The following is a 114,691-nucleotide window of genomic DNA, read 5'->3' as shown; positions in this document are numbered from 1 at the left end:
ATACATACATATACACACTAGCTTGGCTCGGCTGCGCGTCGGTATAGAGCAGGGGTTCCCAATGTTTTTTGTGTGTATGGCCCCCTTGGTTCTCAGAGCACATCCCCAGCATCCCCCTCCCTTTCGCGAGGGTCGAGCGGCGGAGCGCGCGTGAGCAGGCTAGGGGGATCTGGGGGCATGCACCCCCAGAAATTTTTTGATTGCTAGATGCTCTGTGGTGCATTCTGAGAGGTTTTTTTTTCCTTTAATTGGCTATTTTGTTTGTATGAGAATTGGTAAATTATTACACAGAAAATGAGGAATTCCAAGTAGCCAACATGAACATTTAGTTCCATAGTTTTTTTCTGTTCCTTACTGGCTCCGAACTACATCGTTTTTGGAAGAAGGAAAAAAAGCAACGTCGCTCAAATAATGCATGTTTGATATGAGATTTTAATATTATCATTAGCAACACTATGGACAGCATAAAATAGAACTGTCACACAAGAAAACAGTATGAAAAGGTTCCAAGTCAAGAATATGTGAAAACTAAAAACCTGTTGTGTCTGTATTTAACGCAGTGTGTTATAATCTCACAAAAAGAAACTCAATTCGACAACAACTCAGGTAATGAAAACTAGGGATGCGGTGCATGCGCCGTAAAAGTGAATCAAAAACTCAGTGGGATGGCTGAAATTGCATTTTAGCTACCAATTGGGGTATCCGTGGTTGTCATTAATAATAGGAAAAAACAAAACAATATCAAAAAATAAACAAAACAATATTTATTTTTTAGTGGGTCTCACACACACACACGGGGGAGTGGGTCACACACACACACGGGGGACTGGGTAACACACACACAGCGGAGTAACAGTCATTGCCTGGTTTCCTTTGCTTGAGTTGTAATCAAAATGTACTTTTGTTTCTTCAAAAAGTAATTTATTATCGAAGACGTGTTGATTCAGTCTTAAAATGAACATCATAGGCCTGTCAGAGGCCTATGGACCCCATGACTCTTCTTCATTTTAAAACTTGAATGTATCGAAAACTTTTCGCTTTACAAAGTAAAAATAGATTAAAACCAAACGTTAAATAAACAAATATTCCATGTAAATATTGTAGATAAGATTGTAGATAAATAAATATTGTATTCCATAGTTAGTTTACATTATTATGTACATTTTTGAAGTACTGTATTGTTTAATTCCATGGTTGGAAAAGAGTGGACTCGCTTTAAACAACCTCTGTATATACACCTCAGGATTGCCGGTAAATATAATTAGACTTCGGTTTGATCCCGAACTTCAGTATTCAGTCGCTGTACTTTTACTAAGTAATAATATAAATAACGAAGTCCTGGGAACGTTCTCTCCTCTCCTTCCCATCTCTCATTCCCATCTCTCATTCCTCTCTCTCATTCCCCTCTTAGTCCGGCAGCTAAGCTAAATATAGCATAACAATTGTGCATTTTGTGAGGAAAGCACCAAATTTGGCACACTAGTAGACTATCATATTATGAAAAGATCTGGATATTGGGCCATCTCAGATTCAGAGATTTGATTTTTGCAAGATTTGCAGATTTTGCAGATTTTCAAGCTGAGATTGCAACGCCAGGGACGGCCGACTCCTTCCTGTGAGCTGCCCACGTCACCCGCACAAGAAGAGCTCATCAAATCACTGCAGCGGCACTGCACATCCTGCAACACCGTGCGTATGAACGCCACTGTATGACATATGCTGATGATGCAGAAGACCTGCCTGAGTTCAAAGACTGGTGTCACCAGAGAGGAGAAGACATTCCCAACTTTCAGTACTGGGCAACTGTGCTGGAACTAGAGATGTTGGTACTGGTCTACGTGCGTTCTCTGCGGCAGGCTTCATTCACGATGTACCTTGATGCCCTGACGGAACTGGTCCCATGGTTCCATGCCTTAGACCACACACACTATGCCAGGTGGGTCCCTGTTCACCTGAGGGACATGGTTGCACTCCCAATGAAGCACCCAGTTGTAGCCAGAGAATTCAGGGCTGGCAACCTCACTGTACAGAAGACGAAGAAGGTGTTCTCTTCGATCCCAATCGACCAGGCGCATGAACAGAATAACGCCTGCATCAAAGGAGATGGTGGAGCAGTCGGCCTCACTGACAACCCAAGTGCCCTGTGGCGTTGGATGATTGCCGGGCCAGAAGTTGCCAGGGCCATAGAAGAGTTCCAAGATGGCCATCAACACTGGGGGAGGCGAGAGGACACACGTCATCACGACCAGACACCAAGTGTGCAGACCTCTTTCGCCAAGGATGTCCGCACCCTTGTCAGCATCATAGAAGAGCTTGGCAACCCCTTTGAGGAAGAGAGCATGGATCTGGTTGTCCTTGACACAAAGAAAATTGCAGGTCCTGCTGCAGTTGAGACTGTCAGGAATGTGAAGAAGATTGGCCAAGAGCAGTTCCAGGCTTTCACCAGAGAATGCCCGGTGGAAAGGACCAAGCCAATTGATGATGCAATTCGTCGGAACAAGCTGAAAGTGTCATTTTGGAAAATGGCTGCCACAGCCATCAGGGGCTGAATTTGAGATGGCCCAATATCCAAATCTGTTCATAATAGGATAGTCTACTAGTGTGCCAAATGTGGTGCTTTCCTCACAAAATGCACAATTGTTATGCTAAGTTGCCCCACTATCTCTCCTTCACCGTGCCCACATCTCATCCAACCAGTCGACACATTCAAAACAGCTGTTGGAATACATTTCGCCGATTTTCTCAACTTTAGCTGAAACTGAGACTTGAACTATCCCAGCGACTGTGATGGTGAATTAGAGTCAAGATAAAGCCGTGAGGGAGCCTGAATGAACTTTATGTTACAGGCCTTCGAAAATGCATTTCGTTCAATAAACGTGTATAGTGATATCTCGGCATTTCCCATCTGTGTCATCTTGGGCGGTGTAAGATATATCAAATCGTGAAAAGCCGCGATTATTTAATATATCTCGGAATTTTGCTGTCTATGTCATCTTGGGCGGTGTAAGATATATCGAGCCGTAAAAAGTCGTGATTATTTAATATATCTCGGCAATTTCCCGAATTTCTAAAATGTCTCAGCAATTTTCCGTGTGTGCGTTTATTTTCTCAATTATTACTGAAACCGAGTCTAAAACCATCGATAAAAACGAAATCAGATGGTGAATTTGAGTCGAGATAAAGCTGTGAGGGAGACTCAATGAACTTTATGAAACAGGCTTTTGAAAATTCATTTCGTTCTATAAACAGTAACTTTCATCAAATTTTCTTCCCGTTTTTTTCAACCGAGTCTAAAACCATGTTAGCTGATATGAAATTGTGGGTTACATCTCCGAGCAGTGTCCTCCTCCCTTAATACATGACTGAAGATGCAGACCCTGTGTCTTATAAAACCTCCTGTAAGCGAGGAGGATTTATTTCTGCTGCTATGGGTCTCCAAGTTGGTAAGGACACGAATGACATGCATATGTACTCGCAAATGTCTGCATTGCCTCAGCATTAATGAAGGTTGTCTGGGAATGCTTGCTTATTAGTGCTTCATATTTCCTTTATAGATGTGTTGCATTCGAGTGAATAAAAGCTCACTTTGGAGTCTTCTGGTGAACCTTCTTGATTTCACCACATTAGCGACTGTGAAAAATGAAATGAGATATCGAATTAGAGTTGAAATAAAACTGTAAGAGAGAGCAAGACACCACGGGCCTAACAAAAGAGGCCTCAAAGCTATGCAAGTAAACAAAATGGTGGATGTTTGTTTTTGAAGCCTCTTCCAGAATTGGTGGAGCTAATCCCTCAACGGAGGAGGCCACACCCCCGGGCAGACTCACAGACAGACAGAATCACCTACAGAAAATATATATATCTGCCGCCGGCCTTCTCCCCTTACCAAGGGGGGATTAGTCCCCTTGTCTTTGACTGACCTGGCGCGACCCGGGACCTATTACGTCCCTTCCGGACAGCGCGAAATAGGGTTTCAGGATCAAGCTCGCTGTTACCTAAGTACTCGCGCTGCCCTGGAAGCGAGGAAATAAGCCCCGCACGAACCACGTGCATTGGTGATACACCGAGCGGTTGCGTACACGTGATTCGCGCTATTATTAATTACTAGACCCCGATTCAAGCGGTTCTTATTCGTACCACGCTTAGTCAATGGCGAAATCACAAAGACGATCGAATTGGAAGGAAGAACAGAATTTATTTACACGATACAATGGTAGAGAAAAAGGGGACACAGAGCAGCCTTATACAGTCTTACTTAATACCCAGGACAAACGGGCCTGTCTCACACACACACTCACACAGGGGTTGCTGATGAGCAGGTTGATGTTCACCGTGTCCAGGGATGGCTCCCGTGCAGCCCTCTCTCCGGTCCCCGGCACGTCCCGTGTAGATGGAAGGAGGAGAAGGCAGGAGCTCGCCACGTGTCGTCGGAACGGAGCGGGTTATCACGGGGCGAATTGGTAGGGAGCGGACTTTGACGCGGCTGGCGGTTATTCACTTTCGGCTATGGCCGCGCTTACTCGCGTGGGTGAAAAGCACAATATGCGTTACCGGCATGCCTGGCTGCGCCCGCGTACTTTGTACAGTTCAACGCTTCTTCTTCTTTCTCTCTGCGCAAGTCTTTAAACAACGCGCGTATCCTCCGCAAGTTCTCCAAACAACGCGCTTATCTTGCGAGTCCGAATCCTTTCGCCACCGCCGTACAAGTCCTCGTCCTGCTGGTAAGTCCTATCACAATGAGCAAACCCCCTCAAGTCCTTTTGAGGGCTTTGCGCAGCGACTTATATAGGCACGTCCCGCGAACCTTCTCGAACTCACCATACGCGCCTCACCACGCCTCTCACGCCATGCAGCTCGAGCCCTCATTGGCTGGTGGCTCTTACCGTCATCGCCTTCTGCCGCTCCCGATCTCAACACTGCTCACCCCGACCCCGCGCTCCTCCTTCTCAGGCCTACCTCGTGTTACTCGACTAGTGGTCAGCCGAATGGGGCGCGGGATCAATTACGCCCATAGAGGTAGAATTGCACCCATCCCATATTACGCCCATAGAGGTAGAATTAGAGGTGGGACGCAAAATGAATGGAGGACCTATTCTCATGGCTTTACACAACGCAGGCACTAAGAGGGGGAATGGCCTATTCTTACACATACTACGATATAACTATACTACAAATGGGCCTTTATGTTGCTTGTGTGACTAACTATGGGGGGGAGGCCACACCATACGGAGGAGGCCACACCCCCGGACAGACTCACAGACAGACTCACAGACAGACAGAATCACCTACAGAAAATATTGTTGCAGATCCGCCACCGGCCTTCTCCCCTTACCAAGGGGGGGTTAGTCCCCTTGTCTTTGATTGGCCTGCCGTGACCCGGGACCTATGACGTCCCTTCTGGATGGCGTGAAATAGGGTATTAGGACCAAATTCGCTATTACCTAAATACACGCGCTGCCCTGAAGCGAGGAGACAAGCCCCGCACGAACCACGTGTGTCGATGATACGCCGAGCGGTTTGCGTACACGTGTTTCGCGCTATTATTAATACTAGACCCGATTGGAGCGATCTTATTCGTACCACGCTTAGTCAATGGCGAAATCACAAAGGCGATCGAATTGGAAAGGAAGAACAGATTTATTTACACTGTACACAATGATTCAAGAGCAGAGACACAGAGCAAATCCTTAAACACAGTCTTACTTAATACCCAAGGACACGGGCCCGTCTCACACACACACACACTCACACAGGGGTTGCTGATGAGCGGGTTGATGTTCACCAGCGCGTCCAGGGATGGCTTCCGTGCAGCTCTCTCTCCGGTCCCCGGCACGTCCCTTGGAGTAGGTGAATACAGGGGCTCTCCGCATGTCGTCTAAACGGAGCGAGTTATCACGGGGCAAATTGGTAGGGAGCGGACTTTGACGTGGCTGGCGGTTATTCACTTGCGGCTATGGCCGCGCTTACTCGCGTGGCTGGAAAGCGCAATAAGCATTACCGGCGCGTCTGGCTGCGCCCGCGTACTTGGCACAGTTCAACGCCTCTTCTTCCCTCTCTCTGCGCAAGTCCTTAAACAACGCGCGTATCCTCCGCAAGTTCTCCAAACAACGCGCTTATCTTGCGAGTCCGAATCCTTTCTCTCTCGTCTGCGAGTCCTGGCGTGCGAGTCCTTTCACAACGAGCAAACCCCCTCAAGTCCTCTCGAGGGCTTTGCGCAGCGCGTTATATAGGCACGCCCCGCGAACCTTCTCAAACTCTCCAGACGCGCCTCACCACGCCCTCCAACGCCATGCCGCTAGAGCCCTGATTGGCTGGTGGCTCTTACCGTCTCCCGCTGCCGCTCCCCGACCTCAACGCCGGCCCCACCCTTTTTAGGCCTACCTCGTGTTCTCGACTAGTGGGCAGCCAATGCTTAACAAACTGGATCGAGGCTATGGTGGCTGGGAAATAGGTGGCAAGTAAAGCCTATTTTCCTGTCTTTACACAACGCAGGCACTAAGAGGGGAAAACGCAGGCACTAAGAGGGGAAATTCTTACACATACGAAGACATAACTATACTACAAATGGGCCTATGTTGCTCGTGTGACTAACTATGGGGGGCAACCCTTTAACCTTTAATGACTTCAATGTGCCAATCTCAAAACCGTAGCAACATATATATATATGTATATATATATATATATATATATATATATATATATATATATATATATATATATATATATATATATATATGTGTGTGTGTGTGTGTGTGTGTGTGTGTGTGGTGTATGTGTGTGTGTGTGTGTGTGTGTGTGTGTGTGTATGTGTGTATGTGTCTGTGTGTGTGTATATAAATGTGTGCGTGTAAGTTGTTCTTTGCTATCTCCACATGAGGGCGGGGTTCAGGAGATGGAATGGAGACCTACCAGGTCTCAAAGTATCCACCTTCGTTGTGTGTGTGTGTGTGTGTTGATTTTTTAAAATCACAATAATGCCATTTTCATCACATCTTAACACTGATTCGCATGACTGGATGTGGATGATTGCATTTTCATCACATCTTAACACTCAGTCACATGCGTCAGCAATTTCCATTGATTCTTTTGAATCATCTCTCTTACTCTGAAGTCAAGCAGCCAAAACATCAATGTACAACTGCTGATGACACCTGTTTGTTTGAGGTTGGGTTACAGTCGCGGGTGTTTCATGTGCATTTATTGCCTCTTCCACATGTTCTCTTTGACCCAAACTTGTTAATCTCACTTGAAAAGGGATGCAGCCAATCACATCACTCGATGCAAATACAATTTAAATTTGTATCGAGTGATAGTGATATAGTGATATATCTACCATGGCTGGGGGAAGAAATCCACGCACTTGGGTTCCGTTTTGCTTTGTTACTCACGTTTAAATATGGGATGTTTCTATCCTCATTGTAAACTACTGAAAAACAAATAGAGGAAGAATTGCCCCCCCCCCCCCCCCCCCCATTGCGCTTCCCCAAAATCCGCCGGTGGTCGTTGGTTGTTATCTCCATTTGCGGGTTTCAGGAGGTGAATTATCCATCTCCTCTTCGGTAAGGGATCATGGTTCCTGGACCAAGCTGTTCAACTTTTTCAGAGTTTTGTTCCAAGGGATCTTTTCAGGATCGTCACCGAACCTCCAGTTGTAGTTCATTTGTGGTAATATTCCCGGGGATGGTTTTCAAATTCTCAGTGAGGTTCTTCTTTATCATTCCTGTTGCTCCAATTATCACGGTGAAGGAGCTGGGGCTCCCACGTCGATCGGAAGAATGGACGCGACAAAAAGCTGGAATTCATCCGAGTTGCTTTAATCAAACCAAACACTCAGGCACTCTGAAAAGCCCGTTTATCGGGCAGCAATATATATACATATTATCCCGGAGCGTTTGCCCAGGAAAGGCGAGAGGGGGCGTGGCCCAGCGTCCTGGCTACGGCCTGGCAAGTTGAGCGCGGGCCTGCCCGGGCGTCTTGGACGAGCCCGGCATGGTGATCGCTCCGCGTCCTTGATAGGTGCAAGGCGATTGTGAAAACCCAGCGGTAGCCGCCACACACGTCCCCCCAGAATCGACTTGCACCGGCAGGGTCAATTTGAGGGGGGTCCTGATGACCCGGCCGAAGCGACCCCTGGCGGGTCGTGGGAGGGGGTCCGGTGTGGTGGTGGGCGGTCGAGTGGGGGGCACCGTGGACGGGGGGCGGCCTCGCCGCGGCGGAAGGGCCACCCGTGGTGGGTGGTCGACGTCCACGTGCGCCGGCTTGAGGCGGTCCACCACAATCCGGTCCGACCTGCCGCCGATGTCGATGACGAACGACTTGTCGTCCCGTCGCAGCACCCGGAAGGGCCCGTCGTACGGCGGCCGGAGTGGCCCCCAATGTGCGTCGTGACGCACAAAAACATACTCCGCTGTGCGAAGTGCTGGGGGGACGTAGGACTGGGGGTCACCGTGGTGGGATGTTGGCACGGGGGCAAACCGTCGGGCGGCCTCCTGGAGGTCCGAGCGCTGGTGAGCTACGGACCAGGGACTGGTAGCGTCGGGCACGAATTCGTCCGGGACGCGTAGCGCCTGGCCATAGACAAGCTCGGCGGTGGATGCCTGGAGGTCCTCCTTGGGGGCCGTGCGGAGGCCCAAAAGGACCCACGGCAGCCGGTCGGCCCAACCGCCGTCTTGAAGGCCGGCCATGAGCGCGGCCTTCATGGAGCGGTGGAATCGCTCGCACAACCCGTTTGCTTGGGGGTGGTAGGCCATAGTACGGTGGAGCTTGACCCCCAGGTTGCGGGCGACCGCGCCCCACAGCTCGGAGGTGAACTGTGGTCCGCGGTCTGACGAGATGTCCGCCGGTGCGCCGAAGCGGGCGACCCAGGTGGCGATGAAAGCCTGCGCCACGTCGGCGGTGGTGGTGGAGACGAGGGGAACGGCCTCCGGCCACCTGGTGGTCCTGTCCACCATGGTGAGCAGGTGTGTGAACCCCCGTGACGGGGGGAGGGGGCCCACCAGATCCACGTTGACGTGGTCGAAACGTCATTCGGGCACGGTGAAAGGTGCCAGCGGGGCCTGGGTGTGTCAGTGGACCTTGGCCTGTTGGCAGGCCGTGCAGGTGCTGGTCCAATCGCGGACGTCCCGACGAAGGCCGTGCCAGACGAATCGCGCCGACACCAGCTTCTGGGAAGCTTTCCGGCCCGGGTGGGAAAGGCCGTGGAGGGAGGCGAAGATGCGGCGTTGCCAGGTGACGGGCACGATGGGGCGAGGCTGGCCTTGGGAGACGTCGCAGAGCAGGACAGTGTCCGCGAAGGGGATGTCGGCCAGGCGGAGGCCTGTGTCCGCCGCCCGGAGGGCTTGCACCGTGGTGTCGGTGGTTTGGTCCGCCGCCATAAGCGCAAAGTCTACGCCCAGGTGGACCGCGTTCGCGCTGGCCCGGGAAAGACAGTCGGCCACGGCGTTGTTTTTGCCGGCGACGTGCCGGATGTCCGTGGTAAACTCCGACACGGCGGAGAGGTGGCGCTGTTGGCGGGCCGACCACGGCTCCGTGACCTTGGCCATGGCGTAAACCAACGGCTTGTGGTCGACGAACGCCGTGAAAGGTCGGCCCTCCAGGAGGTGGCGGAAATGGCGGACGGCCAGGTGTAGACCGAGGAGCTCCCGGTCAAACGTGCTGTATTTGAGCTCGTTCGGCCGGAGCTGCCGATTGAAAAAAGCGAGTGGCTGCCAAACCCCGTTCACCCATTGCTCATGTACGGCGCCCACCGCGTAGTCGGAGGCATCCGTGGTGAGGGCGATGGGAGCGTTGAGCACCGGGTGAGCGAGCAGTGTTGCGTCGGCGAGGGCCCGCTTTGAGCTTTGGAAGGCCGCATCCATTGCTGCGGACCAGGCGATGTCGTGCTTGGCCGGCTTGCCCCGGAGGGCTTCGTAGAGGGGCCGCATGAGTTGAGCAGCGCGGGGCACGAAGCGGTGATAAAAATTCACCATTCCCAGGAATTCCTGCAGGGCCTTTATGGTGCGGGGACGCGGGAACGTGGTGATGGCCTCGACCTTGGTTGGCAGTGGCACGGCCCCGTTCTTGGTGATGTGGTGGCCCAAAAAATCAACGGCCGTCGTGCCGAAGTGGCATTTGGCCGGGTTGACGATGAGGCCGTGCTCGCTGAGGCGCCCGAACAGTGTTCGGAGGTGGAGGAGGTGCTCGGCCCGGGACGTGCTGGCGACGAGGATGTCGTCCAGGTAAACGAAAAGCAATGGCAGGTCACGCAGCACGCCGTCCATCAAGCGCTGGAACGCCTGAGCCGCGTTCTTGAGACCAAACGGCATCCGCAAGAATTCGAATAAGCCGAATGGCGTGATGACTGCCGTTTTAGGGACGTCGGCCGCCCTGACAGGTACCTGGTGATATCCCCGTATGAGATCAATTTTCGAAAAAATGACCCGTCCCGCCAGACGGACGGAGAAGTCTTGGATATGCGGGATCGGGTACCTGTCGGGGGTGGTAGCGTCATTGAGACGGCGGTAGTCGCCACACGGGCGCCATCCACCCCCCGGCTTTGGCACGATGTGCAGTGGCGAGGCCCACGCGCTATCGGAGCGCCGCACGATGCCGAGGTGCTCCAACGCGTCGAATTCGGCCTTCGCCACGGCGAGCTTGGCTGGGTCGAGGCGGCGGGCCCTGGCGTAGACCGGCGGGCCCGTGGTTGGTATGTGGTGCTCGATCCCATGCCGTACTGCGACGGCCGAAAACGCCGGCCGCGTGAGGGCCGGGAACTCCGTGAGCAGGCGAGCAAACTCGTTCGCCGCCGGGACGGCGCATGCCAGCTCGGTCGGCGCGGAGCTGCTCAATGTGCATACCAGGGAGCTGAAGGTTTCGGCGTTGATTAAACGACGCCGTTGGACGTCCACCAGCAGTCCGTGTGCGCAGAGGAAGTCGGCGCCTAGCAGAGCCATGGGCACGTTTGCGGTTACAAACGTCCAAGCAAAGCGTTGGCCGCCGAAGCAGAGGGTGACGTTGCGCGGGCCGAAGGTGCGGATGGTCGATCCGTTGGCCGCAACCAAGGAGGGGCCACAAACCGCGGATTGCCTGTCCTGGTCAGAGGCGGGTATGACGCTCAGTTGGGCGCCGGTGTCGCACAGGAAGCGCCGTCCAGACGCTTTATCCGTGATGAACAGTACGTTGCCCGTGCGGCCGGCGCTCATGGCTGGTAATGAACGCCGGCCCGGCCGTTTCCCGGCCTGCCGAAGGTGCACGGGGGTCGGCATGTCCGGGCCTTCTGTCCGAACCTGGCATGATAGTAACACCACGCTTGGTCAGGTGGAGGCCCCGGTCGTCGTGCTGGAGGTGGTCGGCTCGGTGTAGCGGCCGCCAATTGCGTCGGCAGTTCGGTCGTCGACCGTGCCGGGTGCTCGGGCGCCATGGGTGTTGCGTCGGACGGCGGTGGGTCCCATGTCGCCGCTGCGATGCGCTGTCCTGCAGCGGCGATCTTGTCGGCTTCTCTGGCAAGGGCCCGGGGATCTGTGATCGTCGTGCTTGCCAGGGCGAGGCGTACCGGGTTAGGCAGCTGACGGAGGAACAGCTCCCGGAACAGGAATGCCGGAGAGTGCTTGCCGAGCAGTGAAAGCATGTAGTCCATTCGCTCGGAAGGGCGCGTGTCGCCGAGCTCGAACAGGTCGAGCAGGCGCCGTGCGCGTTCCGCCGATGGGAGGGCGAAAGCGTCGAGGAGAAGCTTCTTAATCGCGCCATATTTGTCAGCGGCTGGCGGGCTCTCAAGGAGGCTCAGGGCGCGGGCCGCGGTGGCCGAACCGAGCGCTGCTACCACATGGTGGAAGCGGGTGTCGTCGGCCGTGATGCCTCGCAGGGCGAACAGGGAATCCGCCTGTGCGAACCAAACCGCCGCGTGAGCCTCCCAGAAGGTAGGCAGTTTAAGGGCGACTGCCGTGTCCATGTCGGTAGGTCACCAATGAAGGAGCTGGGGCTCCCACGTCGATCGGAAGAATGGACGCGACAAAAAGCTGGAATTCATCCGAGTTGCTTTAATCAAACCAAACACTCAGGCACTCTGAAAAGCCCGTTTATCGGGCAGCAATATATATACATATTATCCCGGAGCGTTTGCCCAGGAAAGGCGAGAGGGGGCGTGGCCCAGCGTCCCGACCGAGGCCTGGCAAGTTGAGCGCGGGCCTGCCCGGGCATCCTGGACGAGCCCGGCATGGTGATCGCTCCGCGTCCTTGATAGGTGCAAGGCGATTGTGAAAACCCAGCGGTAGCCGCTACAACGGGTACAATTTCGATGCTCTTCAGCTTCCAATATCATCTTGACCTCATTTTTGAGGTCCTGGTATTTGGTCATTTTTACCTCCACCACCAAAGGTGGATGGAGGTAATGTTTTCACCCCTGTCTGTTTGTCTGTCCGTCCGTTTGTCCATTTGTTTGTGAACAAAATATACCAAAAAGTTGTGGACGGATTCCGATCGAAATTTGGCAGAGATATAGCGGATGTGACAAGGACGAAATGATTAGATTTTGGTGAAGATCCGGATTCGGCTAATATAATTTTTTAAGTGATTCTTAACCATTGGGAGAGGGGGCCAAAAACGATACATAGCAGGATATCTCAAAAAGTTGTGGACGGATTTGAACGAAACTCGGTGGACCGGTCGGGTGTTTGACACGGAAGGATCGATTACATTTTGGTGAAGATCCGGATACAGATCCGGTTGGTATAATTTTTAAAGTGATTCTTCACCATCGAGTGATATGGCCGACCAGGTGGAGGCCGTTGTCGTCTCCACTGAGTGCCGTTCTAGTCTTGATTTCTGTGTTGTTTCGGCCAAAATTGCTTGGTACTGATATCACAATCATCAATGCTGTCGTTTCCTTTTTGTTCTTGAGTACAATGTCCAGACGCAATGCTTTGTTTGTTTTCTATGTTCACGCTCGATGGAATCATCAGGTCGTACGTGAGCATGACGTCTTCATTTTCAATGATTGCCCTTGGTTCGTGTTTCCATGAGTTTTCTGGTACTGGGATGTTTAATTTTTTGCAGATATGATAATGAATCACTTTGCATACTTTGTTGTGCCATTGTGTGTAAAGTTGTTCTGATAATAGTTTTTTGCATCCAGAGGGTCACCTTTTTGCATTCATTTTTTGCAGATATGATAATGAATCACTTTGCATACTTTGTTGTGCTGTTGTGTGTAAAGTTGTTCTGATCATTGTTTTTTGCATCCAGAGGGTCACCTTTTTGCATTCATTTTTTGCAGGGCAGGTGACTTGTACTTTCTGTTTCTGTCTTTCAGAATCTACACTTGTCCGCCTGGCTCAGTCCCACTATCTTTTTTAATCCATTGGTGTAGTGTCTTTGATCTTGGGCATTGATTATGATTAATTCGCCGTCCAAGTTGAGCTGACCTCTTCTTAGCCATTCCAGTGAACCTTCTTTGTCTATCCCCAATCTGTCCAATTCTTTTTTGTATTCTCCTGCTCTTTTGTCATTCTCTCAGTTGTTGGTGTATACTTCTTGATATTTCTTTTTATATATTTATGTTGTCTTTTTATGCAATCACTGGGGCTGTATTTGTTGCTGTTCCATTTTCCTGTGTGGCATCTTCTATTCGCACCTGTTTTTGGAAATTCTTTGCAAGGTGAGTTAGGGATACTTTTTCAGGTTTGTTGTGTTCATGTTTGTTTACAAATTGCTTCTGATAGTCTGTTGAGCATTGCACATACCCAGCTATTCCTACACTCGTCGCTCTGTGCACCTGGTTGAGTTCCATCAGGCCGCTCCCTCCTTCTAATCTCGGCAGGTACATTTACGGGATGCACTGGTTTTTATATGTGTGTATGTGTGTTTTCGAGTCAATCGGATGAAAATTGAGGATTTTAGAAATACCAATTAGTTGTTGACCTTTAGCCTATGTTGACCTTTTTGCCAATGTTGACCTTAAAATAATTGGTGGTTGAATTCAGTGACCTGATATACGAAAACTCTTCAAATTTCAAGTCAATCTGATGAAAATTGAGGATTTTAGGAATGTAACAAAGTTGTTGAACTCTGGCCTATGTTGACCTTTGGACCTCAAAATCAAGAGGCTTCTTCCTTGTGGCCAACTCCATTTGGTGAAGTTTTGTAAAGATCAGTTTAAAATTGTGACCTAGAGGCGATTTACATACAAACAGAGAATGAGTCAGACAGACAAAGAGAATGTCGAATAACGCACAAGATCAACCAATATGCTTGAAAACCTTCGATTTTCGCAAGTAACAAACATACAAACAGAACACAGGTGCGCATGTGTAACACCATAATAATTAACTTTTGTGGTTGGCAACAAATCACTATTTCCAACCTCGACATATGATCTTCATAATACATATTACTCAATTGCTCCCTGGGGGGAAAAAACCCCCAGGCAGTGCATAAGCACAGGACCCGTTGGAGGCCGAAAGGCCAATTATCTGGTTTTATCTGGGGTCAATTTCCCGGTGTGTACCCCGGTTTAGAATAGGTACACCGTAACCCTGCATGTCGTAAGAGGCGACTAAAAGGGTTGGCGTCAGGAAGGGCATCCGGCCATAAAACATTGCCTCAAAAAGGGAACCATGACAATTACAAATGGGCAGGGTACAGCCCGAAGTACCCCGTGGGGGTCCTCACCCCCTCTCGTCAAAAATCAAGGTGGGGAACCCGATGGAAGTAAGGGTGGAAATCACTCCATTTATGACGACGAAACGTCTGATGCCCCACGTGGAGATCGGTTTCTGAGGTTTGGGACATGGAATGTAAGGACAATGACAGGAAGATCAGGAGAAGTGGTGGAAGTATTGGTCAGTAGAAGAGTGGACATATGTTGTGTGCAGGAGTTGAGATGGAAGGGAAGTGGTGTGAGAATGGTGAAGGGTTGGCAGGGACAGAATACAAGTTTGTGTGGCAAGGGTGCCCGGAAGATGTGAATGGTGTTGGTGTCCTGTGTTCTGAGGAGTTTGTAGACAGTGTGGTGAGTGTGACTAGAGTGAGTGAAAGGTTGATGGTGGTGAGAATGATGATTGGAAAGCTCCGAGTGAACGTCATCTCAGGATATGCTCCACAGATCGGTCAGAGCGATGAAGAGAAGGACAAGTACTGGTGTGTGATAGAGAAGCTGATGGAAAACATGAAAGATGAGGAAGTTGTTGTGGTAGGAGGAGACCGAAATGGACATGTGGGAAGGAGTATAGATGGTTTTGAGGGAGTTCATGGGGGTTACAGATATGGTGTGAGGAATGGAGAAGGTGAAAGGATTTTGGAGTTTGCTGATGGAGCAGGTTTGTTGATTTGTAATACTCAGTTCCAGAAAGTGGATAATAAGCTTGTTACATACATGTCAGGTGGGTCGACAACAACCATTGACTACCTGATGGTGCATAGGCGAGATTGGGGCCACCTCCGGGACACAGAGGTGATCCCGGGGGAGGAGGCTGTTTCACAGCACCACTTGCTTGTCTGCGACATAAGGGTGAAAGGTGCGAGGAGAGCTCGGCGGGTGAAGTTCCAACCGAGAATGAAGGTGTGGAGGTTGAAAGAGGTGACTGTAAGGGAGGCATTAAAAGAGAGGCTGAGTATGGTAGAGGATGATGTGGTTGAGCTTGAACGTGGTTGGATGTCAATGAAAGATAGTCTGTTGGGAGCCGTTGGTGAGGTATGTGGATGGACAAAAGGACCACCGAGGCACTCGGAAACATAGTGGTGGGATGATGAAGTTGGAAAGAGGATTGACGAGAAGAGGAAGAAGTTCAAGGAGTGGCAGAAGGCGAAGGGTACGGGGGCAGAAGAAACAGAGCATGAAAGTTATAAGGCAGCCAAGAAGGCTGCAAAGAAAGAGGTTGCAAAGGCACAGGAGGCATAGAGGAAAATGTTCGGAGAATGCTTGGATTCGGAAGAGGGTCAGAGAGCGGGATTCAGGATTGCAAAGCAGAAAGCGAAAGAGAGGTGTGATGTGATGGGGGTGAGTTGCTTGAAGGATGACGTGGGACAAATCGTTGTGGACCCAGACGGAATTAAAGGAAGATGGAAGAGATATATGGAAATGTTGTTGAATGCAAATGCAAAATAAATGGGATGGCAACATAGAGAGTAACCCAGTTTTAGGACCGGCAGAGAAGATAACTGAGAAGGAAGTTGAGGAAGCAATAAAAGCAATGAAGAGTAGAAAAGCAGGAGGGCCGACGGGAGTTGTGGGAGATATGCTGAAGGCAGCAGGAAGTTGGGGTGTGAAGAGAATGAGAGATATGTCATCTGTTGGTGAAAGAAGGCCGCATTCCATTGGATTGGGAACTGAGTACCCTCGTCCCTCTATACAAGGGGAAATGTGACCCTCTGGACTGTGGCTCGTGTAGAGCGATACAGTTATTAGAGCATGGAATGAAGGTATTGGAAAGGGTGTTGGAGAGGAGGATAAGGAAGAAAGTGAAGATCGACGCAATGCAGTTTGGATTTATGCCAGGAAGAGGAACGACAGATGCGCTTTTCATTGTGAGGCAGTTGCAGGAGAAGTACATGGAGAAGAGGAAGGAGTTGTTTCTTGGGTTTGTTGATCTGGAGAAAGCATTCAATATGGTTCCATGCAAAGTAGTGACATGGGCATTGAGGAAGTTAGGAGTGGAGGAACGATTTATCAGAGTAGTGATGGCAATGTACAAGACAGCGCACAGCTGTAAAGACGAAGGACGGGAACAGTGGTGAGTTTGAGGTGAAGGTGGGAGTTCTTAAGGGGTTGGTACTAAGTCCACTACTATTTGTAGCTGTGATGGAGGTGCTGACACGGAACGTAAAGGAGGGTTTACCGTGGGAGTTGTTGTATTCAGATGATCTGGTGTTGATTGGGGAGAGTATGGATGGACTGAAGCAGAAGATGAACAAGTGGAAGGAATGTTTGGTGGCAAAAGATCTGAAGGTGAATATCGGAAAAACGAAGGTGATGGCAAGTGGTAAAGCATGTGGTGAGGTGGAAAGAACTGGGAAGTGGCCGTGTGCTGTGTGCAGGAAGGGTGTCGGATTGAACTCCATTCAATGTACAATGTGCGTTGAGTGGGTTCATCAAAAATGTAGTGGTCTGAGAGGGTCATTAACCAGTGTAGCAGCTACATTCAAGTGTAAGGTGTGCACAGAGGTTTCTGCAGATGGAGGAAATGTTGAGTTGGATCTTGGAGACGGCGTGAAGCTAGAAGGTGTGAAAACATTTTGCTACCTCGGAGACATGCTGAATGGAGAAGGTGGATCAGACTCGGCAACGGTGGCTAGAGTGAAATGTGCATGGAAGAAGTTTCGGGAACTGAGTGGCATGCTGACGAGGAGTGGAGTGTTGTTGAAGCTGAAGGAAAAGGTGTATTCTGCATGTGTGAGAGGTGTTATGATTTATGGGAGCGAGACATGGGTAATTAACGTAGAGCAGCAACGAAGGCTGGAAAGGGTGGAAATGTGAATGGTTGGGTGGATGTGCGGAGTATCGTTGAAAGAGAGGAAGACAAATAATGAATTGCGAAAGATGATGGGAATATAGCCTGTGATGGATGCTGTGAAGAGAAACAGGTTGAGATGGTTTGGTCAATGTGTTGAGGAAGGTTGTAAGTGACTGGTTGAGAAGAGTGATGTAAATGAATGTAGAAGGAGGTAGAGGACGGGGAAGACCGAGAAAGACTTGGCTTAAGGTGGTGGAAGAAGAAATGTGGGCAAGGGGGTTAACAAGGGGAGATGTAGAAAATAGGGCAAAATGGAGAAGATTTTCATGGGGGCCGCAAGGCTAACCCCTGCTCTCGCAGGGAAAATGGCCTTAAAATGCCTGTTGTTTGTTTGTTGTTGTATCTGGGGTCAATTCTTTTCTATCCAAACATAGCCCTCAACCTTTCTCTGAATGATAGAGGAGTCCATGCCAAGTTTGGCCACACTGGTTCCTGCAGGGTCCGAATGCTTAAAAAAAACAAGCAAATAAATAAACAAACAAACTTTCTTCTTTATATATTAGATTGCTTAATTATTTAACAACCCTAGCCCTCAGGCCTCAACATGTCACAAACTTGGGCCATAAATGTTAAATCATTCAAATAAATAAACAAGATACCGGTACGTGGCACTTTAAGTTTAAGCGCACAATATAAAGTATCTTTACGTTATATTACTAGGGATCTGTATATTACGACAAATTACGGATCTTTGTTCCTTTCACATTTCTTTCTACTTTTTCATATTTCTCCTTATTCATTCTAATTCTTGCTTCTTCTTTATTTCTCTCTTTCTTCGTCTATTTGTCCAAGCAGAAGTAAATTCTTGCAGAGATTTTTCTGGAAGGTTAACTTGGCTACACCTGGATGGGTTTGACGGTTGAGGAGTAACGCTAAAACCAGAATCCTATCCAGGTTCCTCATGATGACGCCATCTTTGCTCTTTGCTTATTCAGGTTCCTTCTGAAGTTTCTGATGACTCCGATGTAGTATTTGATGTGTCGTGCGCACACATGACTCCATTGCCAGAGAGGTAGGCCACAACGCGTTGGTATAACAAAGAGTCTTTATTCAAAGCTCGTACTTCAGCACTGGGCAGGCTCGAGCTTAGAGCTCGCATATATGTCCCGAGGCCACGCTGAGTCCCCGGGCGTGGCCGATCGGTCGAAAGGCGGGGCATGTGCTCTCGTTCCCCGCCTGGACGCTCGCGCCACCCACTGGTGCGCGGAATTATTGCCCCTTGTGGCCGCCACACGCGCCCCCCCAGAATTCCCGCGCACATGAAGGGTGAGTTTGCGGGGAAGCCGGACGACCCGGCCGAAACGCCCCCTGGCGATGGGTGCAGGGCTGGGGGGTAGCGGGATGGCGGGGCTGGGGGGTGCCGGGGGTCCGACCGCCGGGGGGCGGCCTCGACGCGGAGGCAGAGCTGCTTGCGGGGGGTGGTCCGGATCGAGGTGGACCGGCTTGAGGCGGTCCACGGAGATGCGATCCGGGGCACCGCCGATGTCGATGGTGAAAAATTTGTCCCCGCTCTCCAGCGCGCGGAAGGGCCCGTCATACGGGGGCCGTAGCGGTGCCCGGTGGGCGTCATGCCGGATGAAGATGTACTTCGCCGTGCGAAGCTCCGGGGCGATGTGGGAAGGCGGGCAACTGTGGTGTGCCGTCGGGACCGGGGCGAACCTCCGGGCGGTCTCCTGAAGGGCGGAGCGCTGTTGTGCCGCGGACCAAGTAGCCGTGGAGTCGGGGATAAATTCACCCGGTACCCGCAGTGGTTGCCCGAAGACCAGCTCCGCCGAGGACGCGCGCAGGTCGTCCTTGGGCACCGTCCTGAGGCCCAGCAGGACCCAGGGGAGTCTGTCGACCCAGCCGCCGTTGTGGAGGCTGGCCCGGAGCGCGGCCTTCATTGAGCAATGAAAGCGCTCGCACAGGCCATTGGCCTGGGGGTGGTAGGCCGTGGTGCGGTGTAGTTTCACCCCGAGCCCTTGCACCACCACGGCCCAGAGCTCCGAGGTGAACTGGGGGCCACGGTCGGACGAGATGTCCGAGGGGGTACCGAACCGGGCAACCCAAGTGGCGATGAAGGCTTGCGCCACATCAGCTGCAGACATCGCCGCCAATGGGATGGCCTCCGGCCACCGTGTGGTGCGGTCCACCATGGTGAGGAGGTGGGTGAACCCTCGCGAGGGGGGCAGAGGTCCCACCAAGTCGACGTGCACGTGGTCGAACCGACGCTCGGGCACCGCAAACGGGGCCAACGGGGCCTGGGTGTGGCGGTGGACCTTTGCGCGCTGGCACGCGAGGCATGTCCTGGCCCAGGCACGGACGTCCTTCCGGAGGCCATGCCAGACGAACTTCGCCACGATGAGCTTCTGGGATGCCTTCGTGACCGGGTGGGACAGGCCGTGGATGGTGTCGAAAACTGGGCGCCGCCAGCCAGCGGGCACGATGGGGCGAGGCCGGCCGAGGGAGACGTCGCCTAGGAGGGCCGCGCCCGCGGCGTCGAACGGCACCTCGGTGACGCGGAGGCCCGTGACGGCGGTCCGCAAGGCCTGGACGCCGGGGTCGGCGGTCTGGTCCTCCGCCATCCGGGTATAGTCGACCCTGAGGTGGACCGCGTGCACGACGGAAAGGGAAAGGCAATCTGCCACCGGGTTGTCTTTACCCGCCACGTGACAGATGTCCGTCGTGTACTCGGACACGGCAGAGAGGTGACGCTGCTGCCGTGCCGACCATGGCTCGGCGACGTTGGCCATCGCGAACACAACGGGCTTGTGGTCGACGAAAGCCATGAACGGGCGGCCCTCCAGCAGGTGGAGCCCGAGCAGCTCGCGGTCGAAGGTGCCATAGCGGCGTTCGTGCGGGCGAAGCTGCCGGCTAAAAAACGCCAGCGGTTGCCAAGCACCATGCACCCACTGCTCGTGCACCGCGCCCACCACGTAGTCCGACGCATCGGTGGTGAGGGCGATCGGTGCATCGGGCGCCGGGTGCGCCAGCATGGTGGCGTCGGCCAGGGCCAGCTTTGCGCCCGCAAACGCCGCAGCCATCGGCTCCGACCAGGCGATGTCACCTTTGCCCGGCTAGCCCCGGAGGGCCTCGTGCAAGGGGCAGAGGAGCTGGGCGACGTGGGGTACGAAGCGGTGGTAAAAATTTACCATGCCCAGGAACTCCTGGACCCCCTTGATCGTGCAGGGCCGCGGGAAATCCCTGACCGCCTCCACCTTGGCCGGTAAAGGGACGGCCCCGTGCCTGGTGATGCGGTGCCCCCAAGAAGTCGATGGTGGCGACGCCGAAACGGCACTTGGCGGGGTTGATGATTAGGCCATGCTGGCCCAGGCATTCGAAAAGCGTGCGGAGGTGGAGCAGGTGCTCCTCCCAGGACGCGCTCGTGACTAGGATGTCATCCAGGTAGACAAAGAGGAAAGGTAAGTCGTGCAAGACGCTGTCCATAAGCCGTTGGAACGCCTGGGCCGCATTCTTCAACCCGAAAGGCATTCTCAGGAACTTGAAGAGGCCGAAAGGGGTGATGACGGCCGTCTTCGGGACATCGTCCGGTTGGACGGGGACCTGGTGGTAGCCCCGGATGAGCTCTACCTTGGAAAACACGGTCGTGTTTGCCAACCGGGCGGAAAAGTCCTGGATATGCGGGACCGGGTAGCGGTCGGGGGTGGTGGCATCATTGAGCCGGCGGTAGTCCCCACACGGCCGCAATCCTCCGCCGGGCTTCGGCACAATGTGCAGAGGAGAAGCCCAAGCGCTGTTGGAGCGCCGTACGATCCCCAGCCGCTCCAGCGTGGCGAACTCCGCTTTCGCCATGGCGAGCTTTGTGGGTTCGAGTCGGCGTGCCCGGGCATAGAGCGGCGGCCCGACCGTGGGTATATGGTGCTCCACCCCGTGTTTAACGGCCACCGCTGAGAAGGTGGGCCGCGTGAGGGCCGGGAAACTGGCGAGGAGGCGGGTAAAGTCGTCCGCTGCCGGAAGCGTGCAAACTAAACTCGCCGGGACGGAACCTTCCAGCAAGCCGCTTGGCAAGCCGCTCGTTGAGCCGCTCAGTGAGCCGCTCAACGAGCCGCTCAGCGAACAAGCGAGCGAGCTGAAGGTTTCGGCTTGGACGAGCCGTCTGCGCTTCACGTCGACCAACAGCCCATTCGCACATAGGAAGTCCGCACCGAGCAGTGCCATTGGCACGCTGGCTGTCACGAACGACCATTGAAAGCGCTGCCCTCCAAACCGCAGGGAGAGGCAACGCTTCCCGAATGTGCGGATGGGTGTACCGTTGGCGGCAAGCAAAGCAGGGCCCCGGCCCGCGGTTTGCTTGTCGGACGCGGAGGCGGGGAGGACGCTTACCTGCGCTCCTGTGTCGCAAAGAAAACGGTGCCCGGACAAGGTGTCCGTGATGAACAGGAGGCTGCCGGAATGGCTGACGCTCATGGCCGCAAGTGAGCGTCGGTCGTTTCCCGACCCGTCAAAAGAGCACGGCGGGCGACACGTTTTAGCCTGGCGGCCGAACCTGGCATGGTAGTAGCACCAGGTTTGCGGCGGTAACGGCCGCGGCGGCCGTGCCGGCGGCGGTGGTGGTGGCGGCGGCGGTAGTGGACGGGGCGTAGCAGCGGCCACGAGGGAAACCGGGGGCGCTGGAGGCTCCGCACCGGGATCCACTACGGCAGCACCGTAAACCGACCGCGTGTCGCAGGCCGCGAAATACTTGTCGGCCTCTACGGCCAGGGCGTGGGGTTCCTTTATTTTGGAACCAGCCAGCGCGAGGCGTACCTGTGCAGGTAGCTGGCGTAGGAAAAGCACCCGGAATAAGAAATCCGGGGGCTGGTCTCCAAGCAGGGACAGCATGGAATCCATCCGGACGGATGGTCGTGTGTCGCCGAGGGCGGGAAGGTCCAGGAGGCGGTCTGCCCGTTCGATCTCCGTGAGCCCGAACGTGGTGGTGAGGAGACGTTTGAGTGCCTCGTACTTGTTGTCGCCCGGCGGGCGCCGAAGGATGGACACGATTCGGGCGGCAGTGCCGGGCCCGAGGGCGGCGACCACGTGGTAGTACCGGGTCTCGTGCGCCGTTATGCCTCGGAGGTGGAATTGAGCTTCGGCCTGCAAAAACCAAACGTCGGCTTGCGTTTCCCAAAACTCCGGGAGTTTGACTGCGACGGCGTTGGTGGCCATGGTGCGTTCGGTGGTCAGCAACGGCTGAACCAATCGGGGTCACCAGTGTGGTGCTGCGCACACACGACTCGATTGCCAGAGAGGTAGGCCACAACGCGTTGGTATAACAAAGAGTCTTTATTCAAAGCTCGTACTTCAGCACTGGGTGGGCTCGAGCTTGGAGCTCGCATATATGTCCCGAGGCCACGCCTAGTCCCCGGGCGTGGCCGATCGGTCGAAAGCCGGGGCATGTGCTCTCGTGACTCGTTCCCCGCCTGGACGCTCGCGCCACCCACTGGTGCGCGGTATTATTGCCCCTTGTGCCCGCCACAACTTTATATTACTCGGGATATTTATATTACTACAAATTACGGATCTTTGTTCCTTTCACATTTCTTTCTACTTTTTCATATTTCTCCTTATTCATTCTAATTCTTGCTTCTTCTTTAGTTTTCTCTTTCTTCGTCTATCTGTCCAAGGAGAAGTAAATTCTTGCGGAGATTTTTCTGGAAGGTTAACTTGGCTACACCTGGATGGGTTTGACGGTTGAGGAGTAACGCTGAAACCAGAATCCTATCCAGGTTCCTCATGATGACGCCATCTTTGCTCTTTGCTTATTCAGGTTCCTTCTGTCTCTGATGTGGACTCCGATGTCGTATTTGATTTTCCGTTTCAGTACAGTGTGAAAGAGCGAATAACGTCGCCACCAAAGAACGGTGGTTCACGATCCCATACCTTTTGAGTTGCATTCCTTGTGGAACAGCATATTATTTACTGCAAAGGTGGGCGGTCCGCTTCGAAAGTCCGCTTATCCGCTTATCCGCTGCAGCGGACTAACGTTTTCGAAGCGGATAAGCGAATCGGAACAACCCCCGGAAACCGAAGCGGATAAGCGTAAGCGGACTACCGAAAAATTAAAGCGCATCGCGATTCGCCAAATCAGCTGTTAGCCTGAGCCGTTACTCTAGAATTGTGAATATTTATTTAAGTGAATAATAAGTGAAAACTGAATATTTTATTGGACGCTAGAGCGGCAATAACGTCAAGATGGAGAGATTTCTGACTCTCCAGCCCAGCGGCAGTGCCAGGGACAGGCACACGAGCGACGCAAACCAGCAGTCCCAGCACAGCGACATCCACAACCCGGCGGTCAACATGATGGGGGACGTGGAGGACAGTCAGGAGATCTGCGCCCTGACCCCTCAGCTCGCGCGCAGCGAGAACAGGATGTCACTGGACTCAATCGAGTCGGCTGAGATCAACGTGACAATGGACACAGACAATTCCTCAAGAAGGCCCACGAGGTGGAGGAGGAAGACGAGGACTAGTCAACAGACTGCTAGTCTGTTGACTAGTAGACTCTCTTGTCAAAGAAAGGACGGGCAAATTGATATCTATCTATAATTCCAGTAATCTCTGTGTGTATGTGTGTGTGTCTGTGTGTGTGTGTGTGTGTTTGTCTGTGACCGCTGTTTCTCGACAACTACTGGTCCGATATACTTGAAACTTGCCAGGTATATTGCTGGGGACCCGAGGATGTGCCTTTTCAAGGTTTGAAATTAATCGGACAAGTGGTTCCCAAGGTATGGTCACCGTACTCGCAAGCCGTTTGCTTTGGCTTTGCGAATGGACCAAACCATTTCATGTAAATAGAGGGGGGGGGGTTCTGTGGTCGTTGCGAATGGACCAAACCATTTCATGTAAATAGAGGGGGGGGGGGTTCTGTGGTCGTTACTGCCACGTGGTTTCAAAGTTTTTTTTTGTTGTTGTTTGCACGCATGTTTTTTTGCACGCACGTACGGGCAAGCACGTACGGGCAAGCACGTACGCGCGGGCACGCCCTAGTTTCTTTAATGTAACTTGCATATATTAAAATTATATTTAAATTAACTGTAGAGTAGAGTAGAGTCGAGTGGAAAACTTTATTTCAATAAATTTTGAATAAATTTTATTTAAATAAAAATGTATATTTTTGATCTTAAAAGCTTTGTTTGTCTTTGTAGTAGTTAGAAATGGCTATTTAGGCTTAAAACGCATTAAATTCCCTTTAGAAACGTCAAAAAGCGCTTTAAAAACGTCGAAGCGCTTTTAAAAAATCGAATCGAAGCGGATAAGCGGATAAGCGGTAAGCGGACTAAGATTTTCGGCCGCTGAAGCGGATAAGCGAATCGGACTACACGGGCTGGCGGAGCGGATAAGCGGTATAGTCCGGCAGATATGTGAAGAATTGTGGTAGAATTGTGCCTTTGATGATACAAGCATGAAACTTGGCACACAGTTAGGGCATACCCTTACAGTGAAATTTGGATGTAGGGGCATTCCAGATTTCTCCTTGGCCCAAAATGGCGGCCATTTTACAAAATGGCGGCTAAGAAGGACATATTTACCTATTATTTCAGACTTGTCATTTGTGCTGCTATTGAAACACAATAATGTAATGAGCATATTATAAATTGTCATGTGCATGCTATGCAATACCTTCATACTGGGTTCAAAATTGGAATCTACGGTGGCCTATAAGGGGCAGAACAAATGGTTTACCATTGCAATAGACAGGACTGGTCTAGCGGTTTAATTATTTAACTTTGCATGACTATCTGATTTCTCCTGGGTGTAATTTTGGTTCAATACCTTTATATGAACAACTTTGATGTAGCTTTATGAACTTTCCTATCATAGACTAGGTGACTATAAGGAACAATGCAAGGCTAGTGAAAAGTTACGAAAGCGAATTACTATATTTATGATAATAATGTATGTATTTCTTTTTCAGTTGATAACTCGACTGCACTGCACCTTCGCTCATTGACTGTAGTAGCTACCTAGATTTGGTTCCCAATTTGTATATTGATTGGATGGTGGTGGTGGATGCTTAATTGACAATGGCCAACAAAAATTTCAAGCTATTAGACCCCCAAAGCCCTAGTACATCTGGAACAAACATGCCTTATCTGACAGATTGGGAGAAGTGTGTGTTATGTCAGGAGGTCACCGATGAGGCCCTTGCCTGTCCAGCTGATTCCAAGCGAACCACAGGGTCCGGATACCAAACTCTTGCAGATTATCTCCTCACCTTCAGCCAGATGGGCTGCCTGCCAAAATCTCTAGAACTGTCCCGCCTGGACGATGGTGAAGGTATCCAGTCAACCTTCCAGAGCCACAAGGCTAAGTGGCATGATTCATGCAGACTGAAATACAACAAAACTGAACTGCATCGGGCACAAAAAAGAGAAACGTCTAGTGAAGAAACCGCAAGTGTCTCAAGAAAGTACACCCGTCACAGAGTACATGTAGACCACACACAGCCACAGCCTGAAAAGTGTTTCTTTTGTGACAAACCAGCGGGTACTAATTCTCTGCGAAAAGCTTCCACCTTCGACCTCGATAAACATGTCAGGACAGCTGCCCTGAAACTAGGAGATCAGGCACTTCTTGCTAAACTGAGTGCAGGTGACCTTATAGCACAAGATGCACAGTACCACGTGAAGTGTCTGGTGTCACTTTATAACAAAGCAAGGGCCACAAGCACAACACTGAATGAACAAGATGATATCAATCACGGTATAGCACTTGGAGAGCTAGTGTCCTACATCGATGATGCCCGCACAGATGCTCTTGTGACACCAGTGTTCAAGCTGGTAGACCTAGCAAGACTATACACCACCAGGCTGGAACAGCTTGGAACAGTCTTGACCAGGCGTGTCCACTCCACCAAACTCAAAGATCGAATCATGACATATTTTCCAGACCTAGAGGAGCACATGTCCGGTCGAGATATTCTGCTTGCTTTCAACCAGGATGTTGGCTCAGCCCTTCAGAAGGCATGTGATCACGACACTGACAGTGATGGAGTTTGTCTTGCTAGAGCCGCAAATATAGTTCGTAGAGACATGTTGAAAATGAACTCAACATTTAGTGGTTCATTTGAAGCCCACTGCCAAGAACATTCGGTACCTAATTCGCTTGTATCACTAGTTTCTATGATCTTGAATGGTCCTAACATCCAAGAGCAGTCAAGCCACTCGTCGGTATCAACACCTACTCTCACAATCTCACAACTCCTTATGTTCAACAGTTACTCACGCCGCAGAGAGAGTAGTAGTACTACCACGTCCACGAGGCACAGTCACAATCGGGAGACTCCCCTGCCTGTGTACCTGGGCACCCTTATCCACACAAAGACTCGAAAAAGAGACCTGGTTGATACTATGTTCAACCTGGGTCTCTCGATCTCCTATGACAGGGTGCTTAGCATCTCCACGGACTTGGGGAACAGAATCTGCCGTTTCTTCCAAAATGAGGGTACAGTTTGCCCCCCTGAGCTAAAAAGTGACCTCTTCACAACTGGGGCAGTGGATAACATTGATCATAACCCCAGTTCAACAAGTGCCCACGACTCCTTCCATGGCACTGGCATTTCACTTTTCCAGCACCCAAATAGCGATAGCCGTGGAGTTCAACGGGTAAACCCAGATGACACATCAACAACAGATGCACACCTGCCACAGTCATACACCATCGTACCTCCTGTTGTTCTGGGTAAATGTGACCCACCTGTACCCAAGCTAGCGGGTCCCAACAAAAGCAACTGCCAACTCATCCCTGAAGCAATGCAGATTGAGTACAGGTAACTGATTATTGTGTTTGAACTGTGGACAGTTATATGTGTACCTAAATAACCAAGACTTGTTAACTTGTGTGGACTTGTTTGTTCTTAATTGTGTTCATTATCTTGCATTTTGACAGGTGGCTGGAGCAGATGGAGAAGACATTGCTATCTGACACACCACTTAAGGGAGACGAGACAGTATCATGGGCTGGATACCATGCCAGCAAGCAGTCTATTCCAGAAGAACCAGAGTGTAGTGTGGCCTTAACTTCATTGCTGCCTCTCTTCTATGACCAGGCAAAATCTGTGGCAATGATTCGTCACTCCATGGATGTCATCAAGAAAGCAATCGATATTCTGAATCCAGGTCAGATCCCTGTAATCACACTTGATCAGCCACTGTACACACTTGCCAAACAGATCCAATGGAGATGGCCAGAAACACACGGAGAAGATCACTTCGTCATGGTCTTTGGTGGACTCCATATTGAGATGGCAGCATGGAAAACCCTCGGTGACCTTCTGGATAGCAGTGGGTGGACAGGCGTTCTGATGCTTGCAGGGGTTGCTACAAGTGGTACTGCTGATTCCTTCCTGAAAGTGACCCATGTGACACGCACACGACGAGCACACCAAGTCACAGCCAGTACTCTCGATCTTCTCCTGAAGGAAGCCTACAGCCAGTACACCAGTGGACTAGATGAGGGACAGGATACGATACCACTAGATGACTGGTGCGGTGAACAAGCCAATGCAAGTCCACAGTTTCAGTTCTGGTTCCTAATTATGCAGCTAGAACTGGCAGTCCTGATCTATGTGAGATCCGTCCGTGAAGGAAACTTCCAACTGTACACTGATGCTCTGACCAAGCTTGTACCATGGTTCTTCGCCTTGGGACATACAAACTATGCCAGGTGGATCCCAGTTCACTTGCGCGACATGGTGACACTTGCAACAAAGCATCCAACTGTATACGCACAGTTTCTGGCAGGAAACTTCACCGTGAAGAAGACTACACGTGCATTCTCTGCCATAGCCTTAGACCAGGCACACGAGCAAAATAATGCATTGGTGAAAGGTGATGGGGGGGCTGTAGGTCTTACGGAGAATGCTGGAGCTTTGCGCCGATGGATGGTGTCTGGTCCAGAGATGGCCAAACTGATCTATAAGTTCGAGGCCACAACAGAAAAAAGAATTAGGAAAACTGAACTAAAACACCATGAACAGACAAAGCACACGCAGGTAGCCTTTGCTCGAGATGTGAGAGCACTCACCCGTGTCATAGGAGAGATGGGGAACCCATTCTGTGACGACAGCAAAGATCTCTTGGTGCTAGACAGCAGAGACCTGGCAGACCCAGCAGTCATCAACACCCTTTACCAGATCGAGAAGCTGGGAAAAGAACAGTATGACACATATGTGAACGAGAGGCTTGTACATCAGACAAAGCCTATCACTGACCCAATAAAAAGAAACAATCTCCCTCTCTTCAGCCGACCCCCAGTCAGAGAGAAGTCAAGAACAGAGTTGAAGGTGGTATCTCTGAAGAATGACTGCGTTCTGTTCTCCAGGCTGTTTATTGCATCCCAGACACGGAATGGAGATCTTGATGAATTCTTTGCACATGAAAACCAAGCTTGTCCCCCTGCATTGTCACAAATGGGCAAAATCCGGCTTGGAACCAAGTCTGATCTGGTTGGGTGCTTAGAAGATCTGATCACCTCACGGGAAAATGATGATGTAAGCCCCCCTGTTGAAGTCATGATCCTGGATGGAGCAGCCATCGTGAACATGCTGGCACCTCGTAATGCGAAGACCTTCTCTGAGTATGCATCACTAGTATTCTTGCCATACATCACATCTCAGATACAAAATAAGAGCAGGGTTGATATTATCTGGGATGAATATTTCCCAGACAGTTTGAAAGCCGACACCAGGAAGACGAGGGGTAAAGGTACCAGGAGACGAGTTGAGCCATCTAGTTCCATCCCTCGAAACTGGCAGGCCTTCCTTCGCATAGACGAGAACAAGGTGGAGTTGTTTGACTTTCTAGCAACGAGGATAGCAAACATTGAGACTGACAAGCAAATCGTCACCACAAACCACAAAGAAGTTTTTTGTACACAGCCACGAGATGTTACTGGTCTTTCCCCGTGTAGTCACGAGGAGGCAGATACAAGGATACTACTCCATGTCCAAGATGCAGTCAGACAGGGCTATACCAAGGTGTCAATCCGCACAGTGGACACAGATGTTTTGATCCTTGCAGTGGCAGCAACTGGATATCTTGACATCGATGAACTCTGGGTTGCTTTTGGCACAGGGAAGAATTTCAGGCACTTGGCAGCTCACGAGATGGCTGTGGCACTGGGACCAAACAAGTGCCGAGGGTTGCCATTCTTCCACGCCTTCACTGGGTGTGACACCGTGTCCTGCTTCGGCGGAAGGGGGAAGAAAACAGCATGGGAAACATGGAAAGCCTATGATGAGGTCACCTCAGCTTTCTGCGCACTGGCTGCCACACCAACCATTTCAACTACAAATGACAACATGGATCCACTGGAGCGTTTTGTTGTTCTGCTCTACGATCGAACAAGCAGCCAGGAACATGTTAACGATGCCCGCAAGCATCTCTTCACCCAGACTGGTAGATCAATAGAGGCTATCCCACCAACGCAAGAAGCCCTCAGACAACACATCAAGAGAGCTGCCTACCAAGCCGGCTTTTGTTGGGGCCAGATGATGATTTGCGCACCTGAGCTCCCATCGCCAAGTGAATGGGGTTGGAAACAGAGTAATAACGGCTGGGGGATATATTGGACAACCCTCACAGAGGCAACTGAGGCATGCCGACAATTGATTAGATGTGGATGCAAGAAGGGTTGCAGGAAACAGTGCAAGTGTGTTAAGGCCGCACTCCAGTGCTCAGCTCTGTGTCACTGTGCAGGGGAGTGCACACGATAGTATACAGGAGGAATAACACACCTGTTACATATACACAAACATGTGGAAGACTGTTTTGTAGACTGTTTTATAGTGAAAGTCACTTCCACAGCGTTAATGTGGCATTTTCACTTCATTTCCATTGTGTTTCTGGAGTTTGCTCAAAATAGCTCAAAAAGTAATTATTTTTGTAAAGAATAAGGACCAAATAAATGTTATGTGAGTTTGTTGACATTTAATTATGATCTTACAACCTGTTTACGTGAAAAAAACATCATAGGTGTGCTTGAGCAATAAGTAAATCTAGTTTTATAGACATCGGTACTGTGTATCTTATTATCCGTAAACGGCCATTTTTAAAATGGCCGCCATTTTGTCCCTAGGAAAAGATTTGAATGCCCCTATATCCAAAAATCTTCCTAGTAGTATGCTCTATCAGTGTTCAAAATTTCATGCTTGTATCACCAAAAGCACAAATTTTTCACATATCTGCTGGGCTAGTAAGCGGACTTAAAATTTTCCGAATCGCGCCCACCTTTATTATTTAGTCGTATGTGGAATGCATCAAGACTGGATAAGGAACCAGCCGGTGTTTCATCGCCATGTCGGTATAGTTTGCTGTGGGGATTCCGGCATTTTTTCGTGATGCAACGTGCACACAGTATGTTTTTATTTTCGCTTCGTGACAAGTGTCTACGCATCCAAGTACTGTTGGCACCATCATAAATAAAGAGATTATAAAAAATAATTTCGATATGTTGCTATACCACTTTAAAAGATTTCATCCCTTTAATAGTAATATACATTATGATTCCTGTGCATATAATTCTTCATTATTTTGTTTTCACGCTTTACTGTAAACAAAATCTTTTTTTATGGGGTGCAAAAAGTTTTACCCCGTAGCCGTGAACCAAAATGGTTTATTAGTATCAGACAAACGCACGCACAGCTTTCTTCATCCTCCACCTCAAGGTTGCACATTGACTCCAGCGGTCGGTGATCGTGAGCCTCCTCGTACTACTGGAGTTCTGTTTCTGCTTGTGATAGTTTTTTTTGTTGAATAACTATTTGGATTCTCCCCTCGTACTTCGTACGTACTAGATTTGAAACAAGGAATTCGTTAGACATATGACATATGCGGCGGCATGGGCAACCGGCTGAGGTAAAGCGAAATGGGCAAGAAGTGCAAATCCCATCCCTGGCGTTAGTGCTATTTACATCTCCCTCTCTGGAGGTGGTGCTGTAGTTGTAGTTGGTGTGTAACTCCTCACGGGGTCATCCCATCTCTCCCCGTCTAGAATGGCTTGTTCCTCATCTTCATCAATGACCTTTATCATTTATGATTCCTTGGAAAATCCTGCCTGTCTCTTTGCTGAGGATTCCACTCTCTGCCATATTGCTATTGTTTCGCACCCTTCAGACAGCCAGACTATTTACATCCCCCTATATTACTATCAATTTTTTTTTTTTAACTGTGTTTACGTTTTGTATCGCGCCATTTTTACCTCCGCCACCTGAGCCCTGAGGTGGTCGGAGGTTGTTTTCACTCCTTTGTCTGTTTGTGAACAGGATATCTTCTTCTTCTTCCGCCATTATTCCTCTTCTTCTTCTTCTTATTTCCTTCACACTCTTCTTCCTTACTCCTCTCCTTCCTTCACCTCTTTCTACTTTCTTTAATAATCTTCTTCTTCCCTTAATCTTCTTCTTCTGTCAATTAATAATCTTCTTCCTCCTCCCGTAATCCTCTTTTTGTTGCCATGTTTCCTCGAACTTGTTCACCCCCAGGTGTCCTTCGCCTTCCCCTCCCCTTGGTCTCACTGACTCACTCCCACCGTCACCTCTACTCTGCTGTTGGTGTTTCTCCCTTTCCATTTTTGTCACTTCAAATCTGCTCTAGCTCATCCACCTCGATCACGTGTACAAAGTTATTATTTTTAAAAACGTCACGAATCCGCGGTCTTTTAACTTTTTCGATTCAAGTTAGACGTATATGATTATGACGTCATGGATTGCCCAACGCTTTGGCACATTGCTGGTTATCTAAGTACACTTTATTCGATGCGGACACATTAACTCGTTAATTTGTTATGAAACCGAAATTTCATGCCCGATAACGACTTTGCAGCCGTGTCCTAATACGCGCCCTGGAACTGGAAGCCATATGTAATTACCCATAATGGTGAGGGGGGGTGGGATTGTGTAGCTATTCGTGTTTTGTCACATTTCATGACGTTTCAGCGCACTTTTGCCCATTTCCCGGTCGCGATTTGTACAACACCCCCTTTTGAGACTATTTTAAGGACGTGCAAACTGGAATGAAATAAATAAGTTTGTTCGAGGCCTTCGCTCAGAACTCGAAGAGGTAGCGCCGCGATACACGTGGTCAGCTCCGCACACCGGCTACCCACACCTGCCGGCTCTGGGTAACTCTCGCGGTGGTGCGGCGAGTCTGGAGGAGGAGGAGGAGGTGGGCTAGCCGGCAGGGGAGGGTACACGCACTCGGAGCCCGACACCCTCACCCACCACCTCGTCCCAATCGCAAGGCGCGACCTCTGCGGGCTGCGCGGCCTGGCCCGGAGCTCTCGGGCTGTTTGTCACACTCATTTGAGTTCCCGCGATAAACGTGCGACCGGTTTGTTTCGCTGGGCGCGATTTTGGCTTGCTGCTTTGGAGTGTGATGCAACCAACACCACGTTTGGCAGCAAGTGCACGCCGCACGTGTGACATTGTATCAGGTCGGGCACATCGGCTACTCCGCCGATGGGGGCGTTGTGGCGCTAAGAACCGGGTCCGAGCCGATACACCTCGCTTACCGGTGCACCACGGGGTCCGTGGTAAACCGGGGGGAGGCTAAAGGTGTGTGTGTGTGTGTTTGTTTGTGTGTGTGAGAGAGCGAGCCCTCGGTCTGGCTCTGAGACGCTCGGCTGTGGGCATCCGCCAGCTGGGCCGGGCCCACGTGGCACCCGAGCCGTGCGTGGCTCCACTAGGCCCGGGTTCGTCGTCCCGTCGGTGTTACCTGCGCGCCTTTTGTACATCAAATGCATCCCGCCGATGGTCCACGGTGAGGGTCGTCCGACATTAAGGACATTTACAAAAGTTTAAAATCAATGAATACAAGGTGACGACCTTGCAGCGTTTTATTTATTTTATTTATTTATTTGGTTTCACTTCTTCCTGAATGAGAAAATACAAACATTGATGGAAATAAATGACACGACAAATTCCGAGTACACCTGCGACAAGTAAATCAACTGACGTCCGAACAGGTATCTCTGGACTGGCTTAATAATAAAAAAATATTTTGCATGATTTTTTTAAACTTCCTGCCCCCCAAATTCTCCTCTTCCCCAACTTTCCCAATTTCTTTATATCCGTGTAAACTTATTCACCGTTTACTTCCCCATATGGTAACTCTTCCCCTTATTGATGGGAGAATGGGGCAGGCAGTTGGTTACCAGCGTGTCCCAACCTGTACAGCCATTATATTATAGTAAAGCCTGGATAGCAAGATGATGGTTAAAGCTTGGGCGTTTTCCTGCTTTCGCCTAAAGCTTTGCCAATTTCTTTCACCTTTCTCGCTGCACCTTTCCCAGTATACACCATGCACGTTGCTGTGCGGCACTCGTCCAAGCTTTGTTTACCTGCAGACTTCAATTCAGGCCATCCAAATCTTAACCCTGATAATTCGTTACCATGTTTATTGGTTAAGTAAAACTTTTTACCTGTTTTACTTTTGGGGACACTGGTTGTCTGTGTACCTGCCATATGATAGGTGGCTGCACATTGTCAACGTCTTTCCCCTTTGAGTACACAAGATTGTGAGGAATCCTCGTGATACTGATTTACAAATACTTGACCACAATGTGCGGAGGGCCAACTGAACGGTTCAAGTTGAGCAGAAAAAGTCATCTCCGTGGCCATCCTGTAAAGGTAGAACAGCAAAGAAGTCCACAATGTCATCAGTTTTATAATATTAAGATCTACGCCGTTTGGAACACCTTGTCAGCGACAGTCGTAATAACATGGCGTAAGTCGTAATAGACGTCCGTCTGTCCGTCTTTTTGGGGGAGGCAAGCTATGGTCGTTGTTTTAGTCTTTTTGGTGGTGGTGGGTAGGCTGGTGCCTGTCTTTTAGGTTGGGGGTGGTGGGCAGTGGGCACCTGTCTCTTTGGTTAGGTGGGGAGGCGGGCACCAATATTTTTGGTGGGGGGTGGCGGGTAGGAGGGGGTGGCTGGTGCCTATGGGGTGGCTGGCTCCCACTAGGATCGGGTAAAAATCGGGTACCCCACTAATGGGTTTCCTTGGCCAAATATGAGATTTTTGGGAATTTATAAAAGATCACTTTTTTTACAGTAATTTAGTCACCAATTCGAAAAATGGCCTCTAAAAGGTGTTGGGATAAAAATTGGAAAAAATGTAGTTCAATTTTTTTTTAAATTGGGTAATCAGGTAATCAGAGCCTGGCGTTGGCTTAGCGGTTAGGGTGCCGGCTTGGGATCCTAGGATCCTGGGTTCGAATCCCGGTCGATCGCTGAATTAACGCCAGGGGGGTTGACTCAGCCTGTCATCCTTCTGAGGTCGGCAAATTGAGTACCAGCTTGCTGGGATGAATGATCCCGGTGTGTACCCCGGTTTAGAATAGGTACACCGTATCCCTGCGCATCGAAGAGGCGACCAAGGGTTGGCGTCAAGAAGGGCATCCGGCCATAAAAACATTGCCTCAAACAGGGAACCATGATTGTCATGGGGGCCGCAAGGCTAACCCCCGCTATAGCGGGGAAGAATGGCCTTAAAACGATCATTCATTCATATTCATTCAATCAGGTAACCAACGAACCACAAAAAAAAAAAATTCAAAATTTGTATTAGTCTCTCTTCAAAACATGATAAGTTGGTACATTGGCGGGATTTCCCCGGCTTCATCAATTATGACCTCCGTGAAGCTGGCCTGTTGTGTCGGTGTCAGCTTGTGTCGAGTGACCAGGGAAAGCCAATTCGACCAGCATCGGATATCGTAGGGGATGAACGCCGGGGTTCCGGTGTGCTTGCTGCGATGATGGCTCTGAGCGGACGTCGCAATGGTCGTCTTGAGTAGATTGTGGTGAAGGTCCAGATCTGGATACTATAATTTTTAAAGTCATTCTTCACCATTGTGAGATGGGGCCAAAAAGAAAATATATAGCACGATATCTCAAAAAGGTTGTGGACTGGTAATGACAAAACTTGGTGGATGAGTTAGGTACATGACAAGAACAAGCCGATTAGATTTTTGTTAAGGTCCTGATGTAGATCCGGCCTATCAGTGGGATACAAAATGTAAACTGTTCAGCCTGGTGGATGTATGCACTCAACCAAGTGTTGTTCTACTCACCCATTTTGGAAAATACTGTACTTTTGCTTTCTTTGATTACTTTGGTATTGAGGAAAAGTTGTGGAATCCTCCTCCTCTTCCTCCTCCTCCTCTTCCCACCACCATCTCTCCCCTCCTTTTCTCCTCTATCCCCACATCCTCCTCCTCCCTCGTTTGATTAAGTAATGGTTTGTAAACACAGTATTTTTCTGAAATGGGTTTTCAATTCTAATCATGTATTCATCTACCCCTCAGATTGTCTAAAGGAATCATGTACCACGTTCTACTGCACCGCGTGTTGCCAGTAGCTGTGCCGTGTGTTGCCTGCTGTGCCATCTGGTGGTGGTACACCACAAGGCGACGTGATGGATGCAAGGGTCGAGTGCCTCCACCATGGACAGCAAATGCACGTGAAGCTGGTGCATCCGACGAAAATGTACCGTATTACAATTGTCCACCGGACAGTGACACATTGCTACATGGTCACAGCGTAGACAATGACAAGGAGCTCGTTGGTGACTCACCAGAACACAGTGCAATGATGGGTTCCAGAAATGACACTGCAAACTCCTTGGACAATTTTGAAAGTGGTTGTGTAAAGCCTTTTCTCAACGGTTGTGCTTCTCCACTGAAGCCTGACCACATCATCGGCCATGCTATTCTTGCTGCAGAGTTAAGGAATGCACAGGTGTATGCTCATCCAAGTTTGAATTCTGAGCAAAATGATGGCAAAAATTGTCCACCTGATTGTGACATTTTGCCCTTCAAGGAAACCAGTACTGATAGAAATGTTAATGCAACACTCAAAGTGTTACAGAATAAGACATCTGCTGATAACACTGAGCTGCAGAACCTCCCAGACCAAGTAGACTCAATAGTCTGTAAGGAGATTGAAACAGAAGTGACAGAAAGGATTCTGGATGTTCAAACTGAAACTGCTTTACCTGTGGTTCTTGAAAATGAGATGCAGGTACATACTGAATTAAATTGTGTTGACGAAATGCCGAATGTCAATGAAATTACGGTTGAAGATGGTTCTCGAGGTGCAACTGATGTGGGGATCAGTATGATTGTGCTTGAATGTGACATGAGGTTAGGTGAGAGTGAGGTAGCTTCAGTTGAAGCTGTTAAGACTAATGTAGAAGAGCGAGCTTATGAAAATGAACATGAAAAGTTTAAAGTTTTACACGAGTTAACAATAGGTACTTGCCAGGAAGCCAAAGAGACTAATGAACTGGTTGATGAAGCAACACGTGGGGAAACTGTTGCTGCAAGTGTGGTCAATGTAGAGGCAAGTGTACCTGATATTGAGGCCACTAACAGGGCTGCAGCTAATGTAGCGTTAGAGGAAGTTCATGATGACCAGGCTGCGGTTCGACTTGATGTACAAGTAGTTGATGCTTCGAGTGAGGCTGCGATTGTTGCAAATGTTGAGGAGGAAAAGTGCCGGAAGGATAAGGATGAGGATGAAGTGGAAAAGCAAGTGGTCATGGACAGGACCTCCACAGAGGAAGAAACGCACAGAGCTCGGTCGCTTGTTGCCGACGTGCTGTCGAAGATTAGCCTAGATTTTGGTGTGAATGGCCTGGATACCTTGCCGGAGGCAAAGTCCGCCGAGGTTTGCTCTGCAAAACATGCTGCTATAGAAGTTGCAACAACAAAGGTGGTGCCTTCATCACCTGCACAGGTGAAAGGACAGAGGCAAACACGTCGCATATCTGATTCGGAGGAATCTGTGAGCAGCGGTCAGTCATCTATAAAGGGAGTTGTGAGGACGAATGGGATAGTCAAAGACTGTTCATCGGATGAAGACTCCAGAGCTGGTAAAAATGTACTTTTGTATTTTATTATCTTGGTGGGCCTAGGTATAGAGAGAGGACTTTCTCTGCTGATGGACCATCTTTTTACTTTAAGGTCAGCTATCTTTGTTTATTAGATATTTTTTCCCTGCCTTCAAAGGTCGAGTACCATTGACTTAAATTACTTCAATGATTTCCTATCAAGATCAAATGCACAAATTTTTTTTTTCATTGCTTTTTGGAAAGTCTTCGCTTTTCCCCATGTTTTAATCAGGTTCGGATGTTAGGAGTGATGGATCCGGTGACAGTGGCTGTGCCACATCTGACTGCCCCCCACCTGAAGGGTCTTTAACCAGCATCGATGCGCCCTTGCATAATGTCTGGGAGGTTGAAATTCCAAAGGTACCATTTGATCATTAATCTTTTTGGGTGAGGATTCCACATATTCCACAATGAAACCATTGCCTTGGTACATCCATCATCGAATCGCTACAGGCTGCTCTCTTAAGCTTTTATTTACTACTAGCAGGGGTACCCAGCGTTGCTGAGGGGAGGGGAGGGTAGGGAGGGGAGTGAGGGGTGAGGAAGGGAGTGGGGGAATAGAAGGGGGGGGGGGAGGTGTGAGGGGAGAGGGAGGGGAAAGATATACTACATATACATCTCTTGGGGAGGGGGTGGTGGCAGCTTTGACAGGCCCCTCCGATTTTGGGAAGGGAGGGAAGGGAAGTGGGAAAAATTTACCTGTGCAAAGAGGGCTTTAACCTGAGTGTTGCCCAGGTAAAAAAGGAAATTGTAATACCCTCTGCCACCATCACCAGATGGTGCTACAAGGTACACATTTACATAGAGAATTCATGCCCCTCTCCCGGTTCCCCACACATAGCCTATGTTACCCACCAGACAAATTTGTATTTGTACCCCGAGTAAAGTACATAAGCGTTTATAGCTGGAGTACCTGGCATTGCTCAAGCGAAAAAGAAACATTAACATATTTAAAATGAGGGCAAATATAATGGAAAAGCAATTGCATCCAAATCAGAATCCATCACAAATGTCAAATCATCATTTTACCTTTTCGTTGAATATATGCTGGTGAATGTACCGTAGATCACGTTTCTGGGTTAAGTTTGATGATGTTCAGGAATAATAATAAGAAGCCTCATCACCAACTTCGACCGCTTCTGCAATTGTTTGATTATAATTTGTGGTCAAATGTCTGGTAATGGTTTTGTATTTGTTTATGCGAATGTGTACTTGTATATAACTGTCAATAATCAAATAGGCTTAGGCACTATAGAGCAAATTATTTGATTTTTTATTTTTAATCCAAAAAAACGAACTTTTATTTTCAAAAATGTTTTTTTTTTGGCCTAAAACACTCCCAAGCAGTCACTGATGAACCTCTGAAAGTTTGACGAAGATCCGTTCAGCCATCTCTGAGAAAAATGGCGACAGATGCACAGCCCAACAGCTCTCTTATATAGTAGAAAATTTGCTGGTGTTTTTCCACCCCTCCAATTCTCCTTGGGGGGGGGGGGGGGTGGGGGTGGGGGCGGGGGGGGGGGAGAGGGGGAAGGGAAATTTCCCTTGTATGTCTTCAAGATTAACTTTTGGGTTTCTACCTATAACCTCCATTTAATCTTTCTGTTTCACGATCACAAAACCAATGAGGTAGACCTGTGACAGTTCTGTGGTGTGGATTTCTTTCAGGCTGCAGTTGGAAGACTCATCGGAAAACAAGGAAAGTTCATTAACCACCTCAAGCAGACCTCTGGTGCCCAGATATACATAATGGAACTGCCTTTTGTGGCTGACTATCAAGTTTGCCATATTGAAGGTATTGGTCTCATGACTGCAAGATAGTTTTGGAGTGTTTATTAAAGAATGAGATAGTGTGTTATATCACTGATTTAATGGTTGTGTTCCGACCTCCTCGCTTGGTGCCGCAGGCACTTTGGAGCAGGTGGATGTCGTTCTCAGCCTCATCAAGTCAAAGTTCCCAACACTAACCCTCAAGAACATTGCTAATCCACCATCTCTCTCAGTACCAATCTCGATGTCCTGGGTAGGTTCTCTATTTTTTGGTAAATTGTCAAATATGCGAAACTCCTTAAGTTGAATAGAGCTTATATGACTTTAGGCAATTATAAATATATTGCCTAATTTGTTGTTCCATTTGTTTGTTTGTTGTAAATTAGATTAGTGGCACGTTTGTTAACTTGCATATGCCAACCTCTGCTCTCAACTTCCCTTGTCCACTCATAGCTTCAGCTTCCTCTTGGTGTAGCTGTTGAGGTGATTGTTTCAAGTGTAGTGTCAGCTGGCCACCTCTTTGTACAGCAGCACACCCATCCGTCCTACCATGCCCTTCCAGCACTAGACCAGACGATGGCGGTCTGCTACTCCCAAGCTTCTATTCCCATGCTACCAATGCCGTCAGAAGGTCGGTCTGTGGATCAATTGATGCAGTTTTGAATGCCCAGGTTTTGTAATCTTCTATTGATATCTATATCTTTCTATATAATCAATATCTATGTTCGGCATGCACGGTGGAGATGAGACATTGCCATCCGGCTATTGTAGGCAAGCCTTTCCTGGTCTTCCCTCATAGTCATCATCACTATAAATCGGCCTTGGCCATTGTAACAAATCCTTCCATAATCTCTTGTTGGTCATAAAACCTGGCAAATCTTCAACCATTGCAGTTGCTTCATGTACTAGATTGTCATTGTACAAGTTGTGTTGTCTCCATGACTATGGAAAGCATGTTTTGGATACCATGACCGATCACAAGATAGGCTCCTATTTATTCCAAAAACGATGTCTACAAGTTTCATTCTTCTTGATCTGATGATGTACCTCAAGCACGGTATTGTATTGTCGAGCTCTGTGTTGGTTATCTGCAAAGATCAGTGAATGTTTAAGCTTTTTCTCAAGTCTTGTATAGTTCCCAAAAGTTTATTTTTTAAGACCTTGATCATCACTGTCCATGCATCTGCACCATTTAGAAGTACAGATTATATGGTGGCCTTGAACATGGTTAGCTTTTTGTTTTTATTGGTAGATTAGACTTCCATGTTTTAGTCATTTGGTTTCCATGTTTAGCTCATCCAGGAGGGCGACTGTGGCATTTCAATGGAGAACCCTTTGGCCAGTGAGAAGGCCCATCACATCCTGTATGTGAGGTATCGCCCTTTGGTCTGGGGCTACTTATCAATATATATATATATATACAGCTAACCGCATATTCGTATGTCATTCCCATGTGTACCACCTTGGGATAGGGGATGGTCACCCATCTGAGAAATCAAATAATAAGTGTGATGTATTTTGCCTCGGTTGAGATGGTCCTATGGAAAGTATTATTGGGCCTGCTTTCCTTTCTTTTCCCCCTTGGGGTCAATTTCCAAACTTGGGGTCGATTTCTAAACTTGTTTTGGATGTCTGTCATCAGCCAGTCTGAGTCCATGCCTCCGATATGTTCATCTCCTCATTGATTGTAAGTGGTTGGGCATTTGCTTTTTTGAGGATGTTTTATTTGAGATGTAATCAAACCACTTCATGTTTATTAGTCTTCACAAACATCTACACTGGAAGCTTAAAACATTTTGTTAAATGTATTTCAATCTTCCAGGTTCCATAAGGCAGCAATGGGATAATATTGCTGTTAAAAAATTCCATTTTTGTTTTCTTAGAGGTGACTTTAGAATTGCATGCAGTGCCCAACTCTTGAAAGGCACTGCTTGCTTTACTTCAGGAAAACAATGGCATCGGGCAGCAAAAATTGGCCAACCTGTCACTGGATTGTATTTTGATCAGTACAAGTTTTGCCATTTTCTATTGGTTTAATCAATATTTTTGCTTTTGTGGGGGTAGAGATGAATCTCAGGAAAGGTAGGATGGCTTTATAGTTTAGCATTGATCGTGTGACGCATAGAAAGCCCACCCCGATGTACATAAGTATGGAATCTGTAGAGAATAAGATTGTATATGTGTCTCCATACGAGGGGTGGAGCTATGCTAATTAGGTAGGTCTATAAAGTTAATTTGCCCTGTGATTTTCCCTTATGTTTTATTTCATCAAAAAGGGCTGCCATTACAACAATAATTACTATAACAACAAGAACAGTGAATGCTCCATTCACCCACAACACCGTCATGCCGACAAAGACCCGAACATTTGCCAATCAGCAAGTAAACGTCGGGGAGATGGACTGATGTGATGGGGCACGGGGATTGGTTGCGTGTGATGTCAGCGAGCGACAAAGGAGGGTGCATCCCTCCCTCTCGCTCTCTCTCTCTCTCTCTCTCTCTCTGGTGCTGGCTTCGTGGTGGGTGATCGCGTTTTCTGGTGTGCATTTGAGGAGAACTGTTCGAAGCCCAGAAAACCTTGCAGCGTTGGAGCCAGGGGTGTCGTTTTGACTCGGTGGTCTTCGAGGGAGCTAAGGGCCTGGTTGTGCTGGCTGGGTTGGGATAGTGCGGGGGAACTTTGGCTGTCTGCTGCATGGCTTGATGTGTTGGCACGATTGACCGGTGCCATTGTTCGGGCGCTTCGACGCGCGGTCCTCTCAGCGATCGATCCCACCAAAGTACTCGAGACCACAGAGCTGAATGCCAAATCAAAAGGGGGATTTTCTTTTTATTTTCCTTGACCATTCCCTTGTCTGTTTCATGTGTCTGAGTGGAGACGTCTCAAATTAAGAATTATAGTTTTTTTTTTTTTTTTACTTCAACATTTCTTTTGCCATTTTATCATCTCACAATTATCTCATTCAATTCAATATTTGTTGCACTTTACTTTTGTGTTGTGTCCGTTTAATTGTTTGTGGATTCGAGTAATAAACGCCGTGGTGGCCGTCCGATCGGATAAGGCTTCGAGCCTTTCTCGCGCGTGCGAAAAGATAATCCCGCCAAGTTTTGAAATACGCCTCGGAGTTAAAGCAACGTTCAGCTATCTGTCCAAGGCTGGTCTTCATCGGCTACGGACTTGACAATATGTTGGAGGCGATCCTCATATGTATGTGGGAATGCGTGGTGGGTAAATTGGAAGAGGAGGAGCAGGAGTGTGGGGAGGAAATGAGGTCTGATATAATTCTACAAGTTTTGTGTTCTTGGTACTTAAACGTCTCTTTACTGATGGAATGCCATTACAAGGTGGACTACAAAGAGCAGTCAGAGATTGCAGACCCTTGTAAGGACTTTCATATGGTGTTTGGGTTTGTCTGGTGCACAGACGACGCATTGATGACATAACAGGTTTATGTTCATACAGCCGACAAATAGACCTTTTTGGTTTTATTGTATACATTCACTTTCCAATTGTATGGTCGCGCGACTCCCGGTTAACACCAGAAAGTCGCGGATGGACCGAAACGGATTTAATGGAGGCGATAACCAAGCAAGGATTTTGCTATCTAACACGGGAGGAAGAAGGAAAATGGAAGGCTGCGGCAAAAGCTTACCTTCAGCGCACCGACGTAGCTCCGGTCTTGTAAGGGGATTAATGAACTTGACAAACACAAATCAGAATGTACAAAAATGTAGATTTATTCACGGACCCCCGAAACAATGAAACGCGACGGCAATGAAATAAAAGTAACTAATTTGGGATCCCACACACCGACTTCGAATACAGACGAGGGAATATGAATACGAAAGAAAATGTCTCGTCGTGTAAAGTGTAAACACGGAGCTCGGGCTTATCTGTCTCTTGTCGTCTTGTCTCCACTGCCCACACGTGGCTTCGTTCGGCCCCGATGCACCCATGAGGTCCCACACTCCAGCACCATGAGGTCCGTGCACCAAGCACCACGCGTCCAATGCAGGCCAGCGGCTCCAAGCGAGGTCGGTCTTCCCACACGATCTGCCTGCCACGTCGCAGACAGCTCTCCCGAAGCAAACGTGCCAGCAAGCGAACTCCACTCGGGCTATATCTCAACTAAACTCGGGCTGCGCAAGACGAAGCTCCGGATGTCCAAAACAGGCCAGCTGCGCGAACAAGAGCACCAACCGCAAGGGACGCAAGGGCTGCAAGAACGCACGAATCGCAAGAGACTCTCGAGACCAACGCAAATGGCGCAAGACTCACTAACTAATGGCGTTTGGCGCTCTCTTAAATAACCGTGCTGGTGACGTCACGTCAGCCTTGGCGCGTTACCCAATCAGTGCCCTCCACTGACTCGCCGGCTGGAGGTTCACGCCTACCGCGCCACCCCAACTCTCGTCCCCTGTTCCGTGGTCATAGCGCGTGGTACTCAATGTGGTTAGGCCTGTCGGAGGTGTAACTGGCGGCGGCGCCCATCGACGGTGTCTTGGCTTGGTTTCCTTGCCTGGTCATGTCAGGGGAAGGGAATCGTTTAGTGTTGTGCTCGGGACCTATCTATGGTGTCTACAGGTGTGCATTGCCATAAGGGACAAAGGTTTGGCTGACCAGGTGAGACACAGGGGTGCTACTCTTTAATCCCTAACTCTACTTAACACACAAACCTCCTGGTAGGTTCACAAGTATACTCCTTACCGACAAACCGCCTAGATATGGAACTTATTACAGGGTAGTTTCCTTACCGCGACAGACGAAGCACGTTACCTACACAGATCTATCTGGCTCTACATATCACTACCCCCACTGACATAACAGTATGTATTTTATAGACGTACATATGTATTTTACTCGCATTCTTCATGGTCCTTCATTTTAGTCTCACATTTAATACAACATACTTTATAGACATGCTCGCATTATAATAGTACATCCTTTATAGACGTACTCACATTCTAATTGTACATACAGGGAGTCCTCGACTTACGAACAGGTCATGTTCCGAACCATCGTTTTTAAGTGAGAACTCGATTTCCCATAGACTGTTATAAATGGTCATTTGGTTCTACAACCAAGCTAAGAAAGCTTACATAAATAAGGTGAAATATTGTACATTTGCAATAAATGATAGTAAATAATACCCCTTCAACCCCCAAATTGTAATTTTTTTTTTTTTTTTTGTATACTGAATCGAGGCTCGTGAAAGAGCTGACATTTACTTCACAAACAAATCAACCAGACAAACAAAAAATATAAAAAGAGGGAGCGGAAGACAAGATGGGGAGAGAAGGGGAAGCACACAAACACAACATTTGAGAGCAGGGAGATGTGTGGAAGGGAGAGGGCTTGGGGGGAGGAGGCGTGGGAAGGGGGGGGGGGGGGGAGGGAGAAGTATAAAACACAAGGACACCAAGGACTTCCAGGACAGAAGTTGGTATTTCAAAAAAGTGGAATTGGGGTGAAATTAGCGGGGGTAGGAAAGATCAAGGTTTTGGATGGGGGAAGATAAGAGATGGTGGTGAACAGCTGTTTTAAAGACCTGGAGGGTAGAGTGGGATTGAAGAGAGTGAGGGAGTTTGTTCCAGAGGCGGGAGAAAAGAGGAATGAAGGAGTGAAGGTGAGCAGAGAGTCTTGATTTTGGCAGTTTGACCATAAGAGGGTTGCAGGCAGATCTTGTGCGACCTGTAGGAATATTTGTGGGACAGAGCCCAGAGAGAGCTGGGGGGGCAAGGCCAGAGAGGAGTCGGTAGAAGACGGAAAGACCACCAACCTGCCTGCGGTGAGTGAGTGAGAGGCCTTTGGAGTTAGCTTCATCGCGGGAGATGCCAATGATTCTGAATGCTTTGGTTTCAACAGCGTGAAGACGAGCTAGGTGTAAGGCAGGAGCACCAGCCCAGAGGGGAGAGCAGTATTCCATTGAGCTGCGGATGAAAGCCTTGTATGTGGTGAGGAGCTCAGGTGTGCCAAGGAAGGACTTCGCACGACGGAGGATGCCCAGTCGGCGACTGGCTTTGGAGGCCAGATTTGAAATGTGGTTTTCCCAGGAAAGATCATGGCAGATAGTGAGACCCAAAAGCTTGAGTGACAGAACTTCTTGGAGAGGATTATTCAGAAAGTGGATGGGAGGGTTGTCCAGTCGGTCTTTTCGGAGAGACATCGTAAGAGTGTGAGATTTGTCAGGATTGAAAGACATGTTCCACTTGTTTGCCCAGTCTGTGATTTTGTCCAGGTCTGCAGAGAGTGAGGAGGCTGCAGACTGCCGATCTGAGGGATGAAGAATGGAGCGACAGAGAGTAGAGTCATCAGCAAAGAGATACAGAGGATTTTCAAGATTATGTAAAGGATAATGATGTAAAGATTAACTGATTAGACTTTGGGTCAAAGGTCAAAGTCAAAATAGGTCTATAACTTGAGAATGGCTGAAGTGATCTTATTCAAACTTGGTACAGGTATGTATAATGATGGAAAGGTTAACTGATTAAAATTTGGTGTCAAGATGTCACAGGTCAAAGGTCAAGTCTGTAATAGGTCTATAACTTGAGAACGGCTAAAGGGATCAAATTCAAACTTGGTACAGATATGTATAGTGATATAAAGATTAACTGATTAGATTTTGGGGTCCCGAGGTCAAAGGCCAAACGTCATGTCAGGTAGAAATTTGATAACTTGTGAACAGCTGACGGGATTTAAATTAAATCTTGGTACAGGTATGTATAATGATTTAAACATGTACCGATTAAATTTTGGGGTCAAGAGGTCAAAGGTCAGATGTTAAGTAAAAAAGTGATACTTTGAGAACAGCTGAATGGATTTAAATCAAACTTGGTACAAGTATTATAATGATGTAATAATGTGGGTGGAGGCATATCGGTCAACGTCATGACGTCAAAGAGTGTCGTTCTAGTTCATCTCTGAGACATTAACGTTTGCTTGTACTTACAAACCGATTGTGGGGCAGAGTAACTCGGGACTCGTTGGGAGGACGTAGCGGGACTCTTTCCTCTGCGAGATGTAAAATGTCTGGGCGTCACATTGTCTACTGTATCCAGTGTACAGTACAGTACTGTACTGTTCACAGCCATTTTATTTATGAACATCTTTGCATTCATAGACCAGTAGACCACAGTGCCACATATTTTACCGTTTCAGTGACAACTAACCCAAATAAAGGCTGACAAACATTGCAGTTATATTCCTGCAATGAAGAAATGCAGAACCTCAACATTGGAGACGAAACTAACATACAGTTAGCCTCATATGCGGATGATAGACAACAATCGCCTCTACTCGCAGCAACATCAACACTGCCACAGCACATCTTCAACCCTTCCTCAGCACCCTACAAACCTGGCTCACCATCAACAGACTAAAAGTAGCCCCCTCAAAATCAACAGTCACTCTTCTAACAAATTACACCAAGGAACAAATTAGCGCTGCACCACACATCACACTGAACGACATCCCTATTCCACACACACCAAACAAAAATACTCCGCATCACTTTTAACACATCCATGTCATTCTCAGGTCACATCACAAATATTTTAGAAAACATGCACTCACAGGCACCGACTTCGGACACAACAAAGAAACAATATCACTAACATACACACAGTGCATTAGATCAGTCATCAACTATGCCAGCTCATCTTGGGCCTCCTGCCTATCTAATACACATCTCAACACCCAGCAGACCATACAAAACAAAGCCCTTCGCATCATCGCAGGTTGCACATTAACAACACCCATCGAGCACCCACACACAGGTAAAATGCTAAAAATCAAAGACCATTTAGACACAGCTTCTTGCAAGGGCAAATGCCAACCCCAATCACCCATGCCACTACATGTATAACCACCCACAGACCCTCTAAACACATGAGAACGATACCACAAAGACACTGCAGTGACATCCTTCGTAACATTCCCCACCAAAGAATGGAAACTACAAAAAGCACATCCACATCCACATCCATAAAAACGCAATAAACATCTTGGGCACAAAACCCAGAGAAATTACTTCCCAGGTCTGATCGTTTTCATCTTTCATGCCTTTGCTGTGAACACCACCCACAACTTTTACACTACAAACATAGACTCGATGACACCACTGACGACACCTGCAACCACTGCCAGGCCGCTCCACACATAATAAAACATTGTGCAAGACTGCGTGGTCCTGGCTTCACGTAGGCAAGAGCACAACATCTTGGACGTGAGGGATCTCTCGGTCGCTCCTGTGAGATAGATTGGCTGTCTCCGTGCCGCTGGTTTGTTCAACCAGAATTGACTGGAGCAACACAACAACAACTAGATGGTATTTAAAGAATATTTACCCCACACAGTCAACTTGGTGCGAGCCCAATCTTCTGTTTTTTTTGTTTGTTTTTTTAAAGCGTTTTTTTCTTTGATCCAATATTGCTGCCAGACCACATGAACGATCTGTCAATCAATTGGACCACATGAACGATGACGTCGTTAATTTACATTCTTCAATATAATTGTTTCGTATATCACGCTCGATAAATTTCAAACTGATTGGACTAAGCCTTGCACTTGTCGATTTATGACGTCATAATTAAGGCACTAATAACGTCGTCATCATCAACACTTATTCCTCATACAGAGTTCTTTCCAATGAGCCATGTTTCAATTTTTTCCATGGAGCAGTTTCGGAGATATAGAAGTGCAACATTTTTCATTTTTTCAAGATGGCGCCTTTACCACGTGACGTGTGACGTCAAAAGTATTATTTTTTAAAATGCTACAGGATGAGGCGCTCCTACGGTGAAAATTCCCTTTCCATCGGACCGAAAGTTACAGAAAGAGAGAAAATTCATACTGATCGGATCAAGCATTGTATTTGTCAAATTATGATGCCATAATGAAGGCACCGATGACCTCACATTATAGACCTCACATTGACATATCTTATTCCCAATGGGGAGTACTTGACAAATGACAATTTTCCATTGAGTGGTTTCAGAGATATCGAGGTGCAAAGTTTTTCCAAGATGGCGTCCCTACCACGTGAACTATGATGTCATAATTATCACTAAAAAAAATTGCAGAAGGAGGTGTTCCTATGGCGCAAAATTTCATGTCAATCGGACCAATGCTTGCCGAGAAAATGAATTTTAAAAATGCAGACCCGTATGTGCGTACGTACGCCTGTAACCGATCGCTCGATTTTCGCTTCACGGGTGCAGGGTAACAGCAACAACAACTGGCTTGATATCCATCCATGGGACGGTGTACTTTGTTATGTAACGTCTTGCCTGCAAACCACCAATCCATTAGTTTATAGTCTAGTCGGGAATCAAACCCAGATTAGACTACTCAAAGTCAAGTGCACTACCGCTGCACCACCTTATTGGACATCATGCCTCAATGAGAAAGGCTACTCGTAAGATCCAAACTCTTCCTCTTTATTTTAATTTTTTTTAAATCAATAAGCACTTTTCTTAACCATGTAAAATATACATTGCTACATAAACAAGAAAAAGAGCAATCAGAGATTGCAAACCCTCACCAGGATGTATTTTCAGTGGTTTTTAAGGCTTTTGTGTTAAATAAAATATGGCGGCCGAACCACGTTACCGATGATGTCATCTTTTTTTTTTCGGAAGTAATTTATTCTTAGATTATGCTCAAGAAATTTCATCTTGATCGGATGAAGTTTTGTACTTGTCGAATTATGACGTCATAATGGAGGCACCTATGACATCATCATTAACATATTTTATTCCCCATGGAGAGTTCTTTACAATGACGCATGTCGCAAATATTTCTGTTCAGCATGTTACGTGGTCCCCTCGGTGAATACCTGGTCTCGGTGACCCCCGGACCGTGAGAGGAACTCCGCCAGCAAGCTGTATTATATATGCGCTTTCGCCACGCAATCCATATGAATTTCACCCAGGAGACAACTGAAGTTCAAGGATATATTTCCAATGGTAATGATACCATACAATTTCAATGACACAACCACGGAGATTTTCCCCGAGCAATCAACAATACACAATCATCACCAATTCCCAATTCACAATCAATTCCCTAGGATTAAGATGGCCATCTTATACATGTGTGTCCCGGTGAGTACTCACGACACCCTTTTGGTCTCGGTCCCGCACAATGTCTATGGGCCCCTCCTGACCAAGATGATGGTCGCCGTCGCCGCACTCGGGCGGTTGAACGAACCCCGGGTGGACGTGTTTCCACCGGGCAGGTATCGTACCAGGCACCGTGGCTGCAGCCCCTCGTGGCCACGCGAAGCGGATACGGTAGAGCAAGCCAAACCCCACGCCGCTTGCAAGGCGCGTTAGGCCCCAACGTGCGACCCGCACGCGTCTGTTTGGACGGTGCCGCGAACGATGCCAGACGCGGGGTCGATGCACGGCCCCACGTCAACTTGACGTCTCCACCGGGCAGGTACACGTCCCGGTAATTCCTCTCGCCAGACAGGCTTCGGAACGCCGCTTTTTCACGCAGCGCAAGGTCGATCCCACCTTTTGTCGGAGCGGGGCGAGGAAGAATAATACTCGTCCTTTTTTCCTCGTGTCTTTTTCTCTTCCGTTTCCGGTCACTTCCGTTTCCGGCCACTTGTTCAGAAGGGCTCCTGACCCTCCAATCACAACAACCCTTAATATATTACACACGGCTAAGCAAAGACCTGAATGGTAATTTACATACATTCACATGAATATGTAACACTCCCCCCCTTCAAGAAAGAAAGTTTGAACCCAGCGAAAACTTTCTTTGCCGGCCAATTTGGATAAACAAACCAGATAACTCAACCCCCCCACCTTATCAGTTCCCCCCGGGCACAGTTATCACTTAACAATAAAGCACCAACATTTCACACAACCCCCAGAGATTTTCAAAGGTAATTCCTTCTGGACAAAGCACCAGCCACGACATTGTCCCTGCCCTTTACATGTTCAATTTCCCCTTGGACTCCTGCCAAGCCAAACTCCATCTCATGACCCTCTGACTTTGACTGTCAGTTTCTTGTGAATGAAGGTTAAGGGGTTGATCAAAGATCCAAAGTTAAACAACTCGATAGCACTTTTTCCGGGAGGCCAAGCCAAGTATTCACTACATGGATGCCTTTAGGAACGTGGAGTTCACAGTTAGTCCGTGCAGGAAAGTTCTCTACATGGGCGCCTTGAGGAACGTGGAGTTCACGGTTAGTCCGTGCATGAAAGTTCACTACCTGGACGCCTTTAGGAACGGCGTTCACGGTTAATCCGTGTAGGAATCTTGGCTCGGCGGCTCCGCCGCCTTCAGTGCTTCAACTTCTCCGAACTTCCCTAATAATTATGGTGGGACCGCTTGTCCCTGTAGTCCCATGAATAGCGGTCTCCTTCTCGGCCACTACTTTGACCATCCTTCCTTCGGGAGCTGCCGTAACTCAGGGAGCCTCCATAATAATATTGATTGCGGCCACCACCAACACTACCGCCCAGTTGTCCTCTCCTGTAGACCTCTCGACGCCTACGAAATGCCTTCCCTACTGTTATGGTCCGACCCTCCAAATCCTTGCCATTCCAATTCTTCTCTGCCTCTCTGGCGTCTTTTGTGCTTGCAAACGTGACAAAGCCGAACCCTCTTGACTGTTGCGTTTCCCAGTCTCTTACCAACCGCACTTCCACCAGCGGCCCATATCTGTTGAAGACAGAGGTCAGAACTTCTTCCTCTGTTTTGAAGTTCAGTCCCCCTACAAATAACTTGGCACTTTTGTCGCCATCCCGAGCTGGTGTGGCGTTATTTTCCCTGCTGGGCTCTTTACCAACCCTCAGGTTACCATAAACTTGACCCCCGGCCAAATCATTCCCGATAACCACAGATACACCCTCTACAGGAAGCGTGGCTTGTAAACCGACGGTGACCGGTCCTGACACCAAATCGGACTCCAAATGGATGACATGAAGGGGAGCACTAACACCGCCCCCGATCCCCTGTAAACGAACACTATCCCCCGTTGCCGTCTCCTCGGACCATGGCAAAATGCCTTCAAGCATTAAAGATTGATGTGCCCCTGTGTCCCTCAATATCCTAACCGGTTTCCGGTTAGTCGAGGCTCCATCCCGTGACACAAACCCCTCTGAAATAAATGGTTGGTAACCCTTTTGATGGCGATTTCTCACAATGGCCATTGCGTTTGGAGTCGTAGTAGTCGGACTCCGCTCTGGGTCTTCGCTTTTCATGCGGTAACAACTGGACATCAAGTGTCCAGGTTTCTTGCAAAAAGCGCAAGTAGGCCTGGAGGAAAAACTCGTGGTCTGCCTCGGGGCCCCCGAACTATAAGTTTGTCTTGGGCCCGCATCCCTCTGATTTCGAACAGGTGGGGTATCATAGTTGTCCCCATAATCATCTCGAGGCCGCCGCCATGTATGGTCGTTCTCCGCACCTGCTGTTCCCCACCTCCCCTGCGGAGATCTAGGCGAGGAGTTAGGTTCGTGGACCCCTATTCGGTGGGTTAAGGCATAATCATCTGCCATGGTGGCTGCGTCCCACAACTTTGGTACTTTCTTTTCCTGCAGGTACACTTTGATGTCCTCGTGGACACACTGCTGGAATTCCTCCACCAGGATCAAGTCCCGCAATGTTTCGAAGTCTTTCCCGACTCCTTTTGACTCACACCACCGATCAAACATGTTTTCTTTCACTCTGGCAAACTCCACATGGGTCTCACTCTCCCTCTTCCTGGCATTCCTGAATTTTTGCCTGTAAGCTTCCGGAACCAACTCATAGGCCTTGAGGATGTGCTTCTTCAGTACCTCATAATCTGCACATTGGTCCATTGGTAGCGCCGAATAAATTTCCTGAGCTTTCCCCACCAGCACACTTTGCACGAGTATGGTCCAGGCCTCCTCCGGCCAGTTTAATTGTCGAGCCACTTTCTCAAAGTGTGGGAAAAATTTCGCGACTTCCTTTTCACTGAACGGTGGAACCAGCCTCACATGTCTGCCCACATCCCAGGTTTTCTGGTTCGGTGTCGACCCCGTCAGCAAGGGTGGTGCCTCTCCCCGTTCTCTCATTAACTCCAGCTCCTTGAATTTGATTCCTTGCTGAAGCTCCATGTCACGTTCCTTTAATTCCCTTTCCGCTTTTCTCTCCTCTGCTTCGAGGTCCCTTGCAGCTCTCCTTTCCTCTGCTTGTTCCTTTTCTCTTCTTTCCTGGAGTTCTCTTTCCACTCTCCTTTCCTCGGTTCTTTCTTGTGTTGTTTTCTCTTCCAACCTTTCCTGGAGTTCTCGTTCCACTCTCCTTTCCTCTGCTTTTTTGTCTTCTAACCTTTCCTGGAGTTCTCGTTCCACTCTCCTTTCCTCCGCTTGTTTCTCTTCCCTCCTCTCTTCTGCTTTCCTTTCTTCTTCTGCTCTTTCCTTTTCTGCTTTCCTTTCTTCTTCTGCTCTTTCCTTTTCTGCTTTCCTTTCTTCTTCTGCTCTTTCCTTTTCTGCTTTCCTTTCTTCTTCTGCTCTTTCCTTTTCTGCTTTCCTTTCTTCTTCTTTGATCCGTTCCTGGCTCCGTAATTGCAACTCCAGTTTCCGGAGCTCAACGTCTTCTGGTTCTTCGGGTAGCCACTCCCAGGCTAACTCGTCCCATGTTCCTAATCCCACCATAGATTGTATCACCGTGGCCTGCAACTCTGCCTTCCTCAAATTAGTTCGGACCTCCAAGTTAAAATGTTTGGCCAATTTCAAGAGGTCCGACTTTAGCAACGCTCGGAACTGTGCCTCACTCGGGGTTACCCCAAAGTTCTGTGACACAAACGCCATGGTGCCTATCGTTAACACCTGTTAACCTTCACCCAAGACTTTACCCCAATTTCTCAAAAAAAATTTACCAATTAATAATTAATTAATAAATTTTAATTAATAAAAAATTATTATTTTATTATTTTATACAATTTTAAATCCCGGACGTAGACCCAATTGCGAAACCGCAAATCGTAATTTGGACGAGCCCCCAATTCTGTTACGTGGTCCCCTCGGTGAATACCTGGTCTCGGTGACCCCCGGACCGTGAGAGGAACTCCGCCAGCAAGCTGTATTATATATGCGCTTTCGCCACGCAATCCATATGAATTTCACCCAGGAGACAACTGAAGTTCAAGGATATATTTCCAATGGTAATGATACCATACAATTTCAATGACACAACCACGGAGATTTTCCCCGAGCAATCAACAATACACAATCATCACCAATTCCCAATTCACAATCAATTCCCTAGGATTAAGATGGCCATCTTATACATGTGTGTCCCGGTGAGTACTCACGACACCCTTTTGGTCTCGGTCCCGCACAATGTCTCTGGGCCCCTCCTGACCAAGATGATGGTCGCCGTCGCCGCACTCGGGCGGTTGAACGAACCCCGGGTGGACGTGTTTCCACCGGGCAGGTATCGTACCAGGCACCGTGGCTGCAGCCCCTCGTGGCCACGCGAAGCGGATACGGTAGAGCAAGCCAAACCCCACGCCGCTTGCAAGGCGCGTTAGGCCCCAACGTGCGACCCGCACGCGTCTGTTTGGACGGTGCCGCGAACGATGCCAGACGCGGGGTCGATGCATGGCCCCACGTCAACTTGACGTCTCCACCGGGCAGGTACACGTCCCGGTAATTCCTCTCGCCAGACAGGCTTCGGAACGCCGCTTTTTCACGCAGCGCAAGGTCGATCCCACCTTTTGTCGGAGCGGGGCGAGGAAGAATAATACTCGTCCTTTTTTCCTCGTGTCTTTTTCTCTTCCGTTTCCGGTCACTTCCGTTTCCGGCCACTTGTTCAGAAGGGCTCCTGACCCTCCAATCACAACAACCCTTAATATATTACACACGGCTAAGCAAAGACCTGAATGGTAATTTACATACATTCACATGAATATGTAACAAGCACTTTCGGAGATATAGAGGTACAAAGTTTTTCGGTTTTTCCAAGATGGCGGCCGAACCACGTGACCCATGACGTCATCATTATTATTTTTTTCTCCACCAGTTAATGCCGACATGGCGCTCAAGAAATTTCATCTGGATTGGATGAAGTTTTGTACTTGTCGAATTATGACGTCATAATGGAGGAATCTATGACATCATCATTAACATATTGTATTCCCCATGGAGAGTTCTTTGCAATGAGCCATGTCTCAATTTTTTATATTCAGCGCTTCCGGAGATATAGAGGTGCAAATTTTTTCGTTTTTTCCAAGATGGCGGCCGAACCACGTGAACTATGACGTCATAATTATCATTTAAAAAATTACAGGTGGAGTTGCATCTATGGTGAAAATTTCCTGTCAATCGGACCAACGGTTGCAGAGAAAATCATATTTATTCTGTGCAGACAGACAGACAAACGGACTCAAATGCAATACCCTCCTCTGGCGAGGGTAACTATGTGCTGGGGTATATTCTGTCTTTGGTTGCTGAGACTAGCTAACCCCCACTCTAGCAGGGAAACTGGCCTTAAAATGCCTGTTGTGTTGTTCTTCTTGTTACCTTCGCAAAAGCGGAAGGTTATGTTTTGATCGCTGTGTATTTATTTGTATGTCTGTGTGTGTGTGTGTGTGTGTGTGTATGTTATTCGCATAACTCAAAAAGTATTCAACCGATTCGCATGAAATTTGGTGGGATGATAGGTTATTATCCGGGAACCATTTGATTAGATTTTGGAATCGATCGGGTCAAAGGTCAAGGTCAAGGTCATGAAAAGGTCAAAATCGTCTTTTTACCATAGCGCGGTCAATTTGTGTCCAATTTGTATGAAACTAATGCCAAAATGTTCAGAATTCAATGCCCAATCTTGTGATATGCGACATGACACTCTGACGTCATAACCCTTGTTAGCGGTTGGGGGCCAAAGGTCAGGGGGGTCACGCCCTTGCAAAATGTGCGGTTTTTTAAAAATCATAACGCGGTCAATTCGGATCCAAATTGGATGAAAGTAGATGTGTCATTCTTATGTGTCATGATGTTTTCGACTGTTGGTGCAATTTGAAGAGATGAAAAACAGAACATATATATATATATGCATATTTTACAGTTGTAAGGATGCATGTAATAAACTTGGATTAGCAGCCGTAAACATGGTTCTTTCCGTGCAAATCAACGGGACTATGGCACAGTGACAACGAATCAGCGCCGAGATCTTGTAGTCATCGAGTGTCATTCCCTCGAATCTTGCTACACAGATCTTGTAGTCTTTTATTTTGGCAACAAAAGTAGCTGCGGCGAAGGTATGCGCTCTACCGAGTGCCCGTTCTAGTTGTTGTTGTGGTTGCTGAGACATCTTGAACGATCCACAAGTAGATGTCAGAATGGGAGTACATACTTTTTACGTGTGGATGTGAGAATAATTGATGCTCCTTAGTAAGTTCTTCTTCATTAGGCTTCTTCATAAGTGTTATTACAGCAAGATTGTCTTTCTTTTGAATAAAAAATGTGCTGCATAGGGAAATGCATCCTCAGTGATGCCTTCTCCAATCTGGGTTGATAGCTCCATCGGAGATTCCTCGATTCCAGATTTGTCATGTGACTCACCCGAAAGACCAATCAGGGCAAGGGGAGTGCCGTTTCGTTACGGGCTTACCAGATCTTTGCCTACCCATCCCACAAATTATTTGAGCATTCTGTTGGAGACACGAAAGCCTGCTTCTCCCTCCCTCTAGTCTAGTTCCTCCATGCTCAACCAGCACCATTAAATTGTCTATTTGTGTCCATACATTATTACCTCCGCCACCGAAGGTGGATGGGGGTTATATTTTCACCCCTGTGTTTGTCTGTCTGTTTGTGAACAAAATATCTCAAAACGTTGTGGACGGATTTGGACGAATATTTGTGGAGAGGTTGGGTGTGTGACAGTACCGAATCAATTCGATTTTGGTGAAGATCTGAATATAGATTCGGGTACGAGAGTTATTTAATTTTTTAAGTGATTCTTAACCATTGGGAGATAGGGCCAAAAACTATACATAGTCTGATATCTCAAAATGTTGTGGAGGGATTTGGACGAAACTTGGTGGAGAGGTTGGGTGTGTGACAAGGACTAATCGATTAGATTTTGGTGAAGATTCGGATCCGGCTAGTAGAATTTTTAAGTGATTCTTCACCATTGAGTGATCGGGCTAAAACCGATACATGGCACGATATCTCAAAAAGTTATGGACGAGTTATGACTAAACTTGGTGGATGATTTGGGTGGGTGACAAGAACAAGCCGATTTAGATTTTGGTTCCGGTCCAGATCCAGCCCATCAACAACAATAACAACATGCATTTTAAAGGCCATTTTCCCGACTAGAGCGGGGGTTAGCCTTGCGGTCCCCATGACAATCTTCTCCATTTTGCCCTATTTTCTGCATCTCTCCTTGTTAACCCCCTTGCCCGCATTTCTTCTTCCACCATCTTTAGCCAAGTCTTTCTCGGTCTTCCCTGTCCTCTACCTCCTTCTACATTCATTTACATCACTCTTCTCAACCAGTCACTTTCATCCTTCCTCAACACATGACCAAACCATCTCAACCTGTTCCTCTTCACAGCATCAATCACAGGCTCTATTCCCATCATCTTTCGCAATTCATCATTTGTCTTCCTCTCTCTCAACGATACTCCGCACATCCGTCGAACCATTCGCATTTTCACCCTTTCCAACCTTCGTTGCTGCTCTACGTTCATTACCCATGTCTCGCTCCCATAAATCATAACACTTCTCACACATGCAGCATACACCTTTCCCTTCAGCCTCAACGACACCCCTCATCATCAGCACGCCACTCAGTTCCTGAAACTTCTTCCATGCACATCTCACTCGAGCAACCGTTGCCGAGTCTGATCCACCTTCTCCATTCAGCATGTCTCCGAGGTAGCAAAATGTTTTCACACCTTCCAGCTTCACGCCGTCTCCAAGATCCAACTTAACATTTCCTCCATCTGCAGCTCCCTCTGTGCACACCTTACATTTGAATGCAGCTGCCACACTGGTTAATGACCCTCTCAGACCTCTACATTTTTGATGAACCCACTCAGCACACATTGTACATTGAATGGAGTTCACTCCGACACCCTTCCTACACACAGCACAGGGCCACTTCCCAGTTCTTTCCACCTCACCACATGCTTTACCACTTGCCATCACCTTCGTCTTTCCGATATTCACCTTCAGACCTTTTGTCTCCTTACATTCCTTCCACTTGTTCATCTTTTCCTTCAGTCCATCCATACTTTCCGCAATCAACACCAGATCATCTGCATACAACAACTCCCACGGTAAACCCTCCTTTACGTTCTGAGCCAGCACCTCCATCACAGCTACAAATAGTAGTGGACTTGGTACCGACCTCTGATGCACTCCCACCTTCACCTCAAACTCACTACTGTTCCCGTCCTTTGTCCTTACAGCTGTGCGCGCTCTTTTGTACATTGCCATCACTACTCTGATCAACCATTCCTCCACTCCTAACTTCCTCAATGCCCATGTCAATACTTTGCGTGGAACCCTATCGAATGCTTTCTCCAGATCAACAAACCCAAGAAACAACTTCTTCCTCTTCTCCATGTACTTCTCCTGCAACTGCCTCACAATTAAAAGCGCGTCTGTCGTTCCTCTTCCTGGCATAAATCCAAACTGCATTTCGTCGATCTTCACTTTCTTCCTTATCCTCCTCTCCAACACCCTTTCCAATACCTTCATTCCATGCTCCAATAACTTTATCGCTCGGTACGAGCCACACTCCAGAGGGTCACCTTTCCCCTTGTATAGAGGGACGAGGGTACTCAGTTCCCAATCCACTGGAATGCGGCCTTCTTTCACCACCAGATTACAGATCTCTGTCATTCTCTTCACACCCCGACTTCCTGCTGCCTTCAACATATCTCCCACAACTCCCGTCGGCCCTCCCGCTTTTCTACCCTTCATTGCTTTTATCGCTTCCTCAACTTCCTTCTCAGTTATCTTCTCTGCCGGTCCTAAAACTGGGTTACTCTCTATGTTGCCATCCCATTCATTCTCTGTATTCAACAGCATTTCCATAAAGCTTTTCCATCTTCCTTTAATTCCATCTGGGTCGACAACGATTTGTCCCACTTCATCCTTCAAGCAACTCACCCCCATCACATCACACCTCTCTTTCGCTATCTGCTTTGCAATCCTGAATACTGTTTTCTGACCCTCTTCCGAATCCAAGCGTTCTCCGAACATTTTCCTCCATGCCTCCTGCGCCTTTGCTACCTCTTTCTTTGCAGCCTTCCTGGCTGCCTTATAACTTTCATGCTCTGCTGTTTCTGCTCCCGTACCCTTTGCCTTTTGCCACTCCTTGAACATCTTCCTCTTCTCGTTGATCCTCTTTCCAACTTCATCATCCCACCACCATGTTTCCGAGTGCCTCGGTGGTCCTTTTGTCCATCCACATACCTCACCAACGGCTCCCAACAGACTAGCTTTCATTGACATCCAACCACTTTCAAGCTCAACCACATCATCCTCGACCCTACTCAGCCTCTCTTTTAATGCCTCCCTTACTGTCACCTCTTTCAACCTCCACACCTTCATTCTCGGTTGGTACTTCACCCGCCGAGCTCTCCTCGCACCTTTCACCGTTATGTCGCAGACAACCAAGTGGTGCTGTGAAACAGCCTCCTCCCCCGGGATCACCTTTGTGTCCCGGAGGTGCCCCCTATCTCGCCTACGCACCATCAGGTAGTCAACGGTTGTCGTCGACCCACCTGACGTGTATGTAACAAGCTTATTATCCTCTTTCTGGAACTGAGTATTACAAATCAACAAATCGGCTCCATCACCAAACTCCAAAATCCTTTCACCTTCTCCATTTCTCACACCATATCCGTAACCCCCATGAACTCCGTCAAAACCATCCATACTCCTTCCCACATGTCCATTTAGGTCTCCTCCTACCACAACAACTTCCTCATCTTTCACGTTTTCCATCAGCTTCTCTATAGCACACCATAACTTGTCCTTCTCTTCATCGCTTCGACCAACCTGCGGAGCATATCCCGAGATGACGTTCACCAAGAGCTTTCCAATCATCATTTTCACCATCATCAACCTATCACTCACTCTAGTCACACTCACCACACTGTCTACAAACCCCTCAGAAAACAGGACACCAACACCATTCACGCCCTCCGGGCACCCTTGCCACATAAACTTGTATTTCTGTCCCTGCCTACCCTTCACCATTCTCGCACCACTTCCCTTCCATCTCGTCTCTTGCACACAACATATGTCCACTCTTCTTCTGACCAATACTTCCACCACTTCTCCTGATCTCCCTGTCATTGGCCCTACATTCCATGTCCCATACCTCAGAAACCGATCTCCACTTCGGGCTGTACCCTGCCCATATGTAGTTGTAATTGTCATGGCTCGGTAGATCCAGCCCATCATTGGGATACAAAACCTAAACCGTTCAGCCTGGTGGAGATGTGCGCTCTACCGAGTGCCGTTCTAGTTTCAATTGTGTTCTGTATTGATTTTAATCTATCTATCGTGTCATATGCTCCTGTGTTTATGATTACTTTGCTTGTGAGTTGACAAATAAACTCCTGTGAATTTATTAGCTCAAACAACTTTTTGTCTTATTGCTTATTTGGAGTTACTTTTTTTTTTTTTTTTTTTTTTTTTTGTATACAAGATCGAGGCTCGTGAAAGAGCGAACATTAATCACACAGAAAGACAAACCGACACATAAAACATATAACATCGGGAGCGGTAGACAAGATGGGGAGAGAGGGGGAAGGACACAAACACAACATTTGAGAGCAGGGACCGAGAGACATGGAGACATCGAGAGATCTGAGAGAGGGCGAGGGCTTTGGGGGGGGGGGGGGCATGGGAAGGGGGCGGTGGGAGAGGTATAAAACATATGGACACTGCCAGGACTTCCAGGAAAGAAGTTGGAATTTCAAACAAGGTGGATCTGGGGTGAATTAGCGGGGGTAGAAAAGATCAAGGTTTTGGATGGGGGAAGATAAGAGATGGTGGTGAACAGCTGTTTTAAAGACCTGGAGGGAGGAGTGGGATTGAAGGGAGTGAGGGAGTTTGTTCCAGAGGCGGGAGAAAAGAGGAATGAAAGAGTGAAGGTGAGCAGAGAGCCGAGATTTCGGCAGTTTAACCATCAGAGGGTTGCTGGCAGATCTTGTGCGACCTGTAGGAATATTTGGGGGACAGAGCACAGAGAGAGCTGGGGGTGCAAGGCCGGAGAGGAGTCGGTAGAAGACAGAAAGACCACCTACCTGCCTGCGGTGAGTGAGTGAAAGGCCCTCAGAGATAGCTTCATCGCGGGAGATTCCAATAATTCTGAAAGCTTTGGTTTCAACAGCGTGAAGCCGAGCTAGGTGTGAGGCAGGAGCACCGGCCCATAGGGGAGAACAGTATTCCATTGAGCTGCGGATGAAAGCCTTGTATGTGGTGAGGAGCTCAGGTGTGCCGAGGAAGGACTTCGCACGACGGAGGATGCCCAGTCGGCGACTGGCTTTGGAGGCCAGCTTGGAAATGTGGTTTTCCCAAGAAAGATCATGGCAGATAGTGAGACCCAAAATCTTTAGCGACAGAACTTCTTGGAGAGGATTGTTGAGAAAGTAGATGGGAGGGTTGTCCAGTCGATCTTTTCGGAGAGACATAGTAAGAGTGTGAGATTTGTCAGGATTGAAAGACATGTTCCACTTGTTTGACCAGTCTGTGATTTTGTCCACAAAATTAAATTAACTTTTCCTTAAATTTAATCACTGCCCTCTGCTCCCCGAGGAAAAAAAAAATTTGAGTGATTGCTTACTCACCTGCATTTTGCTCATGAGTTCTGATTAGGCTTTGTGGTAACAAAATAATATTGTGTGTGTGCTTTACCAGTTGGAGTGATCTGTTCGGCACCCATGGAAAACGGTTGGTACAGGGCCCAGGTGCTTGCCTGTGGATCTGATGGTATGGTTGAGATAAAATACTGCGACTATGGAGGCTATCACAGTCTGCCCACCAGCGAACTGCGTCAGATCAGGTTCGTGGAGACGTCGCGTCACTTCGTCTGATGGTGTCATTGAGCTAATATTGTTTTTGCCTTGTACTTCTCTCTTTTCTTTTCACCCTTCACCCAATTAGCTTTTATGAGATGCAATCGAGTTGTTGTTTTTGTTTGTTTTACCGCAAGCAAATATTTAATGCTGATTCCTTGTGTAAATACCAATAATTTGTTTTGTTTGCAAATATAAAAGTCCATCTAATGTACAGTTCAGTTCGAGCCTAGTCTGAAACTGTCTGAGGTTTGCTTGTTCAGACAGTTTCAACTTGCAGCAATGGTTTGTTAAAATATCTCGATTCCCTTTCCATGTACAAGTATTTGTTTTGGTTAGGGCTTTGGTGTTTAAGTTGTGTTTGTGTTTACACAGGTCAGATTTTGTAACACTACCATTTCAAGGTGTGGAGGTCTTGCTGGACAACATAACTCCACTGCCAGGTACACGTCCCTCCTACATGTTATCAGGAGAATCTCGTCTCCTTACTGTCCACTTTTATTACGTCGATTGGTGTTCCTTTACAATAACAAGAGTTGACAGTTGATTTGAGTTTGCAGGGTAGTTTAGAAGTAAACACACATCTGAGCTCTCTCGCCTACTGTGTTCGATTCCTGACCCAGTTATAAGCTGTCATCCTGGTGTTTTACAGGTAGAGCAAGGCATCAGTTTGCGCCTTTCCTTGGATGGACATTAAACTGAACTGGTGGAAGTTAGTTGGTGGAAGTTAAAGATCGTATGGTCTGAGTTATCTCCAACACCTTGAACAAATTACAAATTCCTGCCTAAATTGCCTTCAGTCAAACGTTAGGCCTGACCAGACGGTTTGTGAAACACTTTGGCAAAAAAATTACCATGCTGACACCACAAGGTGGGAATAATTGAGACTGTTAAAATAAGGATTGGTTGTAACTTCAGCAAAAAGTCCTTTTTGTGGAATTATTGCAGCAGGAAATGCAGGCTTGAGCTTGAAATCATGGTGACTGTGTTTCCCTTGTGCTTGAAGCTGTGTTTTGTGCCACCTAAAGGAGAAGAGTCCTTCTCGACCGAGGCTGACCAAGCCCTGCAGGAGTTGTCCAATGGAGTTCCGCTCATGGCCCAGGTAAGAGCACCTTTTTGTTCTATTGTCATTTTTGAGCTTTGTGATAAATAATTATGGAATAATATAGTGCTTTTTTGTGGCACCCTGATTTTGCAAATATGTGTGATTGCAAATTAAGAAGCTCTGGCTTTTAATATGATGATTATTGTCTTATGTAAAGATTAGTTGCTGTTACTGGAATATTACAAACTCATGAAATGAGAACGTTGGTTTACAGAACCCACAAAGGTGCAAGCGAAACTGATTTGAGGTTTTGTCTCAAAGTCCAACGTTTTGACTGTAGAGTGGCCTTTATCTGAGATGGCACAGGCCGAGTGTGGTTGAAAAGAAATTGCAGGCTTGAAGGCTCATGGAGGAGCTTAACTTTGTGGGGCATTCTGGATACCAGAGGCACCATCTTGTGACTACTTTTGTCTTTGTACTTAGTGGAGAAAATTGAGGATGGTTTGTCTGTGCACTATCCTTTGAATAAAACCCACCTTTAGAGGCCATTTTTCCCCGCAAAGCAGGGGTTGGCCTTTTTCGGGAACCGTGGTTGTTGTTGTTTTTTGGTCCCCTTTTTGAAGCAATGTTTTACGGCCGGATGCCCTTCCTGACGCCAACCCTTTTTGCCGCCTTTAATGACAAACAGGGAATTACCAGTGAACTGGTACTCAATTTGCCGACCTCAGAAGGCATGACAGGCTGAGTCAACCCCCCTGGCGTTAATTCAGCAATCGACCGGGATTCGAACCCAGGATCCTGGGATCCTAAGCCGGCACCCTAGCCGCTAGCCCAACACCAGGGTTGGTGTTGAATGCTGAACCGTAAATGAGGAAGGGGCACATATAATTTTTCGTCTATGGTATGACTCGGCCAGGGTCGGAATCAAACTGCCGATTCCTCCCACACCCACCCAACGCACCAATTCCCCTCCCGCCCTCCCCCTCAGTCAGTGCAGACGCTACAACCACAATGCCACTACGTCTGGTTGTAGAGTGTTTTTGGACACCAATTACCCTTTGGGGGGGGGGGGGCAGCCAATAAGCGTGCAATTAACCTTAGTCGTGGGTAACCAATTACAGTGCTTCGGAAAGTATTCACACCCCTTGACTTTTTCACATTTTGTTGGGATACAGCTTGAATTTAAGATAGATTGAATTGAGATTTTTGTCACTGATCTACACATAATACCCCATAATGTCAAAAAGGATTTTTTTTGGTTTAGAAATTTTTACAAAATAATTAAAAATTAAAATACAGAAATATCCAATTTACATAAGTGTTCATCCCCTGAGTCAATATTTCATGTTCAGCCCTCTGAGTCAATATTTCATATAAGTGCCTTTGGCAGCAATTACAGTTTCAAGTCTTCTTGGATATGTCCGTCTCAGCTTTGCACATCTGGCTTTGGGGAGTTTCTCCCATTCTTCCTTGCTCTGTCAGCTCTGTCAAGTTGGATTGGGAGCATCGGTGAACAACAATCAAGTCTTTCCATAGATTCTCAATGGGATTCAAGTCTGTGCTAAAGGACTTTCACATTCTTGTTCTGAAGCCATTCCAGTGTTTATTTGGCTGTATGCTTGGGGTTATTGTCGAAGCAGCAGTCTGAGGTCTTTTCCACTCTGAAGCAGATTATTCACAAGGATTTGCCTGTATTTGGCTCCATTCATACTTTTCTCTATCCTTACAAGTCTCGCAGTCCCTGCCCCTGAAAAGCATCCCCATAGCATGATGCTACCACCACCATGTTTCCTGGTATATATTGTGTTAGATGGGTGATGAGCCATGTTCTATTTCTGCCAGATGTAACACTGCATTCAGGCCAAATAGTTACATTTTCGTCTCATCAAATCAAAGAATCATTTGCCTTGTGCTCTGAGTATTCCATGTGCCTTTTTACAAGCTCTTGGCATGTCATGTGCCTTTTTCTCAGGAGTGGTTTCGTCTGGCCATAAAGCCTAGATTTGTGAAGTGCTGCAGAGAATATTGTCCTTCTGACAGGTTCTCACATCTCAGCCATGGAACTCTGTAGTTCTGTCAGTGGTCATGGGTTCTTTGTCACCTCCCTGACCATGGTCCTTCTTGCCCAGTTGCGCAGTTTGGTCGGACGGCCAGTTCTAGAAAGGATCTGAGTAGTTCCATATGCTTTCCATTTCCTAATAATGGAGCTAATCATTAGGAAATCATCAAACGATTGGAAGAGCTGTGCTCTTGGTAACTCTCAACACTCTATAAATTGTTTTATACCCATCCCCAGATCTATGCCTCCTCACAATTCTATCTTACCGAGTTATACGAACAGTTCCTTGGGCTTCATGGTTGGGTTTCTGTTCTGACATGCACTGTCAACTGTGGGACCTTATACAGAAAGGTGTGTTTTTTTTCTAAATCATGTCAAATCAATTGAATTGGCCACATAGTGTGGTATGAAGTGTAATCCCGTGCGATTTGCGTGCTAAAATTGATTTTTTTGCATTGTTGGATTAATTTGAGGTCAAAATATTGAAAAATAATGGGGTTCAAATTTTCCGACCCCCGGATCCCCTTTTATGGGGTGTTTTGTTTCCAGTGACCCCCGGGACTGACCATGCGACTTTCTCCCCTAACAACTGAGAGATTTTATCGATCTCGGGGTCATTAGAGAGGTTTTCGATGACGCTAAATCCATTTATGATACTTTCAAAGCGACTGGAAGTGGCGATCCCAGATTTCCGTTCACCAAAGATGCTAAGGTCAAGGTCATTTCAATTGTAGCAATAAACTTAGGCATGTAATACCTCTTTTTTATGGTTTTCAGGCACAGGAAGACGTTTGGTGCAGTTATTTTTGCGATCTAGATGCCCTGTCGCGAGATAAGGACAAAACAATATTGGTAAAATGCTCAAGGCTTTTTTTTGTTTTGTTTTTCAGAAAGAAGGCTGACAGAGACTAGTACAAAACCATCTAGAGGTCATGTCTGAGAAGAACAGCGTTTGCATCATCTGCAATGAAGGAGCTACATCAAAGAAGGGACTGATAAACAATCCTGATATGATTGGCGAACTTATTTATTGTGCTAACGAGCGACTGTCTTTGGGTCAGGGTGATATTAAGCGACTTACATATCGGTTAGCTAGCTTAGGTGAATCTGAACGGAAATCAGTATGGTATCATAGCGAATGTCGAAAACCCATCGTCAACACAAGCATGATTGAACGGCTAAGGGTTAAACGAGTCCGGTTTGATTCTCCTGCATGCCCTGCACATGGGCCTGGACGACCTTCCAGTGTGGCTGACTCTACCCGACCTAAAAGAACAAAAACCATCCTGAAGGAAAAGGTGTGTCTGTTCTTGTCATGTAGCTTTTGTTCTAATAACATATCAGAACCTCTCCATCGCGTTTACTCTGACAAGATGGGTGAAAACTTCCTCGAGATAAAGCTCAAGACTCAGGATGACCGCATCAGAACTTGCGTGTCCGAGTTAGAAGACGCTGGGGATGCCTCTGCTCTTGAAAAATACTATCATAGGAAATGTTTACGATACGCGCAGCGCACTTTAACGCGAAAAGATCGTAGTAATACCCAGCTTATTGGCTCTCTATGTGATGAACAGTTGCTTCTCTCCGTCCAAAATACTCTTACTGCGGACGATCTTACTCTGAACATGGCTGAAGTGAATGGTGCATATTTGTCCATTTTGAAGAGGTATAATGTAGAGATCAATCAGACAACCAACTACCGCAAGCATTTCAAAAATCTCATTACTGAACGGCTTCCGAATATCCAGTTCGTCCAATCACTACGCAAAAATGTCCCGACAACCTCGTTCTTTCACTGGCGGTTAGGAAGGCCATGCAACTGATGTCTGCACAGCTGGATAATGACGACACAGTTGGCAACTTGAAGAACATGGCAAACATTCTAAGGGAAGAGATAATGCAGCATCAAAGCTGGTCGTTCAGAGGAATGTTTGAAGACTTTGAGAATCCTCCACTTCTCCAGTTCTTCCTCACTCATCTCCTATTTGGCCGTCATGTTCTCAAAGTTTCTGAAATGCGCAATGCACAAGTGGACAAAACTGTTGATGTTGCTTGCCAGTTTCTCGTCCAGAATACTCGAACCGATCGCCAGGTAAAGCATCAGCCAAAACAAAACGAAATCTTTCAGCAAACTGCCCAGACGCCCCTCTCAATAGGCTTGCCGCTCACCATTCATTCCAGAGTTCGTGACAAAAACCTCGTCAATAACCTATCAGAAGTTTACATTGGGAGCGACTACCAGAGGCTCCTTGATCTCGAAAAGCGCATAGAGCAAGGCGTTCTTCAGCGAATGAAGGAGGCTGGTGGATTTTGTCTGCCTGATTTCATCAAGAAGGGATTGAACATCTGGTTCGCTGTTGATAACATCGACCTCTTAGAAGACACACCGACTGGACAGAACACATTCCATGGCACAGTGATCGTGATCAACCAGCGAGCAGAAGATGGCGAGCCCATCAACCAACCACTTGTCATCCCAGAGGAACTTCTCGCACCGGCACCACTCGCGTTCGAAGTCAAGTACCTGCAAGAGCCAATCATTAAACCTAAACCAATTTGATTTGAGGTCTACCATCTAGAAAAGCGGAGGAGTAAGATTTCCAAAGACTTCACTCACACCTGGGCGCTTGCCAACTACTACGGTACTGATGACAGAGGTGGTGAAAAGCTAAATGACCAACGTGTGGAGAATATAGAGCAGCAAGAGACTGAAGAACTGCAAGGTCAGACCGCAGGTCAAAACCCCAGATATTCCGACGATCCTATTCTTTCAGTGACAAAACGAATCCTTAAAGGTAAGGAGTTAGCAAAGGAAGAAGTTATGCCAACATGGGGTGCGACTAAATCTCTTCTGTTATCACGCTCCTGTCAGAGTCTGAGCCCGACTAACACAGAAGTGATCGCTCCGCTATTCAAGACTTCTCCAACGGATTACTCGACCCTCTATACTGTTCTGATGTTGACTCAGGGCATATCTGCTTTTGTGGTTGGTCCTGAGAGAAGAACCCTCATAACGCTCGATCTTGATCTTTACAGCCGCGCCCTCAAGATTCAGCAGTCAGTGAATAACACCAACTGGATTCTCCGAGCGGGCGTTCTGCATATTGCGTTTGCTGCCCTGCACGCTCTTGGCAAAACAATCGACGGAAGTGGCATTGACACGTGTGCGATTGAAAGCGGCACATACACTTCTGCAGGTCTTCGTGGGGTCTATGGTGGCAAGGCATATCTCCTATTTCGCTCTTTCACGAGCCTCGATCTTGTATACAAAAAAAAAAAAAAAAAAAAAAAAAAAAAATACAAGCGAGGAGTTGAGTACCACATCACGACTAGCCTGGCGATCATGATGATGAAGTTTGACGCCATTTTCTCTGATCATCCACCTGAACCACTTCGTGACCAATGCGTTGCTCTCAAGAAAGCTCTCCACGACCGTAGCCAAGACATGGTTGATATCTACAACGACATCCGGTCCTCGTACTCAGAAAATCGCCATGAGAAAGAAGATGACAACATCGGCGAGCTCGCTCAATTTCTCAACCAGTACCTCGAGCAAGTGGAAAGTCTTTTGCATCTCATAGGTGCCTGCCGTTCAGCTGACTGGGAAGGTTACTTGGCTGCCTTAGAGAAGCTCATCAAGTATTTCTTCGCGCGCGATCTCCTGAATTATGCTCGCCTAATGCCAGTCCATCTTGCACAAATGAATGCTCTGGAAGAGGATGATCCAGTTACGTGGGAGGCCCTGAAATCAGGAGACTTCGTTGTGGCAAAATCAGAAGTTCCCTTCACTCATCTTTTCACCGACCAGGCCCTGGAGCAAGAGATCAAAGGGTTGAAGCGTCACGGCGGGATGGTTGGATTGAGCCAAGACGAAGCTGCCCTAGACCGACTTCTTACTACCACACCTCACCTCGCTCATATAGTGAAGCAGTATCTCAACAGTTTCCCTCAAGCCTCTAAATCTACTGAGCGAAGTGAACATTACCAGCTTTCGGGACGAGTTGCAGCGAGATCGAGAGAAAACGCTCTGAAGATCCGTCACTCCATCGAGTTGCATTGCGCGGGCAATCCGTTTACAGTAAAGCCTGCTTTGAAGAGCCTGGTGTCTTCAGCCCTTGTTCCAGAAGATGCGAAAGCCGATATCTTGCGATTTGCAGGGAAGGGACAGAAATGTTTTAACGATTTCGTTCAAGACAGATTACTGCCCACATCAACACTTTCGGTTTGGGACCCAATGAAGAAACTGAAGATAAAAACCTTTTCGAACTTGATGGAGAAAACTAAAGTTCACGTTGGTGATAAGGTCATCAAGTTGCGTGAAGATCGTGAACTGCTCGGCAGATTTCTTATCATCCAAAGAAGCCGGCCTCAGCTGGTGCCAAAACTAGAAGAGACAATCGGAGAGTATGAGATGTCAGTATTAGTCAAATAATGGTTTTGTCAAAAAAAGTAATGATGTCAAATTGGTTTTGTCAATTGTCAAAAATAAACAAAGATGTCAAAAAAATAACCCTAAAAGATGGTTTTGTACTAGTCTCTGTCAGCCTTCTTTCTGAAAAAAAAAAAGCCTTGAGCATTTTACCAATATTTTTTTGTCCTTATCTCGTGACAGGGCATCTAGATCGCAAAAATAACTGCACCAAACGTCTTCCTGTGCCTGAAAACCATAAAAAAAGAGGTATTACATGCCTAAGTTTATTGCTACAATTGAAATGACCTTGACCTTAGCATCTTTGGTGAACGGAAATCTGGGATCGCCACTTCCGGTCGCTTCGAAAGTATCATAAATGGATTTAGCGTCATCGAAAACCTCTCTAACGACCCCGAGATCGATAAAATCTCTCAGTTGTTAGGGGAGAAAATCGCATGGTCAGTCCCGGGGGTCACTGGAAACAAAACACCCCTTAAAAGGGGGTCCAGGGGTCGGAAAATTTGAACCCCATTATTTTCGAATAAATTGACCTAAAATCAATCCAACAAAGCAAAAAAATCTATTTTAGCATGCAAATCGCACGGGAGCTGTTTTTCATGACACCTCATACCACACTAACAGGTGGACAAAGTTGTCAAGACATCTCAAGGATGGCCAAAGGAAATTGGATGCACCTGAGCTCAATTTGTAGTGTCATAGCAAAGGGATTGAATACTTATTGACTCGAGACATTTCAGCTTTTCATCTTGAATTAATTTGTAAAAGTTTCTTTAAAAAATAATTTCACTTTGACATTATGGGGTATTATGTGTCGATCAGTGACAAGAAAACTCGATTTAATCTATTTTAAATTCAGGCTGTAACACAACAAAATGTGGAAAAGTCAAGGGGATGAATACTTTCTGAAGGCACTCGATGTTTGTTCCTCAGTGTCAAAGGAGAAGTTATCTGCAGCTTATTATTTTAGCCAAAAGACCCAGGTGAAATTGCATGGACTTTCTTATGCAAGTTCGGTGTTCAAAGCTGGAAGCTGTTTGGGTTCCCAGGACCTAGGGTGGTCTGGGCTTAAGGCATCATCCTGTTTGGAGGACTCCTTTGGGTTATCTCATATTCTTTTCTTCGAGCTTGCTGTTGGATGTTCATGGAAGTTTCATTTTTGTCCCACGTCGCACCGCGGAGCGAAAGGGTGACTATGGTTTTCCCCTCCGTCCGTCCGTCCGGGCATGCGTGCGTGCGTAAGCGAAGGACCGCATTCGAATTTGGTGTGTGGGTGCAACCCACGTCAAAATCCAAGATGGCCACCGCCATATATGTCTGATGCCATGTATGTCTGAACCTTGTGAGCGGAATATCTTGAAAAATAAGCGAAGTACCAACTTCTAATCTGGTGTGTGGGTGTATCTAGGCATAAGGAAGAACCCTATTGAAAATTGGGTCGCCACGTCAAAATCCAAGATGGCCGCCGCCATGTATGTCTGAACCTTGTGAGCTGAATATCTTGAAAAATAAGCGATGTACCAACTTCTAATGTGGTGTGTGGGTGTATCTAGGCACAAGGAAGAGCGCTGTTGAAAATTGGGTCGCCACGTCAAAATCCAAGATGGCCGCCGCCATGTATGTCTGAACCTTGTGAGCGGAATATCTTGAAAAATAAGCGAAGTACCAACTTCTAATCTGGTGTGTGGGTGTATCTAGGCATAAGGAAGAACGCTATTGAAAATTGGGTCGCCACGTCAAAATCCAAGATGGCCACCACCATATATACTATGTCTGAACCTTGTGAGCGAAATATCATATCACAGCATGTTTTCTGCGTCTTCCACTTTGTCAACTCACATCACTTCCCCGACGGGGGACCTAGGCGTAACGCTTGTTAAAGATATTTATTGGATTGTTCCTGGGATCTGTAGAGCTTCATGGAGTAAACATCTTCTCCTCTATTCTATTTTTCTTGCTATTCTCTCTTCTTTACATTATTACATTCTTCTTGATTCATTGTAATTCGACTGCTTTTGCTCAAATTCTGAGTTTTCTTGTAATTTGAAGTTGGTTGTTTATTAAAATTATTCTTTTTCATATGATTATTGTTGTTTTTTTTGGGGGGTGGGGGGGGGGGGGAGCTTTTTTATTTCTTTATATTTGTTGCGACGCATTTTAATGCAAAGGCTTGTCTTTTCCTCCTGCAGGTCACGCGGTTCGATGTTGCAGGTCTTCCTTACATCCACCTGTGGCGGCTTGAAGAAGAAGAAGTAAGTAGCTTTCAGTTGCTACTGTTTTGTTTAGGTTTCTCTGCCTTGCTGGTACATCGTCATCTATGTATCAAAGTAGTGGCATTTTTGTGTCCGTCCGTCCATCATGCTACATCATTTCGTCTATGATGTCATTGCGGCGAACAACGGCTGACTGAACCGACCGCCATTTTAATTTGTAGGCCGTTCAGTCCGAACACGTCAAAGCGGTCGAACCTGTCATGTATCACAATCGCCATGCTCTACCTTTACGTTTTTCATTCAGTGTGAAACACAAACAATCCGATTGTTAAAATGACCATCAAATATCGAAAGCATCGGCGTTACGGCTCTTCCAACAACACAGTACGTATAGGCCATAGGCTTCATGCCTTCATGCTTTACTTTCAGGCCGCTTCGGAAAAATTAAGCCCAGGTTTACAGCCTTAATACAACATGCATTTTAAGGCCATTTTCCCTGCTAGAGCGGTCCCCATGCCTTGCGGTCCCCATGACAATCTTCTCCATTTTGCCCTATTTTCTGCATCTCTCCTTGTTAACCCCCTTGCCCGCATTTCTTCTTCCACTATCTTTAGCCAAGTCTTTCTCGGTCTTCCCCGTCCTCTACTTCCTTCTACATTAATTTCCATCACTCTTCTCAACCAGTCACTTTCATCCTTCCTCAACACATGACCAAACCATCTCAACCTGTTCCTCTTCACAGCATCAATCACAGGCAATATTCCCATCATCTTTCGCAATTCAACATTTATCTTCCTCTCTCTCAACGATACTCCGCACATCCATCGAACCATTCACATTTCCACCCTTTCCAGCCTTCGTTGCTGCTCTACGTTCATTACCCATGTCTCGCTCCCATAAATCATAACACTTCTCACACATGCAGCATACACCTTTCCCTTCAGCTTCAGCGACACTCCCCTCCTCATCAGCACGCCACTCAGTTCCCGAAACTTCTTCCATGCACATCTCACTCGAGCAACCGTTGCCGAGTCTGATCCACCTTCTCCATTCAGCATGTCTCCGAGGTAGCAAAATGTTTTCACACCTTCCAGCTTCACGCCGTCTCCAAGATCCAACTCAACATTTCCTCCATTTGCAGCTCTCTGTGCACACCTTACATTTGAATCTAGCTGCCACACTGGTAAATGACCCTCTCAGACCACTACATTTTTGATGAACCCACTCAGCGCACATTGTACATTGAATGGAGTTCACTCCGACACCATTCCTGCACACAGCACACAGCCACTTCCCAGTTCTTTCCACCTCACCACATGCTTTACCACTTGCCATCACCTTCGTCTTTCCGATATTCACCTTCAGACCTTTTGTCTCCATACATTCCTTCCACTTGTTCATCTTTTCCTTCAGTCCATCCATACTTTCCGCAATCAACACCAGATCATCTGCATACAACAACTCCCACGGTAAACCCTCCTTTACGTTCTGAGCCAGCACCTCCATCACAGCTACAAATAGTAGTGGACTTAGTACGGACCCCTGATGCACTCCCACCTTCACCTCAAACTCACCACTGTTCCCGTCCTTCGTCCTTACAGCTGTGCGCTCTCTTTTGTACATTGCCATCACTACTCTGATCAACTATTCCTCCACTCCTAACTTCCTCAATGCCCATGTCAATACTTTGTGTGGAACCCTATCGAATGCTTTCTCCAGATCAACAAACCCAAGAAACAACTTCTTCCTCTTCTCCATGTACTTCTCCTGCAACTGCCTCACAATGAAAAGCGCGTCTGTCGTTCCTCTTCCTGGCATAAATCCAAACTGCATTTCGTCGATCTTCACTTTCTTCCTTATCCTCCTCTCCAACACCCTTTCCAATACCTTCATTCCATGCTCTAATAACTTTATCGCTCGGTACGAGCCACACTCCAGAGGGTCACCTTTCCCCTTGTATAGAGGGACGAGGGTACTCAGTTCCCATTCCACTGGAATGCGGCCTTCTTTCACCACCAGATTACAGATCTCTGTCATTCTCTTCACACCCCCAACTTCCTGCTGCCTTCAACATATCTCCCACAACTCCCTTTGGCCCTCTGGCTTTTCCACTCTTCATTGCTTTTATCGCTTCCTCAACTTCCTTCTCAGTTATCTTCTCTGCCGGTCCTAAAACTGGGTTACTCTCTATGTTGCCATCCCATTCATTCTCTGTATTCAACAGCATTTCCATATATCTTTTCCATCTTCCTTTAATTCCATCTGGGTTGACAACAATTTGTCCCACTTCGTCCTTCAAGCAACTCACCCCCATCGCATCACACCTCTCTTTCGCTATCTGCTTTGCAATCCTGAATACTGCTTTCTGACCCTCTTCCGAATCCAAGCGTTCTCCGAACATTTTCCTCCATGCCTCCTGCGCCTTTGCTACCTCTTTCTTTGCAGCCTTCCTGGCTGCCTTATAACTTTCATGCTCTGCTGTTTCTGCTCCCGTACCCTTCGCCTTCTGCCACTCCTTGAACTTCTTCCTCTTCTCGTCAATCCTCTTTCCAACTTCATCATCCCACCACCATGTTTCCGAGTGCTTCGGTGGTCCTTTTGTCCATCCACATACCTCACCAACGGCTCCCAACAGACTAGCTTTCATTGACATCCAACCACTTTCAAGCTCAACCACATCATCCTCTACCCTACTCAGCCTCTCTTTTAATGCCTCCCTTACTGTCACCTCTTTCAACCTCCACACCTTCATTCTCGGTTGGTACTTCACCTGCCGAGCTCTCCTCGCACCTTTCACCCTTATGTCGCAGACAACCAAGTGGTGCTGTGAAACAGCCTCCTCCCCCGGGATCACCTTTGTGTCCCGGAGGTGCCCCCTATCTCGCCTACGCACCATCAGGTAGTCAACGGTTGTCGTCGACCCACCTGACGTGTATGTAACAAGCTTATTATCCTCTTTCTGGAACTGAGTATTACAAATCAACAAATCAGCTCCAGCAGCAAACTCCAAAATCCTTTCACCTTCTCCATTTCTCACACCATATCCGTAACCCCCATGAACTCCCTCAAAACCATCCATACTCCTTCCCACATGTCCATTCAGGTCTCCTCCCACCACAACAACTTCCTCATCTTTCACGTTTTCCATCAGCTTCTCTATCGCACACCAGAACTTGTCCTTCTCTTCATCGCTTCGACCAACCTGCGGAGCATATCCCGAGATGACGTTCACCAAGAGCTTTCCAATCATCATTTTCACCATCATCAACCAATCACTCACTCTAGTCACACTCACCACACTGTCTACAAACTCCTCAGAAAACAGGACACCAACACCATTCACGCTCTCCAGGCACCCTTGCCACACAAACTTGTATTTCTGTCCCTGCCTACCCTTCACCATTCTCACACCACTTCCCTTCCATCTCGTCTCCTGCACACAACATATGTCCACTCTTCTTCTGACCAATACTTCCACCACTTCTCCTGATCTCCCTGTCATTGTCCCTACATTCCATGTCCCAAACCTCAGAAACCGATCTCCACTTCGGGCTGCACCCTGCCCATATGTACTTGTAATTGTCATGGTTCTCTTTTTGAGGCAATGTTTTTATGGCCGGATGCCCTTCCTGACGCCAACCCTCTTAGTCATCTCTTACGACACGCAGGGATACGGTGTACCTATTCTGACCAGGGTACACACTGGGAAACGTTTAAAACATGGAAATTCTGGGGGGGGGGGGGGGGGGGGGAAAGGGTGGCGTCAGCATCACAGCTGCGGTTTAAACATATTCCAACAATATCCAATCAGAACCATGATAACCATGAAAAACAATCTGGGAAAAGTCTCCAAGCAAGAACGTGGATTTGAGAAAGAAGGAGCAGAGGCGGAAGAAAAACGAGATACAGGGGGCGGGGCTCAAGTCGAGACGAGGAGGAGAGCGAACAAGCACGTGTCCGGGAGGAGAGAAAGAATCGATGTAGAATTCTTTGTCTATCCGTTTGTCCTGTTTTTAAAAAACGCCGGACAAAGGGTAAGATGCCTGCGAGAGGCAGGGGGGAGAAAAGAAAATCAAAGAAACAAGCAAATACTATGAAGGACAGAACTTCCACTCACAAAACACCGACGGGGGGAAGGGAGCCCGGAAAGACCAGGCCGCGCACGACGCGCGAATAAAAAACGACCAATCACACACAAATCCGCAACAACCACAAAACCAAAACTAAACAGAAACACACAACAACACACACACAACAAAACAACCAGCGGAAACCCGACAAAGACACGAATGGGAAAACACTCAAACTTCGATGCCGTGGAGAGATCGAAGCAAGCCTCGTCGCCTGAGGGACCGGAAGTGATTCTTCTGGTTGTTAAATTGACAGTAGTTAAATTGATATATGTGGGAAAATTACATGTCCAGGCCTGGAATTGAACCCAGGGCCTCTGGAAAACCATACCACGGCGTACCAGTGCTCTACCATCTGAACTATATGGGCGACCCTGACTGAGCATGCAATTTTCCCATACGTACAGTCGTGGCCAAAAATATTGGCACCCTTGCACTTTTTTCAAATAATGCACCATTTCTTCCAGAACATTGTTGAAATTAAAAAATCTTTTGGTATCTACATATGGTATCCACATTTGTATTCATTTGGTTTGCAATGGAACAAAACAAAAAAACCTGAAAAAATTACTAAACCTTAGCTTATTCCACACAGAAATCCTAAAATGGCCCGGAAAATATTATTGGCACCTTTTAGAAGTTGTTAGAAATAATTAGATTTCAAGCAGGTGATGCTCCTTTACTTTGGCATTGAAATCGCCGATGGTGAGTTGCAGGTGCCTGCAATATAAAAAAAACCACTCATTCAACCAGTTTGAATAGCAAAAAGGAGTCATTCTGCTGTTTTGTGTCACTGTGTCCTGCAATAAGCATGGAGAAAAGAAAGAAAACCAGAGAATTGTCTGAGGAGGTCAGACACAAGATTGTAGCCAAGCATGGACAATCTCAAGGCTTCAAGTCCATCTACAGAGACCTTGATGCTCTTGTGTCCACCGTACACAATGTTATCAGGAAGTTTAAAGCCCATGGCATTATAGCCAACTCCCTGAACGTGGCCGCAAGAGAAAACTTGATCGAAGATTGCAGCGAAGGATTGTTTGAATGATGGAGAAAGCACCTCGATCAACTGCCAAACAGATTCAAGCTGACCTTCAGACACAAGGTACGACGGTTTCAACTTGCAACATCTGTCGCCAACTCAATGAAAGGGGGTTATATGATGGGAGACCCAGGAGGACCCCACTGCTGAGAAAGCCCAACTGGAGTTTCCAAAACACACCTGAACAAGCCAAAATCCTGGGAGAATGTCCTGTGGACAGATGAGACCAAATTAGAGCTTTTTGAAAAAGCACATCATCTTTATGTTTACAGAAAACAAAATGAAGCCATCAAAGAAAAGAACACCTTCCCTACAATCAAACATGGAGGAATCAAACATGTAGTTCAGTGATGTTTTAGGGTTGTTGTGCTGCCATTGGCACTGGGTGCCTTGAATGTGTGCATGGCATCATGAAATCAGGAGATTCTCAAGGCATTTTGGAGTGCAATGTTCAACCCAGTGTCAGAAAGCTGGGTCTCTGTCGAAGGTCATGGGTCTTGCAACAGGACAATGACCCCAAACACACTTCAAAAAGCACCCAGGAATGGTTCAAGACAGAACGCTGGACTGTCCTGAAGTGGCCAGCAACGAGTCCAGATCTAAATCTCATTGATCACCTGTGGGGAGATCTGAAAACAGCAGTTGGGAGAAGGCACCCTTCAAATCTGGGAGAACTGGAGCAGTTTGCACAAGAAGAGTGGGCCAAACTGCCAGTAGAGAGGTGTAGGAAGCTCATTCATGGCTACAGGAAGTGCTTGACTGCAGTTATTTTGTCCAATGTCTGTGCTACCAAATATTAAGTCTCGGGTGTCAATAATTTTGTCAATGCCATTTATTTTTATTTTCTGATTTAAAAGGATATATTAAGTTCTGAATCAAAAACAAAGGTTCTGTAATATTAACAGTTAAATAAAGAATTGTGGAGACCAAATACTTTTGTCAATTTCAACTTATTTTTGAGAAAATTGTGAGTTATTTTTAAGAAGTGCAAGAGTGCCAATATTTTTGGCGACGACTGTATGATTGCCACTCTCTTTCCGTCAATGCTTCCGGGGCACTTGCGGCCAACCAGAGGAGCACCAATGGCTTGAACATGAGAGGGTCTTCCTCCAATGGGGGAATATATATATTTATATATATATAAATAATATATCAATTTAATTATTTAATCCTGTTCATTAATCTAATTGCTTCACTACGCCCCCAGTGGCGTTTGTAATAGAGGACATGGATTTGTCACCCCATTGGAGGAATACCCTCTCGTGTTCAGGCCATTTGTGCTCCCATGGTTGGCAGCGAGTGCCCCGGAAGCATTGACGAAAAGAGAGTGGCAATCATATGTGTGGGAAAATTGCATGCTTGGTCAGGGTCACCCAGATAACTCAGATGGCAGAGCACTAGTATGGTTTTCCAGAGGACCTGGGTTTGATTCCTGGTCTGTAATTTGCATGTAATTTTCCTACATATATCAATTTAATTATTTAATCCTGTTCATTAATCGAATACAGTAGTATCGTTTTCGTAATAGTAATAATGATGATAATAATAATAATAACGTTAACAATAATAATAATACAGTAAATATAACCGTAACACTTTAATCCCAATGGCGTGAATGCAAAGTTAATGGATTGAAGCGGTGTATGGTTCATGAATCAATGATAAGCGGTGTACGGTACTGATAACCACAGAAGCAAGGATTTTTTTTTTTTTTTTTTTTTTTTGTATACTGAATCGAGGCTCGTGAAAGAGCTAAAAAAGAATTAGCCTTCTTTTTGATAGTAATTCTTTCTTGATAGTAATTTCTTGATATCTTGATAGTAATATCATTTTCATAATAATAATAACGAAACGTTAATAATTATGATGTAAAAATGTAATCGGAACATTTTCGTGACTAAAATATTCCTGGATTGAAGCGTTGTATGACTCATGTCATGAATCTATGATAAGCGGTGTACGGTACTGATAACCGCGGAAGTAAGGATCTCTCTGTCTCTAAAAGTATGTCCGAAGTAAGTACGTCTCTCCGAAAAGACCGACTGGACAACCCTCATCAACTTTCTCAACAATCCTCTCCAAGAAGATGTCACTCAAGCTTTTGGGTCTCACTTTCTGCCATGATATTTCCTGGGAAAACCATGTTTCTAAGCTGTCCTCCAAAGCCAGTCGCCGACTGGGCATCCTCCGTCGTGCGGTCCTTCCTTAGCACACCTGAGCTCCTCACCACATACAAGGCTTTCATCCACAGCTCAATGGAATACTGCTCTCCGCTCTGGGCTGGTGCTCCTGCCTCACACCTAGCTCGGCTTCATGCTGTAGAAACCAAAGCTTTCAGAATCATTGCAATCTCTTGCAATGAAGCTAACTCCGAGGGCCTTTTCCTCACTCACTGCAGGCAGGTTGGTGGTCTTTCTTAAGGACACCCGATGTCCCTGTTCTCTACTGTTGTACTTGTGTGCTTCCCTCTCTCTCCACATCTTGTCTTCTACCGACTCCTCTCCGGCCTAGCTCCCCCAGCTCTGTCTGTGCTCTGTCCCCCAAATATTCCTACAGGGCGCACAAGATCTGCCTGCAACCCACTTCTGGTGAAACTGCCAAAATCAAGACTCTGCTCACCTTCACTCTTTCATTCCTCTTTTCTCCCACCTCTGGAACAAACTCCCTCAGTCTTCAATCTCACTCCTCCCTCCAGGTCTTTAAAACAGCTGTTCACCACCATCTCTTATCTTCCCCCATCCAAAACCTTGATCTTTTTTATCCCCGTTAATTTACCCCAGATCCACTTTCTTAAAATACCGACTTTTTTCCTGGAAGTCCTAGCAGTGTCCATGTGTTTTATACCTCTCCGACCCTCCCCCCACTCTCCCCTCCTTCCCATGCCCCCTCCCCCCAAGCGCTGTCCCTCCCCCAGATCTCCCGATGTCCATGTTCTCTACTGTTGTACTTGTGTGCTTGCCTCTCTCTCTCCACATCTTGTCTCCCGCTCCCTTTATTATACGTTTTATGTGTCTGTTTTTTTTTTTGTGATTAATGTTAGCTCTTGCACGAGCCTCGATCTTGTATACAAAATAGTAAATAAGGAATTCTTAATACATAATATCATTTTAGTAATAATAATAACATAACGTTAATATTATTGAAAATCTAATTGTAACACTAATCCCTTCGTAGTGACTGCACAGTTACTGGAGGTTAAAATGTATACATCATAATCGCCATGCTCCACCTTTGCGTTTTTCATTCTGTGTGAAACAGAAACAAAGCGATTGTTTTAAATCAAATCGAAAGCATCGGTGTCATGGGTCTTCCAACGATACAGTACGTATAGACCAATAATATACTGTACTAACGCTCATTATTAAAGTGGTGTATTATTTCAGAACTCGTGATGTTATCTTCCATGGCCAAGAAGGACTTTTATCGTTGAAGATATTAAATCGTACTGCAATGACGTATTATTACTATACGAATTGCATACACACTGCCCGTGTTCCACGGGTCCCTGCTAGTATCGATGAAAGGTGCAGACAAGTTGCTTGTCGATGTCACTTTGCAGTGGGTGGTGGGGGAGGAGGAATTTGTGGAGGAAAAATATTTGCCAAGTATTTATTCTTTCCCAGCGTCTTTTGTGCTCCATTTTAAAAGTGGAATTGTTTGTTTTTATCAATGTGTTGGTTATTGTTCTTCCCTCCTCTTCATTCTTCAATAAATCGTGTTTTACCCCACTGGCGTGTCCGCCTGGTGCACGGTTTGGGTTGCACACGGTAATGAATTAACATGGGTCAGACCCATGGCCGTTATAAAATTGGCATGAAAAGCCATCTTTAAGAAGTTTCAAATGCAGCGGTTCATCCTGGCGTATCACTCAGCCCTCATCCTTTAGACGGGTGAACTGGATGCAGGCGACAGATCTCGTTGGACTTTCTGTTAGTCGGAAACCAAAGTAAACATCTGTTCAGTTTTTCCAGTGGAAGGCATACAGCGCCAAAGGACCATTTGTCATGAAATTGGTAACCAACCAGTTGAAAGATTTGACCTCGTGTCCACCAACGGTCCACCGTTAAAAAAAAAAAAAAAAATGGAGTTTATGGATTGTTGTGAATGAGTCCTTGCTGTCATTGTGAAGATCTGAAACGATACCAAAGCATATCCACAATTGTTATTTCCTCAAAAAGCCATTTTGTGGCCTAATGATTGTAAAGGAGATTGAAGTTGGAAGTGGGCGGTGGGGAGGGACTGCTTGGGGTTGATTTCCTCTGGCTAACTTGTTATATTTTGAAGTTGCTTTTTCAAAATGGACGCTCTGTAGTTGGTTAAATAAATGTGGCATGATGTTGCTCCAGAGGATTGATGGGAATTGACTCGCATTGTTTGAAGTGGTGTTTGTCCATTCCAAGCATTCATCTGGAACCTGGGTTTACACTAGACCGAATCTCAGTACTGAAGACTTAAGATGCCTCGCCTTGTCTCGTCTCATGCAGATGGTGCTCATAAACCGGTTGCTCGTAGACCAGCTCCTCGTCGAATGGACTGAGTGTTATTGAACACCTGGTATGCCTCTTGAAAATGCCGGCACCGCTCGGCCTTGTATGCAAAGTGAAGAACTCTCATGGATTGTCACCTTTTAAATATATTATTAATGTATTTTTTTTGTTTTTTTTCTTTTTCTAGCTCTGAGAGGGCTCTGTGTTGGTCTGTGTTGAAGGAGTTCGTAAATCTCACTCACGTTGCCTGATGTTGGCATGTCAAGGGTTTTTGGGTTCTTCTTTCTTCCTGTGTGGGGGAATAGCCAAGTAGTCATATTCTTGGTTTAAAATGTCTGTCATGGCGTTTGGTTAAAAAACACAGAAGCCAAATGAGTTTACTTGTTTTTTTGTTTTTTTTGGTAATGTTTTGTCCAATTTTGTTTTCTTGGCCCATATCCTGATATTCTTTTGGTTGAATGTGAGATTGTTTTCTTTTCCTTCCCCATCCTCTCCCTCCCTCCACCACTATCCTATCTTCCCTCCACCACTCTCCTCTCTTCCCTCTCCCCTTCCCCACCCCCTTGATACACACACTCACACCAATTGTGATTTTTTTTTTTGCTGCATGACAATGGAGTGATCTTGCATTCTTTGGATTTTTTTTCTTTCCTCTTGGCTATTGGAGAAGGTGGCTCTTAAAGCTTGAACCATTGCAACGTCTGCAACCAGGAGCGCTGTCGGTTTTGGGAAGATTAAATGTCATATAACCTTCCAACAAACCTGGTTTGATAAACTTAGAATTGTAAACTAATGACTGAATTGTATAAACTTTCTCTCTACGAGCAATCTCTGCTCAGCGAGGCGACACTGGTTCTGATGCTGGTGTTTAAACTTCCTTGTAAATGTCTCGATCAGAAAATCTTTTTTTAAATATTGTCAAACACCTCTGAGCCGTATCATGTGGTGTGAAAACTTGAACCATGTGCCTTCGGGAGCTGCGATGCTTTGTGAAACGGTGCACATTTGGTTGAGTTTTCGCCACAACCTCACTTATTCGCACCACTCAGATCAGCAGGCTGTGGTGTGATGTCATCATTTCAAGCTCTGCGACAGCATTCTGTGCCGGTGCTGCTTGTGCCTCCGCTGTCATGGCCGGACGCACCTGAGTGTACGGCTGGCTTTATTATATATGTCTCTTTATATTGGTCTCCATTACCACTGTAGCAAGCTGGCCGGGTGGACCCTGTGTATACTAGCCACGGCCTGGATGAAACTTTCAGTCCAGTTGGCCGATGAGTTTGATGGAAACGGCTTTTTGGATACAACACTTATGATGAAGTTCTGGCATAGAATAAAAAAATTCCTTTAGTTGTTTTTCTTTTTTCTTTTGAAGAGTGATGTTTGCCATGATTTTTGCTTCTGCATGATATTTATTTCCTGTACAGACATGTTATGTGACTTGATTAGTAACCTTTTTACATTGTGCTTTGTCTTTTTTCTTTCTTTTTTTTCTTTTTCCAGATTTGGCCAGTGCAATAAATGTTCTCGTGCAAAATGTTTCTAGCCGATGTCTGCCATTTTAACATCCCACAGGGGGATTTGGTCCAATAGGTGTTAAAAGTTGACAGATACCATATCAGGTTTGATTTTGAAACATTGCACAAGCAGCCAGAAATTGATGGGTTGAAGTAGCTGCAGTCTTGGAGCAAGATCCAGGAGAATAATGGGGGTGATAAGAGATTGGGGGAAGGGATATGATAGAGATGTTTAAGGTAAGAAAGGGTATCTACAAAATAAGCGCAGAAGAGTTTTTCAGCAGCATCGAAAGTGACAGGACCAGGGGACACAGCTTAAGAGGCCAAGAGTAAAGAAGAGTAGAGGTAGGAAGGTGGTGGTCTTTGAGTTGTTGATGCATGGAATGGGAATGGCAGTGGCAGCATAAACACCAGATAGGTTTTAAACTGGAATTAGGGACTGGTAGGTAGTTTATGTATTGAAGTGTGACTGACAGTGTGAGAGTCCCACAAATAGTGAATGTGCAGTTGGATGAGGGACAGCACACACACCTGTTGATTGCACAAATGTTAACGACACAGCAATTCTCGTTAAAATATGCAGGATTCGTACATGCCCATTTTATGTCTTTGCCATGTGAAAAAAAAATCACTGAGCAGTCTCGGACTGACCTTTATTTCGTCATGATGAGACGTCTGACGTCATGGTGACCATGTTCTAACCATTAACGTTTCCTCCAATATAATGAATGATTCAGCATTTTGTGAGGTTATTCGGCATCCTTGAGGAAAGGTCCGTCATTCCTGCTTCCTTCCCATACACTCATCCCTCAAACCCATTCACAGGTGCTGTCTGCACCTCAAGGGTGTCAAGCCTATGAAACAAATGCGGAGTCTCGTATTTTTAGCACATCCTTGTCTCGACATCCTTGTCTCGTCTGGGTTTTCATCTCGAGTCTGGCTTAGCTAGGGAGACATTCCCATTATACTGGGAAGTGACAAAGCAAGTTCAAATCCCATATATACCATAAATACATTTCTTGGGATGCAAAGGAGAAACCTCCTGAGACACATTGTGATGCCTTGTGAGTTCTGACTCATTCTGAAAAGATTTATCCATCTCATTTCGCTTTAAAAATGCACACATGTCTATTCAAGTGTTTGAGGCAAAATCGTCAATGAGAGTCCTGTGTAACTCAAATGTCCTTTTATTCGCCTTTTTACCCTTCCTGCGCTCACGAAGCGAAAAGCGGAGTAAAGCGCACAGTTATGTACGACTGTACGTACTGCATTTTTTAATTTTGAATTCATTGGTCCGATTTTGGCAACAGTTGGTCCGATTGACACGAAATTTGCACCATAGTATCAAGGGAGGCACAAAGCGCCTGTCCCTATACCCTCCCGGTCAAAAGTTTTAGAAAACCTCAATTTTTCCAGTTCTTATTGAAATTTACGCAGTTTAATGTCTCAATGTACTCTAAAATTAAGCATAGAACAAATAAAAAAGAAATCATAGAATCATTTTGTTTAACAAAATTTAATTTAAATTTTTGACTCGGCAAAGTAGCCACCTTTTGCAGATACAGTCACGTGAAAAAGTAAGTACACCCCATGTAAAGTTTTGACTTTTTCAACATATTTCAACATACAGCTATTTGATCTTCATTTCAACAATATTGTTACAGAAGCGGATTAAAGATGTTAGTTTACCGAGCGGTTTGGTATTACCGCGTCCGAACAGTTACTCCCCGATTAGAACCCGATCCCGCCCGACGTTGACCAAATCGCGCTATGCTAAATCAATGAAGGAAAGGACACAACGGCTGGGATAAATGCAACGACACAAGGGGTACAGTTCTCAAGACCTCCGGAGGAGGATATAATTGGTGATGCAGAAACGGGTAGATTACACGGTAAGAGGTAAAGCACAGAAAAGATGGGCACTTAGACACAGTCTTATCTTATCCCCGACAGACCACAGACAAACGGGACAAGACTGACTTACACAGGGATTGATGGCAAGGAAGGACAGGCAGTCGATAGCACAAGGTGCACCTTGGCTCAGGGGCGGAATCAAACACGGTCCGGTCCAGAGATGCGGGGAGGTATTTCAGCGCTCGGAGGTGGCGTCTTCTCTCTCCAAGCTGAGGGCGCATCTGACGTCACCTCCCTCTTCCTGCGCATGCTCAGCGGGGAGTGACACGCCCTCGGCTCGTTAGCTCCGCCCCAGATGGAATCGGTCCGCCGCTTCTATTGGGTGCGGGGGGTTACCGGGCTCCGCCCTTGACGAGGAGCTGACAGCGAGCCCCTGCGTGGTAACCCCGTCGGAGCACATGTTCAATGGCGGCTAACCAAGCCGGAGTGAGGACGCACACTCCCCGCGCCGCCGCCGCTGTTGTTGTTGTTGTTGTACCATGAGGGAGAGCTGCAGGGAGGTATTGGGAGGTCCTAAACTTTCTAACGGTGCCATACAATCACATTCTGGTGCAACGAAGAGTCAGAATTAATGGAAACGAGTCCTTAACTGACATAGACTAAGAATAACTAGCAAGATGTCCTATAGTTGTCTATGTGAGATGCGGTGGACCTGGATGCGACATTTAATGGGGGAAATAGGGGAAGGTCGGGTCTACAGAGTGTTGTTTACAGACAATGGGACTAGGGAATGGGGGATTGGGGATAGTTGGGAAGTATTGGGGAAATAGGGGAATATTTACAAGCGGATATGGATGGAGGCCAATCTCATATCCGCAACATTGCACCCTTCTCTACCTCGGGGCGTCCCGACCCGATAAATTTTTACTTACTTTAGTGTGGCACTCAGATGTAGTTCCCTCTACTATTAACTCAACCCTGAGTGCGACAGTTTTACAGATGTTCACAAATGAGTAAATATGTCCCCCTGCGACGTTGCACCCTTCTCCTCACAGAAACACACCCACAGGATAACCGAATCGCGGAAAGAATCCTCAAACTAAACATACAGCCGGTAGGGAGCATCATTTATACAAGACTACACTGATATTTACACTACGATCCAGGACCTGTTTTTGGAGGAACACATGCAGATGTTATGCATAGAGAGAGCACGCATGCCAGCATCGATACACCAACCCACGAGTGCCCTGTGGCCCTACGGCCTTTAATAATGTGCAGAGCACCCCATCCAAGCACCAAAAGCACCACCCCATCATGTACAGTCAGCACCATCCGGTGCACCAATAAAGTGTTCATAGTCACCGGTGGTGTCGCAGCCGGCCGATGTTCTGCCGCTGGTCTTGCCTTCTTGGAGTGCCTTGGCCTTCTGGCTTCCTTAAAAATAAAGAAAGGCGCCAACCGCGTCCATTTCTGAATTGTGGCCGTCAGGGGGCCAACTATAAGTGGTTCACCTGTATGGCATAGGTGCCACGTTGACCCAGAGGTCCATCCACGGGTGGTGCTTGCCCGCAAAAGAACTGCGGTCCATGGTGGGCGGCCACAAAAATTGCGGTCCATATGGTGTATCGATCCAGGCAGCAAGCAGCGAAAGTACAGGCCCACAACTGCGGAGCCAGCACCTCCCTCTCCTCTCTCTCTCCGCCCCAAAGCCAGATCCTCGGAGGTGGGAGACAAAAGAAAACAAGTGAGTAAGGTGTTAAGGGCGCAAAAGTGCACGCAATACAAGGTAATGCACACTAGGGGCACATGGGAACCAGGTGAGACAGGTACGTTCCTACCGTACGCCCCCCCCCCCCACCAGGTAACCTACATTGCCCCTCCCTTACCCCTTACTATATCCACACAACACAACACTACCCATAAACATCTACTTTACACATCAACAACCGTCCCTACTGTCTTCCCCGTTCCTCCCATAAACCAAATTCGTTTTCTCTCCCTCCTAACCAATCAAATTTGCCATTTCCAACTCCACATCAAAATTTGCCATCACCAATTCATCATCAGTCCCTCCTAGGGAGGGAGAGATGGAATCACTCCAATGTCTCATCCACGTCGTGATGCGTCTCACAAATCCAAACAGCAATTCTCCCTTCCTGCAACACAAAACAAAGAAAACACAGGTGTGGAGTCATCATCCTCACCTCAGGTAAGTGGCTGCGTATGGTGCGACAGGTTCATCAATCCTAACTATCTCCTAAATGACTTTAACAACTTTACATTACCCGGGGTCTTTCCCTGCCAATCCATTGGCCAACTTACACTATGGGTTCTAAAAACCAATTCCCATTGACCAAACTGTGGTGCTTCTCAATTTGGGGTCTCACTCCCCCGATTCAACACTCGGTGCCCTCGCACAATTTCTGGGCTGTGACGTGTAGCTCTCCCAGCAGGTCTACCCACCTGCACACCTCCACCACTGTAGTTGCCACCCGAGCTTACCTGCTCCTCACCCTAACCTAACTAACTGGGGAAGGCCCTCTCGCACTCTCACCCCCTCAGTGCCCTCTCTGGCACGGGCTGCCCGATCCACACCCGGGATCCTCAGGCACCCACTGACACTAACGGCTCCCAGAGCCCACCTGCGGCCTCACCTGGCCGACATCCTCACAGTGGTGGAGTGCCCAAACCAACTACACACACTAACAGGCTACACGCCCAGCCATTTCCACAACACTAATGCACCCATCCACAATACCATTCTGCAACCGCACCACAAATGCCAATATCCAACCACAATTTACCTATACCCTCTACCTAACACTTACACTACCCGCCCCGGGTACTCGTGAAAGGGGTCCACTCTTCCCCCATCCACACCTTCGCACCATGCACACCACTCCGTACCACTTACTCCAACTCTCTCCACACCAGTCATTCTCTGCTCCATATATGCCACACACCTGTACTTGCACACCTGTGCTCTCATACTTGGTGCCGCCTGCACCCTTCTCTCCCCCAAGCGCATTCACGCTGATCCACAACACTCACTACTCCCTCACTGCTCCACACACCTGTCCAGTTGCACACCTGTGCAATCACACCTGTTCAATCACACAGCATCATCTCATCTAACTACTCCCCTCTGAAACTTGCGCTTCCCAGTCGTCCCTTTAAACTATTGCGCTCCCTCGTCATTATCATCCATACTAATCTACCTGCGTCCCCACTACAGGTATCAGTCACTAACTAATCTTAGCGTCACCTAATGTCATCTTCGCTAGATCCCTATCAATATAACCTAACCCACCCGGGCTAGTTTCCACTGCCATCAACCCCATAAACTAGTGCGCATTTGCCCCACACATGGGAAGGGTGGCAGGGATGCCACCCTTACCCACCGTCATACGGCGCGAGTGGGACCTTGTGGGACCACCTCGTATGCGAGTCGTTGCCCGCCTGCCGGACCCCATGCGTCGCCCCTTGCGGGGTCAGCGCGGGGCCGCACCGGCCGGGCCCCCACAGTACATTACCCCCAAGGGGCTCTCGTGCCTCCCCTGTCCCTCTAACAACTACCCCTGTTGGTGTCGATGCATGGGTCACACTTCCGCAACCCGCTACCCATTCCATACCACCACCACCTTGCTCACCCACACCTCGCACCTCTCCCATCACCGGACCCTCTCGCTCGCACCCTCGTTCCATACCCTCCGGACCAGCCATACACCTCACTCTTGGCCTCTCACGAACATCCGGGTCCATCTCGACCCCCAAGCTTATTAAATCACCTGGCGCATCATACGCACGACCATATTGGTCACCACTTACACCGGGTCCTCTTTCTCTTCGCTTCTCCTCCATCACCTGCGAATCCCTCATCCGGTTAATGAGCACATCATCACGATCCGAACACAGACTTTGGACCAATTCTTTTACTTCCTCCTTTATCTCTTTCTTATCCTCTCTCCGTCGCTTCTTAATTTCGTTCACCCCTTCTTCCACTTCTTCTAATTTCTGCTTCACCTCCTTCATCTCCTCGTGCGCCCCCTTAAGTTCTTCTAACTCCACCTTATTTTTTTATATGTGCTCCCGCACCTCCCGCTCTTTAACCTCCATCACCTCTACCACCTTGTTCATTTTCCTCGTCAGGTCCTCGTGTACCGTCTGACACTCTTTTTTAATTACCCCTACGTCCTTTTTCATCTCCTTCTGTGTCGATTTTAAACCCTCTATTACCGCTGTGTTCTTCTTTACCTGGTCCCCCAACTCCTTTTGTCCCACTGTCAGTTGTTCTACTCCCAGCGTCAACTCCTCTATACCCCCTTGCAATTTTACAGTCCCCTTTCTCACCTCCTTCTCCATGCGCTCCTTACAGTGCCTCACCTCCTCGCGCACTCCTCCGACCTCCTCACTCACACCTCTTCTGATCTCTTCTCCCATCACTTGCATCTCCTGCCCAGATGCCACCCTCATCTGCTCCATTTCCTCCCTGTGAGCATCCAATTTAGTTTCTACCCCCATTCTGACCCCCTCTATCTGCTGCCCCATTTGTTTAACTTCCCTTTCCGCTTGGTCCCTCATGTCCCTCAATTTGCCTTCCATACTGTTTTCTAACTCCTCTAACGCCTTTTTCATCCCTTCCATTTGATTCTCCTGAACAGCCATTCTGTTTTCTACCCCCATTAACCCCTCCTGTATTTCCCCTAATCTATTGTCTAATCCCTCACCGGTACGTCTCGCTTCGTCCCTCATTACCCCCATTTGGCCCTCCAATCGCTCACCCAATCGCTCACTATCAGTCCTCATTTGCTCACTATTAGCCCTCATATCGTCCTTCTGCAGGTTGAGGGACGCCTGCATTTGCGCCATAAATTGCTCCATGAGGGCCTGCATTTGGGCCATCCCTCCCACTTGTGCAGCGGGTGCGGCCGCCGCAGCCATGTGCGAGGCGCCATTTTGCGAACCTGCCGTCCTCACTGCTTCGCTCTCCTCTTGTCCCTCAATTTGGTCCTGGATCGACCCTGCCTCACTCTCCTCTACCGGAACCCAGCCGTCTTGATCCGCCATAGCGCGACTTTCAAAATTCGGGTTTTTATTTTTGTAAAACAAAATCAAATTTCGCCGTTAATAATTTCGAGCGCGTGAAGCGCGCTTCGGGTCCAATCCCACTTCCCGACACCAATTGTTACAGACGCGGATTAAAGATGTTAGTTTACCGAGCGGTTTGGTATTACCGCGTCCGAACAGTTACTCCCCGATTAGAACCCGATCCCGCCCGACGTTGACCAAATCGCGCTATGCTAAATCAATGAAGGAAAGGACACAACGGCTGGGATAAATGCAACGACACAAGGGGTACAGTTCTCAAGACCTCCGGAGGAGGATATAAATGGTGATGCAGAAACGGGTAGATTACACGGTAAGAGGTAAAGCACAGAAAAGATGGGCACTTAGACACAGTCTTATCTTATCCCCGACAGACCACAGACAAACGGGACAAGACTGACTTACACAGGGATTGATGGCAAGGACGGACAGGCAGTCGATAGCACAAGGTGCAACTTGGCTCAGGGGCGGAATCAAACACGGTCCGGTCCAGAGATGCGGGGAGGTATTTCAGCGCTCGGAGGTGGCGTCTTCTCTCTCCAAGCTGAGGGCGCATCTGACGTCACCTCCCTCTTCCTGCGCATGCTCAGCGGGGAGTGACACGCCCTCGGCTCGTTAGCTCCGCCCCAGATGGAATCGGTCCGCCGCTTCTATTGGGTGCGGGGGGTTACCGGGCTCTGCCCTTGACGAGGAGCTGACAGCGAGCCCCTGCGTGGTAACCCCGTCGGAGCACATGTTCAATGGCGGCTAACCAAGCCGGAGTGAGGACGCACACTCCCCGCGCCGCCGCCGCTGTTGTTGTTGTTGTTGTTGTACCATGAGGGAGAGCTGCGGGGAGGTATTGGGAGGTCCTAAACTTTCTAACGGTGCCATACAATCACATTCTGGTGCAACGAAGAGTCAGAATTAATGGAAACGAGTCCTTAACTGACATAGACTAAGAATAACTAGCAAGATGTCCTATAGTTGTCTACGTGAGATGCGGTGGACATGGATGCGACATTTAATGGGGGAAATAGGGGAAGGTCGGGTCTACAGAGTGTTGTTTACAGACAATGGGACTAGGGAATGGGGGATTGGGGATAGTTGGGAAGTATTGGGGAAATAGGGGAATATTTACAAGCGGATATGGATGGAGGCCAATCTCATATCCGCAACAATATTGATAGATAAAGGTGATATAATATAACAAGTATCATGAAACATTTACATATTGTAGTCCATTGTATAATTTAAATAAACATAAATGCAAATTTCGCATGTGGAGAAAGTAAGTACACCCCATGAAATGTTTTTAGCCGCGTCGCAAGACGCTGGTCATAGAGTGCCCTCTGCTGTTGTTGTTGTTAGCCGCGTCGCAGACGCTGCTCATAGAGTGCCCTCTGCTGTTGTTGTTGTTGTTCTTCTTGTTCTTGCAGAGAAGACAAAACCTCAAAGCTCCACAGTAGGTGATAAATGTTGCTTCTGGGACACCTCCGTTTAACATGGGAAATCCCTATCTAATGTCATTTACCCCCCTGTCTTTTTCAAAAATCATAAACACCTCTATTTCTCCCTCTATGAACCTATAATCCTTCTCACCTTATGAACCTATAATCCTTCTCGCCTTATGAACCTATAATCCTCACCTTATGAACCTATAATCCTTCTCACCTTATGAACCTATGATTTTCTTCCTTTATGAACCTATAATCCTTCTAGCCTTATGAACCTATGATCCTTCTCACTTACATGTAATTTTTACCCTATTCCCCCCACTACCCCCTTAATGTAGTTCCTTAGACCACTCTACTAATGAGCCTATAAATATATTATCTCTTTCTAACTTTTTAAAGAGTTCCATTCTCCTATAGAACTCATCCCCATCAAGTATATTTACAAAGTATACAGGTTCCTTAACCTTTTGTTGTGAAAGTATAAAGTGGTATGTTTCACGGAGGGTTCTTGTTTGACCTCCTCCTCTCCCACATACCATTTTAAAATTATAATATTTATTATCCGATTGATAACCATTAAAGTTCTCACTCCACTCTAATATATTTTTCTTCCCGCCCTCCATTACCCCACTTAACAAATGAATACGTTTATCCGTCTTGAGAACCTTCTGACCAGTGATTCTCTCAACCTCTTGAATCTGATATTTTTCACATTCGTTATGTTTTCCATTTATATACCAAGGTTGATTACACCTCCACTCTTTAGTCTGGTTGATACTTGGTTCTATCATTTATATAATAGTAAAAAAGGCGGCGGTAGCCCGTTAAAATCCCTAACCCCCTTTTTTAACTTATCACATATATATATATATATCTTATCACTTATATATATCTTATCACTTATATATCTTATCACTTATATATCTTATCACTTATATCATATCACTTATATATCTTATCACTTATATATCTTATCACTTATATACTTATATAACCATAAGGGAGACTATCAATTCCATTTTCTAAAATAAACCTCTTATCATCAAAAGCCCCCAATGCTTTCTTATTCACCTCTTCTGAATATAATTGATGTTTATAACTTCTTATTCCATTAATCTTTCTAAACTCTTCTTTCTTTGTTGTTAAACAGTTATAATAATCCTTAAAGTTTATTGTTTCTTTAATGACATTTTTCTTTATACCTTTTAACTTCTTATCAGTCTTTTCAACTTTATTCACAATGTATTTATAAGCATAAGCCTTCGACCTCAATCCCACAAATTCACTCATAACATTTCTTCCCAATTCATCCTTGAACTTTCCAATCACCTTTTTATTTTTAGAAGAGAACAACTCACTTTCTGGACTGTAATTACTTGTATCATAGATATTAATGTCCTTTTTCATGTCTGAATAAACATCATCAGTATTAATTTTCAAAATAAAACTATCAGTATCCATATACAACAATGACACATTATCCTTATACTTTGATTTTAGATTAATATAAAAGTAATCATACATTAATGACTTTGACAAGTCAAGAATTGATGTTCCAATGTAAATAGGTTTGTCCATTTCAATACTCTCTTTAACCAAATGGATCGCACAAAAGTTCTCAGTAAAGACCTCAGCTCTAGTAAAACTCGGTCTATTAATTAATTTTGATGCTTGTTCCCAAGATGTTGCTAGTCTGATATTTTGTCTTTTCCTCACATTCTCCATGGTCTTACCAAAGACCGCATTATTCATCAATTTATAAAAGTCTTTCTCAAAATCTGTTTTTGACTCTGTTCTTCTTTGTGTATTAAAATCAATGTACCCCTTTAACCAATGACTTTGATTGAACTTTAGAACCCTGTGGATCTTCTCTACTCTTAGACCTTTTGATAAATATTGTCGCAAATTTCTTTGGTGTAGTACATAATTTTTCTTGTTATATAATGTAGTAAGTAATTTTTCTGTTGATTCACCTATATCAAACGATCGTTGATAATCACTCAACCATTCTTTCTTTGGACTTTCTTTCTCACAAGCAAATGGAAGATCTTTATGTTTGATATGAAGTTCTTCAGGATATTTTAAATCGACCTCAAAATAATAACCAACCTTTGAATCATCCAATTCTTTTTGTGTAGAGATACATACATCTTGTAAAACCTTTGTGTAGTCTTTTTCCTTTACCCATCTTAGTTTCCCATAAGGAAGAGCTTGAGACATTGCCCAGCCATACAAGTTGTTTGCGTCATAGTACATCAAGTAAGAACTCTCTTTCGTTGAATCATAATTTGGAAGATATTTGTTATTTGCTTTTGCGTATCTGCTCGAGCATACTTGTGAAATTCCACCTCTTTTTGCCTTTTCAATCATCAAAAGCATATCGACAGCTTGTAATAATATCAAATGTGTGTAATATCAAATCCAAAGCTTGTTTTGTCATTTTCAACATCGCGCTCCAAGCCAATCCAGGTGCTGTGTAGTAGTGAGCAGGATCCAATCCATATCCAGTGCGACAAACAGATCTAAAGGCTTCAAATACATCGGCCAATAAAAGCACATCAGTTTTGAGATACAAATCGTGATACTCGCCAAGATTCTTGATGTTATATTTTTCCCAAACATTTTGTGCGTGTACATAATCTTTATCAGATATATGACTGTTGTTTAATTTGTTATAGAAATTTTCTTTTAAAGGAAGTTGTGTTTCATTGAATCTCTCAAATGAGTCCATATAGTCATAGGGGTAAATTCCCTTTTGTGTTAGAAAATCTTTATCTGAAAAATACTATGAAAGACATGGAAACTCTTTTAGATTTTGAACCAAGTTAGCCAATGGACTTGCCATGAATTTAAATGTATCAAGAAATCTGATATGAGTAATAGGAGATGTGTGAATTGTTTTTGTGAATGAAATGTATTTCTGATCCGTGTTAGGAATTGCTGAAATGTGTCCAGATGTCTTTGAAAGTTCATTAATAAATAGATGCGTATCATAATGAGCGTTGTTATGAAGAAAGACAGGAATGAAAGAGGGGAGTTTATAATTAATATTACAACTTTGATGAGCCGGACCTCTATATTTACCAGTGAGATGACAATGATCTCTAACCTTTAGACCTTCACCAATTTTTTCCTCACAAATATGACAAACATTGTTTTTTCTAAATTCCCTTTTCTGTTCACTCGTCAAGGACATTGGTTTATTGGTTTCTCTCATTATCTTGGTTAATCGGACACAGTCTTTTTCTAGTCGTTTCACAAACTCCTCTGGGGTATTTGAGCCTCTATACTCCTCTAACTTGTTATATTTATCACCAACGGATGATTTGATATAATAACAAAAACCGCAAGGAGTATGTTTTTGATATTTATTTGTGTATGATTCTTTTGGATCTGGAGAAGCAGTATCTATTTTTTCTAGAATACTTTCAAAATCAGCATATATAACAAATGGATGTTTGATCTTTTTCTTTTCGTCTTTGAATGTGATCTTTGAGCCTTCTTTAGGCATATTGATTACCGTTGATTTATGTTCACCACAATAATTTGAATGTTTATCTAATCTTTCTTGTGTATGGAAGAAGTTAAGACAATGCAAACAAATATATATTTTATTTGTTCTTTTACATACTTGTGGTTTTATTAATTTAGCAATATCTTTGATGTATGTATAATGTGAATTTTCCTCTGAATTAAAATATAGAAGATTAATATGAGTTTGTTTACAATTGTCAGAAAGCTTTAAAACCTGAATGCTGTTTGTTTCTGTTAGACCATAAACATTAACTGATAAATTATTTATCTTTTCAAATTTAGGAATATCATTTAAAGCCATAGGAAACTTTAGATCTTTCGTATTTAATGTATTCTCATATTTTTTATAATGAGATACTCTTTCATCATGAAAATGTGGAGGATGTAAGTGTGCTAGAATAGACCAGAGAAAACATTTATTGTCTTTATTTTTGATATTGATAACTGCTTTTCTATTTTTGATAACACTGGGTAAATCAATGTAAGAAGAAGCTTTTAGAGGATCTGATTTAAGAATATGAATGTCTATGTAAATAATTTTTCCTATATTGAATCCACTTCCTATGATTGAATTGTCCACATCTTGCTCTTGTTTAATAAGTTCATCATAGACTCCTGATGTTTTAAAATCTTGATATGAAGATATAAAGTGTGGCTCAGTTCTCATGTATGGTGTATCTATAACTCCTTCGTCCTTTGTCATTTCTAATTTTACTCCCATATAAAATTTAAGTGGTTTCATTTCTTTTAGTGTTTTTTCAATCAATGTTTGAACAGCAGGTTTAACTCTTTCTACAGCATCAACTATAGACTCTGGTTCAGGAGGTTTGAAGTTAAAGACTCTTATTTTAATATGTCCTTTGAATGCGCCATCAGAGTTTTTAGTTGTGATAAAATTTGATAAATGTAGAATTGTTTTAAGATGTATTTCGAAGCCTTTCTTGAGGATATTTTTATTACATGCAGAACAGTGTTTTGTTTCCTTCTGAATAGGAGCTAGTAGGTGAAGTAGATTAAATGTGTGTTTGTTAGTTTTAAGGTGTCTTTTGTATTGTTTATATTCTTGTTCACAAACGTCGCAATACGTTGCTTTGATCATATTTATTTATATAGTAAAATTATACTTAAAACAAAGTGCCTTTTTTAGAGGCTTTTTTAAAGATGAAACTGTGCTTAAAGTAAAACATCTCTGAGCTTTTCAACTCGTTTTATGTATATAACTTTACTTAAAGTAAAACACCTTTGAGCTTTTCAACTCGTTTTATGTATATAACTTTACTTAAAGTAAAGCGTCTATGTATTAGCCAGAAAGTTTAGATACTCTAGTTCATCAATTTCAATTTCACTATCTGAGTCATCAATAAAGCTACTCTCATAACTATCATTTGAACACAAACTATTAGTATCATAACTATCTTCAGATCCTAGACTCTCAGTATAATAACTCTCAGAGTATTGACTGTTAATATCACTCATTTACATACCATTAAACTTCCATCAATATCTATATATTTTCTTTCATTAGAACTAATAACCACAATATTTTTTACATTAAATGTTACTTTCAAATAATCTCTAATAAAATCAGAGTACAGAATCATAGTTCACCACTAATATTCATATTATTAATTTCACCCACATCTTTGGGTCTATTAAAGAATATACAAATGTTTCCTCTAGAATCGTTGATGGTCTTATCATTCATTTTCAAAGCTTCTTTATCAATGACCTTTTCAAGCTTTGAGTAAATTGTTAGTAGTAATGGAGAAACTTTTGTCAAATTTACTTTAATAGAGTTATTAATCAACATAGCTTGTCCCGTAAATTTAATAAAAGGACACATGTTATTCTCCATGATGGGTTTAATCCAAAAATTTCCATATTTATCTTTGTTCAATTTAACATCTTTGACATATTTTTCTATATCTTCCACCAAAGTAGAGATTGATTGAAATTTGTCTTTTGTGTTTTGAAACATTGTATTTATTATCTAATAAACTTGCGTTTAGTTTAAGTAAAGTTATATACATAAAACGAGTTGAAAAGCTCAAAGGTGTTTTACTTTAAGCACAGTTTCATCTTTAAAAAAGCCTCTAAAAAAGGCACTTTGTTTTAAGTATAATTTTACTTTATAAATATGATAAATTCTGAAGGATATTTAGAATTTCCAGACTCTCCATATGATAATTTAGAAATCTGCCACCGTTGTGGTAGAATAGGGCTTAATAATGAGGGTTCATATAAACAATGTATTTTCTGTGATTTAATTTTAATTAATGATAATAAAAAATATAGAAAAATATATAACTCTTTTAAATTAGAACCAAAAATGAATTACTTTACAAGATTAATAAGAGAGATGAATGTTAAGTATTATGGTGATAATACACCATTTCTCACAAGGGAAGAGACTATTTGTATTGAGGAAATGTATAAGGGTTTAATGATATTTATTATTCAAAATAATTTTAATGGAAATGTTAATACAAGATACTATATAAACAAAATAATGGATTATTTTGAAATTAAACTTGAACTCAGGATAAAATATAGAGTTTCTCAAAAAACTCAAAAAAAGTTAGATGACTTGTTTTCCAAATATATAAATGAATGATTTTTTACCCGTTTGGGAAAATAAGATAAAATTTAATAACCATAAAAATCTTCCAAATTCATTGAGATGTCTAATAGTCGGTTCAAGCGGATGTGGAAAAACTTGTTTGCTCTTAAAGATGCTCCTCAGCCCTAATTTTTTAGATTATGATAATTTAATAATTTTTACAAAGTCAAGTTTTCAACCCGAGTATCAACTACTCGCAGGGTTTTAATGCGGGTCTTAAAAAGGAAGACATTATAGGTTTATTTAAACTTCAAAACAAACTAAATGATTATAATATTGAAGATATAATACAATTATTTTGTGATACACAGAAATCAAAACCGAAACCAAAACCCATAACTTGTATTCTCAGTGATAATACGGATGATATACCTTCACCCCAAGATTTAGATAAATCAAAAAAGAACCTCGTTATCTTTGATGATTGTGTTAATGAGAGAAACCAAACAGTAATGGATAGCTACTATACAAGAGGGAGACATTCTTCTTGTAATTGTATTTATCTTAGTCAGTCATATTTTCAACTCCCTCGGCGCTCAATAAGAAACAATGCTAATACTTTTATTTTATTTAAGTTAAATTCAATAGATACAAATAATTTTTGGAGAGATAATTGTTCTACATTATGTAGTAAGAAGGAATTTGAAAATTATATGAAACACACGATTGGAAAATATAAATATATTGTTGTGAAACAAGATGAGATACTAAATGATATTTTTCAATAAATAAATACAGAAAATGAATACCAAAGAAAGAGTAAGAAAGTTTAAAGAACATCAAGAGTTGGTTTCAAAAGTTGTAAAGCAACAGGAAGACATAAAGAAGAAAAGGAGACAGAAACTAACTGGTGAAGAAGCCTTTGAAAGAAAACAAGAGAAATTTTTAAAACCACTTTTAAAAACTCAACAAACGATTTCACCTACAGTTCCCACAGTAGAATTTACTCCGAAAAAATTTCAAATGCTCAAAGATTTTAGTCAAATGACAGAGCAAGAACTTGGAGAATTAGAATATGATGATGAAGGATTATTTCGGCATCTTGAGAAGGTAAATAAACTTTCCAATTATATTGTAGAAGCTCTTCAAAACAATGAATATTTGAAGGGTTCAAAAACCAGAGCAGGTCTCATTCCAACAGAAGAACCAGCACAGTTCCATCTTGTGAAAGAAAAGTTATTGATATTTAATGATAGATTGGTGTTCTTAAGTTCTGACCAACCAAATGTTGAATTAACCCCAAGATTAATGTTTCTTCTAACAAAAGATGGACATGCTAATTCACCTTATTTTGATGAACCGCTTGATATGGAAAGAGAGGAAGATAGAGAGTATATTGAGTTGCTAAACGCACTTGATTATGGAGTTTCTGTTGCTGGTAAAAGTAAGAAGAATGAGAAGGAGAAACACATTATTGATGCTTTAAGTAAGATTGGTTTGGGTGTTAGTTTTCTTCCAAATGACCCATCACAATTAGTTAATAGGTTATTATTGTTGTTAGGTAGTAAGAAGGCTGGAAACAACAATTGTTTTAATGAAGCATCCGCCATTTTAGATCAGTTGATGAATATGAAAATAATTAATAAATGTCAATACAAAGATATTTTATTAGATATTAAATAAGATGAGAAGCACAATTCTTAGTTTTAATTTCACCACGAGTGATTACACAGCTTCATTCCCTTACCCACTACAACTTGACCCCACAAAAGAATATGAGGCATCTTTATTGTCGATGGAAACTTATAATACCTTGTTTAATATCACAGAGAAAAACAACAAGTTTAGTTATAATCCAGGAAGTGGATATAAAACTATAACCGTTTCACCCGGAGCTTACGAGATTTCTCAAATATCTTCAGAAGTCTCTTGCCTTATGAAAGAACAAGGTGATGAACCAAAAAATATTGTAATAGATATTCAAAAACACACTTCAAAATCAACTATTAAACTTAAAAATAATTATAAAGTTGATTTCACGATTGAAAATTCGTTCAGAGAGCTATTGGGTTTCTCTTCAAAAAAGATTGAAACTAACGGGACGTCTTACAGTGATAATGTCATTCAAATATCCTCCGGTATAAATTCAGTATTAATTCATTGTGATTTGATTGATGGTGCTTATAACGATGGAATAAGAACAAATACAATATTTTCATTCAGCACATACTCAACCCCGATTGGTTATAAATTTAATATGGAACCAAAAAATCTTGTCTATTTACCTGTGTCAGGAAAAACCATATACAGAGTAAATTTTAGGATAACCGACCAAGATAATCGTATGATATCCTTTAATGATGAAATTATATCCATCAGAATTCACCTACGTGAAGTTTTTCAATAAATAAATAATGGTTATTGTGAGAAAACACGAGTTGGGAAAATATAAAATAATTACAGGGGATGGGATGTTCCTTTCACCATACTATAAGGGTGAAGGTATGTTTCTTGGTAGAGGATACTATAAGCCAAAGAGACAACGGGGTGTGGGACATCAATTTAGAAATAAAGGAGATGGGATAATTGATACTCTAATGGGTATTGGTTCAACCATCCTTAAACATAAAGACCTAATTGGTTCAACTGCTTCAGCCGTGGGCTCAGTTGCGGGTGCTATAAAGAGTATAAAAGATGCTCAAAAGGAGTCTCATAAATTACAAGCAATCAAAGAAATTAAAAAAGGTAAAACTCAACTATCTTCACAAGAATGACAAAAAATCATTAAAATACTTGGGTCAGGGTTTCAACAATTTTAATGCTATATAAATACAAGTATGGAAGCGATTGATAGTATCTATGATTTGGATGATACGATTATCATTTCAAACTCCACCAAAAAGGAAGACTATTTTAAGGTAAATGCTATAACAGGAACAGACTGGAATTCAAACGGAACAAAAAGTTTTGAAATAAATAATCAACAAACTTACTTGAATATAGCTGATAGTTTCTTGCTGTGTAAATTTAAATTCACTAAGGCTGCGAATAATACTAATGCTACACTTGTAAATGATTTCTTCTGGAAAATGTTTGATAGTGTCCGCCTGTATATTGGAACACAAGAGGTTGAAGCGGTTGATTATGTCTCTGCTACATCTGAAATGATGAAATTTACACTATATTCGTTTAGTGATAGAATGGGTAAGGGAGCTGTTGAAGGTTTTATTCCTGATATGTCAATGGGTACAAACGCAGACCCTGGTTATAGTCAAAGGAAGGCAATGTATAATGATGACGCAAAAGCAGAGAATAGTTTTACCGTAGCAGTACCTCTCAAAGGTATATTTGGATTTTGTGATTATGACAAAGTTTTGTATGGTCTTAAAATTAGATTTCAACTACAAAGGAATGATAATGTAAATAGGTTGCTTTTTGGGGTTGAAAATGCTTTTGGTGAAAATAATAAATTTGTTATTAATGATATGTGTTGGTATATTAGTGAATATACTCCTAATCTTAAAACGGAAGAGATGTTGAATAGAAGACTTAACTCAAAGAAACCGCTAAATGTATCATACCTTAAAAGAAGATGTCAACATGTTAAACTGGAACACACTACCTACACTTGGAATTTAGGTGTTCTGGAAGGAAAACCACGATACCTATGGCTCATTTTTAAGAAACCAGATGGAGATGAAGGTACTGATAAGAATAATGCGCTGAGTGATAATGCTAAGGTGAAACAACTTCGGGTTTCTCTTGATGGCACATTTTACCCGCGAGATAGATTGGAAATTGATTGGGAAAAAAATGATTACGTGGAAGCCTACAAGTCTTACCAAAAGGTGTGTGAAAGCAACGGTAATAATGAACCTATTTTGGATATGGTTGCATTTCAAAAACTTTATACAATCTACGCAATTGACCTGAGTTCTCAAAAGGAAACTATAAAGTCGAATAGAGTGGATACTTCTCTATACATTGAAAGAGGAGAGAATGAAGAAGTTGATGTCTATTGTTTGCTTTTGGAGGAAACAGAATTACAGATTAATACAGATAATGGTGTTATGATTAATATCACATAGGTTTTTTCTCATAAATAAATGGTAGGGGTATATGTTAATCAAATCAATCTTGATAAATTAACATCTTGTATTCAAAATCAAAAGCCTTGTATTATTAATGTCAATACATTTCAAAGAAAAGGAGAAGTAAGAATTGATGTTTTATTCACAAGAGAGCAGGTGAAAACACTAAATGATGCTGGATCACTTAAAATTAAAATGACAAAACCTATGTTAAAGAAATATTCAATAGACGAGTCAAGAGGAGGATTTCTCCCGTTTCTAATTCCTTTATTTGCTGGTTTAAGTGCGGCGGGAGCATTGACTGGTGGTATTTCAGCAGCGGTAAAAACTGCTAACGAAAGGAAGGCACAACTAAAAGCTCAAAAAGAATTGGAAAGACATAACAAGGAGTTGGAGAAACAAATTAGTGGAAGTGGTGTAATTGTAGATTTTGCTCAAAAACTTGAAAGTCTACCTGATAAAACTAGATTGTTGGTTGGAGATATGCTTTCCTCTATCGCTCAAGCGGGTGTTAAACTAACTAAACGGGGTAATGGATTGTATCTTTCTCATAAATAAATGGATAAATGGTTTAAACAATTTGGAAAGATTACAACGTCAAATATAGAACTAGCTAAGTATTGTAAAACACTAAAAATTGATAATGTGGTTATTTGTATGAGAGATGAATTAATACATATAAATAAGAATACAAAGAATATTATTATGAATTTAGACACACAGAATGGTTCTCATTGGGTTTGTATTCATAATAGTCAGGATAAATATTATTTTGATAGTTATGGTATGCCACCACCTGTTGAAGTAATACAATTCTTACAGAATGGTGTTTATCAAACATTTCAAGTTCAAGAAATTAATTCTAAATGTTGTGGTCAATTATGTTTATATGTATTATTTCAACTCAACAATAATGAAAATTTTTATGATGTCATTTTTAATCTAATATAAATGACATGTCGGAAAAGATGGTTCTATCTTTGGAAAATCCTCTCAGGATATTGATTTATCAAATTATTATACAAAGGCACAGGCTGAACGACAAAAATATAGTATAAGTAAAAATATTAGTATGAAGAATACTTATAAATTAATCAATTATCCAAACCCTACAGATGCGAATGACTTAATTAGATTCAGTGATTTATCACTATATATATTTTTAAATAAAACAGCACGTTTTGTTAAACAAGTAAAATTTACAACCACAACACCTGGTTATACTGACCATACACCTTTCCTCATTGAATTTAACTTCCTGCTTACAATTGAATTTTATAAAGAAGGACATATAGTTAATATGCGAATTAATAAATGGGGGTATGATATGCCTGATTTAGGGTATAATTGGTATTTTTCAATAAACTTGGAAGACCTACATGATTTGAATCGGTCTCGTAAAGAAGAATATTATCCGCTTGGCGAGGATAAGGATTTATGTGGAAGTACAATTAGTAAACAACAAATACATGGTTTTAAGAAAAGAAAAATATATGATAGTATAGCGATGGTTAGCATGACAAAGAAGGAAGGTCATGAGATAAGGATAGAAAGCCGAGGAATACAAACCGATTTGGTAGTGGGAAGATGGGGTGGTATTACCTGTCATAATATTAATCTCACATATATTTCTGATACATAAATGGCAGGAAGAAGACTACAAGAGAATTTTAATTTTTGTATTCAAGGATACCTACAAGAAAAGGGTGCTCAGTATTACATACCTTATGATGTGGAGCATATACATGGGAATTTTGTCATTAAAAACTGGCCTTATACTGATATTGTTAAACCCACAAATAGAGACTTGTTTAAAATATTAAATAAAAATGAACTTCTCAAAGTTATGAAATATAAAACTCTTTTAGAAATCGTCAACAAACCTTATTGGTATCCTATTATGAGAAAAATAATTATAGATACAAGAATATCTCAAAATCCAGATGAGTATATGTATAATATTCTTTGGGGCTCAAGCTCAAGGGTAGCAAGGGATGAGGAAGGAGTTGAAGAAGAGAAGGAGGAAGGAGTTGAAGAAGAGAAGGAGGAAAGAGAGAAGGAGGAGAAGGAGGAAAGGGAGAAGGAGGAGAGGGAGAAAAAGGAGAAGGAGGAGAAGGATGAAAGGGAGGAGAAGGAGGAGAGCGAGGATGATGTTGGTGTGATTGACTTTAGTTAGTTTTATTTGTAAATAAATGGAGGAGAGAGTGAAGGCATTCCTAAGGATTCTTTATGTTTTAAAAATCAAGATAGAAATGTATATGTTGAAAACCCAAAAGGCTTTGGCACTATGTAGGACTTTTTCTCATAAATAAATATGAGTTATTGTCTCAAATGTAAAAAGAAAACTAAATCTAAAAATATCTCCTTTGTTAAAGCTAAAAATAATAGAGTTTATCAAAAAGGAATATGTCAAGTGTGTGGCTCTAAAAAGTGCCAATTCATCTCTCCTAAAAGTGGAGGAGACATACAAAAGTTTTTGTCAGGAAGTAAATTTACAACAACTGGAATTCCAGGGGAACTACATCTACCTGGATATTCTTTCTGTGGTCCTGGAACAAACCTGGATAAAAGATTAGATGAGGCTGACAATCCTAAACCTTGGTCTAAACCTACAAATAGGGTTGACGAAGTGTGTATGAAGCATGATATTGCTTATGGGAAAACCACTACGTTGACTGAAAAACATAAAGCCGACAGAGAAATGTTGTATAATTTGTCTTTGATACAAAATCCAACGTTGAGAGAGAAAGTTGATAGGTTTATTGTGAGAAATTTGATAAATGCTAAATTGAAACTTGGCCTTGGTTATTCACCCTCAAAAAACGATTAGGCTCTAATGATGTCATCAAGACTGAGGAGCTTTTGGCTGATGAATTACATAAACCTATGATTACAAAGTTTACAAGAAGGAAAGTTTATTCAAAAGACACAGACCACATCTGGTGCGCTGATTTAATTGAATTGAATAATGATAGGGGATACAAGTATGCTTTAACCGTTATTGATTTGAGGAGTAGATATGCCTGGGTTGTTCCTTTAAAAAATAAAAAGGGTGATACTTTAATGTTAGCCTTCCAACAAATATTTAATAAAAGTAAAAGGAAACCAAAGAAATTATGGACTGATGAGGGAACAGAGTTCTATAACAAAATATTTATGAAATTTCTAAAGGGGGAGGGTATTAAATTATACAGCACCTTTAATGAAGGAAAAGCAGTTGTTATTGAGCGTTTTCATCGTACTTTAAAAGAGAAATTATATAAAAAATTCACACAACTCGATTCTCAACAATGGGTGTATTTTATTCAGGATATTGTAGATAATTACAATAATACAGTTCATTCATCAACAAAATCAAAACCATCGTAAACATTTACAAAATTAGAATATGAAAAGGAGATTAATTTGAGAAAGCCCAAGTTCAAAGTTGGTGATATTGTAAGAATATACAGATGGAAAAGTCATTTTGAGAAAGGTTATACAAAGAGATGGACTAATGAATTATTCAAAATCGTTGATGTAATGGATACTATGCCTTGGACTTACAAATTATATGATATGAATTGGGAAGAAATCTTGGGTTCATTTTACTCACAAGAATTACAAAAAACAAAACTGATAATTCATTAAACAACAACCATCCATACTTTCATCCACCCAGATTAGCTAATTTAATTAGTAGTAATAAAAAAAATTAAATAAATAAATAAAAATCATAAGCCACACCCACACACACCCCACCCACAAACCCCGCCCACACAGACCCTGCCCACAGACCCCGCCCACACCCACACAGACCCCACCCACACAGACCCCACCCACACAGACCACACCCACACAGACCACACCCACACAGACCCCGCCCACACAGACCACACCCACACAGACCACACCCACACAGACCACACCCATCATCCCCCACCCCTGTGCGCCCCCACCCTTGATCCCCCCTCATCCCACCCCCACCTTCCCCACACACACAAGGGGAGGGGAGGGGTGGGATGAGGGGGGATCAAGGGTGGGGGACGCACTTTCCCATCTTTTTTCCTTTATTCTCTTTTTATAATTAAGAATTAAATAATTCTGGACAAAGCGAATAATATCAAAATTATTAAATAACATTAAAAACATAAAAATTATAATAAAACATTTTTCACGAGGTATAAATTCAGTTTCTTCCATAAATTCAGTTTCTTCCAAGGTATCATGTGGTATAAATTCAGTTTCTTCCATAAATTCAGTTTCTTCCAAGGTATCATGTGGTATAAGTACAGTTTCTTCCAGGGCAGTCCGACAGAATGTTGTCCTCCATGTTGGCTTCACCAACACCTTCACACCTATTGACTGCTTGGCCAAGGGTGATAAAAATTGCATTGGTTGTGTCTGCAAGGCACAAAAGGGATGTTAAATTAAATTCACCAAACACAGTATTTGCCTGCCGTGCCATCCCGAGCCACGCGAGGGCAGTCTAAGACCATAAATGAGAAACTCCATTTATACCACACACATTGTAAGATGGAAATTTTAAACTCACATGGGCAGGAAATGAGTTGAATTCAGTTTCTTCCAAGGCAGTCCAACAGAATGTTGTCTCCCATGTTGGCTTCACCAATTCCTTCACACCTATTGGCTGCTTGGCCAAGGGTGATAAAATTGCATTGGTTGTGTCTGCAAGGCACAAAAGGGATGTTAAATTAAGTCAACTAACAACAGTACCTGCCCATATCCCAAATATCACACACAAATCCGTTAGATCATCATTATCAAATCACATCGAAGCAGTATCTTACTATAATTCACCAAACACACACATACACACACATACACACATTGTAAGATGGAAATTTTAAACTCACATGGGCAGGAAATGAGTTGACACTCCTCCCAACTATCATCTCTGCTATTGATCTATCATCATCCTTCGGAACTCCAGGTAATTCTGTAAGGGGTTCATTCAGATCCTCCCTTTGTTGGTGATAATCATTGGTTTCATCATCAAAGTTCATGTTGTTTGGTTGGCTTTTAATGCTGAAATAAAACAAACAGTTGACATTTAAATACCAACTCACTGGTGATATCAAAATCGCAAGACAGTATCCAAGTATCAACCAAACCGTTTAATAACACACATACACACAGTATCAAAGTTTGTGAAGAATTAATCATATATCTTACCTCTCACATAACATCCCAAACAAGGTGTTTAATTCGTTGTCAGTCATTTGTTCATTTGTAGAGACAGCTTTGGGTAATATTAATGAGTGAGAGAGGCTGTTCAAACATTCAACCATCTCATTATGAAGACCCCTCTGAACTTCAGTGAATTCTTTAAGTGTTTCATTCAAATCCTCCCTTTGTTGGTGATAATCATTGGCTTCATTTTCAACATCAATCACCAGCTTTGATAAAGATAGACTGTAAAAAGTGAAAAAACAATAATTATTGAGAGGCTGTTAATGATGTTCCATATAAGACAATGAATAATTAATCGTGAGAACAAAAAAACTTACCTGTCTTCTGATAAAGCTTCATCCTCCATCCTCCAGAGAAACATAACGTGTGTTTAAAAAAGCAAGGTGTGGTTAGAGCCTTTATAGGCAAGGCTGAGTCATTGGCACGGCTGAGTCATTTCCTGTGCCACGTTGGCAACTGGCTCAACAAAAGATGATGCAATGTTTCGCCATAAATGATAGAACCAAGTATGAGCCAGACTAAAGAGTGGAGGTGAGAAGGATTATAGGTTCATAAGGTGAGAAGGATTATAGGTTCATAAGGCGAGAAGGATTATAGGTTCATAAGGTGAGAAGGATTATAGGTTCATAGAGGGAGAAATAGAGGTGTTTATGATTTTTGAAAAAGACAGGGGGGTAAATGACATTAGATAGGGATTTCCCATGTTAAACGGAGGTGTCCCAGAAGCAACATTTATCACCTACTCTCCACCCATTCTGGGAACCATAGCTCCACCCATTCTGGGAGAGCCTTCATATAAACAAATATCCACCATTTTATTAACTCGCATAGCTTTGAGGCCTGTTTTGTAGGCCCGTGGTGTCTTCCTCTCTCACACAGTTTTATTTCAAATCAAATTCGATATATCATTTATTTTTCACAGTCGCTAACATAGTTTTAGACTCGGTTGAAAAAAAACGGGAAGAAAATCCGATGAAAGTTGCCCTTTATAGAACGAAATGAATTCTCAAAGGCCTGTAACTTCAAGTCCATTAAGATATATATTTTTTAAATCGCGGCATGGTCAGTCATACACCGCCCGAAATAAGAGACGGGAAAATGCCGAGATATATATATTTTGTTTAAATCGCGGCATGGTCAGTCATACACCGCCCGAAATAACAGACGGGAAAATGCCGAGATATATTAAAAATTCGTCCATTTGATGACAATCGTCACGATGAAATATTTAATTTATACGTCGTCACAATAATGTGGAGAGAGGAGCATAGCTTCGTTCACGTGTCGCCACATACGGGAAATTGCCGAGATATATTTTTTTTAAATCACGGCATGGTCAGTCATACACCGCCTGAAATAACAGACGGGAAAATGCCGAGATATATTAAAAATTCGTCCATTTGATGACAATCGTCACGATGAAATATTTAATTTATACGTCGTCACAATAATGTGGAGAGAGGAGCATAGCTTCGTTCACGTGTCGCCACACACGGGAAATTGCCGAGATATATATTTTTTAAATCGCGGCATGGTCAGTCATACACCGCCTGAAATAACAGACGGGAAAATGCCGAGATATATTAAAAATTCGTCGCCACACACGGGAAATTGCCGAGATATATTTTCACTTTGCACAAAAATAATAGAAAAAAAAAATCAAGTAATCGAATCAATAGGAATGTCCTGTGCCTATAACATCGACGTTATAGGCACAGCTGCATCTAGGCATTGTGTAACATCGACGTGGCTTTTGTTTTAATTAAAACTTTTTGTACTTGTTTTTAAATCTTTTTAACATATGTGGACATATCAATATTTGATCTTCATTTAAACAGTATCTATAGATAAAGGTGATCTAATTGAACAAAAAACAATGAAAAATTGACCAATAATTTATTCAACAAAAAATTAACAGAGATGCCATTTCCTTCTGTGGAAAAAGTAAGTACACCCTTGGCTCTAATAGGTGGTATTGCCCCCTTTGGCAGAAACAACCTGAAGTAGGCGTTTCTTATAACTGTCTACCAGTCTCTGACATCGACTGGGAGAAATTTTTGCCCACTCCTCCATGCAGAATTCTTTCAGCTGTGCGATGTTTGAGGGGTTTCTTGCATGCACAGCTCGTTTAAAATCCCCCCACAACATCTCGATGGGATTTAGATCCGGGCTTTGACTTGGCCATTCCAGAACACTCCATTTCTTTCTTTTCAGCCATTCCTTGGTGGATTTACTGGTATGTTTAGGGTCATTGTTGTTGTAAGAATAATCAGATCTACAACAGGGTCTCCAAAGGTGAGTTTAATCTGAATCGAACACCAGCAATATCTTAAAGAGAATTAGCAATCATAGGATCAATATATTTCAAGCGTATAAGCAATAAGAGTATCATAGTCAAGCAAGCAAGCGACATGAAAAGTGGCTCCCTTACCATTCTGAGCATACACGTGGATAAAGCTTGATAAATGTCTCAGGACTGCACTTCGCGACTCGGAGCTAAGCTCTTATAATAGCCACGTAGTGGAGAGAAGTGGTAATGGCGCCTGGGTTGCAACTTCGATACAATTTCATCACATTTCTCCCCGGGTTTAAAACTTCACCAGCAAGCCGGTGAGCATCAAGCGTATAACTACAGTTAGCAGCTGAGTACATGAGAGTTACATCACGTCCAGCCAAAACGATCAGGGCGGCGAATCTCTCGTCCCGTGCGCGTGCGGTACACGTCGGGGCCCTCGGTAGCAGTATCTTGATCGACTCCATCAGAAGTGCTCTCAGTCGACGGTGACGGGGGTGGTGCAATTATGTCTGGCAGCTCGGGCGAGGGAAGGGGTAGACGCGAGGGCGAATTCCCCAACACCGGGTTCCCCGAGCAGAGCTCGGTCCCAACGAGATCCCCGCAGGATCCCCGCAGTTGACGGACCGACACAGTGGACTCGCGTCCATCGGGCAGTTGGACTCGAGCATGATCAGGATTAGTTTGAAAGATCTGAACCTTGTCAACAAGTGGGTCGTATTTGCTCATGCGCACCGCCCGTTTGAGAAAGGCCGGACCGGGCTGAGCGAGCCACCCAGGCAGAGGGCGGACAGATCCCGTGCGACGCTGGTAACAAAATAAACGATCGTGCGGAATTTCATTTGTCGCCGTGCATAGGAGCGAGCGGATTGAATGAAGGGCCCCATGCACCGTACCAGTCCATTGGTCCGGTCGCAGGCCATGAGACTTGAGGCCCAAAGAGATGGTCTTCCATATAGTGCCATTAAAGCGCTCCACGCAACCTTTAGCGTGGGGGCTGTACGGTGTGGTGTAGCTAGACGCAATATTACGCTGCAACAGAAAGGCCCGCACATCCTGTGACAAGAACACCGTACTTACTTTTTCCACATACAAAATTTGCATTTATGTTTATTTAAATTATACGATGGACTACAAAATGTAAATGTTTCATGATATTTGTTATATTATATTGTGGCGGACACGAAAGCCCACTGGCGTGGTGACATCATTCCGCGCACCAAGTGGGCGGCGGCCACGCCCCAGGGGTAGGCGTGGCCTCAGGATATACACCGGGCGCGCAGCCCGGAGCGCGCCAGTGCTACAGTGACCTCTTTGAATAAAGAACATTAAACTTACCGCGTTGTCTGCTTCCTCCTTGGTAGCAAGTCGCACGCGTAGCACCGCGCACTTCATTGGTGACCTCCGACATTCGAGTCAGCCGTCGCTGACCACCCGAAACCACCGCAACAATGGCTACCAACGCGGTCTCCATCAAGCTCCCCAAATTCTGGGAGTCACAAGCCAAAGTTTGGTTCCTGCAGGCAGAAGCCCAGTTCCGACTTCGAGGCATCACGGTGGATGAGACCATGTACTGCCACGTGGTCGCCGCCTCGGGCCCGGCACGGCCACCCGCGTCGTATCGGTCCTAAGGGATCCACCTGCCGACGGCAAGTACAAGGTGGTCAAGCGTCTCCTCCTCGCCACGTTTGGCCTTACAGTGGACACACGGGCCGATCGCCTCTTGGACCTCTCCGAGATCGGGGACACGCGACCGTCGGTCCGTATGGACCATATGCTGGCGCTCATGGGCGACGAAACCCCGAACGCTCTATTCCGGGCGTTATTTCGATGCCAGCTGCCAGCACGAGTCCGCCTCGCTTTGGCTGGTTCTGCGTTAACGGAACCCCGTGCGCTCGCTGCCAAGGCCGACAAATACTACGCGGCTTTGGACATGCAGGCGAGTCTTGGCGCGGTCGCCGCTCCCGAGGCTCCCGAGGCTCCCGAGGCTTTCCCCGATGCACCGCACCTCGTGTCCGCCACCACGCCCCGCCCACCACCACCGCCGCCGCCGCGAAGAAAACCGCGGCCTCCGACGCCGCAGCTGCCCGCCTGGTGTTTCTTCCATGCCAAGTTCGGCCACGAGGCTCGGCAGTGTCGCCCGCCGTGCTCATTCGGCAGGTCGGGAAACGGGTGAGCCGGCGCTCGGGGGCAACGGTGAGCGTCGGCAATTCAAACAGCCTTCTGTACATAACGGACACCTTGTCCGGGCGCCGTTACCTGTGCGACATGGGGGCGCAGGTGAGTGTCGTTCCTGCCGGTACGTCCGACAAGCACACCGCGGGCCGAGGTCCCGCGCTGCTTGCGGCCAATGGTACGTCTATACGCACATACGGAAACGCTGTCTCTCCCTGCGGTTCGGAGGGCAGGTTTTCTGTTGGTCGTTCGTTACGGCCGACGTGCCCATGGCACTGCTCGGCGCGGACTTCTTATGTGCTAATGGATTACTGGTCGATGTAAAGCGCAGAAGGCTTGTCCAGGCTGAGACGTTCAGTTCGCTCGCGTGTGCGCTGCCCGCCTCGTTGAGCAGCTCACAGAACGGCTCATCGAGCGGCTCGCCGAGCGGCTTGCTGAGCGGTTCCGTTCCGGCCAGGTTCATCTGTACGCTTCCGGCAGTGGACGAATTCGCCCGCCTCCTCGCGGGTTTCCCGGCCCTTACACGGCCCACCTTCTCGGCGGGGACCGTCAAGCACGGGGTGGAACATCACATCCCCACCGCCGGGCCACCGGTCTACGCCCGGGCACGCCTCCTCGAGCCGACGAAGCTCGCGGTAGCGAAAGCGGATTTCGCCATGCTGGAGCGGCTCGGCATCGTGCGGCGCTCCGAGAGCGCGTGGGCATCCCCGCTCCACATCATGCCCAAGCCCGGCGGGGGATGGCGACCGTGCGAGGACTACCGGCGCCTCAACGACGCCACCACCCCCGACCGCTACCCCATCCCCCACATTCAGGACTTTTCCGCCCGCTTGGCGAATATGTCCTTCTTTTCAAAGGTGGACCTCGTACGCGGCTACCATCAGGTCCCTGTCAGGCTGGAGGACATCCCGAAGACGGCTGTCATCACGCCATTCGGGCTTTTCGAATTTCTTCGGATGCCCTTCGGTTTGAAAAATGCGGCTCAGGCATTCCAGCGCCTCATGGACAGTGTCTTGCGCGGCTTGGATTTTGTGTACGTATACCTGGACGACATCCTCGTCGCCAGCGCGTCCCGCGAAGAGCACCTTCACCATCTCCGCATGCTCTTCGAATGTCTGGGCCAGTACGGCCTGATCGTGAACCCTGCCAAGTGCCGGTTCGGTGTCGCGGAAATCGACTTTTTGGGGCACCGCGTCACCAGGCACGGTGCCGTGCCCCTACCGGCCAAGGTGGAGGCGGTGAAGGGGTTTCCGCGCCCCCGCACGATCAAGGGGCTCCAGGAGTTCCTGGGCATGGTAAACTTTTACCATCGGTTCCTGCCCCGCATCGCCCAGCTCCTGCGCCCCTTACACGAGGCCCTTCGAGGGAAGCCAGGCAAAGGTGACGTTACCTGGACCGAGCAGATGGACGCGGCGTTCTCGGGCGCAAAGCTCGCCTTGGCCAACGCCACCATGCTCGCGCACCCGGCGCCCGATGAACCGATCGCCCTCACCTCCGACGCCTCGGACTACGCCGTGGGCGCGGTGTACGAGCAATGGGTGCATGGTGCCTGGCAACCGCGGGCGTTCTTCAGCCGGCAGCTTCGCCCGCCCAAACGACGGTACAGTACCTTCGACCGCGATTTGCTTGGGCTTCACCTGGCGGTCAGGCACTTCCGCCATCTGCTCGAGGGCCGTGCGTTCACGGCCTTCGTCGACCACAAGCCGCTGGTTTTTGCGATGGGCAAGGTCGCCGAGCCGTGGTCGGCCCGGCAACAGCGTCACCTCGCGGCCGTGTCCGAGTACACGACGGACATCCGACACATCATGGGAAAGGACAACCCGGTGGCCGATTGCCTTTCCCGGGCCGTCGCCCACGCAGTCCACCTTGGCATCGACTATGCCCGGATGGCGGCGGACCAGGCCACCGACCCCGGTGTCCAGGCCTTGCGGACTGCTGTCACGGGCCTCCACGTCCCCGAGGTGCCCTTCGACGGCGCGGGCACGGCCCTCGTTTGCGACGTCTCCCTCGGGCGGCCTCGCCCCATCGTGCCCTCAGGCTGGCAGCGCCAGGTTTTTGACGCCATCCACGGCCTGTCCCACCCGGGCACGAAGGCCTTCCAGAGGTTGGTCGCCGACAAGTTTGTCTGGCATGGCCTCCGGAAGGCCGTCCGCAGCTGGACCAGGACGTGCCTCGCGTGCCAGCGCGCGAAGGTGCACCGGCATACCCAGGCCCCATTGGCCCCGTTTACGGTTTCGGCACGTAGGTTCGACCATGTGCACGTGGACCTGGTGGGACCTCTGCCCCCCTCGCGGGGTTTCACCCATGTCCTTACCATGGTGGACCGCACCACCTGGTGGCCGGAGGCTGTGCCTTTGGCGGCGACGACGGCGGCAGACGTCGCGCAGGCGTTCATCGCCACCTGGGTCACCCGGTTCGGCGCCCCCTCGGACATCTCGTCCGACCACGGCCCCCAGTTCACCTCGGAGCTCTGGGCCGCGGTCGCGCGGGGGCTCGGGGTCCAGCTGCACCGAACCACGGCCTACCACCTCCAGGCCAACGGCCTGTGCGAGCGGTTCGACCGCTCGTTGAAGGCCGCGCTCCGGGCCACCATCCGCGACGGCGGCTGGGTCGAAAGGCTCCCCTGGGTCCTGCTGGGCCTCCGGACGGCGCCCAAGGAGGACCTGCGTGCATCCGCGGCGGAGTTGGTCTTTGGACAACCACTGCGGGTGCCGGGCGAGTTCCTCCCCGACCCCACGGCACCTTGGTCCGCGGCGCAGGGGCGCTCTGCGCTGCAGGAGACAGCCCGGAGGTTCGCCCCGGTGCCGACGGCGCACCACGGGCACCCACCCACGCACGTCGCCCCGGAGCTTCGCACCGCGGAGTATGTCTTCGTCCGGCACGACGCCCACCGGACACCACTGCGGGCCCCGTACGACGGGCCTTTCCACGTGCTGGAGACCGGGGTGAAATACTTCACCTTGGACATCGGCGGTACTCCCGACCGTGTCTCGGTGGATCGACTCAAGCCGGCCCACCTCGACGTGGACCACCCACCGCCGGTGGCTCGGCCCCCGCGTCGGGGCCGCCCCCCGGCGGGCAGACCCCCGGCACCGCCCAGCACCGCCGGCACACCACCCCCCGGTCCGGCACCCATCCCGGGTACAGCCGGGGGCATCCCAGCTGGCATCCCTGCACCCCGGACGCCGCCGGTCACCAGAGGGCGCTTCGGCCGTGTCATCCGTTTGCCCCGCAAACTGGCCCTCCAGGTGCGCGGGAATTCTGGGGGGGCGCGTGTGGCGGACACGAAAGCCCACTGGCGTGGTGACATCATTCCGCGCACCAAGTCGGCGGCGGCCACGCCCGAGGGGTAGGCGTGGCCTCAGGATATACACCGGGCGCGCAGCCCGGAGCGCGCCAGTGCTACAGTGACCTCTTTGAATTAAGAACATTAAACCTACCGCGTTGTCCGCTTCCTCCTTGGTAGCAAGTCGCGCGCGTAGCACCGCGCACTTCAATATCACCTTTATCTATCAATATTGTTGAAATGAAGATCAAATAGCTGCATGTTGAAATATGTTGAAAAAGTCAAAACTTTGCATGGGGTGTACTTACTTTTTCACGTGACTGTATAACCGCCGAACACACTTGTGGAATTCTTTCTACAATGGAAATCAAATATTGTTCGGGAAGTTCTTCCCAACACTTGCAGCAGTTCCCACAAATGTGTTGCACTTGTAGGTTGCTTTGCTTTCACCCTTCTGTCCAGTTCATCCCAAACCAGCTCGATGGGGTTTAAGTCTGGAGACTGTGCTGGCCATTCCATGATTTGAAGCTTACCGTCTTGTTCTTTTCCTCGAAGGTAGTTTTGACAGCCTGGAGGTGTGTTTAGGATCATTATCTTGCTGTAGGATGAACCCCTGACCAACTAGGCGTATACCAGATGGTATTGCATGGCGCTGCAAAATGCTGTGGTAGCCCTTTTGGTTCAGGGTGCGAGTCACTCTGTGCAAGTCGCCGACTCTGGATCCAGCAAAAGAGCCCCAGACCATCACGCTTCCTCCTCCATGTTTGACAGTTGGTGTCACACACTGAGGAACCATCCTTTTGCCGACTCGACGGCATACAAAAACCCTGCGCGATGAACCAAAGATTTCAAATTTTGATTCATCGGTCCATAAGACCTTCTTCCAGTCTTCAGTAGTCCACTGGCGGGGCTTCATGGCCCAGGCAAACCTCTTTTTCTTATTTTGCCATCTTAGCAATGGCTTTCTTACTGCCACTCGACCTGTCAACTCTGCAGCTCGAAGTCTTCTCTTCACAGTTGAAAGTGAGACTTGCTTACTTCGACCAGTGTTAAGCTGTGCTTGAAGCTGTTGTCCTGTGATCCGCCTATCACGCAAGCTG

The 114,691-nt window shown here is 46.0% G+C and overlaps 1 protein-coding gene across 7 annotated transcripts; it reads left to right on the top strand.

Moving 5' to 3' along the window:
- Positions 1-31,069: 31,069 nt before the first annotated feature.
- LOC137430180 (uncharacterized) lies at positions 31,070-82,084 on the top strand. 7 transcript variants are annotated; one of them, XM_078780371.1, is made up of 12 exons: positions 31,070-31,151; positions 35,764-37,331; positions 37,582-37,709; positions 39,018-39,144; positions 39,257-39,372; positions 39,573-39,750; positions 60,984-61,128; positions 61,517-61,584; positions 62,170-62,243; positions 70,864-70,926; positions 80,541-80,610; positions 80,731-82,084. In XM_078780371.1, exons 2-11 carry the CDS (start codon positions 35,780-35,782, stop codon positions 80,601-80,603), a joined length of 2,514 nt encoding a protein of 837 aa, XP_078636497.1. In that variant the 5' UTR covers positions 31,070-31,151; positions 35,764-35,779; the 3' UTR covers positions 80,604-80,610; positions 80,731-82,084. The 7 variants fall into 7 exon arrangements, with proteins under 7 accessions (XP_078636497.1, XP_078636496.1, XP_078636493.1 ...); XM_078780370.1 differs by lacking the exon at positions 31,070-31,151 and adding an exon at positions 32,436-32,626; XM_078780372.1 differs by lacking the exon at positions 31,070-31,151 and adding an exon at positions 32,459-32,582.
- Positions 82,085-114,691: the final 32,607 nt, after the last annotated feature.

This window comes from Myxine glutinosa, chromosome 6, assembly GCF_964187855.1.
Source record: "Myxine glutinosa chromosome 6, kmMyxGlut1.1, whole genome shotgun sequence".
Classification (NCBI taxonomy): domain Eukaryota; kingdom Metazoa; phylum Chordata; class Myxini; order Myxiniformes; family Myxinidae; genus Myxine; species Myxine glutinosa.
The sequence above is the reverse complement of the archived record's forward strand: the minus strand, read 5'-3'. Positions and strand labels throughout refer to the sequence as shown.

Bases quoted from the DNA above. Each gene is read 5' to 3' on its own strand.
- LOC137430180 (XM_068120821.2), top strand. From the start codon at position 33,198: ATGCATCCCGCCGATGGTCCACG. The intron at 39,373-39,572 runs GTAGGTTCTCTA...GTCCACTCATAG, and splicing joins TACCAATCTCGATGTCCTGG to CTTCAGCTTCCTCTTGGTGT. The intron at 61,585-62,169 runs GTACACGTCCCT...TGCCACCTAAAG, and splicing joins CAACATAACTCCACTGCCAG to GAGAAGAGTCCTTCTCGACC.